The sequence below is a fragment of the Xenia sp. Carnegie-2017 genome, unplaced genomic scaffold (genome assembly GCF_021976095.1).
Source record: "Xenia sp. Carnegie-2017 unplaced genomic scaffold, XeniaSp_v1 HiC_scaffold_14, whole genome shotgun sequence".
Classification (NCBI taxonomy): Eukaryota; Metazoa; Cnidaria; class Anthozoa; order Malacalcyonacea; family Xeniidae; genus Xenia; species Xenia sp. Carnegie-2017.
This window is the reverse complement of record NW_025813447.1, coordinates 6,025,133-6,129,922: the sequence shown is the minus strand read 5'-3', so window position 1 is coordinate 6,129,922 and position 104,790 is coordinate 6,025,133. Positions and strand designations below refer to the sequence as shown.

General features: G+C 35.3%; 6 protein-coding genes, 1 long non-coding RNA gene and 1 other non-coding gene across 13 annotated transcripts; 6 read left to right on the top strand and 2 right to left on the bottom strand.

Annotated features, from left to right (window-relative positions):
* Window positions 1-8,233: 8,233 nt before the first annotated feature.
* Window positions 8,234-23,637, top strand: LOC124433887 (monoglyceride lipase-like). The gene is made up of 7 exons (XM_046983739.1): window positions 8,234-8,484; window positions 9,462-9,571; window positions 11,141-11,277; window positions 16,168-16,281; window positions 19,943-20,035; window positions 22,597-22,812; window positions 23,065-23,637. Exons 1-7 carry the CDS (start codon window positions 8,342-8,344, stop codon window positions 23,167-23,169), a joined length of 918 nt encoding a protein of 305 aa, XP_046839695.1. The 5' UTR covers window positions 8,234-8,341; the 3' UTR covers window positions 23,170-23,637.
* LOC124433886 (F-box DNA helicase 1-like) lies at window positions 21,767-62,886 on the bottom strand. 3 transcript variants are annotated; one of them, XM_046983737.1, is made up of 22 exons: window positions 61,257-62,885; window positions 58,438-58,549; window positions 56,940-57,127; window positions 56,571-56,693; window positions 52,112-52,209; window positions 51,576-51,654; window positions 50,918-51,007; window positions 47,524-47,761; window positions 46,964-47,042; window positions 45,821-45,907; window positions 44,790-44,926; window positions 43,832-43,931; window positions 41,845-41,966; window positions 37,274-37,340; window positions 36,964-37,064; window positions 36,448-36,529; window positions 36,237-36,338; window positions 34,125-34,231; window positions 33,693-33,731; window positions 30,069-30,158; window positions 27,886-27,994; window positions 26,961-27,319 (listed from the first exon to the last, which is right to left on the bottom strand). In XM_046983737.1, exons 1-21 carry the CDS (start codon window positions 62,702-62,704, stop codon window positions 27,890-27,892), a joined length of 3,594 nt encoding a protein of 1,197 aa, XP_046839693.1. In that variant the 5' UTR covers window positions 62,705-62,885; the 3' UTR covers window positions 26,961-27,319; window positions 27,886-27,889. The 3 variants fall into 3 exon arrangements, with proteins under 3 accessions (XP_046839694.1, XP_046839693.1, XP_046839692.1); XM_046983738.1 differs by lacking the exons at window positions 26,961-27,319; window positions 27,886-27,994 and adding an exon at window positions 21,767-22,128 and having other exon boundaries at window positions 61,257-62,886; XM_046983736.1 differs by having other exon boundaries at window positions 26,961-27,994.
* Trnaa-ggc lies at window positions 48,586-48,660 on the top strand. The gene has a single exon. It is a non-coding gene; the product is annotated as a tRNA-Ala (tRNA).
* A 1-nt stretch (window position 62,887) lies between the features above and the next one.
* Window positions 62,888-67,524, top strand: LOC124433888 (U11/U12 small nuclear ribonucleoprotein 48 kDa protein-like). The gene is made up of 7 exons (XM_046983740.1): window positions 62,888-63,118; window positions 63,516-63,581; window positions 64,505-64,565; window positions 64,645-64,733; window positions 65,023-65,104; window positions 65,344-65,465; window positions 66,682-67,524. Exons 1-7 carry the CDS (start codon window positions 62,957-62,959, stop codon window positions 66,775-66,777), a joined length of 678 nt encoding a protein of 225 aa, XP_046839696.1. The 5' UTR covers window positions 62,888-62,956; the 3' UTR covers window positions 66,778-67,524.
* A 2,156-nt stretch (window positions 67,525-69,680) lies between these two features.
* On the top strand, window positions 69,681-81,925 carry LOC124434765. Of its 3 annotated transcripts, none has more exons than XM_046984667.1 (6): window positions 69,681-70,193; window positions 72,377-72,612; window positions 73,951-74,055; window positions 79,448-79,584; window positions 79,660-79,688; window positions 80,486-81,925. In XM_046984667.1, the coding sequence occupies exons 1-6, from the start codon at window positions 69,893-69,895 to the stop codon at window positions 81,574-81,576; spliced, it is 1,899 nt and encodes a 632-aa protein (XP_046840623.1). In that variant the 5' UTR covers window positions 69,681-69,892; the 3' UTR covers window positions 81,577-81,925. The 3 variants fall into 3 exon arrangements, with proteins under 3 accessions (XP_046840623.1, XP_046840622.1, XP_046840624.1); XM_046984666.1 differs by having other exon boundaries at window positions 80,477-81,925; XM_046984668.1 differs by lacking the exon at window positions 69,681-70,193 and adding an exon at window positions 72,153-72,230 and having other exon boundaries at window positions 80,477-81,925.
* A 5,207-nt stretch (window positions 81,926-87,132) lies between these two features.
* On the top strand, window positions 87,133-92,572 carry LOC124435365. Its single transcript, XM_046985304.1, has 4 exons — window positions 87,133-87,262; window positions 87,349-87,866; window positions 91,563-91,600; window positions 91,928-92,572. Exons 2-4 carry the CDS (start codon window positions 87,817-87,819, stop codon window positions 92,290-92,292), a joined length of 453 nt encoding a protein of 150 aa, XP_046841260.1. The 5' UTR covers window positions 87,133-87,262; window positions 87,349-87,816; the 3' UTR covers window positions 92,293-92,572.
* Window positions 92,573-93,202: 630 nt separating this feature from the next.
* Window positions 93,203-97,688, bottom strand: LOC124433803. Its single transcript, XR_006944619.1, has 3 exons — window positions 97,528-97,688; window positions 94,904-95,101; window positions 93,203-94,822 (listed from the first exon to the last, which is right to left on the bottom strand). It is a non-coding gene; the product is annotated as an uncharacterized LOC124433803 (long non-coding RNA).
* Window positions 94,673-104,581, top strand: LOC124433802 (cytosolic phospholipase A2-like). Of its 2 annotated transcripts, XM_046983589.1 has the most exons (18): window positions 94,673-94,732; window positions 97,925-97,974; window positions 98,158-98,212; window positions 98,481-98,562; window positions 99,286-99,432; window positions 99,626-99,741; window positions 99,957-99,994; window positions 100,062-100,197; window positions 100,285-100,421; window positions 100,564-100,774; window positions 101,224-101,338; window positions 102,142-102,279; window positions 102,362-102,448; window positions 102,524-102,652; window positions 103,133-103,249; window positions 103,372-103,544; window positions 103,756-103,945; window positions 104,054-104,581. In XM_046983589.1, exons 1-18 carry the CDS (start codon window positions 94,688-94,690, stop codon window positions 104,281-104,283), a joined length of 2,196 nt encoding a protein of 731 aa, XP_046839545.1. In that variant the 5' UTR covers window positions 94,673-94,687; the 3' UTR covers window positions 104,284-104,581. The 2 variants fall into 2 exon arrangements, with proteins under 2 accessions (XP_046839545.1, XP_046839546.1); XM_046983590.1 differs by lacking the exons at window positions 94,673-94,732; window positions 97,925-97,974; window positions 98,158-98,212; window positions 98,481-98,562 and having other exon boundaries at window positions 99,343-99,432; window positions 99,612-99,741.
* The last annotated feature ends 209 nt before the right edge of the window (window positions 104,582-104,790 follow it).

The following is a 104,790-nucleotide window of genomic DNA, read 5'->3' as shown; positions in this document are numbered from 1 at the left end:
GATGAATATCGCCGAATTATAAATATTTTTCATATAAGTCGAGCCTAAATCTTCAAAACAAACAATTTTTCCTTGTTGCAATATATTCCTTGCCAATAATCCTTTTTCGTCACTGACGTTACTTCTATTTGCAATGAATTGTAAATAAATTGAATTGGGTAAAAAATCGTGTGAAACAAATTGCTACGGCATGATGATATTTCCTCTTGTAGATCTTTACTCAACAAAGATCCTCTTTTTTTCACAATTTTTTCCCACTGGTCTATTATTAACAACCTGTATATTCAGAGATGGAAACCTAAATTTCTCAAATAAGATGGCAGAAATGATTTTAATATCTACTTCCTAACTAAAGTTGACAATTTCGTCACATTCTATCATGTGATACATCACATTCTTCAAAGCATATATAGTCATAGCAGTGCTCGTTTGATCATCAAAAATGTTTTTTGACTTAATGTGAAGAAACTCCTTCTCACAAGCACGCCCATAGTAACTTATGCCCATTCAGTATAAGGACTGATAATCGACGGTAAACTCATGTCTTTCATAACCATCTGTTTACAGCCAATCAATAAGAGACAAGTGATACACGGTAAACAATCATCGTAAACTGGCAAAATTTGAGGTATCATTTCAATGATATTGATAATTGATTTCATCAGGAAAACCTAAGCACTCAGAAATCAATATTCGGGGCAAATTGCCTAGATAAGCTTCAAACATTCCAAGAAATTTTTAAAATTATCACCTACCAAATAATTATGTAGCGTTGATGAGCTTTCTCTAATGATGCTTTTATTCGACGAAATTCATTCTTGTACAAACCATTCAATCCGATAGGGACGTATAATACTCTCGATGGTAGGTTTAACATTTAATTTATTTAGCTCTTTATGTGCGTGATAAGCATAAAGAAAAGATCTTCAAATTTTACAACTGACCTTTGCAAAACGCCATGAGAAAAGTTTAATTTATATTTCAAATATTGCAGAAGCACAGCCCCCTCCCAAAGCTTAGCTATTCGGGGATTTGGGCTTAACACCATGTGTACTTCGGGCAATTAATAAAAGTCTAAATGACGTAAATTGAATCAAGTTACATGGAAAAGATGAACAAGCAAGTAATTAATTAACATTTAAAATTCTTTGCGTTACATGAAGTTCAAACCTATCTTGATTGAAACGCGGGCAAGCTAGCTGGTATAAAAATATAATTTTAACGCGCCGCGTTAATTTTAATTCCAAAGTTGGTATTTATCTTGCTTTGTGATGCTAATGCAGCATAAAGACGAAATATTACAGGGTTTGTGTAATTAACAGCAACTTTAAGGTACTTACCTTCTGTTTAACACAAATCATCATATTGATTTATTTGTTATATGTCTTTCCATGCTATAGAGCTACTGAAAAGTTTACTGATTTATTTGTATATTTGTTATTGTATCTGATCACAATATACAATTATTTTGGAGGAAGTTATTGACATTTTTACGAATCGGACAACCAAAGATCATATTTTTTCCGACTATCCATTATACATGAGTATGAATGGCTACACCAACCAATCCGACCAGGAAATACGATTGAATACTCTATACATGCCTTGTCTGATTTTAAGTTAAGCTACTAGACGTTACTGTGCTAAAACGGCCAGTATTTTAAGAAGAATGCATATTGCTCCTGCACATTAGAAATACTATTCTTATTATCTACTTTGTGCCGACTGGAAAGTTTGCAAACTGCGCACCCGAGATCAAATTTAAAGGTTGAAATACACTGTGCAGTCGCTTTAGTCGCGGTAGTATTTGAATTGCCAGCCATTGTTGTTATTACTAACACATGCAAGAAAGCGCGCGAATGGAAATAGTATAGCGGCAAACAAATCCGATATCGTGTGAACAAAGAGCATTTAATTTTTTGTATCGGATTGCTCTACGAATCCGGTACGAGACGAATCCGGTATCGTGAGAACAAGGCTTTAAGATGAAGATCGCGAAGAACCCGATAGCGTATCGTGAAGAGGCTGTTTACATGATCCTGGCTAACCGGGATTCAGTGAGGCGTGAAATGATTTCGAGGCATTGAAAAAAAGGCAAAATTTTAAACGTAAAAATTACAACTGTTGTTCAGCGCCAAAAGTCATTCCTGCTGAAATTCATAAATTAAGCCAAACTGGTTATTGTAATTTTAAATGTTTTGCGCAGTTGTAAATCAGAATATTGTGAAAATTCTTGGGAAGATTTATCTGATGACGAGTATTGAATCGTTTCCATTTACCAAAATCATTGAACGCTTGGCTGAATCCCGGCTACCCGGTCTCATGTAATCAGCTCTTAGCACAGAATAGATACGTAACAGAAGCGCCACTCAGCGAAAAATCTGTCCCCTACTTGTACCCAGTTCTTAAGTGCGCATCTTTTGCGCCCGCCTTTACTCCAGCCAGATAAACTGGCCAGTTGTTTTTCGAAAATTTGACGAATGTAAATTCACTTATGGACAAAATTTTTAATGCCATCGGACAGGACACCAAGCATATGAGGTGAGAAACAGTTTTGTTGTAAAATACGTTCGTCATATATAATTTTACGGGTTTTATATTTTCTTGCCTTGAATTGTATGCGAGATCCATGTTTAGAACGTCTCTTACATTGAACGGCAGTTGCCCTAAGAATTTATAATTTAGGACAAAGGTAATAAATATATTTAGTGTGATTCCATTTCTGTATTTTCTAGTAAAGAGTTTCCTATTAGAATGGTCAATGGATTTGATAGAAGCGATAAAGCGACCTACTGTGCGCAAAGAACGTTCTTTAGATGAAGACATTATTCGTAAAGAATTTGGACTAAACTAATTTACATTTGATGCTTGAATCAGGGCTTTTTATTTGCAATGTAGCTTGTCTGTACAATTGTAATTGAAAGTTTTTATATGTAATTGTATATTGAGTTCCTGTGGCTATCATGTCTGTTAAATTTGTATTAACTTACAAATAAAGATGTTTTTTTGTCTTATTTTTAATAAACCATATATGAAATTACAATTATTTAAAGAATGAAGTTATTGATAAATTGTTTCAATGAAATTAACAACTTTGTCATTATGTCAAGCATATTGTCAAGCTCCTACAGCTTAGCTCTTTGGTTAAACTTCACTTGTGCGTTGTGACCAACAATTGTATTTGAAAAATGATTAGAACTATGTTTGATTCACCACATTGATCAACCAGCGGAGAGAAATTATTGCAACAAAGGGCTCGAACATGTAATTTTGCTAAAATCCATAAACTTCATTCAATAAATTAAAATTTTTATTGTAAATAATCATGTCACAAACTGAACTTATTCTGGTAAAAAACAGTTATAGTTACTCTTAATGCCATTATTTAATACTTTACAAAGTAAAATGTTTACCAAAAGGTGAAACACAGATACACCACTTCTCACATCATCAATAAGCATGTATGTCAAATATATAAATAATCTCCTGATTGAATTTAAAAAGGCAGAAATAATAAAGTTAAGTTGTGTGGACCATATGACAGTATATGTTTCACAAATTGCTATTCAAGCACTCTATTGGTGGACCAACATGCTGCTGCTGATGTTCCAACTTGCTCAAAAAGTCATTCAAGCTTCACAAGTAACAACTATGATGAATACAAAATATTTTGGAATCAGACGACCTTCATAGTGGCCATGCAGCATCGCTTCTGATATTTTAAAACACCTGGCAAGACAATTTTGGTGATTTGAATGTCCAGCCTAAAGTTCTTTGCAATATATAAACTAATTAGAGAATAATTTGATTTGTCACTTGTTTCAGCCACGAGCGAGATTTCAAATGTTAGAACAAATATCTTCAACTTTCTCTGCAGAATTCTTATATGATAAAATTAAAACTGACGACAAACCATATACCAACAACAGCAACAACAACAAAATTTTATTTTCACTCTTGAAGTTCTTACAACACACTATTATAAGTCCATATTACAATTTCTTCAATTTGGAGTGAGGGCCACCTATAATAACCATATATGGGCTAATCGAGACAGGTGACCTTAGAATAATATAATATGTTTAATATAATAAAGATAATATAATATAGTTATACTAATTGAAGATAGAGCCATTATTTATAAATAGTAAATAGTAACTCCATCTTTCTATGGAAAAAAATTAGTTACAATAATATTGATCAAATAACCATATTACACATTAATTAACATAGCTTGTAGATAATTGACATGCTGTTTGACATGTATAAATTGACATAAGATAAAGAATAGTAAATGCAAATTAACACGATTCGTATAAATACTGTTGTACACACGGATGTAGGGTCATAAGAAAAAATATGCAAATATACATACATGTAAGAATATATATAAATATAAATATAACAAAACTTTGAATCACACAATTCATTTGAAATCAATACTTATCAATTAATCGAAGTTTTAGTTTCTTTTTGAAATAAGAATAAGAAAAAATTTTTAGTGATTCATCAACGCTGTTACATATCTTAGTTCCAATACACCGTATATTGAATTTTCCATAATTGGTACGAACTAAAGGTAGAGAATAATTTGCCTTAGAAGCTAACCGAGTGTTGTGGCTGTGCTGCTCCACTACTAGATTAAAGAAATTATTAAATTTTTTTGGAAGTTTTGAATTGTAAAAGTTATGTAAAAACAAGGTCGTATTGAGATAGACAATATCCTGAAATTTTAGTAAATGTAGTTCCTTGAACAGAGGAGTGGTATCTTCATTAAATTTGGAGAAAGTAATTATTCCCACAGCTTTTTTTTGCAAAATAATCAATGGAGTTATAATGGATTTGTAATTATTTCCCCAAACTGCCACTGCATAAATAAGAAAAGGATAAATGATAGCTTAGTACAATTGAATTAAGGTCTTTTCTTCAACAAAATGTCTCAATTTTTATAGAATACCTATATTCCTAGCAATTTTTTTTGAAAGCTCATGTACATGATCTTTCCATTTAAGATTTCTATCAATAATAACTCCCAAATACTTAATACTTTGTTTTTCCTTAATTTGTATTCCATTTATCAAAATATTTAATTTTTTAGTACAATTTTTTGGGAAGAAGAAAAGAGAAGGTAAAATGACTTATCTACATTGAGAGATAGTTTATTAGCAGAAAGCCATTCACTAACAAAAGTCAGTTGATTATTTATTTTAATTTCCATATCTATTAAGCTTCTATCACAGCAAAGTAAATTTGAGTCATCTGCAAAAAGATGAAAATTTAGCTGAGGGGCACAGTTGCAAAAGTCAATAATATATAAAAGAAAGAGTGGAGGACCTAGTACAGAACCCTACGGAACACCACTAGGAATAAGTTTAGTGTCAGATGCAGTATTATTAATGAAAACAAATTGAGATCTGTCAGTTAAATATGAGTAGAACCATTTCAAGGCTATACCCCTAATTCCATAGTATTCCAGTTTTCTAATCAAGATATTCTGATTAACAGTGTCAAAAGCCTTAGCTAAATCTAGGAAAATACCACAAGAGAAAAGTTTATTTTCGATAGCTCCTTGAATTTTATCTATAATAAGATGAAGGGCATGGACAGTAGAATGATAGGATCGAAATCCAAATTGACCCTCAAAAAATATCTCATATTTTTGAAAGAATTCAACCAGTCTACTATACATTAGTTTTTCCATAATTTTATTAAAAACTGAAAGCAAAGAGATTGGACGATAATTACATATGTCCGCTCTGTCACCGTTCTTGTGAATGGGAATTGCTCTCGCTGTTTTTAATTTGTTTGGAACCATGCCAGTAGAAAATGAATAATTAAATAAAATCTCAAGTGGTACAGACACTAAGTACTTTAGCAATTTTAAAATATTAATTGGAATACTAAAAGGAATGTTGATTTAGAACCATTCAATATACCGAGTACGCATCTCGTCAGATACATATCTACTTTGTAAATATTCCGAATAAACCCTCATTTATCAAAACGGACGTCGAATTAATGGTAATTTGTTGAAAACTTGATGTGTTAACTGTATCCACACAAAAAATATTAAAAAAATGGCCAATCTATAGGAATATTTGGGTTTATTTGCCAAAACCCATCCTTAGAACTATATATTATATTACGATCTGGCTGCACTCATCTGGCTGGAAACATGGCCGCCGTTTAAAATACCCGGATTGTAGAACTCAAAACAGGGGACACGAACATCTAAGGCTCCGACATCGAGTGGCGCTTCTGTTACAATCCGACATCGAGTGGCGCTTCTGTGCCCTTAGTCGCGGCAAATAAATAAATTGTTATGTAAAGGAAAGATATGCCTTATAATTAATCATTGTTTTAATGTCATTCTAGTATTTTTGATCTGAATCTAAGCAAACTTAGGAATTGTGAATTTTGATTGTTTCTCTCCGTCCATTTCTTAAGTGCGTAAGTTGGATAAAATCCCATTTCTTCCAATCATCATCCATGCGCACTCAATCGCCCCGAATTCCCTGTAATTTATCAAGGCGCATGCGGGCATACCCGTTTACCTCTTTTAGTTTTCCCATAGTCTCAAGTGATTGAATGTTAAACAAAAGTTTATCATAAATGGCGTGGATCTTACCGCAGTGTGTTTTCTGTACTTTAGGTAAATCCATGATGTTCTGTACATAGGCCCTGACTATTTCACTGGTATCCGCAAACTTAGACTGTAGGATGTTCTTCGCCCGCTGATATCCTTCGATAGAAAAAGGTAACTCGTCTATGCACGATTTAATCTTGGGAAATAGTGATTCTTTCAAGTAAGAGAAATTTGTCACCGCAGGAACATCTGCTTGATCAATTTCGGCTTCAAATTGATTCCAAGATCGCATCCGATCTGTTGCTGTACCATTGAAGTTGGTGATAACTAGCCTGGGTTTGTTATCCAATAGAAAAGACCAATAGAAAGACCAATAGAAAAGATTCCATTTTCAACTCGTATTGCAACCGTTGTTCATGCTGCAACTTGTCATACTCCAATTGTTCCTTGAGTTTATCCTGGCGTAATTTGGTTACTCGTTTTTCTTCCAGCAATTCTTGTTCTTTTTGTTCTTCTTTCTCCCAATTTCCGGTGGTCTGCTTTACATCGTCCATTTCACGATCAAATCCCTCCTACTCTAAATCCATTTCATTTACCCATTTTCCAATTTCGTCATCATTATCACTTCTCTCAATTCAAAGTTCTTGAATTCTGAGTTTCAGTTGATCAATTTCTGAAGTTAGTTTGCCAACTGTAGTTTTTGGTGTTCTATAACGGTTATATTTCGCTTCCCGATTGAGAGCTTTATAGTTTCTCTTGCGTTAAAGATCAACTTGCGCTTTGTTCCAATTTGTTTCAACAACTTCTCCATTTCTCACAATCCCGTCGGAAGAGCCACTTTGTGTCGGGAACGCTATAGAAGCTAAGTTGATGGCCATCACGCTCACAAGTTTGATATATTTTATTAATCACAGTTTCACATACAGATATGTGTACTCGACTAAAGTTTCGAAATCTCTGCCCATGCCTCGCGAATATAGTCGCTAAATACCCCTTACTCACGTGATTTTACACTACTAATGATTAAATATATGATTACGTAATTCAAATTGTCCCAGTTCCCAACAAAAATAACTTAACCAGGATGGTATAGGCTATAGGGGTATGTTCATAAACCATAAAATCTGTGTTTACTTCATAGAGTATTACAGCACTTTGATATTAATAGACTTGTGATGAAAATTTTCATAAGCATACTAATATACAAAACATCTAATCAAGAATGATGACAGACCATATATGTGTTGGGACCCATGTGCCAAGGCACAATCATGCAAAGGTCAGTCCGAGCCTGACGCAAATGAAAACTTTGCAACGAACCGAATATATCGGATGTATCATATAACTATATAAGTTATTTTGTCCTGTAAATAGGCTGACCGACGACGTGGAAAACAAATGTAAGCAAACAGGGGCTAATTAAATTAAAAAAAAAAGAAAGCATTTAATGGGAAAAAGTGCCCTTTCAAAAAATGCGATTCCTCTTTGAGTCAGGGCACTGAAAATCGTACCAGACCAAAGACGTCTGCTGTTATATCAAGATGTACGTACGTAGTACAAAGGTCAAGTTAACTGATTCTTACGTGCTTCACTAAAACAGTTACAATTATAAACAACTTCACCACAATGAATATTCAAATCCATATTATATTTAAATGCAAATTAAAAATACTAAGCTGAAGGTCATAATAACATTTGAACATTCAAAGCAATTTCCATCTCTTTTCGAGTCTGTAATAACAGCTGTCGTCGGAAATGGACGAAGGTCGAAATACAAACGACAACATAATTTACACAGAAAATGGTAAAGAGCTAATCTTTGCAGAAGAAACGGCGCGTCTGAAGTCAGATGTCGATGTATACAAATGGCGATTGCAACCGAAAAATGAAAAGCTTAGGTCAGTAAGTTGAATTAAGTATTAGACGAACGAAATGAGTAGTTTGCATTATCAGACATGTTCATTAGCGAAAGTTGTGGAAATGGATAAATGCTTTGGCTTATCTGCTCAATTCAAAGTTTGAAATTGGAAACCTTTGTTCTCAAGAGCGAGCACTTGCTTGAAATATATTATGTCATTGTACTGTTAAGGATTAAGGAAGACTTGTTAGAAGAATGCTTGTTTGAGTAAAGCTTTATATTACTCCCGTTAATGCAGAAATTGACATAAAGCTACTGCACCAGTCTCGAGGCAATAAAATGTCCTGTGCCTCGACGCTATATTATTTGCAAGCGTACTGTTGTGAGAATGGCGTTTTGGATTTCCTCATTTTCACATTCATTGTAATATCACAGTTGCCTCGTACGCAATTCACAAACTTCGTACTTCGTTAGATCAAAGACGATTAATGACGAAATTGACGTCTCAAACATCAGCTTCAACACAGGATGATTATTAGTCATTGTTATATAATACTAATGTGTATGTAATGAGTATGTTTTTCGATGTTCTGTCTGTAGCACTTGGTACTTGGTGCTCCACAGTCCACTGAATACAGCACTTGTTTGCGTATGCTAGCACATTCGTCAATTTCTTTTTTCCTTTGACTTTGTCGTCGACACCTTCTTTCACAAAACTATTTATATTGCAGACATTAATATTATGTTTGCTATTGTCTTATTTACTCTATCTAAGTAAAGAATGATAATGATTTGAAAATGTACTAATAAATTTCTCAAATAAAAGAATGATAAATGGTCAGCCAATACATCTCACCAAACCCCAGCCCAGGGTTTAAAACAAATTTCAAATTAATTGTAAATATTAGCAAAGCTTTTATCATTTATGCAAAACATTAATTTTACATCGCCCGATATCTCCTGGACTTTGACTTTTGTAATTTCTTTACCAAATGTCATTAATCATTATTTTTTTAGGGGAATACTGTTCTTTGCCCATGGCTATGCAGAACACTCGCGTTGCCGGGACGAGTTTGTTAGGTTGTTATGCGCTGAATTGAACATTATTGTAATTAGTCATGACTACGGTGAGTTAGAAACTGACCCCTGCATTTTAAGACTTTTGGCAAAATATATGAAGATCTTTATTCGTGAAAATATTGAAATAATCTAAATGTGTAATTCGCAACATCAGTAAAACTCTTAGAACACTAAGAAGAGGGTGACAGGTGAGAGTTGTCCTAAACAAAAATGCTCTTGTAAATATGGGAAAAAACAACAGCTTTTTTTATTTATTACTTATGGTCAATAATAATTTTATAAAAACGTCCAATGCTTTCCCCGCTTACAAATACAAATCGATACCAATTGATATAAAAGAAAAATTCATAACTTAAGTAGTTGTTTTTCAGTTGAGACTAAAAATCAAAGTCCAAATTAAATCCACTTATGCGTATGTAGTTATAAGTACATACATACAATACCTTAAAAGTTAGCTTAAACAAATAACTATCAGTACACGCTGTCAGAGAATGTGTTTAGCTAATTCTAAGATCAAAAAGAAGACTTACTTGTAAATTGGGATTCTATCAGTCATCAGCACTGATCTCGAAATAAGACTGGATCAAGCATCTAGCACAAAAGTTGAAGACAAAAATAAAGAGCGCCGCCATTACTAAGGGACCAACTTTCGAAAATAAGGAACAAATATATTGTGGATTTATACGAGAATAATCAAGAGTTTTCAACATGTAACTGCATGAACATAACTGAGAGATAAATCAGTTTATAGAAGGGCTAAAAATACGTCTAAATATGATGATATATGATCGAAATGCAGCGATTTTTGTCAACGGTAACTCTACTGTGGTATGGAAAAACTTTGGAAAATAGCTCACAACTGCATGGAAATAATTAAAGTTGTTGGAATCGTATTTCAGAAGTACAAAGTGATTAAATAATCTCATAAACTAATCAATCCTTTAAAATTACAAGTCTTTTTTACGTGTGATTCGGAGGGAAACGAGTGTTTGAGTTTTGTTTTGTACGGCCGATTATTTTTCTACTCGCTTTACTATCGCCACAAAAGTTTTTTTTCATCTTCTGCGTTATCTTAAAGCGTGATTTGGCCATGTGTTGCTATGTTTTCCATAGTTTTTTTTTAAAAAGTCTTTTGATGTGTTGGTCCGTTAGTAATGGCGACGATGGCTTCGAAATTTGTTTATCACAAGTATATAGAGTGGCTTGATCCAATCTTTTTTCAAGATCAGTGGTCATCAGTGAGAATGTTTGCAGAAACAATTAGTATCCATAAAAACTGGTTTCACTTATCTGCAGTAACTTTTAGACATTGAAGTAAAAGATTGCTGAAAAAAATGCTCTAAAGATCCAAATCCTAGACATATGTTTTAAAAATTTCACGAAGTGGCGCCGGTTCCCGGAACATTGAGAATTGGTGATGGGGGAGGGGGGCGTGAGTATTCATACATTCCTAGTCACAGCTCGTGAAAAACAATTGATTTCAAAGGAAAGTAATAAGGCAAAACACGTATATATGAGTAGTTGCTCGTTAAAGTTTTTATTTAAGAAACAAGCGTTTATCAATTTTTGGAGCGTCATTTGGCTCATCATCTGAATAAATAAATTTACGATTTCAGTCGGCCATGGAAGATCCAAAGGGGAAAGAGTTTACATTGACACGTTTGATACCTTCGTGGAAGATATTCTTTGTCATGTCGATGAGTTCAATGCCCTGCATCCCGATCTTCCAGTATATCTCTTTGGTCATTCCATGGTAAGATAAACTATATTTATTAGCTATCTGTACACAAGCTCTGTTTCTAGAGCATTAGCTGTTTATAGAGCCTTTAGACTGCTGGCGCCGGTTGCACGAAGCCTGGATAGCGTTATTCATTGGATAGCGAAAATTTTGAAACTTGTGAAGAAGGTGTTTATATTTTTCTTACGACAAAGAAATTTGGTAATCTTCGTAACAATATTTTATTTCAGATATTGCACAGTTCAAATGGTATATTTTTCACTTATAAGAGATTTTATGAACGTTCAGAAAAATTTGCTATCATGTGGATAGCGCTATTCGTTTTCCGTGCAACTGGCCCCAGCAGTAAAGCATATATCAGGGGCGCTTACATGTGGAGCGCAAGGGAAATGGTTAGGGTTAAGAATTAATTTCTAATATTTCTATAAGACTGAATTGTTGGTAGTTGAATATTTTCATGAGCGCCATTTTGTAAGTATATGAATAAAAGTCAGAAGAAAAATGTAAAATTTTCCGCCATTTATTATGGCGCGCGGAACCCGTCATAATTCTAAACTTTATTTATTTCTTCTAAACTCCCAAATACGGCATTCCAAACTCTAAAATTCATTGCAAACACTATTTAATTCTTGCCAACCACAAATATTCTTGCTGAAATGAGTTGCTGAAACTGTAATGCAATCTATAGAGGAACGGGCGCTCACGACTTACTAACATACACTACCTTTTTGGTTTCGCTACGTAGATGACACAATCACAGCACTACATGCAGACGAGATTGATGACTTTCACACTCACATCAACAAACAGAACAGCCACATACAAATTACCAAAGATGTCGAAGAAAACAGAACTCTTCCTTTTCTCGACTGTTTGGTAAAACATGACAATCAAAAACTACGAAAACAGTTTATCGCAAGCCAACACATACTGACCGACTACCAGACCAATCATCTTATAACCCTACATCACACAAAGCCACCACAATCAGAACATTAACAAGACGTGCACAAATCATATGTGATTCACCGGACGCTCTACACAACGAAAACAACTATCTCAAACGTGTTTTTGACAAAAACAACTATAATTCTGACTTCATCTAACGCAACACTTACAAACCCAACGAAACGAACCACTCAGTGACAACAGCAACGATACCTTACATCAAAGGTACGTCTGAGACTATCTCGCGTATCTTACAACCATACAACATACGTGTCGCACATAAACCAATCACAACGTTACGACAAGTACTAACGAACATAAAGGACAAAGAACAACCCAAGGAACGACAAGGTGCAAGTTAAAAAATAAACTGCTCCGACTGCCACGCCTCCTATATCGGGGAAACTGGCAGGAACTTAAACATAAGACTTACTGAACACAAACGAGCTACAAAGAAACAAGACAAAACTAATCACATTGCCGAACATCACCGAATCACAAAGCACAACATTGACTGGGACTCGGCAAAATGCATTACTTACAGTACTGACTATAGACAACGGCTTACATTAGAAAGTTGGTATACCAACTTGGAAAAAACCCCCCTGAACAGATCACAGTAATTACCGGCACCTTACAAACGACTTATTCACAATACACACAAACGATCAACTAAAAACATTACACTTCACACTAATTCACAATAACAATACACAATTGACACCCACACATTACAACCAAAAACATGACACCTAAATCACACTTCACAACTAAAAATATTTCACTTCACACTAATTCACAATGACAATACACATTTCCTGTACACACAATACAATGACGTAAGAACCAGATAACAAATACGGCTAACATGACGTTTACTCCTCATTTGACTCTGAAGATGACTAACGCTAAGGTTGTCGAAACGTCAGTCAACAACAACAAAAACAGTCCTTCTCAGGACTATACCAACCTGGACGATCTACATTTACAAACATGTAACGATACTCCGGGCTCAAACCATTTACTTGTACTCATTTGTCATTCGCATTTTAGCTTTCTAAATTCTATTTATTCCTTCTAAACTTCAATTATTGAAGTAATTAAATTAGCATATCTAATTTATTCATGAACAACATAGCGGAAAGGGTGCAAAGTCGTAGTCAAAGTACTGATGAAAATAATCAAAATCACCGTGCTACTATGGATGGGTTAATCTCAAATGCAATCCAAAGCATTTCGCGCTTAAGAGAAAAGCAACCAGCAATCAATAATGTCGTTCAACCATCACAGCCTTCGCCAACAGATTTGCTAACTAAGAACTTGTTCGCCTGTTTCCAGCTTTTCAACATGCAACTTCAAATCTTATTCGTAATCATGGTGGAAATGGAAATTCACATCAAAGAAGATGAACTGGCAAGCGGCGTCAAGCAAGTGGACAACCTATGAAAAAAAAAATTCTTAAGAAAAAGAGGCTTGTTCACAAAGGTGTCGTGTTTATATACAATCCTTCTGTGGATAAAGTACCAACGCATCAAACTCGATTAAGTTTGGAGCAAAAAGGACGTGTGATTCACGACTTTGAGTTTGAAAGAGATTGGGTAGAATGACAAGTGCGATAGGCCATAGAAGAAGAAATGCCAATATTGCTCAACGTTGAGTATGAATTCCTAAAGGTTAGAAAAAATTTTTAGTTTTTGTATCAAATATCTTTAGTGGTGAATTGGAAGCATTAATACTCCATCAAGAGTTCAATAATTTTTCCGATTAGCAAGATATGTATGCTGCCAAGAAACCTTCATCAAAACGTGTTATCAAGCTGATTCCTGCTGGACCAAAGACCGAAAGTGAAGGGGTGTGCTTTGATCAAAACACGTTTGCAGCATTTTTACAATCTGTCACTGGCATTGATATCACCGTAGAGAAGATAGACGTTTCATTCAATACAACCAGTGGTTCTGCTCGAGTGATGTATAAAATATATTAATCCTAGCACGGTTTAATATGCACATGAAAAACATGTGACTTGGACGAGATTTGAACTCGCACCTTCGAGATACTAGTCCGCCGCTCTACCTGTTGAGCTACCAAGCCCACAGGGATTGGAGACGAGTCAAATCTCTTTTTAAACTGCGTATGGACGAGAGATTCTCGCCACTATAGCAGTTTACTGGATGGCACCGTGTTTCGACTTTATTCCAAAGCCATCATCAGAGAATATATATAATATATTAATCCTAAAACGGTTTATTAAACGGTTTAATATATTATATATATTCTGTGATGATGGCTTTGAAATACTCGAGTGATTGTGGCCCATACTTGTGCACCGATGCTAGAATTATCATCGACTAACCAGAGCTTCAACAAACTTTCAGAGAAAATGTCAAATTCATTGAGCAGCTCCTTTGCATGGTCGATCATGTTAATATAAACCGGATTAACGGGGATATAAAGTCAGACTGTGTTCCATGATGTATCATTACAAGTATATTATGTTGAAATCTGATTTAGCCAATTGGAACTTAGGCGGCCCAAAAAATCCCTTAGCTAGCTAAAGTTTAAAACAAGCGATAACTCTTCCCATTTCAACGTAACAGACCAAGCGCTCGCAAATTTTATATTAATTGATTATATATAATATTTTCCAGGAAAATCCTGGATCTAAGTGCTCCGTGTAATCACTTTTGGCATATGCTGGGTGTTAAACATTTTCATCGACTGATTGCAAATTCGAAACGCCTATAAAAACAGATTCTAGGCCGGCAAAAAAGTTTCTTAGCCCAACAGTGTTCCTCTCGTTATTTTCTGTTTTGTTCATTACACATTAATGTCAAGCAAAATTCCAATATTCCAAAGATACTATTCAGATTCCTTGAAATTCTTTGGATGCCATTTGACATTAATTCATTTCTACTAATATGGCGATTTTGATTCTTTTTGTTCGAATTTTGATATCGGCTTAAAGACGACGACTTTGCATCCTTTTCGCATGTCGTTCATGAATAAATTAGATGCATGGTTAGACTGGAAAACATGAAACAAGAGTTCAGCAAGAATATTTGTGGTTAAGAGTTAAATAGTGTTTGCAATAAATTTTTAGAGTTTGGAATGCCGTATTTGGATTTTAGAATTAATAAATAAAGTTTAGAATTATGACAGGTTCCGCGCGCCATAATTTATCACTTGCGCTCGGTGTATTTTTGTGGCCAGTGACTTGCTAAACTTTAGTAGCCCCAGGTCCAGGCCATTTAAAAAACAGGAAGTTTCTGGATTACTTTTTCTTCTCTAAAGAATCTATTGGACAAATATGAGAGTTTGTAAAGTAATTTTACTCCAATGTCTCATGCATGGAACGATATTAAAGACAAAATTCAGATAAAATTAGCAATCATCTTTTTTGGTTTCTACTAGCTACATTCCATATAATGAAAAGTTTTGCGTTTCAAAACGGCCCTGAAGGATCTAAGTTTATCTTTGTAATTGATGTAAGCTTTACATGTGAACCACAAACATTAATGTGCATACTTTTTCATGGACGAAATTTATCTACAAGACATCATCAAATGTGCATAATTTAGATCAGGGGTCTCCAAACTTTACAGCCAGAGGGCCACATGAACTTTTATCCAGCATGTTGAGGGCCGAAGAATATAAAAATTTCCACGTTATCCTTCAGCTATTTAAATTGCGCAATGTGCTTGAAACGGAAGTAGGAAGTTGGGAGAAAAATTGACGTAAGCCACTCTTGCTAGTTGGCTTGCGACATAACGTGAACTTTCTGCACAAAGTTTATTTTGTTTAATAATATTATTTTTTTTCTTAAGTGCCTCTGCGGGCCGGATTGAGAGGCACAACGGGCCGCATCTGGCCCGCGGGCGGTAGTTTGGAGACCCCTGATTTAGATAAACAATATGGACATTTTTCAAGTTGCCATTTCTAGTTCTTTTTCAATTGCAGGGCGGTGCGTTAACCATCTTGACAGCCTGTAGCCGACCAAATTTTTTCAAAGCAGTGGTTCTCTCTTCTCCAGCTATAGTTATCGATCCAAGTATTGAGCCTGGCTGTGTTAAGGTATGTTTCTGCATCATGTTTCCCAAAAATTAGCTATGCATTACGAACCACGATGTTATTTGAAGTAATACCATGGTTGCGTCAAGTCAAATTAATAACTAATCTACCTAATAAAAATTCACCTATTCAAATTCAAAGGTCGTATTAGAAGTAATACGACCTTACATGACGTCTTTGCAGGTAGCTATGGCAGCTATTAACTAACAATCCCCAATTTTGAGCTTGATATAAATAGTATCATCACAAAGAATTCCCCCAAACGCAAAACCATTAAATTTACACCATTCTTGGCCGTAAAGCATTGACTGCAACATTTCGGCAATCGTAGTACTATACTGTACTAAGCCTCAATTTGACCACAAATTAACCTCGCTGTACCGTGGTATTACTTATAAATAGAAACTGTGATACAAGGGTATTATGTTTATAAAATCCCGACGGTAAAACTAGTTGTACAATTTATCAAATATATGTTGTCCAGAAAGAGGAATTGAAGTCTGCAAACTTAAGCTACATATAGTGATGAAAATATGCATCTGTATGTAAGTTTGCCCATCGTTCCATGCAGACCCATGACATCAGATATACGTAGGTACAGCATTGTAAGCCTCTAGGGAAGACATGAACATGGGATGATCCATTAATGGACAAAAATTTGATTGGTATTGATGTATATTCAATGTTCATATGCTGTCACACAAGAATTCTAAAAAGTCCATCAGTGATTGTGATTCCCGTCATTCCTGACTTGATTCTTTTATTGGCATTATCGGCGTAAAACCTGGTCACATGGAAAATACTGTGGTTTACAGAATCAGTTAATATCTTGACGTGGACTTATAGATACAAGCAGCAGATTCTTTTATTGACAATCACAGGTCGAAACTGGAGGAATACTTCTTGCCATCAGAAAAGATTTGGCGTTTAGTGATAGGCTGTACGTTCTCAATCAGATTATAAAGTCAGGAGAATGTGATTGCGAAACAGAAAGGGTCTAACGTTTGTAAATCCATCATATTCCAAAAAAGTTGTTGCCAACCTTGTAATAGATAATGCCATGCGTGCATGAAAATGACCTCTGACCTTCTGTTGTGACAATGGAAGATCATTCAGAATGGTTGACTGGTTGAGCACAATCCTCAAAAACTCACGATGGCAGACGGATGTTAATTCTACTATACCAGTAATATAACTAGAACGCGGAGCTTCTTTCCAATAATAATATCTCCTATTAACTTTTCTTCGACCTCCGTGTTACTCCTTCATATTATCACCGTGAAATATAACTGGTCTTTTCGACATCAAACCGTCAAAATGTTGCTCAACAGTCAACCAGTGAACTCCATATATATATATATATATAATTTGATTGATTATTTACTATTTACTTGTATGAATCAGTCAGTGAGGGTGTGCTGCAGGACATGGAATCAACTGCATGTTATCTGTTGGAAAGTTCCAGGTTTGTCATACATCTCGAGAAGTCGTGCTTCAGTCCAACTCAGCAGAGGGAATTCGTCGGATTTATGGCACAATCTGACCATGACTCCAAGGTGGAGATTATAAAAACCAATTGTTGTGTATGTTAGCCCAAAACAAAGTGTCAATAAGGGATCTCTCTCAGCTGATTTTGAAGTTGACCGCGTCCATTCAGGTCATACTTGCGGCTCCCTCTAGTGTATGATTTATCCATTTGATTGATCACATCGACATCATGGACAAAACTTCAGTTAGGGCTTGTATCAACCTGAACTAAGATAAGGCCTTATGGAATTGGGCTTTAATTCCAATGTTTATTCTCATTTGCCTCTCTTTTGCATTTGGAGACTAGATCCTTTACCTCTAGAAGTGGATGCCGGTCTGCTGAACTGGTCTATTGGGAAAAACTATGACCAACACATTGAAAGATTTTTTAACAAAACTATGGAAAAACAGCAGAACATGGCCAAATCATGCTTTAAGATAACGCAGAAGATGAAAAACAACCTTCGTGGCGGTAGTAAAGCGATTCAGAAAGAATAATCGGCTGTATAAAACAAAATGCATACAGGTTTCACTTGTAATTTTAAAGGATTGATCAGTTTATGATCGTAAATGAGATTATTTAATCACTTTGTACTTCTGAAATACGATTCCAACAATTCTAGGTATTTCCATGCAGTTGTGGGTTATTTTCCATAGTTTTTCCATACCACAGTAGAGTTACCGATAAAAATCGCTGCATTTTGACCATATTTCATAATATTTCATCGTATTTTTACCTTTGTATAAACTGATTTATCTCTTAGTTATGTTCATGTAGTTACATGGTGAAAATTCTTGATTATTCTCGTATAAATCCACAATATATTTGCTCCTTATTGTCGAAAGTTGGTCCCTTAATAATAGCAGCGCTCCTTATTTTTTGTCTTCAACTTTTGTGCTAGATGCTTGATCCAGTCTTATTTCGAGATTAGTGGTACGACTACGAGTCATTGAACTAAAATACATGGAACGCTACCTGTAATACAAAACCCGAATAATTTTTTGAAGCCGTGATTTTACCCCAGGCTCGTTCTGTTGTTTATAGCTAAAACAAAATTTTAGAGAGCTTTAGCAAGAGTACTACGATAACGAGTACAAAGTTCGACCGTGTAAGGGAATTGCACGAGGAAATTTGTTGTCGTTGTCGCGTTGTCAAAATTTTGTTTTAGCTGTAAACAACAGAACGAGCTTTTTATTGTGAAAAACACAGAAGTTTGCGAAGCAGCTACGGCTCTATTTGTCAAAAATGATATTAACGAATCGGTAATACTGATTTTGCGAGAATATAGGACTCTTTAGACTGAAAAATCTTCACTATTTTAAATTTCATGTGCGATATATTTGTACTATTTTATTGTTTGTTTACCATTCACTTCGCTTACGACATACATGGAAGTTTTGCAGGTCATATTTTCGTTTTAAATGTACATCTGAGCTCAAAAATAATTCTGAAAGAAAGCTTGGATGATCGAAAATAGTACTGTAAACTAATTTCTTACACAATGAAAAAATATACCTACTTTCTTTGCTTAAAAAGACATCGTAGTCGCGACTACGAATTTTTTACAAATCATCGTACTCAGATTGATGACGGCTAAGTTTGGTTGTTGTCGCAACAATGTTTTCGCACAAAAATGACGTAATTCGTACTCGTAGTCGTACTCGTAGTCATTGCTAAAGGTCCCTTTTGACGAAGCGACAACGACAACAAACTTCCTCGTGCCATTCCCTTACACGGTCAAACTTCGTACTCGTTGTCGTAGTTGTACTCTTGCTAAAGCTCTCTAATACGACCATGAACACGACTGCAGTCGTAGATTCAACGGGAAGTAAAAGGCGCATGCCACGCCATTTTTACGACGTCTTATACGAAACGTCGTGTTTGCTAAATCACTCTTATAGCTGGGACCACCACTTTTATACATGATGTTCAAGATTTTTCATACAGGTGACTGAGATGACATGAAAACATTTAACTGATGTTTTCACCCTTTTCCGACCCCCTCCAATTCTCATGAGACACATGGTTTTTTTCATAAATAATGCCTCAAACGGTTGCAAAACTAATATTGAGGTTCGGAGTGTATGTATATTTATCGTGATATTTAAGTAAACGACAGTTTTGTCTTACTTGTAGGTTTTCGTAGGGAGAATAATCAATCGGCTAACCCCAAGATTCCAAATTCTTCCAAAGATCGACACAAATGTTTTATCTAAAGATCCAAAAGAGGTATGCTCATCGTTCATTGTTGTTTACCGTCAAAGTAGCCAAAATGTGATCAATGAAAAAATTCGATCAAATACAACGGTTGTTTAAAATCAGAATCACTGACGTAATTTGAGTGGTCGTGAAAGGCGTATCTGATGCAGGACGACGCCGGAGTTAAGGTCAAAACAAAAACTTCGGCAATGAGATTTACTTAAACGTCTAACTAAATAAATGTCAAACTCCAATAAAATGGCCTTCTGTTGTCATAATTCTGAAAAATCGTTGATCGCCAGTTGATAAAATTTAAAGAATGTGTGTCAACCAAGATGCATTGCCCGTTGATTACGGCCATATCACGGCATGACGGCCATTTTCTGGGTCGCAAAAATGGCGGCTTGTGTTATTATTTGTTGTCTATGGAACTTTGACCAACTAACAACTTTAAAATAAGTTATTTTATAAACTTTTGATTTGAAATGTCGTTTCCTAACAGTGGTGTCGTTTCCTAAGCGTGGAAGGCCAAAACGGAAAGTTGAACAACACTCGATTCGTAAATATGATAAAAAGACAAAGCCAAATCGGATTCGGAGGTTGACATTTTTGACGTGTTTTGAATTTTTACAAATTTGATAATTTTTTTAATTAATTTTTTTTGCTAAAGTTTTCAGCTAAATTAGACGACGTAGTGACGAACTTGGATTTAGTGTGCCGCAGGCTAACTACCGATGTAAACATAAACAAAAGTGCACAATGCATCGTGGTTGACACACATTCTTTAAATCACAAGGGAGAAACGATGAATAACTAAATTTTATCTGCAAACCAACATGTTAGTTTTCTGTCACTCCCTGAAATTGAATCGTTTCTCAAATAATTCGTTTACGGCAGCGAAGACCATAACTACGATCAATGAATTGGTGTTATGTATACCACGTGATTTAATGACGCCTTTCCATCATAACCAGTGAACTGTAAAGACCTTTTCGACAAAACAGTGCATCATAGGTAATAAAAATCACATGGGAACTATTAAATGCAAAGATTGCCTTGATAATCATGAAATTGTAAATAATGTCATCAAAATTCAAATCTTGAAAAGTTAAACTGATTCTAAGTGATATTAAAAGTATGTATTTAATGTTATCGAAGCGGCTAGTTTTGCTGTATTATATCCGCTCAAAACACATAAATACGACCAAGAAATCACATAAATACGCTCAAGAAATCGCAAATGTTATCTTTAAACTTCAAAACGTTTAAGTCAATCGTAAAGTTGAAAACCTGAAATCAATTTTATTATAATGGAATTTCTGTGGCGTCGCTAAGTGGGGAGACCTGGGGGGGCACGTGCCCCCTAAAAAAATTTTGTGGCCCCTATTTGAGTTTTAGAAAAGGGTCTAAAGATGCATAACTAAAAATTGAAAAAGAAGCACGATATTACTCTTATGGCATTCACACAGCTTTACTGCTTTACAGGGAAGCATTCTATCAGCTGTGTAAACTAGTTTGCGTTGCATTTACGCTATCTGCGTTGTCACCCAGTGGTAAAGATTTTAATTGCTTGAAAATGCAAAAAATATATACTTCTAGAATAATTCAAGTGGGGAAGGAAGAACAAGTGGTATTTTGATGCTTGTCGTGAACCTCATTACACCATATCTTAGAACTTGTATGAGATCGGGGACAAGTATACTCATAGACTCAAACTTGTAGACACAAAAATATACAAATAGCATTAACTATGTCTAAGGCTCAAGTGTTAGTATTATAAAATGAAAACATTTCATTAGAATCAATAATCAATTTACATAACGTTATAACACGAAGAATGTACAAATCCCCTTTATATCGTGATTATTGTTTAAAATTATTTCCATGTGCAGAGGCAATTTCGCTTTTGACGACGTGAGACATATTTTGACCCTCCTATTTAAATTAGCTTTTAGCTTGTGCCTCTCCACTCGCGAAATTCTGGAGACGTCACTGGCACGGATTTGCTTCAATAAGTCCTCTCAAACCATTAATTCCATTGATTGTTAGTGTATAAATACAAGTGCTGGTTTATCATCGTTATAGGTGCTGTGTAGGAGGTTGTAGTAACTGCAATAGAACTCCTAAAAAAAATAAAAGACGTTGCCATGCCATTCATACAGAATCGAAACATAGTTCTATCAGGCTTATAATAGGTTTAAACTTTTTGAGATTTGATGGTAATATTTGCGATTTCTCGAGCATCATGCCGATATTTGCTATCTGACTACCCATGATGCACTGTTTTGTCAAAAAGGTCTGTTACTGTTATATCAACTATATAGCGAAAACTTCGCCACCATCTTTGATGCCACCAGTATGATGGCAGATGCAGGTTGCCCAGTTGTTGAATTAAGGAAACACAAATATAATTATTCAAAAAATCTCCAAACAGAAACTAGTTTCCATGGAAATTGCACTTCTCGCCAACCCTTTCCAGTGCTCGAATCGGCATCAATCTAATTACATGGAGCGTTTAAATGGAAGCCTCGTTTAAGTTGATATTACATTTCACTGGTCATAACTCTTTGAAAAAATTACATTATCTGCAGGTAGAAGCGTACGATTCGGATCCGCTTATTTGGCACAGTGGAATGAAAGTACGCTTCGCTATAGCCTTTGGCGACGCACTGGATCGAATAAAATTGTTGCTTCCAAGCATAGAATGGCCTTTTTTGGTTGTGCACGGAGACGAGGATAAGATAACATACAAAGGAGGTTCAGAACTGCTAGCAAAAGAAGCAAAAAGCAAAGACAAAGAAATAAAGGTAGTCGTTTCTCGCTTCACAATCTTGCTTATTAGTCATTTAACGGAAGAGATTGTTGAAATATTCTGTGATACAAATAGAATAAGATATTTATATTATGATATATTTATATATCATAAAAAAGTCATTGGTTATGAATTTCTAAAGGATAAAAATTTACCAATCGATGCGTTGAAGTAATTTATTTTGTCCATAACTGAATACGCCCCTGATCATCGCTAAAGGGTCAATGTTCATTTTGTCTCACTTTAGATTTACAAAGGTCTAAGGCATGCAATGCTAGGAGAAGTAAAAGAGGAAGCAGACGCAGTGGTCGAACACATCCTTGAATGGTTACGAAACAGAATCCCCTCCTGATACCGAGGATGATTACTTACATGTGTACGCATACATATTAAACTATAATTTTCACAAATTCTATCTCCAGCTTGTACATCGGTTTCAACCATCTCTCTCACTACGTGTTTTTGACGATCATGCAATTTGTGTAAACGAGTTTTCTGATTTTATGATCCACGAAGGCAAACAACTAGTGTATTGTTAAACAACGTTAAAACGTTTGATTTGCACGATGTGTTCTTCAGTTTTATGTTTATCAACTTCTTGAACAAAACTAAGTCTTAAACAGAACGCCTGTTTTGCTTGATCGAAAAAATGATGCCACTAAGATCGAAGTAACACAATATTGTAGAATCCACTGTTTTACGTGTTTTTTAATGTCAGCTAGCTAGGTAATTATATATAGGTCCCATGTAACTCAACTGCAATGTAAATCTTACGGAACTGGTCTAAGTGAATCAGATGAAAATATTATACTTGGCATAACCATGTCGACGCGTTCACTATAAAGAATTTCTTAGAAACCAGCGCAAATAAACGTTTACTGACAAAGATATATAGCAAAGAAAGTCAGTAGAAATTTCATTGAACCTTACTTTTCTATACTGTGCGCCAGTATTAATGGGCTGGGGAGATATGCTGAATGGATATACCAATGATTTAGAACCCAATTCTTTAGATGTCTAACTACGGAGACAAGGTCAGGCGAGGACGCAATCTTGAAAGGTGGCAAAAAGCAAAACTTAAAAATGAAAAATAAGCTAAAAGTTTTAAAAACTCAGTCCTATCAAACATTTTAAAAATCAAGCCTAGCATGGCCTACTCAAATTTACACGGCCTGATATCTTGAATAGTAGAAGACCTATCTGTTTTTCGACTCTGTTCACCTGGTGAAGAACATCAGAATACTTTGCTGAATCGCAAAAGGTTTCTTTTTCCTACTTTCAATTTTACTGGGTTTTATGACCCTATTTCAGTAAGCGGAGGAGAGATTTCGTGGCGGTTACTTCATGAGGTGTACGAGAAAGATTAGAAACTTGAGGCAAATTTAAGGGCAGCGCCTGAACTTAGTGCGAAGGTTTTACACCCGGGAAATTGTAAACAGAATGTACCCGTAGCTTTAGCCATTTTTTCACGTTCAACTGCTACCGGCATAAGACATTATTTTCCTGACAAATCCGACGACGCTGCAAGTTTCCTGCATCTTGTTGATGTTTGGTGGACAATTTCAAATTCAAAATCCCGATTTAACACTTCTAATCGCCTTGGGAATGCTGCAGTTCTTAATGACAAAAAACTCGAATTCTTGAGAGCCTTTGCAGATTGGATCGACGAGTGGGATAACCTTAAATTGCCGAATTGCGACAAATTCAATCTTACTGCTCAAACTAGTCATGCGCTTCGATGCCTCCTTCGCTGCCATGCTGCTTTAATTGAAGAACTTTTAAGTGAGGGTTATTCATATGTGCTGACTTCGCGCTTCCAGAGTGATCCTTTGGAAAAACGGTATGGTCAGTACCGCCAAATGAGTGGTGGTCGTTTATTGGTCGACTTAAAAGATGTGGTATTCTCAGAAAAGATTCTAAAAATAAAAAGCCTTGTGAAGGAAGGACTGGACATTGATGATCGGTTCAAAGTCACCGATGAAAAATCACCGGAAAAAGTAGCAGAATTTAGAGACTCCGTGCAGCCAATCATATCTGAGTCTAATAGGATATGTGTGACGGATGCTTCTAAGGAAATTTCTGATAACGTTGCTGGGTACATTGCAAAAAAGCTTTGCAATAGTTGCTGTGAGCATTTACTAACCAATAATGGTGTTTCGCCATATGTGCAGTTACTTTCTCGTGGCGGATTGAAGGAACCATCTGCTGCGTTGGGTAATTTTGTTGCTCATGGATTTGTTGTACTGAATGCAGCAGCGAATATTCAAGACTCTAGCTTGCCATCGTGATTTGTTGCGGAGGATCTTTTGAAAACCGTTTTGTGTAACGAAGGGTTCGTCTGCGAACAGCACGAAGATATCGCCAATAACCGGGCAATAAGAATTATTTGTAACGTCTTCCTCAACAATCAGAGGAAAAGGCGAACAGAGATTGTTGTCAAAGACCGAGTTGTTGCACTAAAGCAAAGCAAGTGTTCCAAAGGCAATTGATGTAATTTTATTTATATTAACCGAGACTGCGTTTTTTAAAAGGCATCTACTTTCAACTCGAGTTTTTGTTTCAATTTCAGCATGCAAATGTCTTGTTTGTCTCTGAGACACTTGATCTCTAGTATATACTCCAATCCGATTTCGCATATAAGTGGTAGAAGTCGAAATCATTTAGAAATCGTGAATGCCTTAATGGCCTTGCCTTTTTGGCCTTGCTATGGCAAGATATCAGGCCGTGTAAATTTGAGTAGGCCATGAGCCTAGACTATCAACTTTGTAACTGTATACTAACACATAAAAAGGCGGTATTACTCGAAAATGTCGTCAGTTTTGCAACCTTTCAAAATGGCAGCTTGCCTCACTCGTAACTAATGAATTTTTGTGGAGTCAGATATCTAGTAGATTGGGTTGTAAGTCATTGATTTATACTCGGACTGATAGAATTTCAAAATAAAGGAGCCCGAATTAAAACGCGTTCTTCACATGACATCGCGTCTAAGTTACTTCAGACAGTGAACTATTCTCATGTTTAAAACACTTCGTGGTTACATCCCTCAGTATTTAGAATTATATAATAATTTAAGTAATTTCATTGGTCGAGAGCTATGATCTATAAGAGGACAGACGCACGAAATTGACGTCACAGAAAATTTCATGATTAAATGACAAACGAACGGCGAATTTATTTGAATACTTACCTGAATTTATCCCTGAAAGGGCAAATAAAAAGAAATTAAGAATGCCTAGTTGAAGCAGTGGACGTAATTGAGCAAAAAGAAAAGAAAAAACCCGGTTCTCAAACATTTATTTGTACTTCGTCTTTGATGGTAAAATTTCAAAAAAAGTGATCAGCCATTGCTTGTTTATTTTGTTAGCCAATCACATTTTTCACGTGATTAAGCTAGGCAATAGCCGATGACTCGTGGCAAGTTTTTCCGTTTTTATCACAAATGACGTCATACCCGTGTCTCTATAACTGTATAGACAACGGTTAAATGTTATCTATTTGTTAAATATTTAGTCCTAGAATGGATGTCAGTCTATTTCTACAGGAACTCTAATAATAAGTTGTTCGATTCCTTCCAAAAAACTGATGATGTAAAAATTTCCTTCTTTTGAAGAGAATCTTTTCTTTGGAAAAACTGAGGTTATCGTTTTGTTGTGCGTTATTTACGTCTCTAGCTACATCCCAAATTCACGAGAAAAAAATTAGCGTGCGCTATTTGGTCTACAGCTCAGTTTGCATTAGCCTGTGCAAACCGAGCTATTTCATCAAATCAATCAAAGAGAATTTGTAGATCAATCATGAACACACAGGAAAATTTAAAACACTTGTTTTAAGTTTATCTGTTTCGCATTATTGTTATCCTAAAAGAAATGTGTTTGCAATGGCTTATGCAAACCTCGGACACGTTTGTGAGAACTCTGGAGCTGATTCAAACTCGGGCTAGCACTGATCTGTTCTCAAGTTCTCCCGAAGGTCACCTCGGCTTGCATAAGCCTGTGCAAAAAAGGTAAACATCATTTCTTAAATAATTGTTTCGTTGATTTGTTTTAGTTAATTTAAAATGTTCTTATAAACAGGTCATCAACATGCATCTGAAAAGAATGCTTTTTAATGGTAAAAAAATCCAAATAAATTCCCTCAAATGAATCGAGCGTTTAAAGTGAAGAAACTGAGAACGGCAGCTAATTTCACGTATTTTATTTTTGAATGTTATCAATAATTTTCCCTACCTGCATCTATATTTATAATTATAATCTATAACATATAGTACTTTTGTTCGAGGAACTGGTCTTGCATGCAATTTCGTACAAAGTATTATCACGGGTATCTTGGTGTGCATCTAGTGAGACATTAAAACTTGCACACCAATATGTTTTTTATTCCCATCGAAACGCTTGCGCATCGTCAAGCGTCTTGCCAAAAGCAACTGCAACAATTATTTGGAACCCAATCCCCTAGATGCCTGACTACCATGTCAAGGTGAACAAAGGACGCCATTTCGAAAGCTGGTCAAAATCAATAAAAAAACACACTAAAAAAACCAATCCTATCAAACATTTAAGAAAAAAACATAAATTAACAACTCTGCAACTCTCATCATCTCACAAGAAGCAGAGTTTAGTCACAAATATCAGCAGTTTTGCCACATTTAAGATGGCGGCTTGCCTGAAGCAAAACTGTAGAATTTCGGATGAGTCAAGTATCTGGAGTATCAAGTAGATTGGTTCTAGGTGAATGAACTGCAATCGTAACCAGTTAAAGCTATGCGCTGCGCTTAACAAAAAAACTCTCTCATTTGTCTCCAGTGGCGAAGCCAGCCCAAACTTTTACTCCTAAAATGAAACTTTTTTAATAAAACTATGATTTATTTTTCTAAAAAATTCATTTCATTGTTCTTCCATGAAAGACCATAGATATATTTTCATTGTAAGAGTAAAAAAGGGAATGGCTTTGCTGCTGCTTGTCTTGCTAAAAATCGACCCCCAACAAAAAAACTTCACAATTAGCTAGGAAACAACAAAACACAGATAATAAGAAATAATCACAAAACAACAAATACAAGACGACACACATCACTAGAGAGTCTTTGTACGGCTGGTGAAAAGGCGACCCATGTAATCTGAAGATTTTAGAGCACATCTCGCGCATAAGAAACCACCATCTTGCTTCTGCCTTGTTCCCTAAGTGTAACACGACACAATGTAAGGGGAAAAATCGATTAACTAAAATTATAGCTTTCGTGGCACGGTGAACTGAAAAGACTTTGGAATGAATTCCTATCCCTTTCAATAATCAAACTAAACAAACTGGGCTTTTCCTAAACAGTATTTTAAAACTGATAAAAAAATGAAACTCTTGCTTCCTTTTACATCTCTATTGCTTCGTTTATCAAACCAAAAGCTAGTACAATACATGATGGGCAATGTTTATCAAACCATCAAAAATTTGAAATGTAAAGAAAAACAAAAGCTTTTTAATGTGAACATTTTCTATATTTTTATGTTCTTAAATTTCAAGCATTTTCATACGCACAAACTTTCTACCGGAGCCGAAGCTAGTTTTTACGTAAGTCGGAGTTTTTTCAACCGAAGCCGGAAATGAACTCTTCCCCTGAGTTTGGTGTCAAATTACTTTCGGTTAGCTTTAGCAGTTTCATTTAATAATGCATTTCTTTTTTAAGGAATTTTATACAGCGACTGCTAAAAGTGAGTGAAAAAATCTACCTATTTTTGGTTCACACAAAGCATGCAAAAGCAAAATTAGTCGTCCCATTTTTAAGAAATCCTATCATTCACAAATTCCGAAGAAACAAGACATCTTGAGATTGCAAAATATGAATCAAAACAAGACGAGAAGTAAACTGTAAATTTTCGACTTTACTTCAAAGTCATCTTCAGACAGAATGAGACAGACCTCTGTCCGAGGATGAGTTTGAAATAAAGTGGAAAAATTTACAGTTTACTTCTCGTCTTGTTTTGATTCATATTTTGCAATCTCAAGATGTCTTGTTTCTTCGGAATTTGTTTTATATTATACTTCTTTAAATTGTGGGCTGGTCATGGTTTTTTTCCCTATCATTCACGTTTTAATTTTCTTTCGGAAAAGACAAATTATTGCTAAGCCCTTAATAACAGAGCGCGAGGTCTTTACGGAGAAATATCGGACCGAAGTTTTTTTGTACAAACCGAGCCCGTAGCCCGTAGGAAAATTTTTTTGGGTTTGGTGGTCAAGTTATTTTTATTTCGAAACGCGGCTGTGAAGTACTTATTCTGTTTATCGAACCAGTGCAAAATTGCAGAGTTGATGAACGCGTATTCATACGACGAAAAATGTAATGACCTTTTTGAGTTTTGATGATTTTTGACTTGGTTTGCCGAATCCCGATTGGTCATTATATCTACTTTCTTGTTGTTCAGCCATCTAGATTCTATGGTCAACTTTATTTATTTTTGCTGAAAATTGTTGCACCTAAATAACAACTAGCTGGATATTTTCCCATTGTATAATTATGCAGTTTTTTACTACACCTGAAGCAAAGGTAATGGGGATATGTTTATAAGTCTTGTGTTATATAAATTATTAACAAACCATAAAAAATGAAAATAAAGGATTTATTACACGATTCATTGAGTTTTCGTTTTGTATTTTTCCTTTGATACAGGACTACAAATTTTACTAATTTAATAACCTCAACACAAATTGTGTTGTTTTGATCGTCATATTAATTTGTTATCAAACAAAATGAGCTTCTGCTACTTTTTAGCCTGCCAAAAGCAAAAAAAGCGACGGCACTGAATTGTAAAAGCAATAAGAACATTCATAAAAATTATATTCTTTCTTTCTTACCGGTGCATTGAAAACCTTTCATTTGCTGTACTATTTTGGCACCCAGGTACCGCACAATTATTTGGCATTTTAGAAAGAAAGTTTTGAAATATAAGACTTGCTGTTAGGACGGCGCAATAAAATATATAAAATTTAAAAATATTCCGGGGGAGTGCAAAACTTTTCATTGAATGAGGCCACGTCATTTTTCACCCAAAATTTGCCATATTTGGTATGACGACATCCATGTTTTTGATACCTGGCCGCGTGTTAATAAAATATAGTAATTTGGATGTGGATTTCTCTTCCAGGTAATTAGTATACAGGCCAGTGGTTCGTATCCGTTTAGTAGAAAAGTCTCGGGATTATTAATTCTCGTTTCGTCTTCTAATTCGACCAAAAAGTTTCTTATATCCATCACAAACTTACCAGGACAATTGGAGCTTGTTTGATTGCAATAAACGAGCTACTGTAGTCACAACGCCGTCTGCATTCACTACAGTACGTAGAGTCAATTTCCTAAGGATGGAATACATATCTTTGTATGAGATACTTAAATGTGACTGTACTCTTTCTTACAATCTAGTTAACTAGAATACACGAACAGGTGACTTTCTACGATATTCAACCAAGACAGATATTTTAATAACTAGTGGTGGTAATCGATTGAGACTTCACAATCAATGATTGGAAATGCCCATCAATCGATTAATATCGGACAAATCTACCTAAAACCACTCCATACGTTCTTTGCCTACATAGAAGTTAAAATGATAACTTAAGAACGTCATCAGTAATCACGAATATGACTTAGAAGTTAAGGCCCATAAAATGAAACTACTCACAGAAGGAGTAGATGTTTGTAGATGTAGATTGTCCAGGATGATAGAGTGCCGAGAACAACTGTTGGTGTTGGTGTTAATATTATCCCTTTTGATATTTGAAATTACTGTTTTTTTAAAGCGACAGGCGACAATGAAAAGCGAAATTGATTGTCGAGTGCCTTGAACTTTTTTATCAACTTGCTATAACAATTGATCATGCTATAACCACCACTATTTATAACCATAGCAAATATGAGCATTCTTGCATAATGCGTTTGACATTATTCGTACACGATTTTCAATATACACAAAACACACCAAATCAACAAAGCAAATTCATAAATTTCCTGCTTATCCAGAGTAGAAGTCGGACTATTCATTACAAAATAGGCATCACTATGGCAACACTTAGTAAAGTAAATGGTTTGAACCGGGAGTATCGTTATATGTTTGTAAATGATGATCGTCCATGTTAATAAAGTCCTGAGAAGGACTGTTTTTGTTGTTGTTGACTGACGTTTCGACAACCTTAGCGGTAGTCATCTTCAGAGTCAAATTAGGAGTAAACGTCAGGTTAGCCGTATTTGTTATCTGGTATTGTCATTGTGAGTTATTGTGAAGTATTGTCTGGTAATGTGTATTGTCATTGTGAGTTAGTGTGAAGTGAAATATTTTATTTTTAGTGGTGATGTGTGATTTAGGTGTGATGTTTTTAGTTGTAATGTGTGGGTGTCAATTGTGTATTGTCATTGTGAATTAGTGTGAAGTGTAATGTTTTTAGTTGATCGTTTGTTTGTATTGTGAATAAGTCGTTTGTAAGGTGCCGGTAATTGCTGATCTGTTCAGGGGGGTTTGTTCCAAGTTGGTATACCAACTGTCTAATGTAAGCCGTTGTCTATAGTCAGCACTGTAAGTAATGCATTTTGCCGAGTCCCAGTCAATGTTGTGCTTTGTGATTCGGTGATGTTCGGCAATGTGATTAGTTTTGTCTTGTTTCTTAGTAGCTCGTTTGCGTTCAATTGTATCATTCTGTTGTTCGCCTACTTACGAACTTTCAAAGTACTTGACTGACACACTGCAACCACTTACAAACAAATCAAAACACAAGTTACAATCCACTGAAACTTTCATTAAAAAACTGTGCACTATACAAATACCGCACAACTATATACTAGTGTCTTTTGATGTGAAATCACTGTTCACCAGTATTCCACTTAATCTGGCACTTACTTGTACAAAAACCCTCATTACAAACACCACGGACGTACTGGCATTACCGACAGAAGACATTATGGAGCTACTGGAGCTCTGTCTCACCTCGACTTACTTCCAATACAAAGGAACACACTACAAACAATTACATGGGACAGCAATGGGCTCGCCCGTTTCTGTTGTAGTTGCTGAAATTGTAATGTAATCTATAGAGGAACGGGCGCTCACGACTTACAAACATGCATTACCTTTTTGGTTTCGCTACGTAGATGACACAATCACAGCACTAGATGCAGACGAGATTGATGACTTCCATACTCACATCAACAAACAGAACAGCCACATACAATTTACCAAAGATGTCGAAGAAAACAGAACTCTTCCTTTTCTCGACTGTTTGGCAAAACATGACAATCAAAAACTACGAACAACAGTTTATCGCAAGCCAACACATACTGACCGACTACTAGACCAATCATCTTACAACCCTACATCACACAAAGCCACCACAATCAGAACATTAACAAGACGTGCATAAATCATATGTGATTCACCGGACGCTCTACAAAACGAAAACAACTATCTCAAACGTGTTTTTGACAAAAACAACTAAAACTCTGACTTTATCAAACGCAACACTTACAAACCCAACGAAACCAACGAAACGAACAACTCAGTGACAACAGCAAAGATACCTTACATCAAAGGTACGTCTGAGACTATCTCGCGTATCTTACGACCATACAACATACGTGTCGCACATAAACCAATCACAACGTTAGGACAAGTACTAACGAACATAAAGGACAAAGAACAACCAACTAACGACAAGGTGCAATTTACAAAATAAACTGCTCCGACTGCCACGCCTCCTATATCGGGGAAACTGGCAGCAACTTAAACATAAGACTTACTGAACACAAACGAGCTACTAAGAAACAAGACAAAACTAATCACATTGCCGAACATCACCGAATCACAAAGCACAACATTGACTGGGACTCGGCAAAATGCATTACTTACAGTACTGACTATAGACAACGGCTTACATTAGAAAGTTGGTATACCAACTTGGAACAAACCCCCCTGAACAGATCACAGTAATTACCGGCACCTTACAAACGACTTATTCACATTACAAACAAACGATCAACTAAAAACATTACACTTCACACTAATTCACAATGACAATACACAATTGACACCCACACATTACAACTAAAAACATCACACCTAAATCACACATCACAACTAAAAATAAAATATTTCACTTCACACTAATTCACAATGACAATACACATTTCCTGTACACAGAATACAATGACGTAAGAACCAGATAACAAATACGGCTAACTTGACGTTTACTCCTCATTTGACTCTGAAGATGACTACCGCTAAGGTTGTCGAAACGTCAGTCGACAACAACAAAAACAGTCCTTCTCAGGACTTTATTAACCTGGACGATCATCATTTACAAACATATAAGCAACACTTAGTATATGTCGTAAATATTCAAGCGCTTCACTATGTGTGTTGATCATTTCTAAAAAATTCGAAGTACATAAATAGAAGAGACAGACAGTGCGCACTGGCACATGTCTGAGAGGTTGACTAAACATAAATAACCTCATTTTTCTCTTAAGAATTTTTTTATTCGAGCAACACGAAAGACACATATCGCATATGCCTCTTCAACCGCACAAACTACAAATAACAAAAAAACCTTTTTACATAAAAGCAAATTTAGCATGATTTTTCTATAAATATGAGCTTATCGACTCGATTTTGAACACAAGCCTTGTATTTTTATGTATGATTTCTGATATGTATAAAGAATGAACGAGCTTGCCCAAAATAAATCTCACTATCTTGAGAAAAATCCAAAATAAAATAGTTTGTCCCATTCAATGTTCATTTATTTAGTTGTGCAGAGAACAATCGTTGTAAACAGAATATAAGGTTGAAAACTGCAAGACCATTTTACTTTCCGAGGAAAATAATTTACGCTCGTGCTTACCGTGACGTAATCCACACTTTCACACGTGACCAGTAAATCCTAAATAGATGAACAATGAAAACATTTGCTAAGAACATCACAAATTGTACTCATCGGTTGGGATTACTTATTACATACGAATAAAAAAGATAATTTGTCTGGACGACCCTCCACTAATATAAAGTTTTAAGACCCAAATGGGGTTCACTTTATAAAAAAAGTTCGTCAACTTCTTCCCACTAGGAGATATACGGGGGGGGGGTTCGAATATCATAGCGTTGGGTAAGGATGTATGTTCAAACAAATTATCCAATATTTTTCACTATCTAGCCATCGGTTGTTACCAAGGGGCACGATGTGTTTCGTGAATAACAAAATCACGTTTTAGCTATAGTTCAGCTCATTCAAATCTGTATTTTGCTACAAGCCTGTTAACTGAAAAATGAGACGTACCGTTTTTTCCTTTAGAAATAGATAGAGGGTAGAGGAGCACTGCAAGCGATGTTTCGCTCGAGTTATAGCCACGTAAAGAAGATTCTTCTCATCCGTTGGAGCATCGCCTAAAAACAAGGGGAAAATGCGTTCTAGTAATATGCACGAGTTCAATTTTCGTAGAATTACAAAAGGATTTCAAAGCATCACACAAGGATTTTATGGCATCAAACATGGATTTCGAAACATCTTGCAATAATTTGTAGCATCATACAAAGATTTTGAGGTACCATAGAAGGTAATCGAAGCATCATACAAGGATTTTGTGGCACGAAACATGGTTTTTGAAGTATCATACGAGGATTTTACAACTTCATAAAAGGATTTCGAAGCATCATACAAGAATTTTGTATCATTATACATAAATTTCGAAGCATCATACTAGGACTTCGTAAAATTATACAGGGATTTCAAAGCATCATCATACAAGGATTTTGTCGCTTCAAACATGATTGTAAAGTATCAGACAAGGATTTCGAAGCATCATTCAAGGATTAATTAGCATTATACGGTTATACATATATAAGGTTTTTGTAGCATCATAAAAGGATTTTGAAGCATTATACAAGGATTTGGTAACATCATACAAAGAATTTGTAACATCATACATGAATTTGTAACATCATACAAAGAATTTGTAACATCATACATGAATTTGTAACATCATACATGAATTTGTAACATTATACATGAATTTGTAACATCATACATGAATTTGTAACATCACAAAAGAAATTTGTAACATCGCACAAATAAAGTAAATGGTTTGAACCCGGGAGTATCGTTATATGTTTGTAAATGATGATCGTCCAGGTTAATAAAGTCCTGAGAAGGACTGTTTTTGTTGTTTTTTGAGTACTGTTTCAGTACTGTAAGTGATGCATTTTGCCGAGTCCCAGTCAATGTTGTGCTTTGTGATTCGGTGATGTTCGGCAATGTGATTAGTTTGCTGACTATAGACAACGGCTTACATTAGACAGTTGGTATACCAATTTGGAACAAACCCCACTGAACAGATCACAGCAATTACCGGCACCTTACAAACGACTTATTCACAATACAAACAAACGATCAACTAAAAACATTACACTTCAAACTAATTCACAATGACAATACACAATTGACACCCACACACTACAACTAAAAACGTCACACCTAAATCACACATCACAACTAAAAATAAAATTTTTCAGTTCACACTAATCCACAATGACAATACACCTTTCCTGTACACACAATACAATGACGTAAGAACCAGACAACAAATACGGCTAACCTGACGTTTACTCCTCATTTGACTCTGAAGATGACTACCGCTGAGGTTGTCGAAACGTCAGTCAACAACAACAAAAACAGTCCTTCTCAGGACTTTATTAACCTGGACGATCATCATTTACAAACATATAATCACACAAATAATTTGTAACATCATACATGAATTTCGAAGCATCATACAAACGCTGATGATCAGACGAAAGACGAAAAATATTGCAATATACCATCCAATTGCGCAATAGAAAGAACTTTTTTAGACGACAAACCTAGACGAGCCTAGACAAACCTAGACGAACCAAGCCTGTGCCTATAATTCTATCGATAAAACGTTTTCTATTGTCCTGACTACAATGTCTTATTTTTAGGGGGATAAAGTAACCCCAAAAGTGGAGCTCAAATAAAGGCAAGGGAAAATCTGTTGCATTTTTTGGCGGTGGGGGTGATCATTCATTTAACTCTATTGATTTTAACTCCTAGAGTTTAATTAACTCCTCGAAAGAGCACGTGTTCTCTTTGTAAGTCATTTCCGGCGTTAGTTCATCTTCTTCTAGGCCCAAAAAGCCGACAAGATAGAATTTTCGACGTATCAAATTTATTGCAAATGTTCTTAAAATCGATTTGACAATTTAAAGAAGTTATTTCCCATATCCTAATACAGGCACTTAGGTACAGACAATATAGTGTAAGAAATTTGGAGTAAGGCACACAGCTTTGAAACTTGACAGTGATTTCGATGCGACGAGTCGTGAAAGTCAATGTAAATATTGAAAAGCAGTATTCAAATTCATCACAACTTACGTAGATCGTTAAAAAGTTCAAGCTGTTGCATAAAGTCCTCTCCCAGCCTAACCGTGTCAAATTCCAAGCCTTTCGATTTATGAGCAGTACTAAACACGATTTCTAAAACGATGAAAACAACTATTAATAGCAAAAAGTTTTTCAAAAAGTCTTTATAAAAGCTATATACAAATATAAGATGTTGAACGGTTTTTCCCTCTAAAACAAATACCTGCTTGATCGAGATCACTGCAATGCTGTTGTCGAAGTCTGGCCACATAATCAGGTATTTTGTACGTGTGAGTTTCCACAATCTGAGAAAAATACTCATAAAAGCCATGAAACCAAATTGTCCACACATAAATGGACTAAATTCAATCAGACAGTAGACAAGACCCCCAAAAAGATGATACTTTTCTCTAAAGCCTTGCTCAAACAAAGCTTTCAGTTTTCTTTTAATTTTGCTTTAACTACGACGGAGGGAAATCGTGCAACTGCAAAACTATTCTTAAAAAGTAACAATCAAGTGGCACAGATGTCAAAATTTGTTGCGCCATTGAAAAAAAACACAGTCCATTGTGTACGAGACACCAAATTTGCTTTAATAAGTACTGTATAAATTCACTCACATCAGGAAAATGAGAATATTTGTTTAGGAAACAGGTGATCTTAATCAACCAATTAAATGATTGTAATTTACAAAATCTTAACTACTGGTACCTAAAAGGACGAGTTTCAGTTCACCCACCTTTACTTTCCCACATAATTCAACATCAGGCGCTTTCTGTGCATACTTCTTCAGTTCATCAAGAGAACGAAATCGTTTGATAAACTTATCTTTGATTTCATCTGTTCATAGAGGAAAACAAAGTTGACGTACTTAAAAACACACAGATGTTTGCCTTCTGTTACGTTGTTCAAATATTTAGAAGAGTTGTTCATTTCAATTCTGTTCTGTCATGCATGGTATCTATGATCAGTTCAAAACTTGAAGAACAATAAATTCAACAAATCAGAGTAAATATACAGGAATATTTAATGTCACACAAACAACTTACTACTGGCGCCTCCAGTATAAAGCTTATAAATATCCAAAATACGATCCAATCTGTAGCTTTCAATCCCCTAGAGTGTCGAAGAGCAAAAAATGTTTTAGTATTTTTAAATCTTCACTTTTTCCGAGTTGTTTTATAATTTACACTCAGCTATAAATTTGCGCAATGTTCATACGAGAAACACTTCAAAGGTTATTTATCGCTTCCGCTTAATAATGGCAAAATCAAGGTCTAAAGGAGGTTCTGAGGCTGATGAGATCTTTTTCTTTGCGCATGACATTAAAGAATTTGAATAAGTACTATCTTTTGGATAAAATTGGCATTGTATCAAAGCACATGCCGTTTTAATAAAATAGAAATAAAAAATTACAAAATGATTTAAAGTAATTATTTTACACAATGTAACCAAATGAAGTTTTTCTGTATAGCACAGAAAAGGTGGGGTGATAAAAACGCCACTACGGAAACAAGCCTTAAATAGTACATGCAAAATCGACAGAGAGAAAGGGAGGGGGATAGGGGGATTTTTTGTGAAACTTCCCCTGACGATGGCCACTTGCTGAATGGCATGGGATTTGTTTGTGCATTACCAATGATACTATCCCCTGTGCACGTGAATCACATTATGTGCATGTGAACAAAATACAATTAATTGTAGCAAACAGCCTGCTCGCTCTTGTAACGTCCGCAATTAACCTTGAACTTCATGACCTTAGCACGTGGACTGTTTTGAGTAAATAAACTAAATAGTAACAAACTTCTCCAGTACTTTTGTATCAGATTGTTTCCTACCCTCTCTCCGTTTCTCCCTGATTAACATATCTCCTATTTACAATTCAAACTACAAAATAACGCGCAGAAGCAATAAAATTATTATTCGCTTATGCAAATAACTCCTTTATTCGCGCACACCCATCAAATTGGCACCTTTCCCGCATTCCATCTAGCCAACGCTTAGAGGGAGCCAGTGCTGGAAAATGTCCACATGCACCGACAAAATTGCTCACAAGAAACATGTTCGATTATTGTTTTAAAAACCAGCAGCGAATGGAATTCTAGCCTTTCAAACAATTTGATTGGCTGTAGCAGCGGGCGGAATTTTTTATCTGACCGCGCAAATTTTTATATCTTGCTAAATAATTCCATTGACTATTATTATAACAAACTATTTAATTTATTTATTTTCATGCAACAAGAAAAAGTGTTATGTTAGAGAAACCAATACACTTTAAATTCAAAAGTAGTAATTTCAATAAAAAATAATGCAGTTTCCCTCAGCAGCATCTCCAGGATTGTCCAGACTAGTCGAGTTGCAGATCCGAGATCACGAAGTTCGAAATATTTTTTGTCTCAGTAGAATTGGTTGAATATTAGAATAAGACGGTATATCATTTATTTGTGATTGTTTTCACTGATTGTAATTTGTATTTAGGTAGTGGAAATCAGGAGGGAATGAATGATAAAATTAATTTTCAAAGTGGAAGATTTTCACCCAAAATTTCCTTGTGGTATCCATGTTTTTGATACCCAGTTCCAGACTCCATTTCCCCTACAGGTAATTGAATAGAACCATTGAATTATAAGTATACTGGAATGATAACTCCATTAAGAATGCCCTGTGTTTGGATGAAGCCAACATACGTCTAAAATTTGTCTAACCCCTCCACCGAAATAATGCATATTTTCATGGCGATCGATGTTTGTTTTTACTTTAGGCAATGGGAATTCCGTCAAAAATTTTTAGTTATTGTCGTATTTTCGACATTTTTCAGCATTGTAACATGTTAAGCTTATAGCTAGCGAGATATCTACGTGGAAAAACTTAATCGGCAAGAATCGAGGTTGATCCGACACACTACTACAAGACGGAAAAGGCTAAAAAATAGACAAAAACATTTTATTTGAATATTTTCAGTATTATACGCATCTTTTTTATAAATACATCTTTTACGTGAATTATTGTTGTATTTATACGTTAAAAAATGTTCATTGGGTCTTTATAACAGAAGATACATATTTCAGTTTGACAGTTTCCCAGTTTTCATTTCATTTTGGTTTTATATTAAAATGTCACGCATCAAGCTTATTCGTGATATGCAATGTGCTTATTTTCTTTTCCTTTTTATTGGTTTTTTTTTTACACACAACATACAAAAATAGGACATTGTTTACATGAAATATGTTATTTGCATTAATACATGACATGAAAAAAGCTTTTTAGCTAAAGGAGTTATTTGCCAAGCGAATAATAGTTTTATTGCTTACGGGGGCAAGTTTGTTATTCGTATCATGCCTTAGGTGGTTTTAGCAGTACTTCGTGTGATTCTAATAGGTTTGTCCAGGAAAAGTTGATACACTTTGTATAACTCCAATCATGTGTACATGCATGTGGCATCAGTAGCGTAGCTAGAAAAAAACAACTAAACGTGCTATAGCGAGAACAAACATGAAGTTACAGTACCGTTGGTGACATTATGCATGTTTACATAATCAGTTTGAGTCAATGAAGTGGACTTTGAACGAAACAGTAAATAAAGGCAACAAAATAACCGCTGTTTCTCCACAATAGCGCACAAAAAATCATTCCTTTCGCACCAAGATTCTCGGAACCCCCTAACTCTCGTTTTCAGTGTGAGCGTAGGGGTTGGTCGTGGCATACAAACAAAATATTTCTACTCTATAGCGTTGCGTGAACTGACAATCCTTCGTAAAAGCTGAGAAACGATATCTCTGACTCTTTGATCTTAAGACGCAACGTTTGACTTTTCTTGATTGATTTCCATGTTCACACACAAAAATAAATGCACAGTAAAACGATGAATAATTTGACATTATTTGAAGTACTCGTGCGAATAAACTTTAGCACGACGAAAGGAAAATATTCGGCGAATGAGCATGCGTACGACGCAATGCAGCCTCACATATTATTAGTAATTTATGTTTTGGTCGTTCTCGCCTGATCAGAGCACGACCAAACTAAGGCTGACTATACCCATTTTAACAGGCCATGAGGTTTTCTAGCCAATCAGCACTTAGGAATATATAATTTGGTCGTGCCGACCTGAGTAGAGCACGACCAAAAACGGGCGAACGCCGGGCCATATGCTTTTAGGCAATGATTAGGACAAATGTCGGGCAGTAACGTAATATAGTGTAAGTAATACGAAGTACATAATTCAAAATGCAAATGAAGCATTAAATATAGATTTTGTTTTCGCTAATATCTGTCAACATTATAAACAAACATTGAAATTTTAGTGGGTTAAAGAAACCTTAGTTTGAAAAATGTTTGGCTGTGCTCAGCACGACCAGCACGACCTCTAGCTACTCCACTGTGTGGCATGTCGTAGTTATATACAGAAATGAATAAGTTACACCAAGAAACAAAGTCATTGTCGTCAAACTAGCCGAAGGGCAGACGTCTCTCAAAGTTAGATATAAAGGATCACCCACCCCCTCCACCCTTCATCACATCATGGAACATTGAAATTTTCTTATGAACAGTTGCAGGACTTATCAGTTATATGCAATTGGAGAGGGCGTTTTACCCCCCAACCTATTCAATAATTATGAAAGCATTCTTACGTTAAATTCCACTCCTTAAATTTGTAAAAATTTAATACATTATAATTCGGCATGCGCTCTGCGCTCACGGCTATTTATTTCCCAAACTGTGAGTGGTTTGTTCACAGAAAACAGAACTCAGCATGATTTGTGGATCGACGGAGTAATGAGTTGTTTTTAATTTGTTGTTAATGGCGAAGGAAGCGATAAATAGTTTTTTTTTTGCGAGAATCTTTACTTTTCATTATGATACACTGAGCTATATATGTACTTGCAATGTTTGTGTTTTCGTGACATAAAAAGCTTCTTAAAAAACAAATTTTTCTCTTTATTCGATGACTCAAATTTTTGAAAACTTAAATAGTTTGTGTAGTTAACCGGGAACTACAATATTTTGGCAGTAGAAACAGGTAGGCATATCTAGAACTTCTTATAACTCAGAAAAAGCGAGTATTTTTGCACGGTTTTTTGCCAATTTTTGTTCTTGTCAGATAATATTTCAGAACTAAACGACCTTTTGTTCAATGTAGTTACTTGAGTGAAAAATTTAATTTCTATACTACAGTCAACGCTAAATATCGAAAGTATTAAACTAACAGAAAAGGGTGAGATTTAGCGATAAAAAGAATATATTTTTTGAAAAACTAAGTTTACAAAGGACTGGCACTACCTAAAAAACACGGCTTCAATTCCCCCCTTGAGTTATCATTCCAGTATGCTTATAGTTCAATGAATAGAACTCAATGATTTTACCTAATGATTTTATCCGAGATACGCGTGTGGAGTCAATCAATTTTCACTCCGCGAGAATCTCGAAACACCACAGGCACGTGTCTGGAGTAAAATCCCGCGTGTCTGGTGAATTCGGCTTCAATTATTTGCTTCAGGCAGCGTTCCATGTATTTTACTTCAATGGCTACAACTAATTTTCAGTTGACACAAGTGTGCAGGCTCATCACATCATAATTGCGTGATTAGTGACTATGTAAATAAAATAGTTATCTTCTCACCCCAGCAAAGCCAATCCTCGTTTTACTGTTCTGCATACACTCTCTTACAGCGTTATTAAATAAATGGAAGTTGGTTCTACAAATCACAGCAATTTGTCCAACATGATCACCACCAAATCCTCCTGAATGAAACACAGAGGAATACGTAAAATTAGATACAGATTGGAATGCAGAAATATAAAATAAAAACACTAAAGCACGCGCGCTGATTGGTCTATAGCTGTGTTTGCATTAGCCTGAGCAAACCAATCTGCGCTCAACAAATTAAATCAATCCACATTAAATAAAAGATGTTTACTGTGTTTGCATAAGCTTTTGCCAAAACGAAAAATCATATTTCTTTTATAAAATAACAATAATGCGGAACAGATATATTTTAAAAAAATTTTTGAAGTTTTTCTCAAACATGTATTTGATGATTGAGGGCCCATTCACACTTAATTCGTTTGTTAATCGAATTAGTTGATTCGAATTCGATTCGTTTTAAAATGAAAAAAAAAACACGAGTGTTCCGCTTGATAACATAGTGTCATAAGAAACCCAAAAGAATAGATATGGAGTAGCAGGTATTTTAGTCTACTTCTAGTGTATTGTGGGTACATATTTTAGAGTCTATACTTTATGTATATTTATAAAATAAAACAATGAAACGCGTGCGCTGATTGGTCTTGAGCTGTGTTTGCATAAGCCTGTGCAAAGCACATCTTAGCTAAACCAATCAGTCAAAGAGAATTTGCAAACCGATCATGAATACATTTTTGGAGGAAAAATTAAAATATTTGTCTTTTTCGCATTATCTTTTTTATTAAAGAAATAAAAGATGTTTTTCATGTTTGCACTGGCTTATGCAAACCTCGGAGACGTTTGTGAGAACTCTCGAGCAGGTGCAACCCTCGATCTTCGGTCTCGGGATTGCATTGATCTGCTCTCGAGTTCTCCCAAAGGTCTCCTCGGTTTGCATAATCCCGTGCAAACACAGTAAACATCTTTTATTTCTTAAATGAAATTTATGTTTACATTTACTTCACATGATTGACATTAAATTTTGGCGCTTTTCTAAAACATCTTTGAATCTTTGATAATAACAATATTTAACAAAAACAAATGGGGGAGATTACTATAATGGGCATACTTTTACAGGATTACCAAAAGAACGAAAAAAACAGCCAAAAGACAGAGAGTAATGCAAAAAAAAAATGCTGCAACACTTTCATAAGAATGCAAGGCGTAGCATCAGGCTTGTCATTAAGGAGTACATCAAGCTGATCATAAAACTTAGGTGGCTTTAACTTAGGCTTTCGACCAGCACCAGAAGTCGCCATAGCATCCTTGTACTTCTTATAAAGACCTTTCAAATGTTTTATTTTCGTGCGACATTGAATGAAGTCTCTGTCGATATTTCTCGCCCTATTTTTTGTAAATATCTGCGTTTTTGTGAGCAGTACTTAGTTTCCTTTGTATTTCTTTTGTAAATACAAATCAGTGCCATTACTTCTTCTTCAGAGCAGGTTTCTCCACGATTCGACATTTTGCTTATAAGTAAAACTGTAAAATATTGCAGCAAGCAAACAAAGCTAAAAGAAATGCGTGACATGTGTGACCGCACGAAAAGCCTGGTTACTAAGCTAAAGACATGTGATTGATCAGGATTGATCCGATTCTATTCGTGTTGCATGTTCACACTATCATGCAGACTAAACAAATCCGATTCGAGACCACCTTTAGAACTGACCCAAATTAGCTCGCATTGAATTGGTTCTCGCATCACTTGCAAGGGTTCACATTAGCCCTCATATGGACTCGAATCGATTTAAAGCGTTTGAATGGCCCTGACTTTCAAATTCTTTTTAAGTGATTTCAGATCGGTTTACTCAGGCTATTGCAAACTCAGCTACAGTCCAATCAGCGAACGCGTTGTGTTGTTGTTATTTTTTGCTTTCTTTAGTGAGCACATTTGTTGATGCACATATAAATAGGGGCGACTAACCCTGCCTCGCAATACCGACAATATTCTTGCTGCGAACACCTTTAAGAATGTCCAAAACAGACGACGCAACAGATGCTATCTCGGCCCCAAATCTAAAAGACTAGAGAAATTTCTAAATGAAGTGGAAGTCTTCACTACTTTCGATAGAACTTGCACGTAATCAATTATGTTTTGTCATTTATTTCCAATATAAAGAAACACCTTCGAAAACGTCGAAAAATGGCTTGTTGCATAGTTAAATTTCTTAAAAAAATTTGATTCGTACCAAAAAAGCACATATGTACTGGGTGTCCCTCACCCCAAAAAAACGGTTCCCACATAAATCAAATAATTGTATTTGCTGAAATTATTATGCGCAAAAATGTAATCAGCATTCCCAACAGTTTAATAACTTAACACTTCTGCGCCGCTAGGATCTCATTTGGTTTGTAGAGTATTAGTTAAAGCGAAACAAGTTAAAAGTCATGTTATATACTGATTTTTATCTCAAAATTATCACGCAAACGTTTTCTAAAATCAAAGCAACATTAACCAAGTAACACTAACTACAATAACGTAGTCATGTTATTGTAGTTAGTGTTACTTGGTTAATATAAAAATGGCGGAAGAAATAGCTAATATTTATGCCCTTTGTCCTTCCACATGTGACATCTCCATTCAGCTTAGGGACTTCTTATTAGAAGACAAAAGATCGTCATTTCATGCGTTTTTTATCGTTCCTCTTCATGCAGGGCCTGCCATGATTTCATCACCTTCGTCCAACGCAATCTTGAATTCATATTTCAGACCACAAATTATTTATGCAGATTCATTTTAATGCATATATAATTGCTTGCGTCGGTTCCGTTTTTTTAGGACACCCGGTATTTAGGTAGAGGATAAGTAACAATAAATGGGACGAGGTAAAACGATATGGATAATTGCTGTGTGAGCACTTATTTTGCACATAAATAGATACCTGCGTGAGATAATAGACTTGAGTTGCTTCAACTTGAGCCATCACGTTAGTAGCTCCACGAAATCCGTAAATCTGTTGATGAGGATCGCCGACTAAGATCTTAGCCAACCTTTGACTCAACAGGATATCGGAAACCGCTAGAAAGATTGCATGATGTACGCTATCAGGAAGAGTCGTAATGCAGTCTCTGGTGTATTGTGGGAAAAACAAACATGCAAATCTATTAAATTTGTACGACTCTAGATTTCAACAATAAATGTAATTTGAGATTTTCCTATTTCTCATGTTTGATCCAGATTAGTTCCTATTCTTTTATAAAATCTCAAGTCATGAAAACTGTCTGACTGATTTACGATTCGCTAAAGCGAAAATACTGGTTTGATGTGTCCTTTCTAGAAATCAACCAATCAAACTTAACGAATTTCAAAAGAATTGATGAAAAATCAAATGTTCGTTGTAAAATTTCAGGGGGAGGGGGTGGTACGCCTCCCAAGTAAAAATTCTGAAAAGGTATTACGTACTGGAGACGATTAATACAACAGAATTAGAGGCTATAAAATTGTTCAGAAAGACTAAGTAAAAGTAGAACTTCTCATTTCAAGGCGATTAAAATGTTTATACTACAACTATTGGCAATGGAGTATACCATGCGCTCCTGTCATAAATAATCCAATCATAATGCAAAGTGAAGATCATTGTGACAATGTGTAAGCATGAGAAGAAACATTTCAACTTTCCAACATTGGAAAGCAGGAAGTTAATTTGAGAGAATGTAAATTGCTTCCTTGTTCGAAGACATCTAGACGTAAGAAAGCCTGTGTATGAGGTTGGCAGAAAGGAGAATGTTTAATCAAAAATTAAGTTCACGGATGAGTCATGATTGCAATTATACATATAATCAAAACGCTACGTTGCATACGTTGACGATCTATCTCACTAACTGTCATAGCTTTTTGCTCAACACTGCACAAGAACTGTACCACCTCTCGACCAATAAGAATCAAGCAATTACAATAGGCCCTAAAGTTTACCTGGCGTACAATCTTGAGCTTCGTCAACCAGAATGCAATCATAGTTTTTAATAACTGGCTTCGATAGTTGATATAATTTCAAATAACCTACAAAAAATGAATGAGAAAGAATAGAAGGATAAAAGCAGACGCGCTTGAACACCTATTGTTTATTGTTTTTTGACACGAAATATTGAACACAAAACAATATATTAGGCAAAAATTTCACGCACTTAGAAATAACGAAAGATTTACTCAACGAGACTTCTGAACGAAATCCTAATTTGGAAAATAAGTATAACACATACAAAAAATCCTGAAATTTAGCAAAGGAAAAAATATCATAAATGTACGTAATTTAAAGTGTTTTTGAAAAGAAATTTTGCTCGATTTTGAAGAAAGGCGGGTAAGGTTTGTTCATACTTCATTTAATTTCTAGGCAATCGCATTTATTGGAAACGAGATGCGGCGTCATTAGTTGTACCTGTATTGTCAGCAAAAATAAATGATAGTGCGATTTCTCAGAAGGGACTAAGCCAAACTTACCCACTATACTTAAGAAAACATTTTAGTAAGTCAACATTTGTTTCCATAACAACACACTAGTACCAAGGCTTCTCTTCTTCTTCACTCATTTTTTCTATTTTTAATACATGCCTGTTTCATTTACTAACTTGGGAGAAATCTCATTTGAAACGTGTTTCTTTCGACAAGTTAATTACGAACGTAATAAATCAACTTTTATAAATCACGATAGAAGCACAGTAATCAGTCTGTCGCTATGAAAACCATGTGAACCGACCAAAATGTCTTCTTAGGTATAGTAAATAGGTTAGTTTGTAAAGTTTCAACTCTTTTGGCCCAATTACTTTTGAGAAATCACACTTTCTTATTTTCATCATCAATCAAATAGCTATTGCTGACTAAATTATCTCATGCAATTAAGTTTCATTAAATGCATACATTATTTGAGCGGGCTCCGTTTTTTGAGGGGAGAGGGGCGGCATTCTGTATACCCACCATTCTCTATTACTTGGCCCATATTGTATAACAAAAAATAAAATGATTAGGAAAAATTTTGTTTCTCATAAACCCTTCAAGGATTAAAGATTCAAAAATTGTCCAACACAAGAAAAATAACATCTTCCATTTCGCGTCTCTTACCATCATGAGTAATTCGAACATCTTCGTTTGTCGGATCGGTCATCTTCTCCCATATATCTATCGCATCGGCCACAACTTTCTTGAAAACAGAAGGGTAAATTGAAGTCATTGGCAAAGTATTTCAGAGCAAGAACAAATAAATTCAAAGATAGTGAATGTAAACAAAGTGTCTTTACAGTGACCAAGTGTACAACGACTGCATTACTGCGAAAAGCATCCAGATTTAGTTTTCATCAAAACAAAACATGGACTTTTAAAATCATTTTTTTGGTCGGTACTGTGAAACATCACACTGTTAATTCCATATGGTCCCACTTACATCTAACTTTAACAATCTCGCTAAGTTCACGTTTAAGTTTCAGTTGATATTTTACAGTCAATTGACACGCACGGTCATTGTATGTTTATTTTGTTGTATAACTACTAGTTATTGAAGACTCAACACTGCCTGAGACGAGATGCAGTCAGAGAAAAAAAATTACAAACTTTGCAGTCAGTGGATATGAAGCCAGAAAACCGTTGATGGATTATGTCTTTTCAGAAAGCAATAAAAACCTTACCTTTTTATAGTCGTAGCTATTAAAGTACTCCAATTGCTTTCTTTCTTTTGCAGTACTTGCGGGAGTCGTGAACTGATGCCACGGAACGTGCTCGCAGCTGACAATTTCATCGCTGGAGGAAACAAAGTTCGAAACAGTATCCACAACACGTTTGGCATGGAGGTAATTCGCGTTCTCTTCACTGAGATTATTCATAACAGTATTAACGCGAATACTAGGAGCAATTTTCCGTCTGTATCTAAAGATGTTGTGTATAAACCCAACGTGAAAAAAAGGAACTTAACATTGTCAACCTACATCTCGATGACCTGAAACGAAGCTTGCTTTCTTTCTAGTCTTTGCTGACTTGTACGGGTTGCCTGTCACTTTTCTAGTTTTTGTCAGTAAAAAATAAATCGCTTTATATTGTATCGTCTGGACATTAAACTGTTTTCCAAGTGTTTTTCCTTCGACTCACGTTCACAAATGGTTTATTGTTTCGTTTTATTTTGCCGTATGCTTTACGAGGTTTGTTTACATTTGACTGTAATATCACGCGTTTTAGACCGTGGTCCAATACGGAAAATAATGGACCGGCAAAAATGTTTCTGAGCCAATCAAAGCGCGCCATTTTGCCGGAAGTTAGGCTTGCCATATAATAGTAAACCCTTAGTAACCAAGCTCAAGTTCTTTACGGAGAAATATCAGACCGAGGCTTTTTGTACAGACCAAGCCCGTATTTTTCTCAGTAAAGACCCAGAAAGCGAGGTTATTAAAAGGTTTATTATACGGCAATATTTGACCTGAAACGAAGCTTGCTTTCTTTCTCGTCTTTGCTGTTTTGTACGAGTTGACTTTCGCTTTTCTAGTTTTTGTCAATAAACTAGAAAAGAGACAATTAAATGCTTAAATGCTTAAAAGAGACAATTGCTTTCATGAGACAATTGCTTAAATTGTCCAGCAAAGTGCGAAGATCATATCTTCATTTAATTTCAAACACCGCACTGCATAAAACATTCTTCATATGACATTCCTTTCACGAGAAAACATGAGCCCAACAAAATCGACCTGCTCACCACTGTGTGACTTCATAGCTCAGTTGGTCAGAGCACTGCACCGGCACTGCAGAGGTCATGGGTTCGAATCCCGTTGAGTCACCTGAATTATTCAGGTTCATGAGACAATTGCTTAAATTGTCCAGCAAAGTGCGAAGAGCATATCTTCATTTAATTTCGAACACCGCACTGCATAAAACATTCTTCAAAAAAGAAATCGTTTCAAATTGTATCATCTGGATAGTTAAACTGTTTTCCAAGTGTGTTTCCTTCGATTCACATTCGCAAACGGTTTTTGTTTCGTTTTTTCCCGTTTTGCTATTTGCTTAACAAAGTTTGTTTACATTAGACTGTAAAATGACGCGTTTTCGACCGTGGTCTATTACGGCAAAAATGTTTCTGAGCTAGTCAAAGCGCGCCATTTTGCCGGAAGTGACGCTAGCCATATAATAATAGGCATTAATATGTTAAAGTAAATGGTTTGAACACGGGAGTATCGTTACATGTTTGTAAATGTAGATCGTCCAGGTTGGTATAGTCCTGAGAAGGACTGTTTTTGTTGTTGTTGACTGACGTTTCGAAAACCTTAGCGGTAGTCATCTTCAGAGTCAAATGAAGAGTAAAAGTCAGGTTAGCCGTATTTGTTATCTGGTTCTTACGTCATTGTATTGTGTGTACAGGAAATGTGTATTGTCATTGTGAATTAGTGTGAAGTGTAATGTTTTTAGTTGATCGTTTGTATTGTGAATAAGTCGTTTGTAAGGTGCCGGTAATTACTGTGATCTGTTCAGGGGGGTTTGTTCCAAGTTGGTATACCAACTTTCTAATGTAAGCCGTTGTCTATAGTCAGTACTGTAAGTGATGCATTTTGCCGAGTCCCAGTCAATGTTGTGCTTTGTGATTCGGTGATGTTCGGCAATGTGATTAGTTTTGTCTTGTTTCTTTGTAGCTCGTTTGTGTTCAGTAAGTCTTATGTTTAAATCCTGCCAGTTTCCCCGATATAGGAGGCGTGGCAGTCGGAGCAGTTTATTTTGTAAACTGCACCTGTCGTTCGTTGGCTTGTTCTTTATCCTTTATGTTCGTTAGTACTTGTCGTAACATTGTGATTGGTTTTTGTGCGACACGTATGTTACATGGCCGTAAGATACGCGAGATAGTCTCAGACGTACCTTTGATGTAAGGTATCGTTGCTGTTGTCACTGAGTTGTTCGTTTCGTTGAGTTAGTAAGTGTTGCGTTTGATAAAGTCAGAGTTATAGTTGTTTTTGTCAAAAACACGTTTTGAGATAGTTGTTTTCGTTGTGTAGAGCGTCCGGTGAATCACATATGATTTGTGCACATCTTGTTAATGTTCTGATTGTGGTGGCTTTGTGTGATGTAGGGTTGTAAGATGATTGGTCTAGTAGTCGGTCAGTGTGTGTTGGTTTGCGATAAACTGTTGTTCGTAGTTTTTGATTGTCATGTTTTACCAAACAGTCGAGAAAAGGAAGAGTTCCGTTTTCTTCGACATCTTTCGTAAATTGTACGTGGCTGTTCTATTTGTTGATGTGAGTGTGAAAGTCATCAATCTCGTTTGCATCTCGTCTGCATGCAGTAGATGACACAATCACAGCACTACATGCAGACGAGATTGATGACTTTCACAAACGAACTACTAAGAAACAAGACAAAACTAATCACATTGCCGAACATCACCGACTCACAAAGCACAACATTGACTGGGACTCGGCAAAATGCATTACTTACAGTACTGACTATACACAACGGCTTACATTAGAAAGTTGGTATACCAACTTGGAACAAACCCCCCTGAACAGATCACAGCAATTACCGGCACCTTACAAACGACTTATTCACAATACAAACAAACGATCAACTAAAAACATTACACATCACACTAATTCATGACAGTACACATTTCCTGTACACACAATACAATGACGCAAGAACCAGATAACAAATACGGCTAACCTGACGTTTACTCCTCATTTGACTCCGAAGATGACTATCGCTAAGGTTGTCGAAACGTCAGTCAACAACAACAAAAACAGTCCTTCTCAAGACTATACCAACCTGGACGATCTCTATTTACAAACATTAATATGTTATTGTATAGAACATGTCCGTACAAATATGTGCCCCCCCGCTAATCATCGAGTTTGCTACGCCACTTATTGACAGTGATTTCAACGTAGTTGCAAACATTCTACGAAGTTAATTAGTATAAGTAAACGCATACCAAATGTATAGTGACATTTCTCTCAAAGAACGCCTGTAAGTTCAAAGTCAACACCGAACTTTTCAATGTGTATATAAAAAACTTCTTCAGACGGTAAATGGCAATATTTACAGCAGCCTTACTTTCTTCCGAGAGCTGCAAATGCCAACGAATGTACGGTACGTGATTCCACGTTTTCCGGAAATCTTCTCAAAGCTTGTTCTTGGACAGATCTAAAAGAAAAGATTGATGAGGTCGGCTTTTGAGAGGAAAAATCATTTGATTGTGCAAAAAAAACCCGGTTAAACTGAAGTGAAGTCAGGCCTGTTTCAAACGAGCACCGCCCTCGAATGAGCGCCTCATTTAGCTAGTACTGCAATAATCAGAGGCAAGTCATGAGAGGGGAGTGGGGTGGGGAGGTTTAGTCAAGAGGCACTCACCAATCTTTGATCTCGAATAATTTCATAGCATGTTAAAGAAGTTATTGTGTTATCACAAAAAATGCACCCCTCCCTTGCTCAATTATACAAAATGTATTTCTAGGATTACGAAGAATCCAAATTAAAAATTAACGTATAAACAAACTGAATATTACGCATATCTTCATCCTATATTCTTATGAAAACAAAATGTAATTCGCGACATACGGCTACTATACGTTCGTAAAGCAACCAGGGCTGTCAAAATTTACTGTTTCTAGGAGCAAATGACAATGTTGCTAAGGTGCCGATTTAAATTGGGAATGAAAAACAAAAACGTAGCTGCTTCATTATTGAACTGTACAACTGGAAACACACGTACTTGTTGTAAGCGACATTCAAGAATTTCCAGCTTGGACGAAGTTTCGTATACTCAACAAGTGTCGTCGTTTTTCCCGAACCTAGAGTATATTTAACGAAATTAGAACAATCTAAACGCAGTTCTGTTACTCTGTAAAACCATTTCATTTCGATGGGTGTGTCTGCCTTGTATTTCAATTAAGAATGTTCCACGGGAGACAAATGCATAATTGAAATATAAATTCCATTACATATACAGTCAATAACATTTGCCTATGAAACGTTGCGATTTAAAACATTATTCTCTATTTTTTGTTCAATACTATATTCACGAGCCTGGGACGAGGGAGCAGTAGTAACAAAACGAAAGCTTAGGCTTTCTACTTAAACTGTAAAAAAGACCTACTCTAGTTAAGTATTATAGTCAACCCAATTAATTAGGAAATGTCCAAGAGGACAAAGTTTCTTAAACATCATCCTCAAAAAACAAAACTCAACTATGAAAATGAGTATGAAAAACAAAAAAAAAATAAGTAAAAAATTTAAAGTTCAATCTACCTGCAAAAGCGACAATTTTCAGAACATCTTCAGGTTTGGTGTTGTGATTCATTATTCGCACTTGCTCATGAGTCAGCCATGTTCTCCCAGTTTTCTCACTGCAACAGTAATAAACGTAAAACTAAATTTACGTAATACAGGGAGGCCTAATCCGAGGCCCCGTTTACACTGGATTGCTATCGTAGCAGATTAAATATTCTTTGTATTTAAAAGCAATGAAATTGTTTAACGTCAGAAACATAATAAAATAGACTAAATCGATCACCTTAGTAAACGCAGCCTGAGAAACCATACAGCAAGAAATTGAGAGCAGTTAATAAAGCCTGGTTCGCACGAGTAAAATAAGCACGACCGTCGAGACTTTTGTTTTTATTGCTCTAGAGGTTTATAAAGACAAAGACATTGGGATTTTGTTTATATTTTTGTTGTTCTTTTGTTCCTCCTTTAGCTTATGTGTTCAATTTTTCCTTATGCTTGCGCTTATGTTGATGCTTATGTCACATGCTTCGTTGATTGTTTGTTTTATCTTTTGTCTACGCCTGTGCTTGTCCTTATTTTATTCGTGTGAACCTGGCTTAAAGTTTCGCTGCCATTTCGAAAAGAAGAATTGAAATAGCGGGGTTTTCCTTGCTTTCCTTCATAAAGCGTGGTTCACACGACTAAAATAAGCACGAACGTCGAGACTTTTGTTTCTATTGGTCTAGAGGTTATAAAGACAAAGACATTGGGATTTTCTTTAAATCTTCTTTTTGTTCTTCTTTTGTTCTTCTCTTAGCTTATACTTGAATTTTTTGCGCTTATGTCGATGCTTATGTCACATGTTTCGTTGATTATCTTTGTTTTATCTTTTGTCTACACTTGTGCTTGTCCTAATTTCACTCGTGTGAACCATGCTTAAGCATCTTCAATAATTGTATTCAATTCTCAAATGGTGGAAAATTGAAATTTCGACAAGAAATTTTTATTCGAGGAGAACTCGATCATTTCCGATTTTTATGAAATGAAAAATATATCAATGGAAAGCTAAAGAGCCCATTCTTTTTGCTATCTAATAATACAAGCGTACAACACAACATCACACGTACTATAGCAAGCTAAACATTGATACACTTTTCGATACATTCTGTATTGCTGTATATCTACTACATTTATGCTTAGGTTGCAAAAGTGTAACGAAACCCTGCAAATCAATCGCCAACAAAAATTGAAATAAGAAAAACACGCACATTTTTAATTGATCGGCCAATATTTGCGACAAAAATACAAAAAGCATGGAAGAAATTTGGATATAACACAATTTTCTCAAGGTAGTGCAAATTTTAGGAGCATGCTATAACCGTGAAGCATGATCAATGCTAGAGATCGAATGAAGTTTGCCAGTTCGAGGGAGCCTTTTTTAGGGGAGGGGGGCGTGTGACAGACTTCCAGTGAAACCAGCTTGCACTCTGCACAAGCGATAGCACTAAAAATCTCATTGATTTCCCGATCCTTTACACTTTCCTAATTAACGATGAAAGAGATTGGGTGCTTTCGGTTATAAGGATATTGAACGTTTACGCTCCCCTCAATGTTTACTGTTATGCCATGTTTATATTTTCGTTAATGTCTAGCGTTATATTTATGTTTTCGTCTACCTTTCTTACTGCCTTAGTGTTTACCTTTTTGTCTATCTTAACGGAATTTATATAAGGTGTTCTTTTGAAAGTTCTTACCAGAACCATTAAAATTTTTTTTACCAGATTAAAAAGGTAATCAATCACCCAATTTGAGAGGTGATCGATAACCCGATTAAATGTGTCGTTGATTAGACGCTTGAATTGAAAGGAGCATGTTGAAATTTTTGAAATGTAGATATCTAACCTTTATGTCTACCTCAATGTCTACTTTTGTGTCTACCTTTTTGTCTACCTTTGTATTTATCTTCATGCCTACATTTGTGTTTATATTTGTGCCTACCTTTATTTCTACATTTAGGTCTGAAAAAATTAATCACTCAGCTCAATAATATACTAAAGCAGCGCCTTATATAACAAATGACGTCATATATAAACTTCGGAAATTTAGGAAAAACAGAATCTAAGCACATAGAAACAAACAAGTAACGTCAATTTCATTATACAACGCATTCCGCTAGCCCACCAGTCCATTGTACGAAGAAACATAGTTAAGCCATCATTGTCATTATTCCTGCAATTTTATGTATAACTTGAGAACTAAACTTGTTGGAATTATGAACAATCGACGACATAACATACATATATATTAAAGTAAATGGTTTGAACCCGGTAGTATCGTTACATTTTTGTAGATGTAGATCGTCCAGGTTGGTATAGTCCTGAGAAGGACTGTTTTTGATGTTATTGACTGACGTTTCGACAACCTTAGCGGTAGTCATCTTCGGAGTCAAATGAGGAGTAAACGTCAGGTTAGCCGTATTTGTTATCTGGTTCTTACGTCATTGTATTCTGTGTACAGGAAATGTGTATTGTCAATTGTGTATTGTCATTGTGGATTAGTGTGAAGTGTAATGTTTTTAGTTCATCGTTTGTTTGTATTGTGAATAAGTCGTTTGTAAGGTGCCGGTAATTGCTGTAATCAGTTCAGGAGGGTTTGCTCCAAGAGGTATACCAACTTTCTAACGTAAGCCGTTGTCTATAGTCAGTGCTGTAAGTAATGCATTTTGCCGAGTCCCAGTCAATGTTGTGCTTTGTGATTCGGTGATGTTCGGCAATGTGATTAGTTTTGTCGTGTTTCTTTGTAGTTCGTTTGCGTGCAGTAAGTCTTATGTTTAAGTTCCTGCCAGTTTCCCCGATATAGGAGGCGTGGCAGTCGGAGAAGTTTATTTTGTAACTGCTCCTAGTCGTTCGTTGGGTTGTTCTTTGTCCTTTATGTTGGTTAGTACTTGTCGTAACGTTGTGATTGGTTTATGTGCGACACGTATGTTGTATGGTCGTAAGATACGCGAGATAGTCTCAGACGTACCTTTGATGTAAGGTATCGTTGCTGTTGTCACTGAGTTGTTCGTTTCGTTTAGTTTGTAAGTGTTGCGTTAGATGAAGTCAGAGTTATAGTTGTTTTTGTCAAAAACACGTTTGAGATAGTTGTTTTCGTTGTGTAGAGCGTCCGGTGAATCACATATGATTTGTGCACGTCTTGTTAATGTTCTGATTGTGGTGGCTTTGTGTGATGTAGGGTTGTAAGATGATTGGTCTAGTAGTCGGTCAGTGTGTGTTGGCTTGCGATTAACTGTTTGTAGTTTTTGATTGTCCTGTTTTGCCAAACAGTCGAGAAAAAGAGTTCCGTTTTCTTTGACATCTTTGGAAAATTGTATGTGGCTGTTCTGTTTGTTGATGTGAGTGTGAAAGTCATCAATCTCATCTGCATGTAGTGTAGTCATTGTGTCACCTACTTAGCGGAACCAAAAAGGTAGTGCATGTTTGTAAGTCGTGAGCGCCCGTTCCTCTATAGATTACATTACAATTTCAGCAACTACAACAGAAACGGGTGAGCCCATTGCTGTTCCATGTAATTGTTTGTAGTGTGTACCTTTGTACTGGGAGTAAGTCGAGGTGAGGCAGAGCTCCAGTAGCTCTATAATGTCTTCTGTCGGTAATGACAGTACGTCCGTGGTGTTTGTAATGAGGTTTTTGTACAAGTAAGTGCCAGATTAAGTGGAATACTGGTGAACAGTGATTTCACATCAAAAGACACTAGTATATAGTTTCTGGTATTTGTATAGTGCTCAGTTTTTTAATAAAAGTTTCAGTGAATTGTAGCTTGTGTTTTGATTTGCTTGTAAGCGGTTGCAGGCCACGCCTCCTATATCGGGGAAACTGGCAGGAACTTAAACATAAGACTTACTGAATACAAACGAGCTACAAAGAAACAAGACAAAACTAATCACATTGCCGAACATCACCGAATCACAAAGCACAACATTGACTGGGACTCGGCAAAATGCATTACATACAGCACTGACTATAGACAACGGCTTACATTAGAAAGTTGGTATACAAGTTGGAACAAACCCCCCTGAACAGAACACATCAATTACCGGCACCTTACAAACGACTTATTCACAATACAAACAAACGATCAACTAAAAACATTACACTTCACACTAATCCACAATGACAATACACAATTGACACCCACACATATCCTGTACACACACTACAATGGCGTAAGAACCAGATAACAAATACGGCTAACCTGACGTTTACTCCTCATTTGACTCTGAAGATGACTACCGCTAAGGTTGTCGAAACGTCAGTCAACAACAACAAAAACAGTCCTTCTCAGGACTATACAAACCTGGACGATCTACATCTACAAACATGTAACGATACTCCCGGGTTCAAACCATTTACATTAAATACATACATGTTGTAATTGATTTGGACGAGAGTTTCTCTTCAGAGGAGCTAAAAATAGAAATTACGTAAAAATATAACAGTACCTGTATTTGAGAATACTTTGTTGTCCGGTTTTGTTGGCTTCCAAGGCAGATGCGAGAGAAGACTGGGTACAATAAGATGAGTTTTCCAGAAGATATAAAGCATAGTAGAGTCGATAATGACGGCTGAAAGTGACATAATTACAGGGATGGTATTAGTGGAGGGGTGAGTAAACCTCTAAGCAACAGGCAGTAATTTATTGATCTCATTAAGTAACCGTGTTTTTTTAACAGACGAGCCACTTATTTGTCCACTCTTTGTTTATAAAAAAGGGCTCAGCTTCGCAACCACCACCCTCACCAAAGAACATTCCCAATACAATCATATGCTTAAACCAACATAGTAATTGCAAAATATGGAGCACTGCATACCTGGAAAAAAAGTCTTGTCGATTCTCTGACAAAACAAAAAAGATCAAAGCGACGCAATGAAGGCATTCCAGAATATCATTGATAAAGCAAGAGGACGACTTCAACAGACGAAATATGATCTCTTGAATATCGTAGATGGTGTTTGATACTAGCGAGAGCAATCCTACCACAGACCAACAGCTGAAAGCCTGCATAAAACAAGAGATCTTAATATATCTGCTGGAAAATATACGAGGGCAATAACTCAAAAAAAAATTACATCTACGAAAAATATAACCATAACAAAAACTACAATTTAAAGTGTTTCAGTATAATACGAAATTTTACCATAAATTTTTGATCCTATTGTAAAGAACGTTTAAAAGGACTATGTGCCTCTTCATTACAATCGAACTTATTGTACTTTTTTCTGGAGATATTTGACTTTTTTCTTTATGCAAATGACATCGTTATGACATCACTTAGCATAATGACATTTTAAAGATCATCAATTTCCCACATCGTTAGAGCGTTTTAAAAATAAAGACAACAGTTTAATGAATACATGTTTACATAAATATCTGTATAATTCCAAAATTAGATATTCTAATTTTAAGTTTTGACATAAACTAGTTTTTTCTAAAACTAATTACGCAATGTGATGCATAACAATGCATTTGCATATTGAAAGTTACATATCTCAAGAAAGAAAAAAAATTACAAAATCCTATTAAAGAAGTTATCAAGCCATTTTAAATTTCCTTTGCAATGCAATCGAAAAATACAGGTGGTAAAATTTGATGTTATAAACACTTTAACAATAATCTTGTATACACCTGTACGTATGGTCGACGAGCCCGGGTGGCTAAACACGCAGACAGGCACTGGTGTATAACTGTGCATGTACGTCATATATCAGCACACAGCTAGGTAGCCACCGGAGTCGTAGTTAACCGAAGGGTTAGGTTGTGCTAAGTAAATTTTTATGCCTTCATCATTCAATGCAAGAATAATAAATTTATAAAGAAACAGATAATGCTAATATTCTGAAACTTAGATAGCAAAGCCAAATTTTCGATCTACTACTTAATGAACTGCCATTTTTCAGGAGAAAATTGAGCCGTTTTTTTTGGAGGGGGAGGATCCGAATGTATTTTGCACTAAACCCGAAAATATTTTGTACTGCATGCTTCTAGTCTGCACATACTTAGGTATGATTACCCCTCTACCAGATGCTTTGCAGACGTATAATTTAACCGAAACCGTCTTCCCCGACTCCGGGAAAAAATTATTAAAAAGTTTAAAGAAAGTTTCAAGACACGTTTTTATTTCTACATTGACATTTCACATGAGTCACATATTAATATACGTTTAATATTCATTTACATATTGAGCATTTTAATAGGTGCACATTATTTCGCTAAAACTATAAGTGCACATACAATGTCGACTGTTGCTCTTGCATAAACTTCATGTCATCGGTGTGAGAACAATCCATAGATAAAACAAAATCAAATACCTCAACATCGACTTGAAGAAACTTCTCTATGATATGATACTTGGAATGTAATTTCAATGCAGCCAAAAGTTGTGTGTGCTCCGGGCGAGAGATTCGAAACGAGACCAAGAATCTTAAAGAAACAGGCAGAAATGTGAAATAAACATTTAAACACTGCAAAATCAGCCAATTCATGAAACATCAGCATCAATTAAAGTTTGCTCCAGCTATTTTAAGGATAAATACATATAGTGGTTGATTTCTTGTGATCTAAGAACAGGCGAGGCTTCGCTCGTTTGCAAGAAAAATTTATGGGACGACCCACGCATTACTCCACGTATCTATGTAGTCAAGACCAGTAAAATAAACACGTTCATGAAAAAGGTTTTCCACATCATGATATTTATGTATAAATGATAATGCACATATTTCTTGTCATACGTATTGCAAATAAAAAAATCAATCTTAAAATAAAATCAACATGCATGTGTTTGCATACATAATTTGCAATTGTTTTTTAACATAATACCAAGAAAGTTGGTTATCTGTTTAAAATATCCTATAAAAAGCTTTATAACAAATTTCAGATTTGCATGCTTAAGAGAGCTGTAGAAAAATTCTTCGCCAAATGCATTGGGTCAAACTCTGGATTTGTTTTTTTTACATTTCTATGTCCTTGTGTTCCCGCGTTCAAAAAATCCTCCTTTTCCTACACAAGTGTTGTAAATGCCTAAAATAACTTTCACTCCTATAGAGCAATTTCCACAAAAAGTAATGTTTCCATTTCACCAAAGACAGGAATTTTGGAAGATTGATGATTGGAGGAGGGACCTAAGTATATTCATACATTCAAATGTTAGTATCTGTAATCAAAATTGATTTCAACAAAAACTGATGAAGTAGAATGTGCATGTTTAACATTGCCCCCCTTCAATTAACAATCCTTTCCATGAAGCAAACACCTATATCGAAGGCTTTTTTACACTGCTGCATGGATGGGCCATATCTGGAAACCATGCAGCATCCAATATATGGTAATATGTGCCTATCTGGCAATATGTAATATCTGGTAAACTTTGCTGGATAAAATCTTTTTCCAGTCGACAATTTCAAAACATAAAAGAAAAAAACTTAAAATTCACTTTTGATGATTATAAAAATGACAAAATCCATTTTCTTGATTTAGAAATTTCAAACTCAGGCTACCCACACCGGTCAATATACACACATCGACAGTTTTGAACCTTAGTGTCGTAAAATTGCGTGGATCAAACCTTTTTTCTTCCGGGATAAAATTTTCAGTAATATAACCCTTCTTAAAAAACAATTATCCAATATTACTAATAAATTTATTAATAAATAAATATTACTAATAACTAAATTTACTAGTTCAGGCTGTTTTAAGTATTCATTGGTTAAACTAATAGAATCCTTCTAACTATTCTTAATGAACATGCAAAATCTGACCACTACAAAAAGCGCCATTCATGACCATCTAACAAACTGCCATGACGCCCAACACATAACTGACGTTTTCAAATTATACGACACAATTAATGACATGTTTGTAAATGTAGATCGTCCAGATTAGTATAGTCCTGAGAAGGACTGTTTTTGTTGTTGTTGACTGACGTTTCGATAACCTTAGCGGTAGTCATCTTCAGAGTCAAATGAGGAGTAAACGTCAGGTTAGCCGTATTTGTTATCTGGTTCTTACGTCATTGTATTCTGTGTACAGGAAATGTGTGGGTGTCAATTGTGTATTGTCATTGTGAATTAGTGTGAAGTGAAATGTTTTTAGTTGTGATGTGTGATTTAGGTGTGATGTTTTTAGTTGTAATGTGTGGGTGTCAATTGTGTATTGTCATTGCGAATTAGTGTGAAGTGTAATGTTTTTAGTTGATCGTTTGTTTGTATTGTGAATAAGTCGTTTGTAAGGTGCCGGTAATTGCATTTACTTTATTACAATTAATGACATAAATCCAATGCATTCTTTTTCCACCCATGATCTCTTTCTTAATAACACTAACACTTTACACTATCTTCATCATAACAATTCTAATGTTTTGATTTTCCTTGGGGCGATTTATATACATTTCAAAAAGCCTCAGCTAAATTCTGGTCTGAAGGCTTCTAAGAAACTCATTATTTTTTTCTTAATTTGATTGATGCAATTCTAAACAGTAACACCTCCTTTCTTTCTTTTCATTGCTTACGTCATTTCCTTGTAACAACTATTTAAGATCACGCATGCTTGTAAGTAATCACTTAGCTTGATAATGACTTCGAAATAAAGTCGAAATATTGCTTTAAATCTTGTCTCCTGCTTTTATAACTCGAGTCTTGAGCTTGCAAGATGATATTTTTTGGAGTGTTTTTTTTTCTTTTATTTGCTGGATATTTACAAGATTTTTGGGAAACTTTTATTACCATTTAAGAAACAAAATGTAAAATAATTTTTTCACCTGAAACAGAAATCTGTGCTTTAATATTACTCATTCTGCAGTCGGGGGGATGCTAGCTAAGTGATGAAGCTGCGAATGTTTGCTAGCTACCAAAGTTATTTATCAATTTAGTTAGAAATATTTGTTATTTGGAGATGATGTTAACAGATGCAATATTAGAGCTTTAGCAACTAATAAGTTTAATACCCGGTGTCTGGTTATTATCTGGTAGACTACCATCCGATACTATCCAGTATATCTCTAAATTCCTGCATTTTTGATAACTGTAATTAGCAGAGAGCAAAAAGCACCTCTATTGCAACAGATAAAGTTCACAATCTACAGATCAATTTATCATTTCATCACTCTAATGTGTATTAAAACATGTATACATACTTGCAAAGTTGTGTAGGGAAAGTTGCAGCACAGTTCAACTGCTTCTCTACAATGAGTTTATTAAACTCAGCTCTGCTGTCATAGAGATGCTTATAACGATAATATTTCTTCTTCCATACAAGGAATGTCTCACACAAGATAATCCTGTGCCACCTTTTGCACACAACCGTCAAACTGGTCAACAAGTCAATTAAGGGTATTTGGCAGAATATGTTCTCCAAGATCTCATCAGGCAAATCACTGAAATAGGAATTCTCAAAACAGTTTAACATTTCTCTACTTAGACACTTGTCTAGTTCATCATCGTCTGAGCTATTCACACCAAACAGACCAAACATGTCAGAAGAACTAGTTGCACTGTAAGATATTTTGTTCATATTCTTAGCTGATTTTTTTGCGTACAAGGTTGATTGCAAATCCTCCATGAAGTTTAAATTAGTAGCATCACCTTCATCAATTTGGATAAGTTTTTTCCACTTTTTAGCCTTTTCAACCCCCTCATTTTTACAATTTCTTTTCTTCGACCTATGCTTTGAGTCGCTTTTAGGGGGATTTTCAGCACATTGTGTTGATTTTGTTGATACAACTGTAACAGATGATGACATCCCTTTGTGATTAGAAATTTGCTCCATAGTATCACCACCTTTCATTTGAGAACAACCACTGGCCGTCTTAGTGGTAAAGGTACAATTTTCCAAGTCATTAAGTAGATTTTTGCTGAATTTCATGGCTTTGACCAACCCCCTTTTCTTTTTTCGTTTCTCTTGGCTTAGAGACAATTCGACTCTTTCACAATGCTCTACGATTTCCAATTCTGACTCAGTGTCTTCTATAGTTGAATGATCATGATATGACTTCCTAATACTTCTGCTTTCTATTTTCCTCTTCTTTTGACTCAAAGTCAATTCTACTTGCTCACAGCAGTCAATCATATCAAGAGTAGATTCTTCATCATCACTGCTTGACAGGAATTCACCACTGTTTAAAGCAATACAAGTGATTTCGGCATCATCTATGTCCTCGTGACTGCTATTCTTTTTGAACAAATTTCGGCAAACGGCATCTTCTTGATCCAACTTAGACCGATTTTTTAGATTTTCTTGGCTCATACAGAGTTCAGCTTTTTCACAAGACTTAATCATTTCCAACTCAGACTCCTCACTGCTAGAGTTCAAACTAAAAGTACTTTGACTACCCTCCCTTTTACTGGCAATGCTCTCACCACCGAAATTCATTACATCGATCTTTGCAAAAGGTGCTAAAATTGTTTGTTTTTTTCTCTGGGCAAACTTCGGTGTGATCGTAGCACGAACAATTTTGTCACATGTCAGTTTTCGAGAATTTGTATTTTCGTACTGACGATCCGGACTTCGAACACAAAATGCGTCAATGCGTTTCTGAGTTTCGTCGAAATAATTATCTTTTCGTCTTTTTCTTAGTTTAGGCATGCCTTTCCTTTTATAATTTGCTATGAAGACTTTGCTCGAACACTTGAAGCCTTGACTTCGAAGTAGAAATTTGAAACATAATCATATTTATTGATTTTACTGAATGATGAAATGGTTGAAGATTGAATATGGAGTCTTAAAAGTTGAAAGTCAATGTTTGAAACCGCCACTTTATTGAGCCTACGTGACTTAAATGCTAAACAATATTGCAGAACGTGGTGTAAGTAGATAATAAAAGCAATAACACTTGCCATGCAAAATTTGCACATGGATGCTGAGAAGTCTGACACCGTTATACGAGCTCGTTTAAATAAAATAAACGAATTGTCGGAGATTTTGAAGAATAGCGATCGTTTCATTGAAAAAATTTCGCAGAGATTCAAATGGAACGCGGAAAGTAGATCACAGAACGAGGTGCAGCTTTTGACTCGTTTAATATTTTAGTTCATGACGCCGGGACTGACTGACAATCCCGAGGCTTGCTCCACCCTGGAAAACTTCTTGCCCACCCTAAAATGCTATGTTTTTCGTATATATTTTACATTTATACATTGCTAAACTGACAGATGTCCCCCATCTGCTCTTATGACTCCTCCCCGACAGAAAATCCTGGTAAAGCCACTGAAAAACCCAGGCACATGGGCAGGCAGTCTCGGGCAGTCCCTAGCAGTATGACTTCTTTGCCTTGCGCAAACACGTAAGATGTAGTTTGGTGTATTTCATATTTACAGCCATGAATTATAGGTGTACTAAACAGTTCTTTCAAACTCTTTGTGGCTCTGGTGTTTTGAATTTATGTGGTCATTAACAGGGAAGTGATGAGTGGATGCTCCATAAGCAGCCTATGATGAGATCGTGTGACTTGGAAGGCAACAAAGTAAGTTGTTCTTTGATGACCAAAACTTGTACTCTTGATGACTCTCAGTGCCTTGAGAGCTGGAGGGGGGACAAAATAATTTTGCTTTCATTTTGAGTTTTTGAAATTAGTTCCTTCACTCCCTATGTACTTACCACCTATTTCTGTGGCTTTGGAAATCATCACTTGCCCCACCCCCAAATCTAAAATATGCTTTGCTGTCCCTGTTCTGTTGTGTGTTTTATAAAGGTGTTGCAAGGACATGAATTGAGTGCTGTGTTTATTCATGTACTCAGTTGTGTCAAACTCCTTTCTTTTGAAAGTGATTTGGCACTATTGAATTCGTGAATTTTCATCCCCCCCCTAATTAACATTGCAGTAATGCCACTATTCTTTTATTATGTTGATGATGAGCTTTATGGACTTTAACTTGCTTGTCAGTTTGATTGTATGACTGGATGAATTTATATATTATTGAACTCCTTGGATATGAACTACATTTTCACACGTCAAGCAGAGAAATAAATTGCCCATGTGATGGTTGAATAGATTTATATATTATGTAAAGAATTGGTCGACGAATAGAATAAACAAAAGCATGAGAATGAATGAGAAAAATGTGAGGAAAGAATAAATAGAAGATAAGATTATAAGTAAAATAATGAAGAATTTGTGAAGAAAGAATATCAAAGACGCGAAGAAAGTTTTTTTCCTGTGGTGTAAGAAGATACTTGAAGGGGGCTCATATTCATATATACATGGTTTGCCATTTCAAATTCCATTGAGATTAATTGTTTTCTTTGGATTATAATGTACATATAGCTCCCTCCCCTCCCAAATTATTGATCTTCCAAGCAAATTCCCTACTTTCATTTTTTCATGATGCAAATGTATGTACAGGCATGTCAGTTACTTGTGGTGAATTTTTGTGTTTAAATTTGTAGAGTTCAAAAAATTTTTATGAGAATTCGAATGTGGTGATTTCTCTGGAAAGAAAAGATACAGGTATAAAGTCATGTAGTTAATTTCTTTATTACGTTTGTCAAGATGGTATTCAACAAGTCCTTTTCATGCAATTAATTAGATTCAAAAGAGCAACTAATACCAGCCCAGCTTCAACCATTTGCTTTCACTCCAGAAGAAAGATTACACCAATACAATTTGGATGTTAACGTATAAGTTTTTACTGATTGTTATATTGTTATTTTTGAAGTTTGGGCTTTTACTATTGTTTTGTTGTATTTCTAAATAATAAGTGGCAGACATGGGGCTCAACACCCCTCAATAATGTTTGAAGAATAAAATCTTGCACTCTATACTTATCTCTCAAACCGTTTGACTGGGATTTTCTGTGAAATCTTCCTTGAGAACGACCTCCCCCCCCCACTCATAAAGAGTCCGAAATGTTATTACGTTGTTGCATAGCTAAATTGTTTTACTTGGTACTTTTCCTTTGGTTTAGATGTCAAAGTCAAAGCGTGAGGCTGATCATAAAAAAGTGCACTGTGATCTAAGTGAATTGACGAACCTTGACGATAAAGAAGGTGAATGTGCTTCATGCATACGCTTTGTTTAAAATTATTCAACCATCCAAAGATGTTATAAGGACGTCAGTTTTTCATGACGGTAAATTGCTGATTAGATTGTTTAACAGGAAGTTATCTTGGCTCAGCTGAAGGGGTATTGGATGCCTGATGAAAGTTAGGACATCTTAGTAAAGATGTCACCTTATGCCTGCATTTCAGTCTTAATGGACCTACATTTCGTGGTTTTTACATTGCAGAAACACCGATCGAAGGTAAAAAGTCGGAGTTAGAAATTCTTGCCGAACAGCGAGATTACAAGAGAAGACGGCAATCTTATCGCGCCAAAAATGTCCATATTACGAAGCGTTCCCCTCTAGAGGTGTTTGTTTTTGTAATTATGTTTTTTTGGCCTTTGTATATGTAGCGACTAGCGAGTTTACAAGGAACAAGTTTACTATGCTGAGTTACCGATAAATTTTACACCGACCAAGTTTTTACATATGTTGTAATTGATGTTGACAAAACATTTAGATTGAGCGACCTTGAGATGACTCAAATTTAGAACTTCGTGAGCACAAAACCTTTACCAGGGCTGACCCCGAATGATAGGTAGGGTTGGACAAGAGGGGGCTAACCCCCTCCCCACAATGAACAGATTTAGTTTCCCTCGCAAAAAACATGAAATCCGGGTAGAAATTAGAAGGGGTGGTGTGCGATACCTAGTTAAAATCAGTTTGCTAAAACGTAAGCGTACTTTGACTGTTAGCTTTGAGTGTTTATTTACTTTTTGATGCGCTCATTGTGTCAATGAACTTATTCTCTCTAAATAAAGTATTACAGTTGCTTATGAGCCAAAAAAGGCTTCAAAGTCTTATATTTAAGTCAGTCGAGTCATGGAAGGGACATAGGTTCAACATTTTGTCGACGTGTCACCAAGAAGAATAAAGCGTAACAATTGAACGTGTTGTAGACGTTCTCGATGTCCTGTTTAAAGTTTTTTTTGAGATACTAACTTTACTAGTATAATGCTGATATTTCGTGATTATATATATACTTTGTAAGTATTAAGAGGGATGTTTTTCTTGTCGCAAAAAACTTTTAGGAAACACGAAAAATCGCTATCAAGGGACTATAAATTTAAAATTTAGAAGGGGGAGCATACCCTCTGACTACCCTAGAGAGGCTCACGAGTTCAAAAGTACATGTCTGTCTACGTCACTTGTTTAATCATTAAACACAAATCACTTTTTTTTGTTTTTATTGAGCAAATGAGTATTTTGTTGGTAAATTGTCACCTTCCTACAACCCTTCTAGCTTAAGAGAGGTGCGCACACCCTATTTAACTTCATAAACAGTTCATCTTTTACTTTGAGGTTTTTGCGAGTAGAAATGATCTGTCAATTTATATTTTGCTACGCACTTGTTCTAGGGATTCATACTCATGCAAAAGATTGTAAAAGATTTAAGTTACTTGTCGTTTCTACTTTTCTATTACTGCTCACACATGGATTGTGTTTAGGACTCTTTTTCCGGTTTACATTTCTAGACTGTCAATATGACAGATGTATTGAAATATTTTATCGCGTTCCTTTAAGATTACTCGAGAAATCATAAACAACAGAATGCAAGAATTGCAGAGCAATGCTGCAGAGTTTCGAAGTGGCAAACGAAAGTCTACGTCGGAGGATTGAAATACGTCGTTCGTGAGTGAGCCGATACTCATTGTGCGTCAGTGGTGGCTTATGCTGGTAGTCGACCATTGTGTATCGTAAACATGTGCACACTCCCCGGAATTACGGGAAATTTTGTTACAATCTAATAAATTTTCGTCTCTTTCACATCACCTTACCGCCAACTACCGCGATGCTCGTGAATAAGTTTAGGTGCACTCCTTTGTGAAATGAGAACTACATATATATCATTCAATCATGATGCGATTTTTTCTGAGTTAAATCTTGACTTTTCAAAATGATTGATTAAATTACGAATGAACATATCAACTTTTCGACGAACTTTTTCATACAGTTACAGTCAGTTGATATTTCGAGTTTATAATAATTACTCCGCCCTTCCGCCCCCTATGTACATACCTGTGCTTGAAAGTTGAATAAACAGCAAGATTGCCTTATAAGCTACAACTCAAAACGAATAACTTCAAAGTAAAATCCTTTCATTTCCCATCTCTCTGCGAAGTTATAGAGTTTGGGACTTGTGGAGTATAATTTCGCTAGAAGTGAAAGAATTTTTCTTCGCATTATTCGTTCATTTTTTCAGTAGCTAGGTTATGGCATGTCAGCGTTTTAGGTTGTAGCTTATTGCTCTAAAGATGACTCATTACTTTCAGTATTATATAGTTTTCATGCATTGAGTCTTCTCTTAATGATAGTTATATATGTAAAATGAAATGTATAAAAACGTGTCTATGTCTTTAACACAAAGTATGGAGATGCTAAATGGAAAATAATTTTTACAAAGTACGTTGGAGGTCATAGACCTCTTAGCCCACGCAGAATATGTGAATTAATGTAGGTTTTTTGAAAACAATAGCCCAAGTAATGACAGGTTTGCATTTCAATGCCAGTTTCCGTGTACCGACTCCCTCTCATAATGATAGTTACACATATTATAGAACATAAAAACACAACACAATAGACACTCCGTATAAAGTAAACATTATTTAACTGACGTCTTAGGCTTTTTTTCTAACATAGCATAAGTTGTTTATAGTCTTGGAATTCTTTTTAATCCACAAAAAATTGAGTGGGTTTTGCGCCAAGGTCATCAGAACGTAACTAGAACGTTAATTGGGGTTGTGGGGTTGCATATTCATATATTCCGTTGTGCCATACTGGTTTCTTTTGAAAGTGTATTGAATTTCCAAATTTTTCCAAATTTACCTGAAATTTCACTGACATGCATTTCGCCGAATTTAAAAAAACAAGAATTCAAAATTTTCAATTTTAAAAAATAAGTGATTAGTTTTTAATTATTTTATTCCATCATAAATTTTAGTTTACATAATCAAGAAATATGCAGCCTTATATGCCGCTCAACAATTTAACAAGTAACATTTCTCTCCTAAAAATGGTAATGATGATTACGGCCTTAACAACAATAGGCGTGCGGGAGCTTTAATTTTTCAGAGGGTAGTGGTTAACTTGCCCAAATTTCAAACCGATCTAAAAGCAATTGTAGTAATTTTTCATCCCATGCAGATTTTGTATTATCAATTAGTCGTTATACATAATATAAATCCTAACACGGTTTTTATATGCACATGAAAAACATGTGACTTGGACAAGATTTGAACTCGCACCTTCGGGATACTAGCTCTACCTGTTGAGCTACCAAAACCACAGGGATTGGAAACGAGTCAAATCTCTTTTAAAACTACGTATGGACGAGAGATTCTCGCCACAATAGCAGTTACAGGATGGAACAACCACGATCACAGAGAACAAACCAATTCCACCAGTTAGATCTGCTGAAATGTCTAAAATAACTCCGAGTAAGCCAATTCCATTATTTAGATCTTCTAAACAATTTTTGCCACCGGAATAAAAAGCTTCAGCTAATGAAAGAAGAGCAGTTTCATTGGAAAGTTTAAACGATCAACCATTGAGAAGCGACGAACAACCTCTTACATAACAAGACAGGCAGAAGAAAATATTTTGTTTGAAAGATTTTTTTCCTGTGGATACCACGAAGCAAAAAGATGTGAAATCTTTACCTGTTATTATAGGAACAGTAAGAGCAGTTTCTTTATAAAATATTACCCAAACATTGCCTGGCGCGGGAAAAAGTTCTGCAGCAAAGAAATCAATCTCCAATTTTTACAGAGAAACACCATATGAGTATGCCTCTTTTTAAATGTCTGGAAAATATGATCGTCAAATTGATGAGGATACCCAGTAATAATAATAATAATAATGGACTCCGTCGATTTCGACGTATGAGGGTCCCACAAAGTGGAACATCCTCGTCACTTATAGTGAAGGCAGATGGAATACTAAAGACTCGGCAAAATTCCTTCCATAAAATTACGCCTGATGTGTACTTTCAGAAAAACTTGACTGTCTTATTCACGAAGGCACTTGCCCATATGTGGACGAAGCGGGGATAACATTGCTGAATGACAAATACTTACGCCTGAAAATTCTTAAGTACTTTTGGAAATAGATTATTTGTGTCATGTCATTTGTATTATTGTCAGTCACTCGATGCATCACTAGACGCAACACTTATAGTTTGTCTTAGAGGACTCGACACAATCCACTCTAAAACACAAGCAGTAAACTCCGTGACTCACAAGTGTTCTAATATTAGAATATTACATAATTTACATCGCCTAAGACATCGATAATGATGAAGATTTCATGATAGGGAACTGAAACTAAAATCATAATAAAAGTAGACTGCTCACAATGCCCATTATTGTGTACAGCTATTTGACTCTTTTGAATATTTGTCGGCGTACTGTTCAAAGTACAAAAGACACAAAAGTGCTTCCGTGACCTTGCTTTGTGCTTCGTTTCGCCACTTGAAATTTACGAAAGCAAAACTATTCTTATCACAAGACAAATTAAAGGATGTCGTTTAGCATTTATAAGTCGACATTGACTTCTTGTCAATTCCAAAATAAGGCTTCCGCAAAAGCACATGGATCACGCTTATTTATGAACTCTACTAAAAAGTGTCGAGTAGCATTTTTGGTGTTTTTTAAAATTGCTTTGAATTCAACAGAAAGATTCTTAAATCATTTTGACAAGCAAGCAACTCTTGTAGGCGAATGCTATATGAATTAAAATGTCATTTGGCTCACAGAACTTCGTTTTTTTATTATGTATATCCTCACAAATACGAGTTTCTTTTGCTGTCAGTTCGTCGGACGGATACGATTTGCAAAGAGGCATTGACGACGAGTTTAGGAACATCGAATGCGATTCAAAACAAAGCAGATGCACTATGGAGCAATGTGAAAGGCGAAATGCTAAATGTTCGGACAATTCCTGCCGTGTATGCCGATGTCCTAACCGTGGCACATTTCTCGTTTTTCCTGATCTGGTCGGAAAATGTTCTAAAGACGAAGACCTTGTGAAAGCATTTGGTAAGAAAAATATGGTCAAACTGTTTTATTCCATAAATCATCCATGCATGTTATTAAATATATGTCTAGTCAAATGCTATCAAAAGGCGAAATTAGATCACAATTACGAATCCAATTTTGTCAGTTAGGGAATGTACAAAGCTAGAAGAATTTTTGTAAAAAGAGAGAAATTTCACCGGATTTGTAAATAAACAAATGGAATACTTGATTTACATAAATCGACAAGGAATCATAAGCTTGTTTATCGACCAACTAAATCAAACTGTAGAGTGTTAAATAGTTACTATTCGTCTAGCAATGGCTAATTTTTTTGAAAATTTCATCCCTGTAAAACGGCACTAGCGAACGCACTCTGGAGTAAGATATTTACAGCACTGACAACACCAGTTATTGTTAGTTAACCTCAGCCCACACGGTATCACTTTCAATAGCGCCGACAGTCAGTGACAAACCCTTGGAAACGACGAGGATTCAATTTTGTCGAGGCTATGGTCACTTTTATGATAACAAACGTATTTTTGGCTTCTATAAAAAATATGTACCTTTTCCCTTTCAAACATCGAGAGTTTTTTGGGCCTTGCTGCACCTTTTCCCTTTCAAATATCGAGAGTTTTTTGGCCCTGCCCACACCCTAGAGGCAATATCTATCCGCTTTTCTTCTATTTTACTTAAATGTCTCGTGATTCGTACTTGCTGTCTGATAAGACTTTCAATATGTGGTAAAACATAAACATAAAATTAACAAAAATTAACATAAAATGGATTTCCATTTTGTATATCCAATGTGATGTTTGATGTCGCAATAGTAATGACAGCGCATTTATCAGTTCTCAATGAAAAGATTCCAGGACTTTGTCTCTGGACGAATGTTTGATTGAATCTTTAATTGATGTTTGCTATAATCAAATAATCAAATATGTAAGAAATGTAAAATACAATCACATGATCACAAAAAACAAACATGCTGGGCTGAAAAAGTTACACTGTTTTAATGAGATATTACATGGGGGTATAGATTTCAATTTTCAAGGCAATTATCATGTTTATAAATAGATATTTGGATAAGTCAAAACTTGGTCCGATCTGTTGTTGGTCCCCGAAATGTCGTTAAACCATTAATAAAACAATTTAATCGTTATGCAGAGTAATCTGAAGAATAATCTAAACGCAATTGAATTATCTTTCGTTTCTTTTGAAATTTTATTACTCTACTTACATTGTATGCACTATATGCATATTTTTTGAACGGTGCATGAAATCATTATCATTTGTAAATTTGCATGCATTTAAATATAAATCACCAAAACGCATTGTCTTTACGGTATGGAAAAATTAACAAAATGATACGTTGACACTTCAATAGACTTTCGTATTTTTGATTATTCTGCTTAATTCTGACCTATAGATTGTGTTTTCAGCAATAGTTAAAGCAAGTATTAATATAGCTATAGGCTTTCTATAGAGAAGAAAGTAAAATTTCTATTCATCACTGTGATTATATGATATCAAGGACTCAAATATTGTGTAAAGCAAAGCAAGTTGAAAATACTTTGTTTTAAGTTGGAGGGTACATAAAAATAGCATATAAAGAAATGGAAAAGATGTACGTAAATTGGTGTTTCCGCCGACACGTGTCATGTATGAGGTTTTGAAAATTGTAGTCTGATAATTTTCCGCGGGTTTTTGATACTTCCCTTAGCCAGAGGCCTAACTTAAAAGTTAATTGGGGGGGTTGGAGGTGCATATTCACCTATTCCGTTGTGCCCTACTGATTTCTTTTGAAAGTGAATTGAATTTCAAAAGAAATCAGTAGGGCACAACTGAATATATGAATACACCCCCAATTAACGTTCTAGTTACGTCTCTGCCCTTAGCTTAATAGAACCTTTATTTAGAAATGACATGATCGAGAACTCTGAAAAACTCTTTGTGGTTTACATAAAAATTTATGACGTAATAGCTACGTGCAGTAAGGGATCTTGGCAAAAGTTCCTCACGTAAATCAACAAGTATTGTTGCGTTATGTTGAGTCCATGTGTAAGTAATGTTTTTGACAGTAATAACGCGTATAATTTATGACGTATCATTACACACTAAAGTTTCATATAATTCATCCGACCACATGGAATAACGACGGAGCTCTTTAAGTTATTATTTATTGAAATATTTTTTGTTCCTTTTAGGATGCTATCATTTTGAAAAGCTAGTCGCGCATCTGAATAGAAAGTCATGCAAGAAGAGTTGTTTTCGTTTTTATTTCCCTGAATTGACAGGCGAAAATGCTTGTTATCTAAATTGGTCAGAGTCAAAAGTAATGTTTCAGAATGATCAAGAATGGCACTCTATTTCGAGCTATCTAAACGAAACGCAGAACTCTATTACAAGCATCCCTTATGGAAAATCTATGATTAAACTAAAGGTAAGGTTTTTGAAGTTGTAATTGTGCCTATAGAAATCTAACAATGCAAACAATGTCCGATCAAGTCTCGACGCAGGGAATTTGATATCCTCATGGTAAGCTCTTGCAAATGATTAAGGGAGGAGCCTATTCCAGTGGTGTCGTAACATGGAGTAACAGAGGGAAGGGGTAGAAATCAACATAGGTGCCAAATAGTTTGAGCAATGAAATTGTATTGTTGGGAAAGATGCATTTGAAATAATTCAGTCATTTCGGCTGATAACTGATAAGGAGATACGCATTTATAGATGAGCGCAAACAGGCGATAAATTGATTTTATAAAATTTCAATGGTTTTTTGCAAATGCTCGTAACTTGCTACCGTACACGAGATTGTTTTATTAAAAACATGATTGACACTAATATATCTTTACTTTTGTATTATGATTAAATGTAAGCACAATTTATTTTCTTTGGATATGGAGTAGATTATTACAACAGTTGGAAGTGTCACATCTGAATTAACATGCAAGGCTGTGGTATGAAACTACTGATCGTTATTGAAATAACAATTACATTGTTTGAACTTTCATCAACTTCAGAAAACAAGCTGTAGAAGAACATCTTTTGATTAATATGGGCACAACTCATGATACATATTGTGAAATTAATTGTACGTTCAGCTGACAATTCAAACATTAATTGTGCATGCATTTCAACCAAAATTTGTTTAAGTAAGATTGGTATAAAATAAAAATAAAACATGTTTTGCAAATATAATAGTCGACTGATTTTATTTTGCTACAGAATTTATATAAAATACTGAAAATACCAATACCAATACCAAGTAAAGCCAATACCCTATTAAATTAAGTACTAACTAGTTCTACCTAAATTTAAATTTTCCATATTTCTTTAGCTTCTGCATTTATGTCAAATCTTACCCCCAAAATGCAGGAAATAGCCTTTCAGAGCTTATAAAAGGTTATAAATCAAAAATTTTCCATTTTCCCTGAACATTGCTTTAAAATTTTCCCAGCATGCCACTGGCCATCTCATATTCCTCGTAGAAGCCATTGTTCCTTCCAAATCTTTTAATAACGTGCCTTACAAAGTTGAGGTCTGTGTCTTCTAAAAATAAACACTTTACATCAGGATCAAACTGTTTTTGTTGAGTGAAAGTGAAGTCATTTGTGTTACTGAGGTAAAAACTCATTTTCAGCCTCGTGCTACGGCGCAAATAGAACGTGCAATATTACTTCCATTTCGAGAACAGTTGGCTCAATTTTTATCACAAAACTAATTATAAATCGCATCATTTTTATCACAAAACTAATTATGAATTATGTATGTCATATAGATTCAAGGACATGCTGTTCAAATTTTGAGCAACTCGTTAGTGAAACTTAGTGTCTCTTGTGGAAACGGAAAAAATCGCTGCATCTTAATGAAATTTCATTCTCACGTAAGTGAAGTAGCCATAATACACAAGATTAACGCTATTATTTATCATTATACAATATGTTGAAATCTCGATTGTGATTGGCTAAGAGCATTGCAATAATTCTCAATGCCTTGCCTCCCACAACTGAGAACAACATTGAAATGATCTGTCGGAGACTGATCGGTAACTTTTAATGTTTTTTTATATGGCAACTGAAAACACAAAATGTATAATGGCGTATATAATCTTTCTCGAGATTTAAAAGAGTTTCACAAATTGATTTAGCTTAAATTATTGAGAATAATGATGAAATGACTCTATCAGGCAGAAAATTTTCAACGAGTTTTTTCTGGGAAAGACGAAAGCGATTCGTCAAAGTGCCCGTGAAACGAAAACTTTGGTATTTTAATAAAAATTTTATCGATTAATACTTTTAAAATGATAGCAGATTTCACACTCAAAATATTATGATGTTTCTAATGTCTAACTTCCACAATCAATGATGTCACAATACATACTAAAAATCTAAATTTTCAGGTATTTATGCTGAAGTGTTACTTCAATCCGACAGAGTTTTCTTCGTTGTGAAAAGTACTTTTTCAATAAAAATTAATTCCTATAATAACGTATTTACCTAATTGGAACTCACCTATTCAAATTCAAAGGTCGTACTATCTGTGTACTGGTAGATGAGGTACTACAAATTCCAAAGTTTTGAGCTTTAAATAATAAAACTCACTACAAGCTATTCCCAAAAACATAAAAACACCATCGTTCCATTGTGTGAAGCACTGACTTAAAGTGTTTATATTACGAATTTTAGCCCCCTTTTTTATTAGCTAAATTGAAAGACCTTGTTTCAGTGATTTTAAATCTGCAATTTTAATTGAAATTGGATTGCTGAAAGTGATTTTACGGACGTTCAAAGTCACGATTTTCAGCATTTTTTTTTTGCGAACTTTTTGATCGGTATGCTAATGACTTGTGACGTAGAAAGTTGAACACATATATCAACATGGCGTATTCTACTAGTAATCTTAATAAGAAACGCGGAGGAAAACGCTGTGTTGCTGGCGGACCTATTCAAATTAGTTGCGCCAATGATTCAAAAACCGAAAGAATGTCGATGCATCTGTTTCCTAAAAAAGAAACAGAGCCGCAAAGAGATAGAAAATGGGTAAATTTTGTGCGTAAACATAGACCGGGTTTTGAGGCTTCCTCTACCTCGTGTCTGTGTTCTGCCTATTTTGAAGATTCTTGTTTTGACCTTAATTTGAGCGTGCAATTCAAGCTCAAAAGAAGGTTGAAGAAAGATGCTATCCCAACCATTGACGTGGCTGGGATTCCTAAACCATTACAGGACGAAATAACCGATCGAAAGAGAAGACAAGTCAGTTTACGCTTGTTTATGTTAATTTTTCTTTTGTTATATGTAAATTCGTTATTCATATGTAGATTCGTTTTGTAGATTATTCGACATACTCTCCATAAGCCATCGCTGAAGGAAACATGTTCTCTCGATGAGGAAGTACCATCTACTAGTGATGGAGCTGAGCATGTTGAAGTATGCACTGGGGAAGCAAACGATTCGCCATTTAAAGAAGAACTACATGCAGTTGGTGAAGATATTTGTGAATCCCAATCTCCGTGTAAATCGTGCCATCGTCTTAAGAAAAAACTTACATCTTTACAAAAGACTTTAAACTGGTATAAAAAGACAAAAGCATCTTTGAAGAAAAGACCCAGAAGTTGCAAAAGGAATATCGAAGCGAAATCAGGGAAAATCGTAATACATCCGTGGTGACCAGCATTAATATAGACGATGAAATGCAGGGGAGTGCTGAAGAGCTTTTCGAAGGAGAATCATACATGGACTACTCCTCTTTCGAAGAGTCTAGTCAGAGTGAAGATTTAGATGAAGATACCACAAGTAATACAGTCAGGTATTTTATCTTATAAAGAATTAGATCTCTGTTGTATTTCATAATAATGAATTTTCTTAATCGTGTTACAGAATTGATGAAGGAGCAAGCTCGCATGAACAACCTATGTTCATGGCATTTTACATCTCATTGGTTGAGTTATTTGAAAAATTTTGCTTTAACTGCAAGGCTGAAAATCCAAAAGTACACATTAAAAACATTGGTTCGATGGCCATTGTAGAGCAAAATTGTGGTAAATGTGTTGAAAAGAACTTTATGTGGAGAAGCCAACCTATGGTTTTGGGAAGATATCCAGCTGAAAACATTATGAATAGTTTTGGTACTTTGATGTCTGGTGTCAGTATAAGTCAGGCCATGCTGATGTTCAAGCACATGAATCTCTCAGCAAATAGTGTGTCCACTTATCATGTGCATCGACGCACCTTTTTGTTTCCAGCTATTCTGAAGCATTGGGAAAGCTATCAGTCAAAGTTAATTGAAGATGTGAAAAAAAGTGATGTTTTTATTGTTTACTCTTGTGTCAAACCATTAAACTGCATGTCAACTTATATAGTGCATCCATGTATCTCCTATTTGGTTTTCATCTAGGCATATTTCCTGACCATTCTAAACTCAGCAAAGAAGGTCAACAGTCTCTACAGTGCACAAGTTAAAAGACCTTTCCATCATCGCCCCTCTGATGTTATGTAACCTTTTGTGTTACCACTTGGATATGCTTTCCGAATAAAGTGGTAAACACAAGCAGGTAAAGGCCAAGTAATCTTCCATCCATAGACCCACAAAACCATCGCATCAACCATCTGTACGCCACAGCTCTCAAGTACCTGAAGTAAATAAAAAGGTTGGACTAATTATTGTTGATGAAACAATGTTGATGATAACATTGTTTCTCATACAATTTACAATCTTAAATATTTAATGATTGTGATGCTTGGCGGCGATAAGCACGTCCATTCCTATCTCTCAATAGTGGCCCGACGTTTTCAAGGACAGCCTCATGAACTAAAGGCCCAAATTTGGCATGCTGTGCTATGCATGATATTTTCTCAATGCTGCCATCGAATGTCATTTTCTGCAAAGCTGGTCCTATTTCCTTACAGCATCTGTACTCTAATGCGCCTTTTAACAAATCGGTATGACAGCATTGACAATTACACCTGAAACGTGGGAGCATTGTGGTTTATAAAGTAACTTTATGTAAATTACAAACAGGAAAAAACAACAACTTACCATTCACCGAGTGGAATTACGCCATCACTTCGTTGTTCTAATGTCGCAGGGAGAATTCCATCGGGATCATCTGGAGTATGCACTTCATCACCATCTCCTGCGAGTGGTTCATCGTCATATGCGAAGTCGTTTAAACGACAACAAAATCACCTTCTATAATATAATATTATATTGACGGAAACAGATGTGTTGAACTATCGACGTCACAAGTATCAATATGGCGTCGTAAAAAATTCGCAAATAGTACCCGACTTTGGAGGCAAAATTAAGGAACTTATATTTATCTGTTTAAGTCCAGCGACATGTCATAGTTCTTTAAATAATCCAAGTTTTCAATTAAGCTTATAAAAAAGGGGGGCTAAAATTCGTAATATATATAAGCACTTTAAGCATTTCGACAATCTACTATGATAAAGTAATCCTATGATTTCGACTATGATGAAGTAAGCCCATGGTAGTGAGGTTACTTAGTGATAAAATGTTTACTCGAAAGCCTCTGGAGGCTAGTAAAATCCTCAAGTTATTCATGAGGTAACCTCACTAAAATGGTTTTACTTATAATTATGTTGATTCAAAATTTTGACAGATCCAATTGTCTTGGTCACGTGTTTAATGACGTCATATATTTGCAAAGTGGAGTCATATTCAACATTATTGAAAAGTAAATCAACTTTTACCTAACAATCGCGGTCTAAAAATAGGAAGCTTGCATGTGGTATATTTAAGAGTTACTTCAAATTTTATACAGCATGTACATTGAAAGTAAGTGGAACAAGTAGCTGGACCAACCTTTACGGCATTAACTTTAATCAGATTGCAGCTTTCAAATACTTTTTTGACTAAAATGGACAGGTGAGCCCACTTTTATCTCTCATTTGCCAACAGGACATATTACCAAAATTAAAACTTACCATGGTTCTAGCAAAACAAGAGTGATTTAGTGTGAATCAAATTTCACTTTTAAATCATATTTTCTTAGACGAGACAAAGAAATAATGCAAGCAAAGTATAATAAGCAAATTCTGTATAAACAAAAATATAATTGAGTGAGAAAAAATAATTATTCACCATCGTCAGAATTGCACTCCAAATCATAAATTCCATTGCAAGAATGAAGGGGACTCATTAACTTTGGGGCATTGTTTGATCTTTTGATCGATTTCTTTAATCAAGTTCTTGCAGAATAGTAAATGCTTTTATGATAATTTTCCTCGAAAGTAAGTCTTATGTTTGTGTGAATTATTGTGTCCTGTTAAAGGAGAAGTAAGAGTTATCTATGTTAATTTCTTTTTAATATTTTTTGAACGTTAATTGCGTTAAATACAATGTTTCATCATGATTGGCTACATTTGGGTCAATAAGATTCCTGAGCTCTGATGCATGTGAACAGTTTTTTGACATGCACATTGCTATATATATTTACTGCATAGTATAAAGATATGATTTCATATTGAGCATACTGTTAAGTGATTTGTAACTATGATGTCGCGTAAAAATTAGCATATTTTTCTCGTTTGACATCGATAGTCATTTTTAAAAAGTACATTGTCAAAATTAAAAGCACCTTAGTCTTTACAATCGATTAATAAAAACTAAATGATGATTTTTTTGATACACCGAGGCTAAATAACGTAAAATATTAAAGAGAATTTTATTATTGATACCTTTAGGTTAAATAATTGTAAAAATAACGTTTTTTTGTAAAGCACTGTTTGATAATTTAATTTGAATTTTTTTGATGGTATAAAAAATGAGTACTTTTAAAATTTCTATTAGAAATCCATAGATTTTATAATTGATGCACAATTATAATTAGAAAATTAATGAAGACGTCATAATATAATTTAGGAATAATTATACTTAAAACCTTAAACGTTTAGGTCATGGTTGCTACATAAATGTTAATCAGCATTAAATTTTCTTTAAATGGCATGCAACACAACCTAGCATAATAAACTTCAATATTCTGTACAAAAAGTGACGACGTCATCGATATCTATCACATAACGAAATGAGATAGCAATGTGTCTGGCAAAACTTTAAATTAATAAAAGATGGGTAACATGTGTAGCAAGCTTCGAGGTTAAAAAATAAGAATTATTGTAGTTCTTGGTCACAACACTATTAAATATATACTATGTTGCAAAAATATTTGTGTGGACGAAAGAAATTCAAATAATATGGCACAAAAATTATTGTTCTTACATATTATGAGATATTGCATTTAATTCTGTTTAAAGGACGAAAGAACGTGGGCAGCTAATAACAGTATAAACAGAAACAAGTTGACAGCAATAGCAGCCTGCCTTTCCGGTGGTATTTGCGTCTTGGTTGTGCTTGTCTGCTTGTTTTTCAAATGGAATAGAAATAGACTGAAGTAAGTTCGATAAATGACAATACATATACTATAACTGAGTAACGGTATCGACAATGTATTGCTCTTTTTTCATAGGAAATCTGCTAGCACACAAGTGAATACAGGTAATTATTGAAATTAACTAAATATGAAACTTTAAAAAGATTAGTTGCACGCTCTTTAAGGGTTACTGTGGTGAAAACATGAAGACACAAGTTTCCACATTACAGCTGTTGCTTTAGCAAATGCTAGAAAGCTTCTCAACTCAAATATTTACATCAAAGTTTTTGGCTGCCGTTAAAACGTTTTTCTTCTAAATTAAAAGTACTTTGGCTCATTGACACAGCCAGCCTGAAGTTTTGGTCCCGCCATGCAAGTTTTTTTTTGTGTTCACTCACTGCAAAAACAATAGATGGCTAAAATAAAAAAATCTAAAATTTAGATAGCTAGACCAAAACTTGCGGACTGGCTACGCTACTTCTTTGGTGTCATACAGAATCTACAACGATTGAAAATCATTAGACTTTCAACAAAGTAGCACCATCTCATGTCTGACTCACTGTGGTGTCACAAAATCCATAATTAGTGGTGGTGTGGTATTTTCATAGATGCATGTTTTGTTGTATTAAGGCCGTTGCAAACGTGTAACTTTACATTTGCCAAATGCATTAAAGATAAAAGTAAATTAAAGTTCGACGTTTGAAACGAGCCTAAGTTTTTTGAAATTAGTTGTTTTGTAGGGGCTATAATATTCATGTATGAATTTACCCGCCCTCAATTATTGAGATTGCAAGCTACTCCTAGCAAACACAATAGTTTCAATTCGACTTAAAACTTTCTGAAGTAAACTACTAAAGATCCTTTTGATTTCAGAAGTGCAAGCCTCTGCTGTATTAATATATTTTTATTTTAGATGCACAAGATGCACAAGAGACCATTGAAGAACCAGAGACTTCGGAAGAAGACATGCTGTGTATGCACCCCAATCCTTTATACAGAAAAAACCACCAACTGATTACAGCTCAAAATGATCCAGGAAAAAAAGCACAAAACGACAAAAAACGAAATGGACTACATAAAGTATTATATTCTGATAAAATATGGCCGGTTATGACTGATGATCCCATTTCTTCAACGAGCAACACCATCGTGGATAGACCCGTTAAGAGTTTTGAAAAACCACCATCAACCAAGGACTGTTCGGAGATGGAAGAATCGCTTGAAGAATTGGAGGTAAGCAATTCGATGGATAGAAAACGACGTATACTCACCAAAGCGCTGTCAAAATCACCTAGTACTCCTCTTCAAACTGCCGATTTCCCTTATGGTCAGGGTATAGACACATCGAAGGCAGTTAAACCTTATCATTACGTTACAATTGACCCATCAATGAATTACGACCGTGTAATGGAAGAGGATGTCCAGTTACTCGTGGACAATGCGAGGAGAGCCAAATTTGCTGACGAAGAGTTGCAGGATGGGATACCAACCATTTCAAACAACGGTTACGCCGTACCCCGAGGATGCAATGCCCAGTCGAATGAAGAGAGGAAAGTGGACAACAAGGACTCTTACTACAATTTTGAAGCCATACAATGCAAAGCACACTGTGAAAATCTAGAACCAAGCGAGCTCGGTTATATTGCTCCTGAAGAAATCAACGTTCCTTCTCCCAAATACAGATTTCACAAAATACTTAATGAAGCAAACGAACATTACGACCAACCTTCACCTCAAAAAGATCTGTCAGCAAAATCACGTGATCCTACGATGAAGACTCTGTTTACCGAGGGACATTATTATGGAAACAACACAAATGAACATATGACAAACGAACATTACGTCCAGCCTTCTCCCCAGAACTACCTTTCAACAGTTTCACGTGATGCTATGATAAAAACTTTGTATACTGAGGGACATTATTATGCCAATGACACATTCATTAGAGTAAACAATTCAAAAGGAGGAAAGAAGATAGACGAAGAAAATTACGTCGACATGAATTGCGCATGATCTCCTAAAGGTTCCAAATTTTATCTACGACGAGCGTTCACAACATTTGCTGACCGACTAAGCCCTGGTGGACGTTCTTATGCGACGCTCGCCATATATTGATATTTAAGGACAAAAACCAACTGAAGATATGAAATAATGTTCAGAAAACAAAATATTGTTTTTCGTGCAGGAAGTATTTTATGGCTTACACTCTATATAAACTAAGAGTGGCGTGGTCACCATGTATATTTTGGTGTTATTTTGTGTTTTATTTTTAAAATCATTATCACTTTTTTGGAAATCGTTTAGTTTTGTTGTACGTGAGTAAAAAAATTGGCATAACAAGAAAAAATTTTCGGGCTAACTACACCATATCGGGCTTTTATTTTTTTATCGATTTTTTATTTCATTAAAGCTTTAGTTGATTTTTTAGCATGGGCAGCTGAAAAGGGGGCCTTAGGGAGCTGCAGCCTCTCAAAAATTAAAATGGGAGGCTAAGCCCCACAATCAAAGAGCTATCTTCTTCAATATTTTCCCTGTAATATATGTTTTTGTTTAACAAAGGAAAATCATCAACATAGATGGACTCTTAAATACTGACAGCCATTTTCAAAGCTTGCTTCTCCTATAGACTTTCATTTATTTAAAGTAATATAACGATTAACTGCAATAGAACGGTTTTGAGCAAAAATTCATGTTTGCTAAAATTCATATAGAAATCTTCTCACGTTGCTTAAATATCATAATAAAAGATTTGGCATGATTTCTGGAAGAGAAATGAACAAGAATACAAAATTTGATAAAAATTCATTATAAAAAATATACTAGAAGTGGATAGTCCAATATGGCCGCTGCTATCAAAAGTTGGCTTCAAAATTTTCTAAGCAGCAGAATTAGGTTGCGTTATCCAGTCTTTATATATATCAGTGGGTGCAGTCTAACTCATTTCTACCAATTTGATTGGCTCCCTCAGCGGACAGCTTTTTGCGATATCTGTCCATAGGGCCAAAAGTGATATTTTTTCAATGTATTTGTTTACGAAGTGAAATGTAAATGTTCAAATATGATTTAAAAACGACGTAAATTGTTCAACGAGAAAGCAAAGTGTATTTAGATGAAAGTTATCATAGTAAGACTGAACCTTACTATCCAGACTAAATGAAGTTTGTAGAAAACAATCCAATTTTAGTGTCAAATGAAGTTGCATCGGCCATTTTACAACGCAAATTTCTTCATAATAAAAAAATAAGTAAGCTATTTACCGTTTTGATCGGTCTGTACTTAAAAATACTTTTCCGTACGGACCTCCCAGCCGGTAAATAACATATATTTATTTTTTTTATTTATGCACGAGAAACGATATTTTTAATTTCCAGAAATTTGATTGGCTTCCTGAGCGAGCAGCTTTTTACGATAACTTGCCGTGGGCAGAAGTGATATTTTTTGCAATCTAGCTATTTGTTTGCGAAGTGGAACGTAAATGCGCTTTGTCCATCACCTCTACGAAAGATTGCTGCGTAATGTACTTCTTTTGCAATTAAATAACGGAAGTTAAATTATTCACTGATTATAAGGTATAAATATAATAATTAATCATTAAGTAGTGATAAGAGATGAAATGAAAATCTGTAAAAAGTGCAACTTTTGTCATTCCTTATTTGAGGCAACATTATAACAGTTGTATTTTGTGATATTCGGTTGTTTTCACTTTTACCTACTAAAAATTCAAGCGCCACTGCTTTTCCAGTTGCTAAGTACTTTTTTATGTGTGAATGACAAAGTGAAACAAAGCAGTTTTTTTCGTCATGTGCGCACGTTTTGAGTGCGTGGGAAGTAAATATTTTCAGTGTTTATTTGTCAAAAAGCAATAAAACTCTAACTCCTGTTGATTGGAACATTTATTTTATTAAAGTGCAGGACGTCATGCCATAAGGATGGAAAATTGATATAAATATCAATTTTCTATGATAAAATAATAATTATAGAAAGAAAATTCCCGACTTTTTGTTCAGAAATATGAAATGTTTGATCGCATTAGCTGTTCTTGCGTTGCTGAAGATACAAGTACTCATAGGCACGGAAGTTGAAATCGTGCGAGGAAAGTATGACAAATTCACCAACATATTTGGCTGTAAAATATCAAAAGCAATTTGCTTTAATTCAATCTGTAACTACTGCACATGTACAAAGCATGAAACGTTTGTAATGACGCGGGGTAAAAATGGTGAGTGTGTTAAGACGGACCTCTTGTTGTATGCTACAGGTAAGTGATCTCAGACATCGGATACTTCGTAAAATGACCTTCGATATAATTAACTCCTGATACGTCAGATCTGATATTCTTGATAAAAATTCAGTGGGATAGTATACGATCGAAATCTAAGCAGAGCTTAAACGATTTTTATACATTTTCAACTTGTACGCAAGTGATGATATTCTCCGGTCGGCATTACAACTTTTCCCAAATTTGTTGTTCAAATGGAGGATGACAGCCAAAAAAATATTGTCATTGTCGACAGGCTTGCTAGAACAACGTAAAATAATGTGGGATGAGATGAAAAAACGCTGATATATTATATATATTATCATTTTTTGCTATTTCATGTTATGTGATATCGACGATGTTTCACGGTTTCAGCTAAGTTCGGCCAACCACGTACTGTATTTGTTGTTTTTTAAGGTCAAAAGGCCATCTTTCTGTAATTACTATTGGTTAACTCTCGGGTACACTTTTGTCTTCATAATTACATTGTGAATTAATTAGTTGTTATGCTTTGACTTTAAAGACGTTTTCAAAATATATAATTAAATAAGACTGCACTAGCTTTAAAGGATCTGGCTTTAAACGAAAATAAGAATGTCGAAGCATCGTTTTTTCGTATAGCATGAACTTTTTTCGTAATATAAGCGTATATATGTATACAGTATTTATTATATCAAATGTACGTCTGAGAGCATCTCGCGTATCTTACGACCAAACAACATACGTGTCCGCACATAAATCAATCACAACTTTACGACAAGTACTAACGAGCATCAAGGACAAAGAACAACCCAACGAACGACAAGGTGCAGTTTACAAAATAAACTGCTCCGAGTGCCACGCTTCCTGACAAAACACAACATTGACGGGTGTAGATAAAAAGCGGGCGCGGACGACGGACGCGGACGGCGGACGCAGACGACGGACGCGGACGGCGGACGCAGATGTAAGACGAACGTCTGTTTGTTGTGGGCGGGGATTGCAAATGATTTATTGTAGGAGTTTGACCGTGATTTAAACGAGCTTTAACTTTCAGGATATATTTTTTGACCTCATTATTTAAAGCAATTAAACATGCATATTTCAATTTCAGTCAGTCATATAGAGTGTACCGCAATGAAACCTCATTGTATTTTTTTCGTGTTTTGTCAATGGCATTTCACTCATGTTGGGTGAGCCTGTTCATATTTACTGCACTATAATGATTTCCGTCAACTTGTCATTTGGCAAGCAGTACGTATATTACAGTTTTCAACTTTAACTTCCTTTTGAAAGCTGAGGTTAGAAGCAGTTGCAAGTTAGTCAGTGCGTCAGTTACAGTCATGTTTGCTGTAGCTATATGACAACTTTTGATGAATGTTGGATCATGCCTCAAGCTAGGAAGCCATTATACATATATGTTCGATCACTTCGATGAGCATTGTAATTGACAAGCGTTGGTTTAGTCATTGACGTGACGTATAAGGTGAACCTCCATTACATTATTTCTGTGACGTTTGTCTAAAGATTTATGAAAACATCTGAACAGAACAAAACAATGACTACAAAATTGTCAACAACGATTTTCAACCCCTTGGCGAGAAGTACAAATTATTTTTAATCGTATGTGTTGAAGCGAATTGTTCGGAAAAGCGTTTTGAAAATTTCCTTAGTAGCGATTCACTTTTTAGTAAATGAGCAACATCAGCTTGTGTTTTGTGGTTTCACAAAAGCATTTTTGTGCGTTATCTGAACAGATACTCTCCGGTTTTATCAGCCATAGGATGTGAAATATTTCAAGACAGAGAACCTATCGTAATTCTTGATAAAGAGGAGTGTGCTAAACAAAAGTTTTTGTGTTTGGGTGAAAAAAAGATGATGTTGCAAAAGAAAAACGAGTGCGTAATACAACACGATAAAAGTCAATACTTATACAATGATATGTGGAAAAATTTTGTGATGAAAGACAAAAGTTTGTCAATCGATACATGGTTCTATGGAGTAACATTGAAGGTAGCATGCTTTGCTAGAGAATACCTATTTGCCGAGCCAAGGATTCGAGCTCGGAATGGAGCTTGGAATAGTTCACTGGATCAAGTCAGGAGTGTAATTTCATTTTTTCCAATCCAATGTTTCAGTGTTAAAACCAATTTTCTTTATGGACAAAAAACAACATTTTTTTGCGTTACTTCCATCGAGCAATCCACTCCTTTTTTGGTTTACAGGTCTTCAACCCTTTTATTTAAGCTTTTCGTTTATTTTTAAACCAAGAAATTCACTGCAGTACTGTAGAGTTTGTAGTATTCTGGCTGACTTGAAATTGATTATTTACATCTTAAATGACGGTATATAATTACTGCAAAATATTAGTCGATCTTTCTTTTTACCTCATTAGCAGCACTCAGTCTTTCATCGTGTTTCAAGTTCTTACTAGTTACAAGATATTTTCATTGCTATAACTAGAATGCACCATCCCACAACTTATTTGTGATAATGTGGATATTAATGCATGCCATTATGCATGCACAATTTACGTCATATATACATTTTTTTAAATTAAGCGTTTATGACGTACACATGCAGCACATAGCTTCTCTGAGTTCTATCTTGTAACGTTTTAGGTTGACTATTCAATTGCTTTCATGGGCATACGGGCCAACATTTTAAGGGGGTCGTTTGGAATATTTTCAATCTTAAATGACCTCAGTTACCCAACAGTTACCCAATTTTCCAGCAAATAATGCCCGACTGGCTTTGTCTGCCTAAAATTTAGGGGTATATTGCCTGCCGTCTCGTTTACCTATGTTTGCTTTTGATATGCAAAACGATCCGAGATTATCTAACATATCTACTTCCAAAATCAATTCTGAGTTCAACTCCAAATTGGATACCGACGTCATTTAATGATTTAAATTTCAAAATCACTTAAAAGCTCGATTCTGAGATCGAATCTTTGGCTCAGTAATAGTATATCTCATTTTGCTCAAATGGTGAAGCTTAGAGGAAGCTGTACAAATTGACTCATCTTAGATAAATCATTTGGTTTCATTTCGGAGACGTAGATTCAGTTTCATTATATGTTAATTATAATTGTATATAATTTTATTTATTTTTCATACATGTTTTTGTTTTGCTCACTTGTTCATTTTGTTTTTATGTTTTTGTTAAATTTTAATGTTCTTATTTGTGCATTTCTATTTGTATGTTTTTTTGCAATGGTTTAGTTCATCGGATCGAAAACATTTACATAGCGTTTTAAATTATCTTACGATAAATAATGTTTGGTCATAACAAATTCATCGGAATACCAATGCAATTTATTCCTTATTTAGTGGAATTTAACAAACACGCCACAAGCTTGGAAAGGTTTGATTGTCCAAATAAAGTTTCGATGCCAGCAAAGATATAGTTCTCAAGCGACAGAGCATTGCGCGATGATAAAGTATGCAGGAACCTTTAAAGGTACATCACATGTTCTTTATATCTTCTTACCAGGAATATGCGTGACCCAAAAGTTCATTAATTACTTACTACAATACAACTTTTAGACGTTCTAGCAAGTATTAAAAAATACTGAGAGATCAATGGTAATGTCGTCATCAATTGGACTGTTGCTTTTAAACTTTTGGCATGCTGCCTGTTGTATTTGCTAAAATGCTGAACATCTCTAAAATGTCAGTTCAAATTTATGAAAAAACTTATTTAAATCTAATAATATTCAAAGATATAGCTGTGCACCTGCTACAAAGATTCTCTATTTATCTTATTATTTCCGCTGTTTATCTTATATATGAATAATAAGATAAACAGCGGAAATAATAAGATAAATAGAGACTCATGGCAGCAGACATAAAAATGGTAAAGGGGACGGTAATGGAAATAACACTGGAGATGGTCACAGAAACGACCGTCAAAAAGAAAAAGAGACAAAAGAGAAAAAGGAAATCGACAGAACAAGTTCACTGAACAAAGGGAGACGTCGAACTGAAATCATTGCAAGCAGTTTATTTATTGTTATGGCGGTAGTCTTAGTCGTCAACCTTTTTTTTTACAAAAAAAGACACAGGTAAATTTTAATACATAGTAATAATGGTCAGTTTAAGATACTTATAATGTGCCAAAGCTATTACTATCTAATGTTAGATCTCTTGTACCTAAAATAGATGAGATCAGAGAATTCACTTTACGCAACAACATTCATCTCGTTTTTATCACAGAGTCATGGCTACGATCGTCAATTTCTGATGTTGTCATTTCTATCCCAGATTTTGCTGTCATTCGAAAAGACAAGCAATCAGACAGCCATGGAGGTGTATGTGCTTATGTGAAGGAAGGTATATGCAAGTACAAAGAACTGAAAGATTTGCAGTGCTGCGAAAACCATGAAATTTTATGGCTCCATTTAAGACCTAATAGATTGCCCCGTGGTTTTTCATGTATTATTGCTGCTGTTGTTTACCACCCTCCCGGTGCCGACGAAGGGTCAATACTAGATCACTTATTCACTTCATTACTACAAGCAGAAACAAAGTACCCAAATTGTGGGTTTCTCATTACGGGAGATTTCAACAGATTAGACATTAAACAAGCAGCTAACCATTTTAAATTGAAGCAGATCGTAAAAGTACCAACCAGAAAGAATGTAACCTTGGATTTGGTATTTACCAACATGCATGAATTTTACAACAAACCCGAAGCACACCCTCCTTTTGGCTTATCTGACCACAATTCTATACTAGTACCACCTAAAACTAGAGATCGAAGTACAGATAATGAGAAGAAGATCATTATGAGACGTGACTTAAGGAACAGCTAAAAAATAGCTATGAGGAAGTTCCTAGGTTCCTTTGACTGGCATGTCCTACTAAGCCCCTCCTCAAACTCTTGCGAGGATATGTGGAATATATTCTGCAAGATAATACACACAGGCTTAGACATTCTAATGCCCCTCAAAAAGACAAAAATCTGCAGGGCTGATGCACCATGGATGACTCAAAAACTGAAGTCATTGATTCTGAAAAGACAAAAGGCCTTTAACACCCAGGGTAGCGAATCAGCGTCCTTTAAATACTACCGGAATCTGGTCAACAGGGTTAGGAAAATGTGTAGATCTGATTATTATGAATCAAAGATTCAACACCTTAAGGGAGAACAACCTAAACAATGGTGGGCTGAGGTTAAACGCCTAAGTGGAATGAAAGCCCAAACCAGTGATCTAGTAAACCAAATTGACATCGATGGCTTCTCCGAACTGTCACCCCAATTACAAGCAGACCGAATAAATGCTGCATTCTTGGATCCTCTCGACGAGTATAAACTTACCAGTCCCTTGGAATACCATCATCTCGAAGGGTCGCCTGAAATACTTACAGTGAGTGTAGAACGTGTCCAGAAGGCATTAAACGCATTAAATGTACACAAAGCGTGTGGCCCAGATGGGATTCCAAACTGGTTATTGAAAGACTTTTCTGATATAGTTGGTCAACCAGTAACCTTAATAATCAATGCATCTTACAAAGAACAACAACTCCCAAAAATGTGGAAAAGTGCTAATGTTATACCGCTCCCAAAAGCCAAACCAGTTCAAGACCTTACCAAACAATTAGGACCACTATCTCTCACACCATGTCTCTCAAAGTTAGCTGAAGACTTTATAGTATCAGACTATATAAAACCGGCAGTAACCAAGGTGATCGATCCCAACCAGTATGGAGTAGTATCAAGCTCGTCAACAACAATGGCACTGATCAGTATGTTACATAATTGGACATTAGGTACAGATGGAAATGGGTCTACTGTAAGGTCGATTTTATTTGATTATCGAAAAGCATTTGATTATATAGACCATTCCATACTCGTCGACAAACTGTGTAATCTGGACATTCCAATTAGCGTAATCAATTGGATCATCAACTTTCTGAGCGACAGATTGCAACGCGTTAAATTAGCAAATGATTGTTATTCAGACTGGGGCTCTGTTCCATCTGGGGTTCCTCAAGGCACCAAACTAGGACCCTGGCTTTTTGCATTGATGATAAACGATCTAAAACACGGAGCACCATCTTTTTGGAAATTTGTCGACGACACTACTGCTTCCGAAATTGTACCTAAAGGCAGTGTGAGTCATGCACAAAATATAGCTGACGATGTAAATGATTGGTCCAAAAATAACAGAGTACAATTACATCCTGACAAGTGCAAAGAACTGAAAATATCCTTCTCAAAACAAACATCAAATTTTGACCCACTTGTTATTAACAGCAACGAGGTTGAGGTTGTTAAGTCAGCAAAATTTCTTGGAATTACGATCAGCAATGATTTGACGTGGAACATTCATATTGACAATATTATCAAAAAAGTAAATAAACGAATCTATTTTCTAATTCAATTAAAGAGAGCTAAGGTATCCCCTAAAGATCTCTCTCTCTTTTATATAACTTGTATAAGATCGGTTATGGATTATGGAGTAGTTAGTTTTTACAATTCCTTACCAAACTACTTAAAAAACGAATTCCAACGTGTAGAAAAAAGAGTGATATCAATAATATTTCCTTATAATAGTTATAAAATTGGGCTAAAAAAGCTAGATATGTCACCAATAGAGTTACTTCATGAAGATTTATGTAAACGTTATTTCCGGACAATTGAAACAAATGAACGCCATAAATTAAGAAATTTACTGCCAAACAAAAATAACTGTAAATATAGCCTGAGAAGTAAACATAAATATATAGTTCCGCTTGCTCGCACCAACAGAGCGAAGAACTCGTTCATCCTGTCCTTGTGTACATAAAGTTACACAAAAGTGGCCAGGTATGGAGTTTTTTTTGTCTCTGTTGGTGTTAGCGAGTACCATTTTTAGATACTTATTTTTAGATTTTTAGATACTTATTTTTAGATACTTATTTGTTATTATAATTTTACTAATTTAGATATTTGCAATTCAGCCGCAAGACTGCAATTAATATTTTAATAAACTACCTACCTACCTACCTTAAATGCATCGTAGAAACTAGCTACATGTCTATTCACATTCCATATCCCACTTTATGTTCCTTTTCAGTATACATATTGTATGACAAAATGCTTTTCAGCAGATATATTCATGTAATATAATCCATAATCTTGATTGATTTCAATTTAAAAAGGTAAAGTAGAATGTGCATAAATGAATATCAGCCTCAACCCCAACTATCGAGCATCCGTTATTCCTGCTTTTGTTATTCAATGTACGACTTCATAATGTATTCCTCACACGCAGAGAACATGGCAAATGGTACATGATGGCAATTATTTATTGTGTATCCTAAATTTCACGATAATGCCGAATGCACTGTTTTTACATTACTTCTTTTGGAAATCTGAGAATTTAATTTAACTACAGAACTCATCCATATTAAAGTTTGAATTTTTTGGTACTGGTCAATGTACGTGAGAGAGCGTATAGATTTTCATACTTACAGCTCAAAATGAAAGATATCGAAGTCAGGAAAACTGCATGGCTATACAATATTGGAATATATTGAGTGAGCTTGCACTGATGATTTATCATACAGAAATTTCAAAATAATGTTGTATATAAAATTAATTATTCTCAAATACTGAGCGAACTCGACTTAATATCATTTATAAAAGTCCTGTGCACCTATACTCGGTGAATCATCTTCCCAGCATGGCTTTGCACATCTGTAATTGCTGCTTCTAATATCGTTATGATTGCAGATGTTATAATGAGCTTCGTTTTCTGTCTTTCACTGTCTAGATTTACATGTTTAAACAAGACAGGAAAAGCAAGCAAAGGTAATTTTTACAAATAAGAAATACTGAGAATAAAAAGTAGGACAAATATCAGATGCCCAGATGCAGTTACATTTATACAAAAGATAAAAATGTCGTCACTTTTAAGTTTTTATTTTATTCAAAGGTTCTCATACATGAATTACACACAATGCTTAAGAGCTGCATTAGCCCCCCCTTCCTATCTCAATTCGAAGTTATTTTATCCAAAAAGACAGTTTTTTAAAAGGGTCTTATGGAAAATAACCTTTTTATTTGCCTACATGCAGTGTGCATACCAACATTTACAGTTCAACTTTACTTACTTTAATTAATTAATTATTAATGCGGTTGTTCATGAGAAGAAAGAGCAACATCCAGAAATGATAAAATCACCACCAAACCCGATTTATCAATCTTCAGAAGCATCGGCAAACCCAGTGTATCAATCTTCAGAAGTATCACCAAATCTGGTGTACCAGTCTTTTGAAGCATCACCAAATCCGGTGTACCAATCTGTAGATGCAACATCCCACCCAGTCTACCAATCTGTAGACGCAACACCTGATCTTATTTACGAATCAGTAGAACTAAACGCAGACAAAGGAAACGACGAAATTGGGAAGTACGATTACGCAAATGTAGAGAACGCATTATACGAAGGACTGGCGACAAATGCTAATGTTGAAAATTGGACATACGGAAAATATAGTTAACACAATTCAAACATGAGGATGGTTACCAAAAATCAATTTTTTGCCGCAGAAAAGTTGGCAATATGTAAACGAGTTTATGGATATCAGATTGAACAATGTTAATATCTTCATTGGTCTTGATAACTTGGGGTTGACAAATAACATGACGTACTCACTCTCAGGAAACGATGTTTGGAATTGGCTACTTTGCACTTGCACATATTATGGAGCTTTAGTAAAGACTACGAGTACAATTTACGTCATTTTGGCGCAAAAACATTGTTGGGACAAAAAAAAACACGTAGCCGTCATCAATCTGAGTACGATGTTTTGTAAAAAATTCGCAGTCGCGACTATGATGTATTTCGTACGCAAAGTGAAAGGTAAACAAACAATAAAATAGTACAAATATATTGTACATACAACTTAAAATAGTGAAGATTTTTCAGTCTAAACAGTCCTATCTTCTTGCAAAATCAGTATTACCGATTTGTTGATATCATTATTGACAAATAGAGCCGTAGCTGCTTCGAAAACTTCGTTGTTTTACACAATAAAAAAGCTTGTTCTGTTGTTTACAGCTAAAACTAAATTTTGACGAAGAGACAACGACAACAAACTTCCTCATGCCATTCTCTTACACGGTCAAACTTCGTACTCGTTGTCGTAGTCGTACTCTTGCTAAAGCTCCCTATTAAATAGAGTGACGAAGCCAACCCGATGTAACAATGTTTAACCCTAAACTGTTCTTATCATTCCAATTTCTTTAGAAAATTAAATCCATTCATTATTGAACACAAAATTGACTGAGAAAAAACGGGCGGGCTTCGCTAGCTACTGAGAACAGACATTTTGTAAAATCTTCTTGTAAATTTTTTATTGTTTGTCTTACGGATTTCTCAATCCTCCTAATAAAAGAATAAACTATCTTGCCTTGTGTATTGTGAGTATTCAAAACATGCTTTGTGTTTACAGTTTTGTCAAATGACCTTGTTACAACTTTTCTTTGCATTAGGGCCTGAATATATGGAGACGAGCTGGCCCGGATAGCGAGCTAGGCCGATGATTTCAAGGGATTGAAAGAAACTAAAACTTCAAGGTTAAGAATTCTAATTTTAAAATCTTAAATTTTAAAATCTTAATTTACAATCTTAAATTTTAAAAACACGGCATATTCAATGTTTTTCAAACTTAAAACTCACACAACACATTGTGAAAACATTGCCATGTAGGGTTGTCTTTTCTATATTCGTGACAATCCACGCACACAACACGCGTGTTTTATACCTTCAAAATATCACTCTATAGCCGTCATATTGGCTTCATTTTATCATATGGCTTTTGTATTTGAGTTATCGTTCCAGTCTTTTAATAGCGTTCACTGCTTTCAGCTTTATCAGCGAATTCGCTTGAGCACATGAAATCCTGCGTCGCTGTCAAAAATTTTAAACACGGCGTCTTTCGAAGAATCATTAATTAATATTTTTCGAAAGTACCCAGTACTCTATGATATGTCTTTAAAAGATTACAAAAATGAAAAGTTGAAATCCAATTTTTGGGACAAGATGCAGATGAAATGCGCGAGATTGGCTTTGATTACACAGGTAAATTGACTGATTACATACTGAATTTTCAATTTTCTAACTGCTGAAAGCCCTCCACTTGAAACTTTCAGTGAATATGGAAGTTATAGGAGCCCTTCACCCAGCCCTGCAAACCCAACAGGGTCAAACACTGCCACAAGAAAGTGAAAGGCAGGAAGCGAGCTTTCTTTTTACCAAAAAATTGATAGATTGTTTGGAGACATTCAAGAATAGCACTTCGAAGATGGCTGCCAAACCTCCTGATGAGTACGATCATTTTGGCATGAGTGTTGCCGAACAAATTAGGAACCTGCCTACTGCTTTTAGCAGAGCAAAAGCAAAGAAGAAAATTGAAGATGTTCTTTTTAACCTTGAATTTCCTAGTGGACAACCCTGATAGTTCATGTTATTTATAGTATACTGTGGTATAGTCTGCCCACAAGTTTGGTCATGTTATGTTAATATTTCAGTGTTCAATCACTGTAATGGAATGGAATTGTAAAAAAATGAATAATGCTGATTATGGTAAATTTATGACCAAATTTGTGGATGGGCTATGCCACTAAAATTAATTTCAAAATATTACATTCTAAGCAAAATAAATGTGTGTTTATGTGATGCCTAATAGGTGTGGAGTACATAATCTTGCTGCCATGACAATTCACTAGGAGTTCAAGCAAAAAAATTTGCAAAGTCATCCCGAACCCTTAGGTCTGCTTTTGTTTGGTTCCTAGAATTTGGAGTAAGTGTATGAAGAGCAGCTATTTCTCCTTCAGCCAGCCATATTCCATCAGTGATTTGACCATTTTTATCAACAGAATCTGTAAAGTCTGATGGTGTGTAAATGGAAACATTGCTTTGCCTTAAAAAGCTGTGGTGTACACAAATAGCTTTACTCATTTTTACTACATTTGTAGGCTCAGCATCAATTGTACTTTTGAATAACCTCCAATTTGAAACCATGATACCTGAAAAAGATTAAAACATTTTAATTTTGATCATTTTCAAGTTACATATTTGCTGAAAAAAAAGAATCATATTATGCTTACCAAATGCATTTTCTATTGTCCTTCTAGCTCTAGATAGCCTGTAATTGAAAATTTTCTTTGATATGGAATTCAGGGATTTTCCAAGGTATGGTCTCATCAGCCAGGTTTTCTGAGGGAGAGCCTCATCACCAAAAATACATTGTGGCATGCTTTTGCCGTTCTTAGTCAATGGCTTTGGTGGAGGGAGCAGTACCCTACCTAAAAAATTCATGACATTATCCAAGTTGCGGGAGTGTATGAAGTATGTTTACTCTATTTAGACCCACTGGTCTCACCATTTAGCAATGCAGACCCAAATTATGTGTTTTCAAATACTCCAGAGTCACTCCATCGTCCTGCTTCACCAACATCAACATAAATAAAACTGTATTCAGCATCATACATAGCTATGAGGACAATGGAGTGAAACTTCTTGTAGTAAAAAAACGAGGAACCAGAATTCCTTGGGGCTTGAATAGCTATATGCTTTCCATCCAGAGCACCAACACAATTAGGAAAATTCCAAACTGTGGAAAATCTTAACCAAAAGCATTGGATGTGAATATGTGACAGGTTGAATATCATTGTTGATGAGGTATAAACTTCACTAATGTGAGCAGTACTTGCCAATCCTCAATTGTTTGCCATTCTTGAAGACTACACGGTGCTTTCATATAAATTGGCATAAGAATATTCCATAGCATATCACATGTATTATAAACAATGCATCGTGCTGTGCTCAATCCATGACGATATGCAAGTGCTATAGATTGGGGAGAATTGCCAGTTGCTAAGCTACGAAAGGTGATGGCTAATTGCTCTGCTGGTGAAACTGACTGCCTTAAATGCGTGGCTTGCCTTCTCAACGAGGGACCGAGTAAACTAAATGGCAAGTCAAACGTTCTCTGATTCATTCTGAAAGACATGTAGAACTGTTCGTCATCATTTCTCAATTCTTGAACCAGATTTAAAAAGTTGCCTTGCACTCTGTGTCGCCTATTAACATCTCTCACCCAACAACGTCTCCTCTTGTTCGCCTGCGTCTTTCCTCTTGGACTAGCTCGCTCAAAACTACAGCTAACAACACTAATCCGGCGTTTGTCTCTATATTGGAAAATACCGCGTGCAGCTATTCCCGCCAAGACTGGGCTAAAAGGGATCTGGCTCTACTTTTAGATATTGTCGCTTTTAAGAAGCGACAGGCGACAGTGTGTTCCGAACAATTTTCGTGTCGCTATATCGCTACGTCGCTTTGTCGTACGACCAAGCGACAGTGATAGTGTGTCTCGGCCTTTATGTTCCATACAAGCGATAAAGCATACGAGTCTAGTCTTGATGTATAATTTAGCCCTCATTTGGTAATCTACAAGTTTGAAATTGAGGTAAGAGTTCGATTATGATTAATGATTTGCCTCAAGTATGTTCAATTCAATCAGCACTCACTCAAAAGGAACACTAATGCAAAATTAAGGAAATGTTTCTAATGTAATATTTGTTTCAGAAAATCAAATATTTGCCTTTATTGAAATGCCGATTTGAAACGTCGGCAATTTTATTTGACGTATTTTGCATTTGATTGACGTCATGCATAAATTTGACTTACCGTCACAACATTTTAAATAACAAAAGCACCACAAAAACAAGCGATTCATCTCTTGTAAATGTCCATTCGTGAATAAAATCTCTGCGTGTTAACTTAGAACAATGCAAAAGGGCCAAAGAACTATAACGTATATAACATATTAGAAATCGATAACATTTCATAAAATTGTCTTGCTGTGAAATTGTCTTGCTGAAACTAAATATAGGTCCATATAAGAATTGGGCATCTGGATCTGACTGAATTCTGTTTCAGAGGGCTTCTGTTTTTTAGGAGCATTGCGGAATTTTATGTCCATAATTCCGCAAAAGCACAAGAATCATTAATTTTTTTTAAACGAACAAAAAAGCTTTTTGAAGCAAACATGTTTCGGCATACATTTGGCCATCTTCAGTGCAAAGGGAACGATATAACACATAACTTTATGTAGATAGTGTTATGTGAAAGAAAGCGAAAGTATAGATAAGTTATACATATATGTTTACAATTGAAAAATAGCTTAAAAGTCAGATGACAAGCGTTAATTGTTGAAGGAAAAAAGTAACAAATAAAATAATATTTAATGCTATTTACATATCGAAGATAATGTTAAGGTGCTGTATTTGTTTGTTCTGATTAGGTTTACGTTTCTAATCTGGAATTTCATCCAGCACAAGGAAATTCATATGCCAAGCATGTACGTTGGATTTTAAGAAAGTGGGAATAGGATCTATGGAACGAAAGAAGTTTGATTTTTTATCATTTGTTAATCTTTCCATGTATGTAATGTGACTTATTTGCTGATAATTTGCATGTAAAAAGGTGCTTGAAATTCAAAGACGCCGATGTCTTTTATTCTTTTGTATTTGTGTTTGTAGTATATTGGGGCAATTTGTGTTCAGTTTATAAATAATGGAAGATATTGAAATTTGTATAAAAACGTTTTTTGTTCATATATCTGAAGTATTTTGTTTGTATCTTACGTATTTTTCACCTGTACGTAAAACATCATTATCATGTATATTTTTCTTATTAAGGACAAATGATTGGGCGTAAGGACTCTTACCTTTGTGTTGTGTTTGTAGCGAATCTTGATGTCAGTAGCGGATGTGGTATAGGTCAAAATAAATTTTTGCGTCTGTAAACTCATCAGTGAAACTATATTATTTAGTAGTTTATGACGAAAAGTGTTGTTCTGAAGGTATTTTAAATTTAAAGAAGCGGCTGTAAAACTATAAATACATGCAATAGTGCATGCATAAAAAACTTCTTTTACTACGTCTTACGTGTACAGCCTACACGCCACGTCACAGCTCAATGAGTTGCGTATGTGTTTAAAATATACCTACACGTAATAGGAAACCGTTAGGCACTTGCTATTGTTATTTTTCAAAAACGTTATCCACCCTTTTAATGGGTAGCTATAAATACTCATCAACACTTCGAATAGTCGAAAAATTTAGCTGAACGGAGAGATCATAGATCAAACCTGTTACCTTGAATTATCTCAACAGTAAGTACAAAATACAATATATATACAGTGCTTCTGTACTTAATCGATCTATTCCATCATTAAAGTGCGTTTTCTGGATTTCTTACCGAATTGAATTTTACCAAGCATTGATAACGTAGAATTTTATGCACGCTGGACAGCTTATGCTGGTAGTATTTGTAAATTATCTTCTGATTTGTATAGTTTTTTCTTCGAACTGTTTAAAGACATGAAGCTTAAAGGTTATGAAAAATTTAAAGTAAGCAATAGAATATAATAGATATGAAAGCGCAAAGCGTTTTTTACTTTGTATTGCTTGAAACTGAGTGAAATCACTAGAGCGGATGTATTTACGATGACTATATTACGCCACAATTAGAAGCTTAATTATGGATTTAATATGGATTTGTACAGGTTATCAGAAGGTGCTGACACTATGTGGAAAATTTTTATAATGTGCCCTTAACGTCACGAACTTTTCTTTCAAATTGACTAAATGTGTTCATTATTACGATGTCTTTGTCAAGATTAAAGATGAGACGGTGAGAGTATTGCTGGTCACAGTGGTAAAGGCAGAAAATGTTACTGTTGGCAGGATTTCTGATTTTCGTAAGTGCAAATACTCACGGTTTAATCATCAACAGTTAGCTATTTTATCTAGAAGGGCTAATTCCTGTCCAGTTATAAACATTTAAATCATGCTCCTATCAGTGTGCATAAAACTGGGCTAAAAATACTATCTTGTGGTGTGACATTTTACACAGAACAGAAACGAGCCTTGACGTATAGCAAGAGGAATAGAGTGTTTGCATATGACGTCAGGCAGCAATGTTGGTAGGTTACATCAAAGGACCGATGCTCGTGAAGTCAACATACATTCTTGTTTCTACTGTATAAGGGAAACTCTAGTAACACGATAAACGATGAAAACATCTTATATAAACTTGTTTGGAAGCAGCATATTTGTTATTTGTATATGATTACTGGGTTTATTAGAATTAAAATATACATCAAAATTACGGATGTGCCAGCAAATGAAAATATTTCTCAATTTATTAAATTTGATGGGATTGGGAATTGAAATAAAAAAATTGGCTGATTTCAGATCTGCTTTGTTTTTGATACACCTTTTACAACTTGACACCGAAAGCGGCATGAAAAATATTAATTGAATATATGCATAGACCAAAAAAATACATAATGATATGCCTTCCCAAAGAAGGAGTAAAACAAATACTCATTAGATGCTTAGATCAATGCGCATCAATATGATTAAATTATCAGCCGGATACCGAAGACAGTTGACGTTGAATTTCAAATGTTTTTTTGCAGTGGACACACCAGATCCATATGTGGTCTTAAGAGTTCGAACCAGTCCCAACCAGAAGCAAAGAACCACAACAAAATGCAACACCTGCAATCCGGTCTGGAATGAAACATTCTCGTTTTACTTGAATAACGAAAAGAAAAATGTTTTGGGTATGTTTTATCATTTCATTGTATCTCTTTAAGTGCTCGCTTAATCTATCTTTCACTGAAAATTCTGCAAATTTGTGCTCAATCATCAAATTGGTCATATGACATTAACATATTTTAGTAATTAGCTATATACCCTGTTCCATCAAAAAGAAAACTGCATTGAATTTATATTACTTTAGCAAATTATTTTCAGAATTTGCAATGGACGATAAAGACATTCTATCCGACGATCTGGTTGGCTCTAGTATTATTGAGTTGGATGAAATCACTGAAAACAAAGAAATTGTAAAATCGGTCAAAGTGAATCAGGTAAGACAAGCAACAGCTCTGCACAATTATATTCTTTTGGTTAAGCTGCTTTTTATCATTTTGTTGAGCATGCAGAACTATATTATAAAGAGCTGTAAAAACAAGCTTTTTTGAAAGTAAATATGTGAATGCTCTTAATTTTCAAGGGAATATAGTATCAATATACATAGTGTTATTTTGCTTATGCTCACACATGAATGTTTGTATTTATACAGAAAACAACTCTTGAACTAAAATTGAACATCAAAACTGAGTAAGAGAATGACGTTCAACTGTTGCCATTTGTAAGCATCCAACTAATTAACTTGCTGGGTTTTTAGCGTGAAAAAGGAACTGAGATTGAGCTACGATTTATGTGAGGAAGAAAATGAATTTCTGCGTAAGAGAACTAAGCTAATACTGGAACACATGGCCATAGTTCTTGGAGAAAAAAATGCTCCAAGAACAGAACACGAGGTTTGCTTTTCGTTTTGAATCTGAGTCATTGTATTTTTGTGTTAGAATCTATATGTAATCTTTATATACCGTAAACCTCAATTTCAGGTTCCTGTGATTGCTATCATGGGATCAGGTGGTGGCTACAGGGCTGCATGTGGATTATCAGGAGTATTTAGTGCACTTCAGGAATCGGATATACTAAATTGTACCACATATGCAGCCGGGCTCTCTGGCTCATCATGGTAAGTATAGATTGTTGGTCATTATGAGTTTGGACGAAGAGCATCATATACTTACACTGCATTATCTTCACAGTACATCATTGTGAAAGTATAAATGAATATGTTGAATCGTATTACCGTAATCATGTTGTTATTTTTTAAGGTACTTATCCACACTGTATCACAAGCCTGCCTGGCCATCAAGCATCACTTGCAACGATATGGCTGATGAATTGCGAGAAAGATTTAACACAAGTCCCTGGGATCATCTTCGCCTAAATTTTATTTCGCGTATGAGAGCAAAAGAACGACGGGGACAAATTACGAAATTAGTTGACCTGTTTGGATATTTCATTGGGGATAGCTTACTTGATGTGAGAACTTAATCATATAGATAATCATAAGCAACACAATATTTTGCAAAGAATAAAAGATTTTGCGATTGTTCAAGATTTTGCAATAAAAGAATAACTAATTTTTAGTAATAATGAAGAAAAATTATAAGTGTAAAAATGGTTGTTTTGGGATTACAGTTGCACTTGTCAAATTACCTTCCTGTAAGGCAAAATAAATCTTGCCGTTTGCTTATCAGCTTTGTTAGTTTGATAAATTGAAAATCATAAGATTCCTTATTTATGTTATTGCTGTACTTTTGCTAAAAAATTAATTGTTTTTTTATGGATACATCTATGAAACTGTCACACATAATTTGTGGCGAATTAAAGCTTTTGAAATAGAGACACATAAATCGAAATGGCATAAATTCATGTATGTATGTTAGTGTTGCAAAATTGATAAATAAGCATAGTTTTATCTTTTGCAGAATGCTGACGCTAAATTAAGCGATCAACGTAATCGAGTGAAAAATGCGTATGCTCCTTTGCCCATCACAGCCGCTGTCCGTGTGCGCTTGGATAAGCCTGCCAAAGAGTTTAGTGGTAAGTCTTTAATTCAACGGGATAGTATGGAGCGACTCTTTAGAAAACAGCATATTATAACATAACCTTTTAAAAACACGGGCGATGATTGGTCGAACGCTCGAAAAAATTGTGTTTACATAACTCTATAATGCAAGAGATCTCCGAATCGTGGCAAGAGATTTGCCAGGTGGAAATCAAACCTTTAAGATAAACATGAAATGATATAAATAACCCAACAAAAGCCTTTTAAAAGAGCCATTTCTGCGAGAAATTACAAAATAAAAGTGTGTTTTTAATCATAACAAATAAAAAGTACTTACACAAGGTATCAAACATAAGCACATAGTTGTACATTTACACGGTATTAAATTACATATAAAGAAAGTAGGAAGTTAAGAGAAAAGGGCAGAATTGAAGGGAAAATACATTAATGAAGGTGCAACATAACGAAGTTAAGGGAAATCAAGTTATCTTGGGTGTTAAGAGAGGGTTTAAGCTTGGAGTTTTGGAGATGAGATGGCTTTCGTGAACCATAAGTTCGCTATTGTCAGGGAAAGAAGAGAGAATTCTATTGATTCTCAACTCTATAGACACTGGAAAAATATTTCCTGTTTCTTAAATAGTTCGCAACAAATAGAGCTTAAATAGTGATGTATAAAATAAATTAAGTAATGATAAAAGTGCTACTTACATTACGAGATGAACGCCTGTCTCACTCAGACAGCTAAAACTGAAGACGAAACTGTCGTCAACTAATTTTTGTACTTAATGAACGTAATCATAAACAAATCGTAATCATTTCTTGATTTTTTACTCTTTAGAATGGGTTGAATTTACACCCTTTGAATATGGTTTTGCCAAGTATGGCGTGTTTGGAAACATAAAAGATTTTGGAGGGAAATTCTACAAAGGACAACTTGTGAAGGAATATAATGAGCCACCGCTGTCTTATTTGCAAGGTGAATTAAATTTTTTTTTGTAGAGAATTTCGCTTGTGATAGCCTGTGCATAACACAAAGTTCATTAACTTTAAAATTGCAGCAATATGGGGCAGCGCATTCAGCATAATTTTGAACACCCTACACAAAAAAGACAACAAGAAAGAACATGAAATTCATAGCGAAATGGGTAAGTGTGAAGAACAGTTCTCCTTTTGGTGTTTCTGTTGCATCATTTGTTTTGCTTTTTATTTCTTTTTCTAAGCCAAACATGCTTTAACGGAAGCAACAGAATGCAAAACTGAGGAAGAGGACAGTGATAACGACGACGACGATGACGAAACAGAAAATGAAAGTGAAGATGGGCCAAAGTCACCTGACGATGTATACGAAAGTACGTCTAATACGTCGTACAAAATATATTTCAAATTTGACCTATACGCCCGTATTCTTGCAGTTCACTCCCAATCACTGAATGCAACATAAAAATAGCGCTTGCACTAATCAATGACATAGTCATTTCTCTTTCGAGGGCCAGATTTTTGCTAAAATGTTTGAAATCAAGCAATGAGATGAGTTGAAATGTCGTCTTCGAATAATTATGAAGTAAATTTGAAGACTCAGTCAGTTTGTGTGAGTGTGAGTTTGAGAGAGCTCTAAGCTAATACATGGCTGTTAGTTTGTTAGACTGATTTTTGAGATGATTACTGTATTACCATTAGCAATACCAATATTATCCACGAAAGTGTCAAATTGCACAGTTTGGTGCTAGATCCTACAATGTTTAAAAATTTTGTGAATCCAAATTGCTCTTATAGGAGTTTAAGCAATACGATTTTATAAAAATAAAGTCCTTTCCTGAAAACATCTGCAGGCAATAAGAGTTGGTTATTGGAAGCGCTAAACCCACATAACTTGATGTCAACACGTCGTGGAAAAGCTGCAGTGGTTTTCAATGTTTTGCGGGGATTGGAATTCCAAAAAGATCAAAGTAATGATGAATTTTTACGAAAAATCTAATCATAAAATTATATAGAGAAGAAATTTATTGATTTTTACACGCCAATTATGCCATGTGTATTATTCATTGACAAAGATTCTATCAATTGCCAGATGATCACTATGACAAAACGACCGGAAATCATAAAACTATTTGCCTTGTTGATGCCGGCATTGCCTTTAACTCTCCATATCCAGTCCTGCTACGACCTGAGCGCAAAGTAGAAATAATTTTGTCGTTTGATTTTTCTCAACGAGACGGTGGAGATAAAGAAAAACCTTTTTCTGTGAGTCGTTAACACACTATATCTTTTAAAGAACAACCGCCCAATATCACGATAAAACATTAACACAAGATTTCCAAGCACAAAAGCCTTATGAACACATAGAAATATCACTGTATAGTAAACTGTAAATTCTCTCAGACCGACGAATTATATAACTCTAAACTTAGTTCAGACATATACACATTATCATCGCCTTCATACGTATATGTAGGTTCTAAAGAAAGCAGAAAAGTGGGCGAAGGAAAACAGGCTTCCCTTTCCTCCAATAGAAGGAAACCCATTGCTGGACAATCCCGAGATTCAAGAATGTTATGTCTTCGAAGATGTTTCAAATTTAAACTGTCCAGTTATTTTACATTTTCCAATTATAAATAAAACATTTAGAGAATTTAGCCAACCGGGTAAGTTCATATATGGATGCTTAGCTGGTGAGCAGCTGACGAGACGAAACACATTCTTTTGACATATACTATACTTTTTTTATTGTTTACAATAACCTTGTAATGTAGGTGTACTTCGTATGACACAAGAGGATAAGGAGTTTAGTAACTTCCAAATATTCGACGATCCCGATCAACCATACTCATCGTTCAAGTTTGAATACACCAAGAAACATTTTGACCGACTCCATCAACTCATGAAGTATAACACTTTGGCAAACATGGAAACCATTAAAGAAAAGATTTCTGCCAGAGTTCAATTAAACAGAAATAATACAAAAACCGAGAAGTGTTTTTGATCAACTTACTATATTATCAACTTTGTAAAATAAAATTGGGCACTAAGATACAACGGTTTCATTTGCACAGACGTAAAGACTTAATTGGCACAATCAAACAAGTATTTTGTTGTAGCTAAATTGTTAAATTATTGCGAACAATGCGATAGAAGGAAGTCGATCCGCCTCAAACTGCGAACATACTTTAAATGATGATCTGGGATATTGGGAAGGTTGTCTTTACTCATGATACTTTTAGTATAGATAAAATTAACTGCAGATATTTTTTACTGATTTTAAAATAAAGCACAAAAAACAACATTCCATTGCAAATGTTTTAACTTGATTAGCCAACCTACCTGTTATCCTCTATATTGATAGCGAGTAGTAAAACAATAGAAGAAAAGGGTGAAACAATCATATTCATGGTGCATTTTTCAAAAAAGAAACAAGGCTTCCACGTTTTCTCACGTTTTTTCTGATTTCTGACGATGTATTCGATTTTTAATTTACTTAAAGGTATTCCAT

Excerpts from the sequence above, each read along its gene's own strand:
- LOC124434765 (XM_046984666.1), top strand. The coding sequence starts at position 69,893 with ATGTCATTTGGCTCACAGAACTTCGTTTTTTTATTATGTATATCCTCA. Across the intron at positions 70,194-72,376 it reads AGACCTTGTGAAAGCATTTG|GATGCTATCATTTTGAAAAG; the intron begins GTAAGAAAAATA and ends TGTTCCTTTTAG. Across the intron at positions 79,689-80,476 it reads TAGCACACAAGTGAATACAG|ATGCACAAGATGCACAAGAG; the intron begins GTAATTATTGAA and ends TTTTTATTTTAG.
- LOC124433888 (XM_046983740.1), top strand. The coding sequence starts at position 62,957 with ATGCAAAATTTGCACATGGATGCTGAGAAGTCTGACACCGTTATACGA. Across the intron at positions 65,105-65,343 it reads GAACCTTGACGATAAAGAAG|AAACACCGATCGAAGGTAAA; the intron begins GTGAATGTGCTT and ends TTTACATTGCAG. Across the intron at positions 65,466-66,681 it reads CGAAGCGTTCCCCTCTAGAG|ATTACTCGAGAAATCATAAA; the intron begins GTGTTTGTTTTT and ends CGTTCCTTTAAG.
- LOC124433802 (XM_046983589.1), top strand. The coding sequence starts at position 94,688 with ATGGTGTGTAAATGGAAACATTGCTTTGCCTTAAAAAGCTGTGGT. Across the intron at positions 100,775-101,223 it reads TTGGGGATAGCTTACTTGAT|AATGCTGACGCTAAATTAAG; the intron begins GTGAGAACTTAA and ends TATCTTTTGCAG. Across the intron at positions 102,280-102,361 it reads ACCGCTGTCTTATTTGCAAG|CAATATGGGGCAGCGCATTC; the intron begins GTGAATTAAATT and ends TTAAAATTGCAG.
- LOC124433886 (XM_046983736.1), bottom strand. The coding sequence starts at position 62,704 with ATGCCTAAACTAAGAAAAAGACGAAAAGATAATTATTTCGACGAAACT. Across the intron at positions 47,043-47,523 it reads ATAGCTACGACTATAAAAAG|AAAGTTGTGGCCGATGCGAT; the intron begins GTAAGGTTTTTA and ends TCTGTTTTCAAG. Across the intron at positions 34,232-36,236 it reads TGAACTTTTTAACGATCTAC|GCGATGCTCCAACGGATGAG; the intron begins GTAAGTTGTGAT and ends CCTTGTTTTTAG.
- LOC124433887 (XM_046983739.1), top strand. The coding sequence starts at position 8,342 with ATGGACGAAGGTCGAAATACAAACGACAACATAATTTACACAGAAAAT. Across the intron at positions 16,282-19,942 it reads TTGAGCCTGGCTGTGTTAAG|GTTTTCGTAGGGAGAATAAT; the intron begins GTATGTTTCTGC and ends TCTTACTTGTAG. Across the intron at positions 20,036-22,596 it reads TATCTAAAGATCCAAAAGAG|GTAGAAGCGTACGATTCGGA; the intron begins GTATGCTCATCG and ends CATTATCTGCAG.
- LOC124435365 (XM_046985304.1), top strand. The coding sequence starts at position 87,817 with ATGGCGGTAGTCTTAGTCGTCAACCTTTTTTTTTACAAAAAAAGACAC. Across the intron at positions 87,867-91,562 it reads TTTTACAAAAAAAGACACAG|ATTTACATGTTTAAACAAGA; the intron begins GTAAATTTTAAT and ends TTCACTGTCTAG. Across the intron at positions 91,601-91,927 it reads GACAGGAAAAGCAAGCAAAG|TTGTTCATGAGAAGAAAGAG; the intron begins GTAATTTTTACA and ends TTATTAATGCGG.